This window comes from Medicago truncatula, chromosome 3, assembly GCF_003473485.1.
Source record: "Medicago truncatula cultivar Jemalong A17 chromosome 3, MtrunA17r5.0-ANR, whole genome shotgun sequence".
NCBI classification, from domain to species: Eukaryota; Viridiplantae; Streptophyta; class Magnoliopsida; order Fabales; family Fabaceae; genus Medicago; species Medicago truncatula.
In genome coordinates, this window is record NC_053044.1 from 25,047,294 (window position 1) to 25,189,696 (window position 142,403).

A 142,403-nucleotide genomic window follows, 5' to 3' on the forward strand; every position below is an offset into this window, starting at 1 on the left:
TTAGAAAAATAAATTATAGGCTAGAGATTGATTTACTTGGAATAGGAGGCGGAGGAACATGAATATCAGCTGCAACTAGAGAAAAGATAATAACAAAAAAAACAAGACAGAGAAATAAATACGATTTTGAATAAGGCATATCACTTTTTTACTATGAAATTGAAATAATTGATAAATAATAATAATAATAATAATGTAGTAGTACATATATATAGATAAAAAATATGCCTTATATATGGGGTCAAGAGTCAAGTGTAGTTATTATTATAAAAATTACAAACTAAAATGTAAAAAACTTATCTATGTAGAGTCTGTTTTATTTGCATATGAGAAATTATGAAAAAGTACATTATAAGACAAACATATATATATATATATATATATATATATATATATATATATATATATATATATGAAGAAAAAGGCGTACATGAACTTCTTAAGTGACCCATAGGAGGGAAGATCGACACTTAGGCCAACAAGTGTTATGGTGTACGGGTTAATAAGAGGGAAACGTGCATGTGGAAATTTGATTGAGTTTCTTCATTTGAGGAATTGAGAAGTAATGCTTTGATTGTGGGAGAAAAAGCTTCAAGTAAAGTGGCAAAACATAAGAAAATGCGTTATGACAATCAAAAGACTTTTATACAATTTATGTTTGACACATAAGAAAATGTGTTCTGACAATCAAGAGACTTCCACAAATAGTTCAAATGCTCATGCATAACAATGTTGTCTCCTAAATCTATGGGTGATATTTATAATTATAAAAAGCTAACGGGCAATATTTTACCTTATTGCCTTATATATATATATATATATATATATCACATTTCTTATGTAGCCAGGCCACATTACAACCCTTCAAAGACCTTGGTGATCTATGCTTTAATATTTTTCAAAATTGTATGCTTGGATGAATGCATAACTTAATCAAGAGGTTAATATGATTGACTGATGTCAGTTCAAGTCCCCACATATTGATCATATTTCATTATCTACTTACAACTAAGTGTGTTAGGTGTGATTCATTATTAATTATGTTGTTGGATTGGAATGCATGAATTAAATTTTGAGTTTTGAATAAATTTCAAATTCATGATTTTATTTCAGATTTGTGGTAAACATAAGACTTGCCGGTACAATTTAGTTGTGAATCATGCATCTCAAATTTGTTTCAAAAACCAATTGACTCATTGGAAATCTTTGTGAATCACTTTCTTGCATTCAATTACATATATTTTTGAGGCATTTTGTTTGAGTACAAACAAAGTTCAAAATTAGGGAGAGTTGATAAGTTCCGAATTACTGTTATTTTTCATAGCACATATTGACTTGTTTTGCAAGAAATCTAAAACAAACACCCCTAATTTGATATAAATATCACTTATATCAGTAAGATGTTCCTGAAAGCTATTACGTCCTGCTTTATACAATTCTATATGTTTAAGACAATTACTGGATCAATGTGGCATAAAGGAAGGAAAGTACACGCGTCAGAGTTATGCCAAAGTCTTATAAAGACATATGGAGACAATAACGACTCTCTAAGAGAGCATAGTGAGGTGAAAGTGATCCTAAATAGAGGATTATATAAGGAAAAGCCAAAGACGGTTTAATGTTAAGTTGAGCAAGCAAAGTCGGTTTAAGGAAAATATCTAAAGGTTGTTTTTCCCTCCCTTAGCATATCTATTATTTCTTAACCCTCTATAAATAGAGGTGTAGGTCATTTGTAAATGTAATCAACTTTTAAACCTATAACACTATAGTGAGAGAACGAGGGTAGAGAGTAGATGAAGCCACTAGAAGACTGGAGAATCTAAGAGATAAGCTTGTTGATGTTTCTCCAACATTCAATAACTCTCATTTGTTAGTCATGAATACATGGGTAATTAAACTCTCTCTTTTGTTAGGATTGGATGTGAATAGCTAGGAATCTATGTAGTACTCTCATTTCTTAGTCTAAATGATTTATGTTTTCAATATAATTTTAGTCTAAATATGTTCTTAATGATTTGCCACCGAAGTAGTGTGCCGCAATTGATCTTTTTATTGAGTCAAACCCTAGTAAGGCAGACTATCAAAGGGACATGGTTTAGATTATGTATAAGTGACCCCGTCCGAGAGATGGCAAGTAAGTCTATATTCATGTATAAATTTTTGGTCATACGCCATAGAAACAATTGTCTATTTTGTCGTCGTGCATTGGAAGTTAGTTGTTTCTATTTTATCTCGCATATTAACCTTAATTGAATACATGATGAGGAAAGGATGGAGTTATATCAGAAGCAAAAAAAGTATACAATCTAATAAGACCAAACATACGAGAAATAGCTATTGAAATTCAAACCCAGCCAAAATCTAGCTATATTTATTCAGTTTTACTTTGATTCAAACCACTTAACATCAGGGATGGAGCTACGTAGTATTGAAATGGGGAGACTGCCACCGTTGTCACATGGTGCAGTATACTACCTCTCCATATAAGTATAGTCTTCTCCACCCCATCTATGTAAAAAATACATTAACACCTTTTCTTTTCATCAAATAATAACTTTTTTGCAAGTTTTTTAATCATATAATAAACCAATATAGTGATTCTTTTTTATATAAATTCAACTAACAATAACCAACTTGTCAATTCCTAATTGCCGATTCCTATTTCCATGCAATAATTATTCGAAAAACTAAGTGTATCGTCTCTTACAGAAACAGGCAAATCACTTGACTCGTAAGCTTAATTCAATTGGATTAGTATGGGAGTTGTATAAATATATACAGAAATTAGGGTTTGTACCTCATACACCTATTTAAAAGTTAAATTCTAGTCCCTAAACTATTTGACAAAAAATCAATAAGCAAATCACTTCCACCTAACATTATTATGTTATGTTTTAATTATAAACCATGCCAACTATTTCAATAAATTAATAGTATATAACCATTCCGTAAAAAAACGAAGGATGATATGATCTTGATGGCTACATTTTTTTGATGTATCTTTTTTATCAAGTAGTCTAGTCCATGGTTAGATTCATACATAGAAGTGGAGAATTAGGATTCGATCTCTAACCCCGATAAATAATGTTCATTCAACTAAGTTATATTTATCAAACATTTTCTGAAGGGAATTAACATTTATTTTATGTATCAGCTTTTGTAGCATATATGATCTTTTTTTTTGTTTTTCATCAAACTAAATTTTATATAATTACTAGCGAAAAGACGGGCACTCACGTTCCCATCTTTCAGCTCTTTTTATTGCACTAATATTTGAAAATTATTAACCGTGTTTATTTTATGAAATTTTGATTTGGATTAAAACTAAAAATATAAATGTTTCTTGCTTTCAAGTGATAGCAAACCAAACTAATCATGATTATTTATTTCAATCACACCAAGAATAACAAAAAAATATATAATCTAAGTTCTTTTTTTAATAACACCAACAATGATCTTTATTATAGAAAAAGTTGTTTAAGGGTATAATTGAGATAATGAAAAAGTAAGTATAAATATATTCATCTAGTTTGTTGCACTTTTTAAATGATAAAGGAAAAAAAATCGGATATATTATATATTCATATCGTGTTTGTTATATTTTTTTAATATTTAAATTTATTCTTATCTATTTGTTACATGTGTTATTTGTATTTAAAATTGAGTGCATCTTTGAAAGAAAAAATTCATCCCAAAGGAGCTGAAAGAGTTGTTTTCTTTGTATACGGTATATATTAAGAGTAGAAGTTCGTTCATATTATGTTATATATCATTTGCTATATTTTCGCCACCCTCCATATGATTTTTCCTGGCTCCGCCCTGCTTAACATGTTTATAAACAACCACTTCTAAAAAATATTATATACAAAATTAAATTAACTAACCACGTCTCAATGATACAATATTTTATTTGTTTGATAAAACTGACATATTTACGAGAGAAACCATCCGATTTCCTCTGTTATCGATGACGATGAAAACATTTTTTTCCTCAAATGTACCTAAATTACTCAATAACGTCATCACAACTACAACCACTTGATACGCAACCACCATATGATAGTTTTTCAAAGATGATTGGGGAGATCAATGAGATGGCGAAAAGCACCATGCCTGTATCGCCACCTAAACCACCCAAATTTGACTTATAGTCTCATGGCCAAACCTCCAAATCCACCCGTTGCCAAGTACGGATTAATGGTGAGTGACTCAGTTTCCCATTAATTGAGGAAACAAGTACTGCAAGATCTAAACCGAACCTAGTAGAACTATTCTCCCTGACCCTTGGTAAGGTAGATGCTGATAGAGTTGCTCATTTGTAGAACTACCGAGTGGGAGAGTGTGCTATGACCTAAGATTCGTAGATAGTAAAACCCGTTAGGAACACTGACCTTCATTGCCTATGGAAATTTATGAATGTCAAGTTAAGTCTATGTTTCAATTACCTTTGAGGGAGTAAGACCCCCACACTAAAAATCCTTACGAAGGTGGCGGATCATATAGGATTTATAATCCTATACCTTAGCGTGCGTATAACCTTAGTGTGGACCAGTAGGTGCAACTCAACATTGATATACCGAAATCAGACTCCGGACGTAAGGATCACCGTGCGATCAACAGGTGCTACATGACGAATCGATTAGGTTAGAACGTCCCGATTGACTCATCACTTAGATAGTCTACTTACGATAACTAAATGCAGCATGAATGTTATTTAATTCCAACAAAAACATAGGGGGGATTCAAAGAGTCCTAACTCTTACTTACTTTTCTGCAACCAAAAAAGGTAACTTGCTATGTTACAAACAGATAAAAATTGCAATCTCTTATCCATCAACTCTTTATTTATATTTTGTTAAACCAAATAAGTAACGCGAACTGTTTGGACGAAACAAAAATCCATGTGGATACGATACTCTACTTACACTTTATTACTCGGTAAACGATTTGGTACACTTACCTAATCTGAACATAAATGTTGCAATTTCCTAATGAAGTTATATGAACTACATTACTTGGCCTGTGGAAGTCCTGATATCAAGGAAGGAGAGCAAAGTAGAAACATATATAGATTGTTAAAGCTCGCCTACAGATTAGTAACAGTTTAATAATTTCAGTCAATTTTGTATATATGCTTTATCTTGTTTAACTGACTGAAATTTTTAAGTTTCATCATGTCTAAGTTTATGTGAAAGTTTTTAAAGAAATGGTAGGTTGTACATTTAATTGATTGCAAAACATTTGTTGCCTAGCGAAATACTAAAGTTTCCCCACACTTACTCATATTGAAACACACACACACCAAGGAGTAGAAACATATATTGATGGAGCTCATATGGATAGACGTAACCATTCTAATCCTTGTGAAACATACGGAAAGTTTCCTTAAGATCTTTGTCGTTCATCTTACATGCGCGCTGCGAGGTTGAGGAATTCGGAGAAATCAATGACACTATTCCCGTCAGTGTCGAACTTATTCATCGTGGCCAGCAAGTCGAACTCAGTTGGGTTCTGGCCGAGCGACCACATTAGAGTCCCAAATTCCTTGGCAGAAATACAACCATCTCCATCCTTATCGAAGAGGTTGAAAGCCTTCTTAAACTCTGAAACTTGTTTGTCATTGAGTTGATCGTCCATTGGAGGAAGATTTGGTTCTGCAGAAGCAAAAAGAGAAGAGGAGAATGATTTGTATGTTTTTTTAGAAAGGAGTTTCTATGATGCATTCACTATTTGCTCTCATTGTTCAATATGATCCGTACCCAAAATTTAGAATGGAGTTTATAGGATGGATTCATAAATTGAATCGTTTAGGTGTGTTTGTTTCTGTGGAAAAAACTTCTTTTTTTCTAGGGAGGAAAAAAATCATTTTTATGAATTACAGAACTATTAATCGACTTGTGTAATTTAGGAGATATCATTTTATAATAAAAAAAAGAAAAAAAAACATGTAAAAAATTTCAATATTCTCTATTATTAGTAAATAAAATCTGAAAACATTAAATGTTATATAGCTAACGCTTTTAGTAAATAATACTTATCTATTATAGTCTACACTTATCATGCGTGGTTGCAACATCCTTTATATTGTCTGGGCATTACCGTAATTGTTTTAGCTGTCTCGCAGCAGCTTGCCTTTGTTTCCGGTTATGCTTCTTTACATACATAAATTTGAAATACAAAAATAAATTATAGGCTAGAATGACTCACCAATGGTAAGAGTCAGTGGAACATAACTATCGGCTAAAATTTGAGAAGAGGAAATGACATAAAGACCAAAACCAAGAAACAAATATAATTTTGAGTGATCCATATCACTTCTAGGCGGTGACAGTGCAATGGTTGATAAATAATAATGTAGTAGTTTGTGATATATATATATATATATATATATATATATATATATATATATATATATATATATATATATATATAATGCAAGAAGTTGACCTGTTTATAGGGCCAAGAGTCAAGTTTAAATTTAAATTTAAATTAAGGCAAAGTATGTGGCTAAAAAACCTTTTGAAAGGATGTAAATATTAATTAAAAAATTACAGTTGAAAACGTAACACATATTTATATAGAGCCTCTAAATTTGTGTTTTAGATTGGGTCAAGACTAATTTTCTCTTTGGATTTGGTCCTCCCAAGTCACTGATTTAGAAACAGACTATAACATAGTCTTGTCCTAAATGTATTGGATAAGGATCGCCTAAGGTAATGTTGACCGTTCATTCTAGAATCAAGGTCAACATTATCTAATCTCTGCATTAGTGTCCTTTGAGATAGTTGTTTGAGATAAAGTTTGAAGGGACCCAAAACCCTAATTCGCCACTATATAAAGGTTAACTTGTGCTCTCTACCTATGTCCAAACAATTCTATTCTAACAACCACACACATTCATTGCAGTTTTACTCGATCGTTAGAGTGTATGCCCCCCCCCCCACACACACACACACACACACACACACATCCATAAAGGAAAGATTTGTTTTCAAGTCTGTCAATCTGAACACATCCACAGTCATTGGTGATGAAATTGGCAAGTGCAACAAATCATACGCAAGTAATAAAGTAGTAAGTTATGTCTCCACTGAGATTGTCGTTAAAATCAGTAATTAGTGGAATTTATTAGAAATAAAATAATTTAATAAGAGATGAAGTTCGTTTGCAGGGTTTTACATGTCCTTCTCAATGCGAGATTAGGTTTTGTGATTCATAATTATAATGACGATTAGGGAATCCTTGAATCCCCCCTTCCATCTTTCTTGGAATTAATTTGGTTGATTGTTAGTTTATGACCTGTCTTTCGAATTAAGAACGGAGGACATGGCCTTGTGATGTATCAATAGAATTTTTAGTTTCATATCGCCGCAATTCAACCAGTTACAATTGTGATGTTCCCTTAAGATGAGTCATAGCCCTAAATTCATACTTAGATTCAATGAAAAGAATTTTATTTTGAAAATAAGCAATTTACTACTGTCTGGTTTGGACAAATTTAGGGTTGTCTATCCTAATATTCTCCATCTAAGATATGGTATAGAAACGGACATATACAAATTAAATCAGACACTTGAATCATAAACTGAATAAAAAAATTATTAATTGAATCCCAAAAATAAGAAGAGGTTCATCATGGAACCTTGATCAAAGAGGTTTAGTTGCACATGGCAACTGACATCATTACCAAACAATAGAAAAAAAAATTCCCTAGAGAGAACAAGAGGAAGATGGAGATCCTTTGCCTTGAAGCTCTTATGCTTGACCCTTGCATTGTGCCGCTAGCTTTCTGAATGAATAAATGAATGTACAAGGGTCTCTATTTATAGTTCATCATTACTTAGGGGTTCGGAGAAGAAAACTAGGCTTTTTCCACCGATTCATCTTGAAAAATAAGCAAACAATAGTTCTTCCCACAAGCCACGTGTGGGGTGCATGATACAACATTCAGGGGTGTATTAGGTATATTCTGTCTTGAAATGCCTTGGAACTTAAAATGAATATTCTTTAACTTATATTGTCTTCAAAGACCTTCGATGAACCATTGATCTTCAATCTTCATATCCTTGATACTTCATGTGATGTCTTGTTTCGACGATTTACAAGATTTCTCACTAACAAGACCCAAAACTCATATGAAGTTGTATGATTTAGGATAAAACTGAATTACAACGACTCAAATGAAAATAATACAAAATGTTCCTCAAACCATTGACAACTCCTCTAAATGACCTCTTATTTTCCTTCAAATGCAAATAAAATAAATAAAAATATAGTCAAAAATATCATATGATATCCCATCATCAGTCATGCTCAGGTCGTACCTCTCTAGTCCCATTGGACTATTTGGCATCGTCTGTGGGAAACTTTCCTATGTTTCATCACCAAATATTTCATGATATCTAATGGTCAACACTCGATTTCTAGTAATAATCAGCTCTTTTGTTGGCAACACCTAGCCCCATTAGATTGACAAAAGAACAATTTTGTCATCACCTCCAAACTAAAATTGAAACTAACCCCGTGATGGATCCATGACGATTCTACCTTCACATTTGATCCCAGACATAGTGTCCTATAACCTAGATAACCAATAGACTCCTCCCTTTAAAGGAGGCTACCAAACTAACAATCTCATCTGATACATTCTAGATGCAATTCAACAATCATCAAAGATAATTGTAGCCCAAGGTAAGTGACAGGTCTGCGCTAAGAACAGGAAGATGCATATCCCCCACTAATAAGGTTAATTAGAAATCGCACGCACACCAAAAACACACTAGAACATGGACCGTTGGCGAAAAGACACGACATTTTTTGTCCCCGAAAGATTTAAAGTCTAAGACCCCCATCATCGTCCACCGTCCTAGTCCCCTCAACGCCATAATGTTAAATACTATATGAAACCTCCAACCCTCCCTCCCCTCGCTCCTATGGGGCATGGAGTTTGTTGTAATGATGAAAATTCTCCATTGAGACGTTCCTATTGCAGGTCATTATCTTATGAGATTTCCTCGTATGAAGATGATCTCCCTTAGAAGAATTTATTTCACCGCGATAATCAATGATTACCTGGTGCCTAGATATCTTCAGAAGTTCTTCCCACTGTAATTATACAATGGAATAACAGGCCCATACAACAATTTTGAAACGGTTAACATGTTGTCATTTTGCAATGCCTAGGGTCCATTGAAGTGCAAGTTTTTCTTATTGACAATAAGAGAGTGTACAATGGCTTGGTTCAAAGGCTTAAGACCATTATCTAGTAATTTTTGGTTGAAATTTGTACACGTTTCACGACCCGCCTCACCACCTCCTAAAGGCAACCCAAGTCAGCGGAAAACCTTACAACAATATGTTAGAAGAAATATGAAACCTTGAGAGCATACATTGAGAGATTAAACAAAAAAAAAGTACAAGTGAGTAATGTTGATGAAATGATGAAGACCTATCTTTTGAGACAAACATTCTTGATGGGAAACAACTGCCCAAAGATTATTGCCCTCAATAAGAAAGAAGTCGTGACGAGCGGCAAAGCCCAAGTCTTGATTATCAACTGCTTGTGTATGTATAATTGTTTGGCGGGACGCCCACATTAGTCAGACTTTGTGTCGTCTCATCAGCCGTGCATCTCATTTGACTTCGAAATAATTGTATCATGATATTTAAGATAAGACATACTTTTGAAAAAGAGTTTAGTCTTGAAGAGTGAGAGACTAAGAACTTATATTGTTTTTCAATCCACTTTCCTCCATTTTCATTATCCTCGGATCAATTTTTTTAAAACAAGCATCGTACAATTAGAGTTATGCACTAAGAAGTTTATAGTTTAAATTCTAATTATTTAGAAAATTAAATACTCTCATAAATTTTATTTATTTTAAATATTTTCGTTTAATGAACTTACAAGCCTACTAGTTTTTTTGTTTACAATCAAAAATTGATGTGATTTCAAGTGGTGTAACAAGCAACATGATATTTTACTATTATATCATAAAATTCAAACAAATATATCATAAAAACTCGTCTCTTCTTCAAAATGGTTTTTGGTAATTCTTCAAGACATCCTTGTGTACACTACGGGTGGAGGGTGGAACTTTTCTTGGGTGAAGATCAATAGCGGTGTCTGAGCAGAATTAGGCATGTTCTTGGGATGTGTTGGGGGCAGAATGCCACGTTGCAATTTTCCTCTTCTTTTGTGTGCCCTTGTTTGGATGTGTCTTGGTTGTTGTTGGTTGGTTCAGAGCTTTGGTTTTACTTTGTTTTAGTCCCTTTCGTTTCTCAGTCTTTTTTGTAGTTTTTTCCATTAGAAATGAGGGAAGAAAGTTATATTTTCAAAGACTAAATATATACTCCTTCCGTTTCAAAATATAAACAGAATTCATTTTTTAGGTTCATTCATTTAATGATGTAAACGAGGGAAGAAAGTTATATTTTCAAAGACTAAATATATACTCCTTCCGTTTCAAAATATAAACAGAATTCACTTTTTAGGTTCATTCATTTAATGATGTATGTGGTTTATAATATGGAGGGAGTATTTGATTTCCTAAACTATATAACTTTTAAGTAAACAAAAAAATAGGATGGAAAGTAAAATACAAATGGATGGTCAGACAAAAGTCACTCGGACTACTTAAACAAAGGGACTGAGAAAACAAGTATAGAACTAATAATGAGTAGAAGCAATAATTAAAGCAAACAAGCCAACCAAAAAAAAACTAATGACCACAAATAAAACATCTAATAATAGAAATAGAACAACGGTTCTCATCAAAACTTGTTTAACGTGTCAATTTTATATGTTCATGTGCTTTTTCAAATTTTTGGTTGGTCCCTTTGCTTTATGACCTTGGGTTAGAGGTGCATATTGCCCAACAAAATTTTAAATTTTTTTCCGTCAAAAAATTGCATGATTTAGTCATCCAAAATATCTCTATTTATATAAATAGTCGATGTTGCTTCAGCTTTTAAAATTTTAAATAATTGTTGTAGCTATACCTAGAATATTATATTAAAATATATCACCAGTCTAGTTCTGTAAGGACTAAATATTATTTAATCCATTATAATTTCTAACACTTAGAAATTGAAAGAGTAATTTTAGCCATAATAGTTATCCTATTATGGTTATAGACTCCAAAAGGAAATGGAAAAAAAATAAGAAGGGGATGGGAGTGTTGAAATTTGGGGCCTAACTCATCCTTACAAAACCGGCTTGTGAGGTGAGGATTGCCTCATCTTTATAAACTTTTCTCAAGAGTCTTGTCTATCCGATGTGAGACTTAGGTTGTTCTCAATACACCCCCCCTCACGGATCAGTAAGGAGAATCAGGGGGACTGTCCACATCGAGGCTAGAACAACCAGACAAGCAAGAGAGACGCCACTCTTACCCAAAACCTTAAGGCTATGAGTTTATGAGTCCTCTTACTTATAAGGTGTTCAACCTTTACTTTTCTATCCAATGTGGGACATATAACTCACACTTGCACATAACACTCCGCCTCAAGTGTGAGTCCATCTATTCATCATGCTCCCCATCAAATGGAAGCTCATACTTGCTTGTATCGTCGTTGCTGGTTTCTCCGCAACGGACCGACACTGTACCGTCGTTGCTGGTTTCTCCGCAACGGACCGGCTACCTTTGTCGAACTGGGGTTTTGATACCATATTGAAATTTGGGGCCTAACTCATCCTTACAAAACCAGCATATAAGGTGAGGATTGTCTCCTCCTTATAAACTCTTCTCAAGAGTCTTGTCTATCCGATGTGGGACTTGAGATTTTTCCAATACAAATGATTCTTCTCCAATTTTGATATGCTGATTTTGTATAGTATTAATTTGTAATACCAAAATTTTTTGTTGCTGTGTGTTGGAAAAGGAAATATACTTTTGAGTGTTGCAATTAGTATTAGTAATTTTAGAATGAAAAAAATTATGAATTTCGTAAAATCACTGCTTCAAATTAAGCTTTTCCAATAACCAAATCTCAAAGATTATTACCATTTCGTTACCCTAATTCGACAAATCAATTGTTTTTTTCATCACAATACCGTGTTTGTTTCGTTCAATTTATCTTTGTATGCATTGAGAATTTGAGATAATTGGGGTGCATGATGAAGAGAGAGAAGAGAAAAGAAGAATGGCGTCTACGATTTCTCTAAAGGCAAAGGGAAAGAGCTCAAATAAGAAAGCAGAAGATCGATCAGCGATCGATTCTTTGAAGGAATGGACAACATGGGGTATTAAGAAAACGAAGGTTATCGCTCACTATGGTTTCATTCCTTTGATTATCATCATCGGTATGAACTCTGATCCAAAACCACAACTCTCCCAGCTTCTCAGCCCCAAGTAATTGACGTGCGCATTTTCACTTGCTTTATCTGATGGGGTTGTGTTAGGCCCAACCACGATTTCTAACATGGTATCAGAGCTTGTCGAATTAAAGGGCCGCCTAAACCTATTCACGAACCAAGTCCAAAGAGTGTTGGTCGTGAGGGGGTGTATTGAGAAAAACCCAAGTCCCACATTGGATAAACAAGACTCTGGAGAAGAGTTTATAAAGAGGAGGCAATCCTTAGCCTACAAGCCGGTTTCGTAAGGATGAGTTAGGCCCCAAATTTCAACAGAAATAAATGAAAGAGTTACAAAAACAAAAAAAACATATATGGGAAATGTCACAAAAGAAATTTTTTTTTTATATATATATATAATTTGCATCTTAATGACAACAACATCAGAATAGCTAAGTGGTAGAACTTAATATGCACAATCATAAGGTCATGTGTTTGATCCGCTCCTGGACAAATCTTTGACAAACTCCTCAATGTTTATTTGTCCATCACCATCAAAATCAGCCTCACGAACAAATTCTTCCACATCTTCATATGTCACCTTTTGGCCGATATATGTCATAAAATAATGCAACTCAGATGTAGAGACAAAACCATTCTGATCCTTGTCACACATATGGAAAACTGCCACAAAATTTTCATTATCAATAAAACCATCTTCATCCTTATCGATGAGGCTGAAATACGCCTTTATCTTTGATATTTGATTGTGATTGAGTTGATCGGCCATTGAAGGAAGATTGGGTTCTGCAAAAGTGCAAAGAGAAGATGAGAATGATTTGTATGTGTAATTTGAAAAATCCATTTTCTAAAATAACAACACAAATATCTAAAGGTGCAATACAAATGTGTAACGTGAAAAATCCGTTTACTCTAACACCTTATGACACGTAATAGAGCTCGACATTGATGGTTTGTTACTCTGTAACCAAGCTTATAAAACGACCCCTTCAGCACAAAAGCAAAGTACACGCAATGTATACTAAAAACTATCATTTTTTGCACTCATACTGATTTGAATGTCGAAATATTTACATGTACCCCTAACTTAAATTTTGACGGTTGTTATTGTCGGACGCCATCATTATGGTAAAAAAGGATCAAGCATATTTTTCTTTTTTAAGTTATATGTTTCACTTTAGCTATATTAAATTTGTTGTCATACTCCTTTTTCTTCTCTTTCATCTCCCACCGGCCACCAACCCTTTTATCCCTCCATGACAACCCTAAGACCTGGAGACTTCTTGTTTTTCCGCATAAAGTACTAGTAGAATTAAAAAGATCCTTATTTGGGTCGTTGATTGATTTATGAGATTTCTTTCTAATCAATGAGGCAAAATAGCTTTAGATAATATCCAATCACCATAATTATGATTGTTAGTAGGCGCAATATGATCCATGCTAAAAATCTGCTCAGAAGTTTCTACGATACATCCACAAATTGAATCATTTTGGTATATTTATTTAGGAAATAAAAAAGAAGCAAAATAGGGTGATAATTATATGCACATGTAAAACTTATTTAATATTAAATTCTTTACATATATGGATTTGGCATAAAAAAAAAAAAAATTTATAGGCTAGAATGACTCACCAACAGTAAGCATTGGTGAAACATGAATATCAGCTAAAGCTTGAGAAGAGAGAAAAACAAAAAGATTAAGACCAAGAAACAAATAAGATTTTGAGTAAACCATGTCACTTCTTGATGATGATATTGCAATGGTTGATAATAAATAATAATGTAGTAATTTGTATGTGTGTGTGTGTATATATATATATATGGAAAGAAGTTGCTCTGTTTATAGGACCAAGAGTCAAGTTGAAGTTTAAATTTAAATTAATGCAAAACATGTGGCTAAAAAATCTTCTGAAAGGATGTGAATATTAATTTAGAAATAACAGTATAAAATGCAATATTTATTTATACACTCTTTTATTTGAGTTCTTGATTGGGTAAAGACCCATTTTCCCTATGGAATCTTTTGCTTTAAAATAACAAATTAAGATGATTAGAGCTTATTCGAGATATCAATTATCATCAAACAATATTTCCAGTACTTGATTAAAATAAAGTTATTTTCTTATTTTATTGATAACTAATGTGTAATTTGTTATTTTTCACAAATGATTGGGACTTTCGAGGGGAGAGCAATGGAGGGTTTATAAAAAATGAAAGGAAGAAGTGGAAAGAATGGAGAGCTATAAGAGTGGAAGGCTTTGTGGGGTTTAGTTTTCTTCGTAATACAAAATTCCCCTAATTTGGGGGAACTAAAAATTTGTATTGAAGGAGGGTTTTGGGGGATTTGGATAAGTTTTTCAAATCTAATCTATGTTGTTATAATACTTTAAAGTTTAAAGTGAAAAATACATTAATCATAAGTATTTATTTACAATTCTCTACAAAACTACTCACTCCAAAAATTTAAAAGATTTTTCTATTTTTTCCTCTAATCTCATCCCTCAAAAACCATTTTCTTCCCTTCCCCTTCAAACTTCCAAACAGAGTCTAAGAGCGGCAAAGCACAAGTCTTGGTAGTCACCTGCTTGTCTATGTATAATTGTATGGTGGGACGCCCACTTTAGCCGAACTTTGTGTCGTCTTGTCAGTCATGCATTTTATTTGACTACGAAATAATTGTATCATGATATTTTAGATAGCACATAATTATATTGTTTTTCAATCAACCGTCCAACATTTTTCTTTGTCCTCGGATCAATTTTTTAAAATCAAGCATTGTACAATTCGAGTTATGCATTCGTAGTGTATAGTTTAAGCTCTAAATTTTTAAAAAATTAAATGCTCTTATAAAAAAAAATTACTTTAAATATTTTGGTTTAATGAACTTACAGGCCTACTAATCTTTTGTTTTCAATCAAAAAATAATGTGATTTCAAGTGGTGTAAAGGGCAACATGATGTTTTACTATTACATCATAAAATTCAAACAAATACATCATAAAATTCGTGTCTCTTCTTCAAAATGGTTTTTGGTAATTCGTCAAGACATCCTTGTATGCACCATGGGTGGAGGGTGGAACTGTTCTTGTGTTAAGATCAATAACGGTGTGTGAGCAGGATTAGGTGTAACACCCCGTTTTTCCCAACTTAAAAATTTCATAACAATTATCAGAGTATTCAACATATAAACGGAATGCTACACTTCTTAAAATTCATAAATGGAATAAATAACAATATGTCCTTCATAATTCAATCAACAAAAATATTAAAAACTTCGCAGCGGATTTAATTCAAAACATAATTAGTCTTGGCACGAAGGCCTCATCAAAACATCTCATAAAAATCCAAACTAAATCATAGTCATGTAAAATCATAAGCAATACGTAAGGAATAGAAAATAGCCACAAAAGTTCCCATCTCGTTATGTATCAGAGCACCTAAAGACACAGTGAGAGATAGCCACTCACGACAGCAATCAACAGCTACTTATTCTCGATCACCTGCAAGTTACTCATACGAAGAGCAACATTTTCAAGCAGAAGAGGTGAGATTTCACAAACAATAATATTAAGCATATAATTCAACAATTAAATTTAACAACATAAACTTTATTAATTAATAATAATAATTCTTCATATAGTGCTTCATTAATAGTCTAATCGACTTCTAATCACCATTAGCTCATAACAAATATAAACAACAACATAATCATTATCTTATAATCATATAAACAACACTACATAAATATTTCATGGTTAGTCATCAACAACAACTTCAACAATTCGACGATGACAACGTCAACCTGACAATACAACTACATGAGAGTACACCACCTCTTATAAAACAACAACGTAAGAGTACATCACCTCTTATAAAACACCAGAACATAAACAGTCACTAACAACAGCTTCAACTACGACTTCAACAACTTAGATAATATCAACAACTTAAGACTCCAATACTTTGGAACATTTTGGAAAGACAACTTACAACTTTACAACTTAGACCAACATCAACAACTTGATCAATATTCAACAGCAACAGAAACAGTACAAGTCATTCACAACATAATAATATTCATGAAAAGCATCAACAACATAAACATCATACATTTTCCACATAAGGCATATAAATATTTCACATAACCAACATCAACAACATAGGCAGCACGTAAACATCTCAAGATATAACAACATCAAATGATAATCAACATCAACTTAAACATCTTATATAATTCACAAATGCATATACAAATTTATTACATTACTATCATCATTAAATCATATTGTAACAGCTTCACTGATCATCAGTAATATTATATTCAACCTCAATTCCTACCCGAAGGATCAACTCATAACATCTCATGCGACAAAGATCGCAAAACCCTGAACAAGGTATTCTGTCTTACAGGAGCTCGCGAGGCGAGGGACATTACTCGCTATGGCGAGTTCAGAAATTTGGCTATTCGCCTTGGCAAGTAAGCTGCTCGCCTTGGCGAACAAGAAATGGTTGCTCTCGGGAATTTGACTTTTTTTCACCTAAAAATCCATTTTTAAACTTTCCCAAGTTCAATCTCAATCTAAAAACTTGCCTAATCATTATTATACATATTCAGACACTCAAAATCATCTAAATTTCGACTTAAGGAGCTAAATCACAAAATCACAAAATCATGTTTCCTCACTGGTCAAACTCGCTATGGCGAGTGATCTGCTCGCTATGGCGAGCTGCAAGGTGCAACTCGCGAGGCGAAGAAAAGTTGCTCGCGAGGCGAGCAATGGAGTTCATCACTCGCTATGGTGAGGATCATCCCTCGGGAGGCGAGCGATGAATGTTCGCTTGGGCAGAATTGCAATTTTGACGAAAATTCACCTAATCACATGGTTCAAACCTTAAAACCGGTTCCTTTAATCATCCTATGGATTATCTAAGGTCTGTACACAGTTTCTAAATCAATCTAACAATTCTACATCAATTAATCGTCAATTCCTCACTTTAACCTAATTCTCCAACTCTCTAAAATTAATTCTACACTTGTTAAATTTAATCATCAGAATTACAGACTCAATATAATTGAATGCTAGTCTCACCCTTACCTTAAGAAAATCGATCAGCAACACTCTCTTGGTTCTTCCCTCTTCTCGTTCTCCCTTTTCTCCAAAACTGGTTGTACGTGAAAATAATTCTAAACCTAGTTTTTCCTATTTATTTCCTCCCATCTATTTTATCTTATTTCCACACAACTCTCCTTAATTCCAAATCAGCCCCTTGAACTCCAAATATTCTAAATTCCCACTTATTCATTAAATAGTAAAATAACTCATTTAATAAAATATAACACACCGCATAATCAACATAATTATATAAAATCATATGTAAAAAGACTTTAAATCAACCAATAATAATTAAATAAAATTGGGGCGTTACATTAAGCATGTTCTAGTGATGTGTTGGGGGCACGATGCCACGTTGCAATTTTCCTCTTCTTGTGTGTGCTCTTGGTTGTTGCTGGTTGGTTCAGAGCTTTGGTTTGACTTTGTTTTAGTTCCTTTGGTTTCTCTGTCTTTTTTGTAGTTTTTTCCATTAGTTTTTCTCTTTTTTGTATTGTTATGTTGATCTTTAAGCACTTCTTCTATCGCATATCCTTATTACCTTCTCTTATGTATATATTTGTTATTCAAGAAGAGGGAAGAAAAATATATTTTCAAAGATTAGATATATATTTGATTTCAATGTAAACAAAGGGATGAAAAGTGAAAGTTATATTTGATTTCCTAAACTATATAACTTTGAAGTCAACAAAAAAATTAAGATGAAAAGTGAAGTGCAAATGGATGGTGAGACAAAAGTCACTCAGACTACTTAAACCAAGGGACAGAAAACAAGTAGAGATCTAATAATCAGGAGAAGCAATAATTAAAGTAAACAAGCCAACCAACAAAAAACTAATGACCCCAAATAAGACATCTTATAATCGAAATAAAACAATAAGTTTAACAAGTCCATTTTATATGTTCATGTGCTTTTTCAAATTTTTTGTTGGACCCTTCACTTTATCATCACATCTAGTGGCATATCCATGACCCTGGATCTATGGGTTCATACTTTTTCGTCCAACAAAATTTTAAATTTTTCTACGTAAAGACATCACACATTTTATTCATCCAAAATATCTCTATTTACATAAACATATAGTCGATGTTGCTTCAACTTTTAGAATTTTATATAATTTTTGTTACTATATCTAGAATATTATATTAAAATATATGATCATATAGTTTTGTAAGGACTAAAACACTACACCATTTGTTGTCTCTGGCAACACTTTTTTAGAGGACGTGCAAAAATTGTCCCCTAAAAGTCCCTAAGGCAATGTTTTATGAAAAAAGAAAAAAGAGAGCCCACTCAATTAGAAATGTTTTTTGAAACTCGAAAAGGAAGTAGAGGAAAGCAATTGGATGAAGAAACTGGAAAAGTATTTGTATGTAAAAAATTACAGTTACGTTAAATTGTGTTTACTTAATATTGTTGGCAAACATTGTTTATAATATTAGTTAATGTTTTCTTGAATTTTTTTTTTTGCTCCCAACTTCAAGAAATGGATGAAAAGAAAGGAAGTGATACTGAAGCTTTTAAAGCTGTTATGGGAAAGGAGCGTCCTGGCAGGTTACGTTGTTATGGGAGAAAAATAACTAAAACTTCCTTAAAGCGAAAGGTTGAGATTAATGCTTTGAATCAAGCACATAGTCAAGAGGTATCTACTTTAAGGCATGAATTTCAAGATCAGATTGATAGATTGCAAAATGTGTTTAAGACCGTCATACAACAATGCAATCCTCAATTAAATATGGACTCAATAGAACATTTGCTAGGATTATCTCATGGAGATGCTAACAGCTCCCCAAAGGATAGTAGAGCACAAATGCATTCCTCTACTTCCATTCATACTCCATGTCCTGAAAAGGTAACCATATATATAAATATTATTGATTATGTTATTGTAATTGAGTTAAACTAGTTATATTTTGCTTGTTAATATATGCAAAAAGTTGTTAGTAATGATATCACTTGGAATGTAGGCAAGTGTCTGAAATTGTTAACTTGCGTATGTTGGGTCTAAATTAGAGCTGTGCGAACTTATGATTATGTTGTTTGGCTGAATTGCTTAAAATGCATGTCCAAAGTCGGATTTTGATTGTGTTGCAGAATTTTATGCATAAATTTTGTTTATGCAATTTGTGGTGTTTGTGCAAACTTGTGATTTATTTTTCTGCATTTTGTGTTTGTTTCTCTGTTGCATAACATGGCATAAGTTGCAGAAACTTAAAAATGAGCTTGTAATGATAGAATAAGGAAGGGAAATGTGTAAAAAAGGTTTCCTATTTGCGGCTATGTTGACTGTGTTTTACTTGTTGTTTTGGTTTTTATTTGTGCGAGGTACAACACTTGTTGATGTCTTTGATTGGCCTTTGAACCAACAATATCTATGGTTGATGTATTTTGTTCTTATGCAGCAAGCTATCAATGAAGATGTTGTACAGGATGACATAGTTGAGGAGGAAGACGTAGATGATGAATTTCTTGAGGACGAATTTCTTGAGGACAACTTAAGTGATGAATTTCAAGAGGATGATATAGATAATGAATTTCAAGAGGATGACCTAGATGATGAATTTCAAGAGGATGACCTAGATGATAAAATTCAAGAGAATGACATCGGTGATGAATTTGAAGTGGACGATTTGGCTGATGAATTACAAGATAAACTTGAATGATTGAGTTGGATGGTGTTTTATTTTGGATTGTAGTTAAGCCACATTTTGGATTGTAGTTAAACCACTAAACTTGTCCGAACTATAGTTTTGTTATTTTGTTAGGCTTATACTTCGAAGCATTAAACTTATCAAGTAATGTTTGACATTTTGATTACTATTATGTCTTGAATTAATGTTTGAACTATGTTATTATATTACATCTTTTGTGGTTGTATTGTTAAATTCGATCTTGTTTGAGTTATAATTGACAATTCTAATATTGTCTTTAAGCTATAGTTACATTTCTAAAATAATTGAAAAATTCTAAAATTTTACAAGGACACTCTAAAAATGTTGCTTGTAAGTTATGGGGACGTTTTTATAATTTCTTAAAAGATTCAAATTTTAGGGGACGATTATTAATTGAAGCAACCTATGGGAACATTTAAAAACGTCCCCTCAGAATCCCCAAAAAATTGTCTCATATTCCTAAGGTTTAGGCGACGTTTTCAAAAACTGTGCCCAAAGAACATGAAAAAACGTCCCCATAGACTATAGGCGACGCTCGTATAGGAGACGCCGAGAAAACGTCCCCTATACCTTTAGGGGACGTTTTTCTTAGTTCTGGCAACATTTTTCGATTGTTAGGCTTAATTGCACTTTTGGACCCCTATCTTTCCAAAAGTTGTGGTTATGGCCCCCTAACTAATTTAAATACAAAACAACCCCCTATATTTTGATTCTTTGGCAGTTTTGGACCCCCAGTCCATTAGTGAGGTGCCACGTGTATTATTTAGGGGGTCACGTGGCACCTCACTAATGGATTGGGGGTCCAAAACTGCAAAAAAAAAATCAAAACATAGGGGCATGTTTTGTATTTAAATTAGTTAGGGGGCCATAACCGCAACTTTTGAAAAGATAGAGGTCTAAAAGTGCAATTAAGCCTTGTTGTTAAAAAGGATAAATGGTGTAGTGAAAGTTATGTAATCCATTATAATTTCTAGCAGTTTGAAATTGAAAGAGTAATTTTATCCATAATAGATAGAAAACTATCATGGCTATAATCTCCAAATAGAAAGGGAAAAAAATAAAAGAAGGGGAAAGAGAAAAATGAAAGAGTTACAAAAAAGCATATATGAAAAATGTCTCAAAAGAAAGAAAAAAAAAACAAATATGAAGCTATATAAAATTTCCGTCATGTCATGTTTTCCAAATGACAACAACATCGCTAAACAGTAGAACTTAATATGCACCATCATAAGGTCATGTCATGTTTTCGATCCTTGGTTCTGCTTTTTGGAATTTTCATTAGAAAGAAAAACCAAACTTAAAACTAAGTTGTAAGGATTTTGGGGGTGTAAGTCCAAAATCTATAACCTTAATATTGGGGTCAAAATGTAAAAAAATAAAAAATAAGATTATTGGTGCAAATTTTCAAAACCCAGGGTGTGCATGTACTTATGAAGTCCAGATACTCCAAATTGGAGACATACATGTGTCGAATGCGAATGTATATGATTAAATTTAAGATATGAATCGCTATAATTGTATTTCGATTAACCAAATAAAAATTATATTTTTGGTGGATAAAAGTACCAAGAGAGAAAGGATATTCAATCAATCAACATTAAATAAACTTTGTTTATAGTTTTTTTATTGATGTATTTGTTGATATCCAAACTTATGAATGAAAATAAAATATAATTTTTACGTAGACTTTACAACTTTTATTTTGATCATGTATTATTTTTCGTAAATCGTGACTTTTATGATTATATAGTATTGAAGAGTAATTAATTCTTATTTTTTTATCAAATATTTTGCATGTATTTAATTTTTAGTATAAATATTTTGTTAACGTATCTTAGTTGTATCGTATCCTGAATTTTAAAAATATCATGCATCCGCGTACCCGTATTGTATCGCACTCGTACAACGTATTCGGGCTTCATAGATAAGTGCAAACCTTCACTCCACAGTGAATCTGCCAAGTCTGACAAACTCCTTAAAGCTTAGATGTCCATCACTATCAGAATCAGCCTCACGAACAAAGTCGCTCACTTCTTCATTGGTCGCCTTAATGCCTTGATTTGTCAAGTAATAATGCAACTCAGATGCAGTGACAAAACCATTATGATCCGTGTTAGGCTTAGAGAAAGCTATGAGAAGCTCTTCTTTGGTGAAGTCAATGGTACCATTTCCGTCAGTGGCAGACTTATTCCTCGCTACCATCAAGCCGAAATCAGTTGGGTTTAGGCCAGTAGACCGTATTAGAGTGTCAAGTTCTTCATTATCAATAGAAACATCTCCATCCTTATCGATGAGGCTGAAATACGCCTTTATCTTTGAGATTTGCTTGTCATTGAGTTGATCGGCCATTGAAGGAAGATTGGGTTCTGCAAAAGTACAAAGAGAAGATGATAATGATTTGTGTGTGTAATGTGAAAAATCCATTTCCTAAAATAACTACACAAATATCTAAATGGTGCAATACAAATGTGTGTAAAGTGAAAAATCCATTTGCTCCTTAACACCTCATGACATGTAACAGTTAGAGCTCGACATTCATGGTTTGTTACTCTGTAACCAAGTATATAAAAAGCCCCTTTAGCACAGAACAAAAGTACACACAATATAAACTAAAAACTCTCATTTTTTGCACTTATACTTACTTGAATGTCTAAATATTTACATGTACCCCCTAACTTACATTTCGACGGTCGTTATTGTCAGACGCCATCATTATGGTCAAAAAAGATCATGCATAATTTCCTTTTTTGAGTTATATGTTTCACTTTAGCTATATTAAATTTGTTGTCCTACTCCTTTCTCTTCTCTGACATCTCCCACCGGCCACCAACCCTTCTACCCCTCCATGACAATCCGAAGACCTTGAGACTTCTTGTTTCTATCACTTAAAGTGCTGCTAGAATTAAAAAGATCCTTATGTGGGTCGTTGATTGATTTATGAAATTTCTTTCTAATCAATGAGGCAAAATAGTTTTAGCTAATCTCCAATCACCAGAATTATGATTGTTAGTAGGCACAATATGTCCCATGCCCAAAATTTACATATAAGTTTCTACGATACATTCACAAATTAAATCATTTAGGTATATTTGTTTTTTAGGAAACAAAAAAGAAGCATAATAGTGTGATAATTATATGCACGTGAAAAACAATTTTTTTTTTTTTTTTTTTATAAAATGCACGTGAAAAACTTGTTTAACTTGTTCAAAGATTAATATTAAATTCTTTACATATATGAATTGGACATATAAAAAAACTTATAGGCTAGAATGACTCACCGACAGTAAGCGTCGGTGGAACATGAATATCAGCTAAAACTTGTGAAGAGAGAAAAACAAAAAGATTAATACTAAGAAACAAATATGATTTTGAGTAAGCCATGTCACGTCTTGGTGATGATATTGCAATGGTTGATAATAAATAATAATGTAGTAATTCGTTTGTGTGTGTATATATGGAAAGAAGTTGCTCTGTTTATAGGGCCAAGAGTCATGTTGAAGTTTAAATTTAAATTAATGCAAAACTTGTGGCTAAAAAACCTTATGAAAGGATATGAATATTAATTTAGAAATAACAGTTTTTTTTTTTTTTATCAAAACACTAAAATATAAAAGACAGGAGATGTCTGAACTAATACAACAGAATGACAAAGGAGAACCTATGAAACGAAAACTAGAAAGCTTATGACCATTATTGACCATACCAACTGCTACAAGACTACTATCCCAAAGTTTGTTTAAAATGATTGATATTTCTAGTTATTTTATTGCAACAACAAAAAACACATTATTCTAAGGCTGCCAAGTCAATTTTGGAGGTGCCCTTTTGAGCACGGGTCCTTATTTCAGCTGAGTTAAATCAAGCAGACTTCACTTTTCTCACAGGCTTCTTCTAATTTTTCTCTGCCTTAATGCTCTCATATAGGCTTGGATAGTGCTGCTCAAAGTATGATACAATGGGTTCAACATGGTCCTCTTCCACTGTGACGGCATAGCCGTAGGAGTGAGCACCATAGTGTTAGCCCACTTTTGAAAAACCTTTGGATCCACATTCTTGTTAGAAGACATCAATGCATCTGAGATGTGATCATAATCCTCTTCTACCTCATCCCCCAAAATTTGGAAAGAATCTGCACACTCTTTAGGGTTGTAGTGTAACGCCCTATTTTATTATTTATTTATTTTATTAAGTTTAGAGTCTTTTTTTATAATTTAATCAATTTATTTTGATAAGTGATATTTTTGTTGTGTATGATATTTATTAGTAGCCCCTATTTTATTATTTAGTGGAGAAATATAATTTAAATAGATTAATGAGGCATAAGGACATAATTGGAATAAGGGAGAATGTGTTAGGAGAGATTAAGTGAGAAACAAACACAGTTAGTGATTATAAATATATGAGACCATTAGAGAATTAGGGTTACAACAGAATAGAGAGTCAGAATACAGAATACGTAGAAACTGCTTTTGGGAGAAAAAGGGAGAAAGTGAGAAGTTAGATAAGAGAAGAGGAGAAAACTTGTAAAGTCCAAATTCAATCTAAGGTAAGGGTGGGACTAACCTTCTTTAATCATAAGTATATAGTTCTGAAAAAGGGTTTAAGCTTGTAGTTGTTAATAGTTTTGATGTTATAGAAATTAGGTTTTGATTTGGAATTGATTGTTAAAAAAGTAGATAATTCAATAAATTAGTGTACAAATTCATGTTTTGGTCCAAGTTTTATATGGTTTTGAGTGCCTTTTCATGTTTAGAAATGTTTAGACGAGTTTCGGGATCAAATTTGGGCATAGGGAAGTTAAAAATGGGATTTTTTGGTGAAAAATGTCAAGTTCCCGAGAGATATCAGATTGAGCTCGCCATGGCGGATGACCTATTCGCCTGGCGAAATGTTCAGTGACAGACTGCCTTGTTTCACGTTCTTGCGTCTGTTTCACACGTTTCTGTTTTGAGTTGGTCTTCGGTGTAAACATGAAAGTTGTTGATAATTGTGTTATCTTTCCAGTATTCTTGATTTGATGTGAATATCTTTGTTGGATGATTTAATATTTATTATATGTATATGTTGATGAATTTGATGTTATATGATGTTGTTCATGATTGATGAATTATTATATGAATGTATAAGTTGATGAATATGATGTCATTCAAGATTGATGAACTATTATATGAATGTATATGTTGATGAATATGATTTTATATGATGTTGTTCATGATTGGTGAATTATTATATGAATGTATATGTTGATGAATATGATGTTATATGATGTTGTTCATGATTGCTAAATTATGAAGTCATAATGCGAAGTCGTTGTTGTTGTTGTTGTTGTTGCATTGGTAGTGTCAATGCATAATCATTTTAAACGAAGAGGGCTTGATGCTCTGTTAATTTTAAGCGAAGAGGGCTTGATGCTCTGTTATTTAATCGAAGGGAACTTGATGCTCTGTTGTAGGGAGCTTGATGCTCTGATGGTACGACATGCATATTAGCATCTCTTGAGTTGTTATTGTTGCATTGTTGAGTTGTTGTTGTTGCATTGCGGAGTTGTTGTTGTTGTTGTCACATTGTTGTTGTTGTTATTATTGCATTGTTAAAATGAAGATAATTGATGAATTGTTGATTGGAATTATGTGAAGCATTGTTGATGATGATTTGCTGTTGTTTTGTGTTGATAAATTCTTTTACATTATTGTTTATTAGTGTTGTTAATGATGAATTGAGGTTGTTATGTGTTGTTAAATTCTTTTATAGAATTATATGCTTATTATTATTGAATTTGAAATTTCACTCATTCTGTTTGAATGTTGCCTCTACGTGGGTAATGTGCAGATAACCAGGAGTAATCGCTGATGTGAGTTGATTCTCGTGTCGTCCTAGGAGTCGCTCTGATACGTACGGGATGGGGATTAGCTTTATTTATTTTCCATTATTATGTATTCTTTTTATGAATTTATTGTTGAACATTTTTTAGATGAAATTAATTATATTGATGATGTTGATGTTAGTTTGTTTTTAATTCAAGTTTAGTTTTAGTGATAATCACAATCAGTGGTTAATCACAGTTTGTTTTAGTTTGTTATGAAGTTTGTTACAAGTTTGTTAGAGGTTAGCAGATAAGATCTAGAGTTTGTTACATTGCTTGTGCTTCAAGCAACTTAGCTAGATATTGTATATAAGCTACCTCCTTTGTACATTTTTGTATATAGAATCAATAAAGATCATTTACAATTTCATCATAACTTTCTTCTCTCTCAATTCTCTCTCTAATTCACATAAAACCTTAGAATCAGAAACTGCTTCTGAACTGCTTCTGAACAGTGCTTCTGAACAGAGCTTCTGAACAAGCTTCCGCTTCTGGTTTTTCTGCGCTATCAAATTGGCATCAAGAGCCTTTGGTTTCGTTCTAAGGGGTAATCAAGATCTTCAATCACGCAATTTATAGAAAGAAACGCTGAAGGAAACACCATGAATGGTAGCAGCAGTTTCAACACACATCTTCCAATTCTTGAAGCACGTAATTGGGAAAGATGGAGTGCAGCGATGAAGAATCTGTTTGGAGCACAAGATTTGCTTGAAATTGTGCAGAATGGTGTAGATGAATTAGCTGCGAATGCCACTGAAGTGCAAAGGAACGCACACAAGGAATTGAAGAAGAAAGATTGCAAGGCTCTGTTCTTGATTCAACAAAGTCTTGATGAAGGAAACTTTGAAAGAATCTCAAAATCACTGAGTTCAAAGGAAGCATGGGACATTCTTTCAAAGTATCATGAAGGTGATGATAAAGTGAAGTTGATTAAGCTTCAATCTCTGAGAAGGAAATTTGAGCTGATGCAAATGGAAGATGATCAGAAGATTTCTAAGTACATCTCTAAACTCATCAATCTTGTGAATCAGATGAAGGCTTGTAGTGAAGCTATCACTGATCAACAGATAGTTGAAAAGATTATGAGGATCCTATCTTCAAGGTTTGATTTCATTGTGGTGGCAATTCAGGAATCAAAAGATGTTAAGACATTGAAGATTGAGGAGCTACAGAGTTCATTAGAAGCTCATGAATTGATGGTTTCAGAAAGAAGCAATGAAAGATCAATTCAACAAGCCCTGCAAGTTCAAACTATCAAGAAGGATGATTATGATAAGAAGAACTTCAAGAAAGGGAAACTCTAAGGGAGGAAACTGGTCTAAAGGCAAGAACAATGGATCTGATAAAGGTGAATCTTCAAAGGAAGGAAATTCTAATCAAAAGAAGAAAGTTGATAAGAAGAAGATTCAGTGTTTCAAATGTGAGAAATTTGGACACTATGCCTCTGAATGTTGGTCTGGTAAAGGAAAGCAATCAAAAAATGATGAAGAGGAAGCCAAAATTGCACAAGATGATTTAGATTCTGAATCATTATTCATGATGGTTACAACAACTAGTAATGAGAGCTGCAATTCAGAAAGTTGGTTCTTAGATACTGGTTGTTCTAATCACATGACAGGAAACAAGACATGGTTAAGAGAAGTGGATCCTGGAAGAAATACAAAGGTGAAACTTGCAGATCATAGAGTCTTAATTGCAGAAGGAATGGGGAATATTGCTATTGAAGGAAAGAATGGGAAAGTGGCAATAATTGAAGAAGTTCTCTATGTTCCTGGAATGCAGTGCAATTTGCTGAGTGTAGGTCAGTTCATTCAGAAAGGATACTCAGTTACTATGAAGGACAACACCTTTAAGTTGTTTGATAATCATCAAAGGTTAGTTTTGAAAACTCCTCTTGCAAAGAATAGAACTTTTCAGACCAATATGAAAGCTGTAGAATTGAACTGTTTATCTGCTATGGTAAAAGATGAAGATAGCTGGTTATGGCACTATAGATTTGGTCATCTCAATTTTAGAGGTCTTAATCAATTGGTTGATAAAGAAATGATTCTGGGAGTGCCTAAAACCAGGAATTTGAAAACCCACTTCACATCTACACCATACTCAGAATCTGTATGGATTGAAACAGGCACCAAGAGCTTGGAACAAGAGAATTGACAGATTTCTTGTACAGCAAGAATTTGTCAAATGCAAGTCTGAGTATGGTGTATATGTGAAGAAAGGAAGTGAAGGTAATCAACTACTCATCTGCCTTTATGTTGATGATCTGATAGTGACTGGTAGTGATATGAATGAGATAGAAGCATTCAAATCACAAATGATGAGTGAGTTTGAAATGTCAGATTTAGGAAAATTGACATACTTTCTAGGCATGGAATTTACTGAAGTTGCAGAGGGATTGATAATGCACCAAAAGAAGTATGCATCTGATATATTGAAGAGGTTCAATATGATGAGCTGCAATCCATCATCATCACCAGCTGAGACAAATGTAAAACTGGTAATGAATGAAGATGAAGAACCTGTGAATCCTACATTGTTCAAGCAAATTGTTGGTTCACTGAGGTATCTATGCAATAGTAGGCCTGATATTGCATATGCAGTTGGCATAATCAGTAGATTCATGAGTGAACCAAGAGTCTCTCACCTGCTAGCAGCCAAAAGAGTGATGAGATACATCAAAGGAACACTGCAGTATGGTATTCTATTTCCTAAATGTTTGAATGATAGTTCTATGGAACTGATGGCATATTCTGATGCTGATTGGTGTGGAGACAGACAAGATAGAAAGAGTACTTCAGGGTACCTATTCAAGTTTATGAATGCTCCAATTTCATGGTGTGCTAAGAAGCAACCAGTTGTAGCATTGTCAACCTGTGAATCTGAATATATTGCAGGGTGTATGGCAGCATGTTAGGCAATATGGCTTGAAAATATACTCAAAGAGATGGAGATAGAGGTTAGCAGACCTATAGAATTGCTCATAGACAACAAATCTGCTATAAGCTTAGCAAGAAATCCAGTTCTGCATGGAAGAAGCAAGCATATAGAAGCAAAGTTTCATTTTCTAAGGGAGCAAGTGAACAAGGGAGCACTGCAGATTGTTCATTGCTCTACTGAGCTGCAGCTTGCAGACATATTCACTAAGGCATTGAAGGTTGACAGATTCAACAAGCTCAGAAGCTTTATTGGAATGAAGGAAGTGGAAACTTGAATTAAGGGAGGATGTTAGTTTGTTTTTAATTCAAGTTTAGTTTTAGTGATAATCACAATCAGTGGTTAATCACAGTTTGTTTTAGTTTGTTATGAAGTTTGTTACAAGTTTGTTAGAGGTTAGCAGATAAGATCTAGAGTTTGTTACATTGCTTGTGCTTCAAGCAACTTAGCTAGATATTGTATATAAGCTACCTCCTTTGTACATTTTTGTATATAGAATCAATAAAGATCATTTACAATTTCATCATAACTTTCTTCTCTCTCAATTCTCTCTCTAATTCACATAAAACCTTAGAATCAGAAACTGCTTCTGAACTGCTTCTGAACAGTGCTTCTGAACAGAGCTTCTGAACAAGCTTCCGCTTCTGGTTTTTCTGCGCTATCAGTTGAGGCCTTTAGTGCCAATTTTGTTGAAAGAATAAGTATTTTCCGTTGCGACGTTGTTGAAAATTATTGGAAGCAGATGATTTTAATAAAGAGTGGATTTTAACTCTATTTGTGTTAAATATTATTTTGAAGAAAGAAATGTGATATTCTGTTTGTGATGAACTCTGATCTATTTTATATTATTTATATGTTGGGAAAATGGGGTGTTACATGTAGCAGAGAGGGGTTTGGAAGCATGAATCAGGGTTTGGCTTGAACGGAGTTTGTCACTTGTCAAACTAGCAAACATGGTGGTTTGCAGGTTGTGTCATAGGAGTGATATAAGGGTCCCTAGATTTGTCTCATGAAACATAAGTGATCTTGGGGAATGACCGCCTCCCAGGTATGCCACCCTAACCAAGTGAAGTTGAAGCTGAATTGGGGAATGACATCATCCCAATGTCAGAAGACTTCGTAAGATCTGAGGTATCATGAGACACAAGTTTGATGGGGATTATTTCCTTAGAAACAATGTCCTTTAACCTAGTGTTATGAATCAAAGAAACTTCTTCACCATAATGAGCATTGAGTGGCTCAATATCAGCTAAAAGCTTGTTAAAAGAGCCATCAATATCTTTCATATCAACCAAAGCCTCTCCTTGCACCCTGTCAGGTTCAGAATTCAAAATGGTGAAATAATTGTGCAGGACAAGATCTTGGTCTTCCAAGCAATCCTGTCCTCTAAACTAAAGTTCGCATGGTCATATCGATTGTTGTCCATAACATTAAAAGAAACATCACTAGCTAGGAAAAGAGGTATGGTTTGAACTATCAGCTGCAACAATGATGGAAAAAGGTGCATGCGGAACAGTTTCAGCTGGATCTTCACAGGTATTTATTTGTAATGTAGTCTCTAAATTTGCTATCTAAGATCTATTTGGTGCATCTGAGCATGAAACCTACAGATTATCCCCCAATACTTTCTTATTTAAGCTTACCAAAGGTTGAGTCTGAGAGTTCCTGGGAAGCAAAATATTACCTGACCAGGTATTAGGTTATGTTTTGTTAGTAGCCTGCGAGTGAGTGTGTTTATTTAGCAGATGAGCTTCAGGAACGTTATTAACAATCTACTTATGATGAACCTGCTTGGCGGCGTGAGGCTTCTTCCATCCCAAGTCTAAGCCTTCAGGCACATGAGCTGCTCCAATCTTCTTACATTGTTGAATAGTGTGGCCAATGAACTTGCAATGTGAGCAAAAAGGAGGTTTCCTTTCATACTGCACAGACACATAAAACGCATAACCCTCCCTTTCCACTATAACCGAGTCAAAAAGTTGTCTTGACATGTCAACATCCACAAGCACCCTAGTGTAGAGACCAAATAACCTAGCTCTATTGGCATCATTAATGATCAGAGGGGTGCCAATACCAGAAGCAATCTCAAATAAAGTCTTCTCCCTCCAATATATATATATTTGTTATTCAAAAGAGGGAAGAAAGTTATCTTTTCAAAGACTAAATATATATTTGATTTCGATGTAAACAAAGGGATGAAAAATAAAAGTTATATTTGATTTTCTAAACTATATAACTTTTAAGTAAACAAAAAAATAAAATGGAAAGTGAAGTACAAATGGATGGTTAGACAAAAGTCACTCAGACTACTTAAACAAAGGGACAAAGCAAACAAGTATAGAACTAATGATTAGTAGTAGCAATAATTAAAGCAAACAAGCCAACCAACAAAAAACTAATGACCCCAAATAAAGGTGACATTTAACATGGGAAAGGGTAAAACTTTTCGACCATAGGACAGTTGATTTTAACCATGTGATTAAATAATGAGCACAATCTTATCATGCTCTCTCAATAGTTAAATTTTTCCTCACTATCTTCTCCAACCATTCTCTCTCCTCAATGTCTCTCTCACAAACCCTTTAGCCATTAAATAGCCAAAAATCCTAATCCAGATGACAATGGAAGATGCATTCTGCTTTCAAAAAACAAATCTAAAACTAAAACAGAACTGAACGAAAATTAAACATTCAATCCTAGATTAATTTTCTTTTGAAAACCATTAAATTTTAGATTAAGTCATATAAATAATAACTTGGTTTTGATTCTTTTTACTTTCTTTTCTATTAATTCATTCATCCACTAAAACACAGAGACATTGTCTCAGATTAGCAAGAATCTTGAATGGATTGTGTGTACGTTGGCAGGGACAGTAGCATTTATCACATGAAATTGTCTTTACGATTTGTTTGAATTTACGAGTGAAGAAGTTTTAAAATTGGTTTTGATACCCTTTGATTCCTTCAGTGAGATTAATAGAGATTTTCTTGAAGTTTTTCTCTTTAATTCCAACCAGAAGTTGTGACCGGAAACTCATCCACGGTGGCGTGCAGTGGCTCGCCGGTGTAGGAAGAAAGGCATACATCAAATTGGGACGGGGTTTAAGTTTTAACTCAAATTGAAGGTTGAAAAACATACTTCTAGAAGAAAAAACATACTTCGTCCTAAACATGTTTAAGTTTTAATTCTTCTGGAAAAAAAACGATATTGGGATGGCAGGTTTGATGTTGGTGGTGGTCAGTGGCGGAGCCAGGAATATTGTAAAGCCCAGACAAAAAAAAAAATTGCAACACATTTATAGGGCGTACATAAGAAATTGCAAGCAAATAATAAAAAATGTAAAGAAATTGCCCAATTTATAGGGTTTTATATAAGAAATTCATAGGGATTTACACAAGAAATTGCAAAAAATTTGGCCCGGAGCCCGGCCGAGTGCCCGGGGTCGCCGGGCCTTAGAACCGCCCCTGGTGGTGGTGGGTTAGTGAGGCATGAAGAAGAAAGAATAGCGTTGGAAGATGGTGTAGAAGAATAATATGGTGCTGAGAGACTATGATAAATGTGTGTACTTTATTTGATCAAATGGTTAATATTAATTTTTCTATGGTGGGAAAGTTTTACCCTTTTCCATGTTAAATGCCACCCCAAATAAAACATCTAATAATAGAAATAGAACAATAATTCTCATCAAAACTCGTTTAACATGTCCATTTTATATGTTCATGTGCTTTTTCAAATTTTTTGCTGGTCCCTTCACTTTATCGTCACATCCAGTGGTGTATCCATGACCCTAGTTCAAAGGGTGCATACTTTTTCGTCCAACAAATTTAATACCCATTTTGGAGTATCCATTTATGAATTATACCCAAGTGCCTATGAAAGTCCAGATACTCCAAAATGGAGATGTACCTGGATTGGATGTGGATGTATATGATTCAATCAATCAACATTAAATAAAATTTGTTTAGAGTTCTTTTATTGATGCATTTGTTGATATCCTAACATATGAATGAAAATAGAATATGATTTATAGATCACTTCACAATTTTTATTTTGATCATATGTATTATTTTCTGTAAATCGTGACTTTTATGATTATATAGTATTGAAGAGTAATTAATGCTTTTTTTTCAAATATTTTACATGCATATAAATTTTACTATAAATATTTTGTTATCGTATCTTAGCCATATCATATCCTAAATTTTAAAATTTTCGTGTATCCGCGTACCCGTATCGTATCGTACCCGTACTCGTACTATGTTTATTTGCACACCTTCAGACCACAATGGATCCACCCATGGTCACAGCTTTGACAAACTCCTCAAAGTTTATTTGTCCATCACCATCAACATCAGCCTCACGAACATACTCGTCCACTTCTTCCTTGGTCACCTTGGTGCCGTGATTTGTCAAGTAATAATGCAACTCAGATGCAGAGACAAAACCATTATGATCCTTGTCAGGCTTAGGGAAAGATATGATAAAATCTTCTTCGGTGAAATCAATGGTACCATTTCCGTCAGCGTCAAACTTATTCATTGCTACCATCAGGCCGAAAAACGTTGGGTTTAGGCCAAGCGACCGTATTAGAGTCTGAAGTTCATCATTATCAATAGAAAAATCTTGATCCTTATCGAGAAGTCTGAAATACGCCTTTATCTTTGAGATTTGCTTGTCATTGAGTTGATCGGTCATTGAAGGAAGATTGGGTTCTGCAAAAGTACAAAGAGAAGATGAGAATGATTTGTATGTGTAATGTGAAAAATCCATTTCCTAAAATAACTACCCAAATATCTAAATGGTGCAATACAAATGTGTGTAAAAATCCGTTTACTCTATAACACCTCATGACACGTAATAGAGCTCGACATTGATGGTTCGTTAATCTGTAACCAAGCTTATAAAAGGACCCCTTCAGCACAAAAATAAAGTACACACAATGTATACTAAAAACTATCATTTTTTGCACTCATACTGATTTGAATGTATAAATATTTTCATGTAACCTTAACTTAGACTTCGACGGTTGTTAATGTCGTCTCCTTTCTCTTCTCTTCCATCTCCCACCGGCCACCAACCCTTTTATTCCTCCATGATAATCCCAAGATCTGGAGACTTCTTGTTTTATCGCATAAAGTACTAGTAGAATTAAAAAGATCCTTATTTGGGTCGTTGATTGATTTATGAGATTTCTTTCTAATCAATGAGGCAAAATAGCTTTAGCTAATCTCCAATCACCATAATTATGATTGTTAGTAGGCTCAATATGATCCATGCTGAAAATTTACTCAGAAGTTTCTACGATACATTCACAAATTGAATCATTTTGGTATATTTGTTTAGGAAATAAAGAAGAAGCATAATAGAATGATAATTATATGCACATGTAAAACTTGTTTAACTTGACCATAGATTAATATTAAATTCTTTACATATATGCATTTGGTATACAAAAAAAAATTATAGGCTAGAATGACTCACCAACAGTAAGCATTGGTAAAACATGAATATCAGCTAAAGCTTGAGAAGAGAGAAAAACAAAAAGATTAAGACCAAGAAACAAATATGAATTTGAGTAACCCATGTCACTTATTGGTGATGATATTGCAATGGTTGATAATAAATAATAATGTAGTAATTTGTGTGTGTGTCTATATATATATATATATATATATATATATATGGAAAGAAGTTGCTCTATTTATAGGGCCAAGAGTCAAGTTGAAGTTTAAATTTAAATTAATGCAAAACTTGTGGCTAAAAAACGTTCTGAAAGGATGTGAATATTAATTTAGAAATAACAGTTGAAAATGCAACATTTATTTATACACTCTTTGATTTGAGTTCTTGATTGGGTAAAGACCCATTTTCCCTATGGATTCTTTTGCTTTAAAATAACAAAATAACAAATTAAGATGATTAGAGCTAATTATCATCAAATAACATTTCTAGTACTAGATTAAAATAAAGTTATTTTCTTATTTTATTTATAACAATGTGTAATTTGTTATTTTTCACAAATGATTGGGACTTTCGAGGGAAGAGCAATGGAGGGTTTATAAAAAATGAAAGGAAGAAGTGGAAAGAATGGAGTGGTATAAGAGTGGAAGGCTTTGTGGGGTTTAGTTTTCTTCATAATACAAAATCCCCTTAATTTGGGGGAACTAAAAATTTGTATTGAAGGAGGATTTTGGGGAATTTGGATAAGTTTTTCAAATCTAATCTATGTTGTTATAATACTTTAAAGTTTAAAGTTAAAAATACATTAATCATAAGTATTTATTTACAATTCTCTACAAAACTACACACTCCAAAAATTTAAAAGATTTTTCTATTTTTTTCCTCTAATCTCATCCCTCAAAAACCATTTTCTTCCCTTCCCCTTCAAACTTTCAAACAGAGTCTAAGAGCAGCAAAGCACAAGTCTTGGTAATCACTTGCTTGTCTATGTATAATTGTATGGTGGGACGCCCACTTTAGCCGGACTTTGTGTCGTCTTGTCAGTCGTGCATTTTATTTGACTACGAAATAATTGTATCATGATATTTTAGATAGCACATATTTATAATGTTTTTCAATCAACCGTCCTACATTTTTCTTTGTCCTCGGATTAATTTTTTAAAATCAAGCATTGTACAATTCGAGTTATGCACTCGTAGTTTATAGTTTAAGCTCTAATTTTTTAGAAAATTAAATGCTCTTATAAAAAAAAAAAATACTTTAAATATTTTGGTTTAATAAACTTGCAGGCCTACTAATATTTTGTTTTCATTCAAAAATTGATGTGATTTCAAGTGGTGTAAAGGGAAACATGATGTTTTACTATTACATCATAAAATTCAAACAAATACATCATAAAATTCGTGTCTCTTCTTCAAAATGGTTTTTGGTAATTCGTCAAGACATCCTGGTATGCACCATGAGTGGAGGGTGGATTAGGCATGTTCTAGTGATGTGTTGGGGGCACAATGGCACGTTGCAATTTTCTTCTTCTTGTGTATGCTCTTGTTTGGGTGTGGCTTGGTTGTTGTTGGTTGGTTCACAGCTTTAGTTTGACTTTGTTTTAGTTCCTTTGGTTTCTCTCTCTTTTTTGTAGTTTTTTTTCCATTAGCTTTCTCTTTTTTGTATTGTTATGTTGATCTTTAAGCACTTCTTATATTATGTATATATTTGTTATTCAAGAAGAGGGAAGAAAATTATATTTTCAAAGACTAGATATATATTTGATTTCAATGTAAACAAAGGGATGAAAAGTGAAAGTTATATTTGATTTCCTAAACTATATAACTTTGAAGTAAACAAAAAATTAAGATGAAAAGTGAAGTACAAATGGATGGTGAGACAAAAGCCACTCAAACTACTTAAACCAAGGGACAAAGCGAACAAGTAGAGAACTAATAATCAGGAGAAGCAATAATTAAAGTGAACAAGGCAACCAACAAAAAACTAATGACCCCAAATAAAACATCTTATGATAGAAATAAAACAATAAGTTTAACGAGTCCATTTTATATGTTCATGTGCTTTTTCAATTTTTTTGTTGGACCCTTCACTTTATCGTCACATCTAGTGGCATATCCACGATCCTGGATCTATGGGTTCATACTTTTTCGTTCAACAAAGTTTTAAATTTTTCTACGTAAAGACATCACACATTTTATTCATCCAAAATATCTCTATTTACATAAATAGTCGATGTTGCTTCAACTTTTAGAATTTTATATAATTTTTGTTACTATATCTAGAATATTATATTAAAATATATAATCACATAGTTTCGTAAGGACTAAAAGTTATCTAATCCATTATAATTTCTAGCACTTTGAAATTGAAAGAGTAATTTTATCCATAATAGATAGAAAACTATCATGGCTATAGTCTCCAAATAGAAAGGAAAAAAAAATAAAAGAAGGGGAAAGAGAAATATGAAAGAATTACAAAAAAGCATATATGAAAAATTTCTCAAAAGAAAGAAAAAAAAAACAAATATGAAGCTATATATATAAAATTTGCATCCAAATGACAACAACATCATAATAGCTAAACAGTAGAACATAATATGCAGCATCATAAGGTCATGTCATGTTTTCGATCCTTGGTTCTGCTTTTTGGAATTTTCGTTAGAAAGAAAAACCAAACTTAAAACTAAGTTGTAAGGATTTTGGGGGTGTAAGTCCAAAATCTATAACCTTAATATTGGGGTCAAAATGTAAAAAAAAATAAAATAAGATTATTAGTGCAAATTTTCAAAACCCAGGGTGTGCATGTACTTATGAAGTCCAGATAGTCCAAATTGGAGACATACATGTGTCGAATGCGAATGTATATGATTAAATTTAAGATATGAATCGCTATAATTGTATTTCGATTAACCAAATAAAAATTATATTTTTGGTGGATAAAAGTACCGAGAGAGAGGATATTCAATCAATCAACATTAAATAAACTTTGTTTATTGTTTTTTTATTGATGTAGTTGTTGATATCCAAACTTATGAATGAAAATAGAATATAATTTTTACGTAGACTTTACAACTTTTATTTTGATCATGTATTATTTTTCGTAAATCGTGACTTTTATGATTATATAGTATTGAAGAGTAATTAATGCTTATTTTTTTATCAAATATTTTGCATGCATATAAATTTTAGTATAAATATTTTGTTAACGTATCTTAACTGTATCGTATCCTGAATTTTAAAAATATCGTGTATCCGCGTACCCGTATCGTATCACACTCGTACTACGTATTCGGGCTTCATAGGCAGGAGCAAACCTTCACTCCACAGTGAATCTGCCAAGTCTGACAAACTCCTTAAAGCTTAGATGTCCATCACCATCAGAATCAGCCGCACGAACATACTCGTTCGCTTCTTCAATGGTCATCTTAATGCCTTGATTTGTAAAGTAACAATGCAACTCAGATGCAGTGACAAAACCATTATGATCCGTGTCAGGCTTAGAGAAAACTATGAGAAGCTCTTCTTTGGTGAAATCAATGGTACCATTTCCGTCAGTGGCAGACTTACTCCTCGCTACCATCAAGCCGAAATCAGTTGGGTTTAGGCCAGTAGACCGTATTAGAGTGTCAAGTTCTTCATTATCAATAGAAACATCTCCATCCTTATCGATGAGGCTGAAATACGCCTTTATCTTTGAGATTTGCTTGTCATTGAGTTGATCGGCCATTGAAGGAAGATTGGGTTCTGCAAAAGTACAAAGAGAAAATGATAATGATTTGTATGTGTAATGTGAAAAATCCATTTCCTAAAATAACTACACAAATATCTAAATGGTGCAATACAAATGTGTGTAAAGTGAAAAATCTATTTACTCCTTAACACCTCATGACATGTAACAGTTAGAGCTCGACATTGATGGTTTGTTACTCTGTAACCAAGTATATAAAAGAGCCCCTTCAGCACAAAAGAAAAGTACACAAAATATAAACTAAAAACTCTCAATTTTTGCACTCATACTTACTTGAATGTCTAAATATTTACATGTACCCCCTAACTTACATTTCGACGGTTGTTATTGTCGGACACCATCATTATGGTCAAAAAAGATCATGCATAATTTTCTTTTTTAAGTTATATGTTTCACTTTAGCTATATTAAATTCGTTGTCCTACTCCTTTCTCTTCTCTTCCATCTTCAACTGGCCACCAACCCTTCTACCCCTCCATGACAACCCGAAGACCTTGAGACTTCTTGTTTCTATCGCTTAAAGTGCTGGTAGAATTAAAAAGATCCTTGTGTGGGTCGTTGATTGATTTATGAGATTTCTTTCTAATCAATGAGGCAAAATAGTTTTAGCTAATCTCCAGTCACCAGAGTTATGAGTGTTAGTAGGCGCAATATGATCCATGCCCAAAATTTAGATAAAAGTTTCAACGATACATTCATAAATTGAATCATTTTGGTATTTTTTTTTTCAGGAAATAAAAAAGAAGCATAATAGTGTGTTAATTATATTCACATGTAAAACTTGTTTAACTTGACCATAGATTAATATTAAGTTCTTTACATATAAAAATTTGACATACAAAAATAAATTATAGGCTAGAATGACTCACCGACAGTAAGCATTGGTGGAACATGAATATCAGCTAAAACTTCAAAAGAGAGAAAAACAAAAAGATTAAGACCAAGAAATAAATATGATTTTGAGTAAGCCATATCACTTCTTGGTGATGATATTGCAATGGTTGATAACAATAATAATGTAGTAAGTTGTTTTTGTGTGTGAATATATATGGAAAGAAGTTGCTCTGTTTATAGGGCCAAGAGTCAAGTTAAAGTTTAAATTTAAATTAATGCAAAACATGTGGCTAAAAACCCTTCTGAAAGGATGTGAATATTAATTTAGAAATAACAATTGAAAATGCAACACTTGCTTATATAGGAGTCTCTTTGATTTGAGTTCTTGATTGGGTAAAGACCCATTTTCCCTATAGATTCTTTTGCTTTAAAATAACAAATTAAGATGATTAGAGCTAATTAGAGATATGAATTATCATCAAATAACATTTCCAGTACTTGATTAAAATAAAGTTATTTTCTTATTTTATTTATAACTAATGTGTAATTTGTTATTTTTCACAAATGATTTGAAATTGAACCAACATCTGAAATGAATGAGGGTTGAATACAACAACTGTAACACGACATTATCAGGCAACAACAGAAATGCCATTATCCAACAAGAAATACATACATATCCACCCTTAGAAAATAATCAATGACTAACGAGAGCTGATATCAAATTCTCTCCAGCAACCAATCTGAGATCCATATTCTCTACCATACAAGAAGCTACATCTGTTCACATACTTATTCGCCTTCACTTAGTATAGGTACTATGAGTGGTTTCATTTGTGCCAGATATACAATTGCCCACCTGATACAAGGAAAGACCAACGTGAGCACAATGACAAACATGACATTATATGGCTAATTGCAAGTTAGAATGAAAAATTCCTTTGTCTGAGAATTCCATCAAAATGTCAGTTAATCTCCACCTCCTCCTCCCCAAAAAAAAAGCCTCTAGACATACCCGTTTTTACACTGAATGAGGCAAACCTATCTATAGCCTATACACATTTTCATCAAATTGTATCAAGCTCCTTGACGATATGATGAAATGTTCATAATGATTAACAGAAACTCAAATCGCTTTGTATTATCTATTTATAAGTTTATTTAGTAAGACCACACATTTAGAATGTAAGTACAACATATTAAAATGGCAATGGGTAGTTTAATCAGAGAAAAGCATAATCGTCAAACTAACTAGTGATTTACAGACTAATTACAATTGGACATGTTATTATATACAAACATCAAAATACTGAACAAAGTGGCGATGCCCCAATCAATTCCCTAATAAGCATAATGCCCCTCTTAGAAGAGATGTAATAGCAACGCTCAAGCATGTTAAACTAAATTGCACTAATATTGGGCTCATCCATCTATGATGGCTTGACTTACATTTATTTTCACGGGGGCTGTTATTAACCGGTTTGGTGGCTCAACTTGTTTGAGCTAAGGGTTATAGAAGTTAATGAGTTAAAAGACCACGATTCAGGTCCCAGCTAAAAAAAAAACTATGAAGTATCTTTGATATGACCTATGAAGTATCTTTGACACGGACACCGACACAGATAACAATTTGGAAAAATGACATAATTCAGTGTAATCATAAGTGTAGCGTTGGTGTCAAACACCGACGCGTGACCACCGCTTGGACACACCTAATCCGAGGAGTGTCCGTGCTTCATAGAATAGAATATGACAAAAAAAACACAACATCATGTCTGAGTGTAAGGAACATCTATGGAGAGCAAACAGCTTGAACAACATGAACAACTATGAGTACTGTGTACACGTCAGCCTGTAAGCATGAAGTTATTTCATGGGCAAGAAATCCAAGAATGGCATGTCTTTTTTTTTTTCTAAGGGGTAAATTCCTTATCCGGGGGAAAATAAACCTACGTGCACAATTTATAATTGCTCTAATTCCTTTATTGACTTGAGACAAAACTAAAAGAAAACCGGACTTACATCATCCAGCAGCATATTGTCGCAGTAATGACCAGAGTTAGGTGAAATCTGCAATAAAATAAGATATTAGAAATATGTCAAGGAGAATAATGCATGTCATAGAGCATATTGGCGTCACTAAAGAATCTGAATACTGAGCTTTACAAAACACAATAAATTGAAATGAACATTTGATGACATCATGGGTTCGTTTGGTTTGTAACATGTCCATAAGTTGTTTTCAGCTTATTTCCATAAGCTCTCCCAGATAGCTAATGAGAACTACTCATAGCTTATATGAAAACAATTTGACTTGTATTTTATCTTTTGTAATAGAAACAGCTTATACGCAAGCACTTATAAGATAAACGTTTATGCTATAAGTGCTTAATTGAGTTGTTTATCAAGCACACCCCGTATCAACTTTTAATGAAAAGTTGATAAAAGTAACAACGAAGATGATAAAAAACATGAATACAAGTGCATCTCACTTATGTCTAACTATATATGTCATTTTATTTTAGTTTTATACAATTAAACATAGACACAGAACACAACACTGGTAAATAATTTGAGAAAAATAGAAGAGACTGTAAGCAATCACCAATATCTATGTCTCTCAAAGACACCCTTAATCTAATCTGATCACCCAAATAGTAGAAAATAAGAAAATGCACTAGTCTATATATTATCATTGAGTTACTCAAATAAAAATGTTAAGCATTAGTCAATTTCTCTATATATTTAAAAATAAAAACTCCAACAAAAATCAGAGCAACGAACTCTTCAACAACAAGCAAGCCTTATCTCACTAAGTGGGGTCGGCTACATGGATCAAATGACACCATATTCTTCTATCCAATATCATATTTCTATCCAATTCATTAATATCAAAATTTTATTTAATAGTTTCACTCATAGTTTTCCAGGTCATCTTCTACCTCTAGATATTTGACTACCCTTCGTCAAATCTACTCTCCATGCTACATAATCTCAAGGTCTTCAGTCTACATGGGCAAACTACCTAAGCAGAGTTTCCACCATCTTTACTACGAAAAATCCTACCCCGAATTTCTCTCTAATATTGTCATTTCAGTTCGTACAAAATTTAAAATTTTCAAACCTCTTAACTTCAAAACTAATAGATTCATAAAAATCGTATTATACTTCGTACAATGTATTCATCAAATGGAGAAACTCTAAAAAATCGAATCGAAATAAAAAATTAACAACACAAGACAGAAAAACAAATTGAAACGAAGATCAGAGAGAAAAAAGGTATTACAGATTAGCAGAAGGTCCTCTGTTGCAACAAATTCTGGTACAGAGACATGCGATGATTCCAACCACAACAAAAATCAGTGTCGTTATCAAGAAACCCATTCCGATTCGTTGTTTTCAGATTCCGATCAGAGAAAAATGATTTCCTAAAAAGAAGAAAAGATCAAAAACAACGATGTGATTTGAATGATTTCAAAGAGAAAATTGGTTAACGATAAAAAGGAAAATATTAATTACAAAATTGAATTGAGAATTTTGTTTGTTTGTTTACCTCTGAACTCTTGAAGCAGAGAGATCTCACGGTTCTATCGGTTGATCACTTTCGTGCATATAGACAGAGACGCGTATTTTATTTTGTTTTTTTAGGTTATTGGGCTTTAGTGTATGGAAAATCTATTTACACTTCCATTGTTTATTTATACACCTCTCAGATTAATTTAATTTAGTTTTTAGGGTTAAATATGTTTTTGGTCCCTATAAATATTCCAACTTTTCGTTTTAGTCCCTCTAAAATTTTCCTTCAACTTTTAGTCCTTATAAAATTTTCAATCACTACTTTCGGTCCCTATTTTTAAGTTAATTTTAGTATTTTTTTTTTTTTAATGAAATTGTGCAGAAATGTGTAGAATATTGTAAAAATCTTTTCCAAAAAATTTTAGAATTTTTTAACAAAACATAAATTTAATATGAATTTTTAACCATAAAAAATATAAAAATTCATATTAAATTCATGTTTTGTTAAAAAATTCTAAATTTTTTTGGAAGAGATTCTTATAATATTATGAATTTTTCTGCAAAATTTTATTCAAAAATATGAATTCTATATATGAGTTTACTTTAAAGGAGGGACCAAAAATGAAGATGGAAAATTTTAGAGGGACTAAAAGTTGAAGGAAAATTTTAGAGGAACCAAAACGAAAAGTTGATATATTTATAGGGACCAAAATCATATTTAACCCTAGTTTTTATACTATTACTTTCTCTTTAAAGTGGTCATTGACTATATAAATATAACAAATACTCCCTCCATCACTGTATGTAAACGCTCTTTGTTTTTTTTTTTCACATTTCTCAAGAAAAATTGACAGTGCAATTATGTGTCTATTTTATGTGCTAATATTACCAAATTGTCTTTTTTTGTATGTATATTAAATTTGAATTTTCATATTTCAAGATAAGTATTTAGGGATATGTTTAGGAAAAAAAAATGCATCTAGTAATTTAAAAAGTATCTTATATTTATGGACAAATTTTTAGTCAAATAGATGCTTATATATACGGCCCGAGAGTCGTCGTTAAACTATTATCAATTCATCAAGCTAGTTGTTCAATCTCTTTAAAAATAGGAGTGAATGATAACTCAGGAGTATCTTGAAAAATTAAAAATAGTTTATGGACTAGTCTTAATATTTCTATCCTTCATTGACTAAATTAGCGTGTGATAATTTAGGGACCAAATTAATGGTTTTTTCATATCTATCATAAAGGGAGGGGACTTCAATTAGCAACACTTACAAGAAAAACAGTGGGGTGAACATATTAAAATTGAGGTTAGTGAATCTAAATATTACTATGAGTTTTGTTGAAAGAAATTTACTTTCCATTTTTATAAAAATTATGAGGTGCACTTGCACTTGTAGTTTACACTTTTCCACATGATGATAATGTAACACATACATTAAAAAAATAAAAAAAATAAATAAGGAAATAACTTATATAGATACTCATTCCTTTGACAAAAATGCTACAAACGTTACGCTGACACTGTAAATTACTAAGTCGTGCCAATAGCTAATTTTTCTGAAGAGTTAGTAAAAAACATTCGCCACAATCGAGGGACAAACCAGAATTATACCTAAATCAAGCTTAAAGAATTTTACAGATACGAAACTACTATAAAAAAAAGGGTTAAAAGAAGCTAAAAGAAGAGTTTTCGTGGAGATGCTTTAGATGCAATTGTTGATGAAAAGTTTGAGGCCTTTAGCGGAGTTGATGTTTGTTTGCTTTCTTGGCCCATAGGTAATCTGTCAAGAAGCTTTGCAGCCCTTGGATCTGTTAGTAGCATCTTTTGGAAGGACTGTGAGAAGCCGGTGGCAATGAGAGTCACGTGAATCTCCCCGCTGTAGCGCTCGTCAACAACAGCCCCAAATATGATATTTGCAGAAGGATCGGCTAAACTTGTTACTACCTATAAAAATTACCGATTTTAGAAAACCGATATATATTTCCAACAGATGCACAATATCAACATTGATTATGTTTGGATAAATAACTTAAGGGCTTAAGTATAAGCTAGTTCTATAACAAAAGATAAAACAAGGTCAATGTTTTCATATAAGCTATAAGTTGTTTTGATAAGCTATTTTGGAGTAATTACGGAAGTAAGCTGAAAATAGCGTACGGACATGTCATAAGTTGTTTCTATAAGTTCTCTTTTAACAGTTTCACAGAGGCTTTTGCCAATAAGTTCAAATAAGCTAATCCAATCAGGCCCGTTAGTGCAAAAGGAATTATGATATGCTCTTTCAACAAGTGCTGATAAAACGAATTACCTGAGAAACTCTATTCACTTCCTGAAGAGTTATGTCTTTTCCTCCAGTAATATTATATACTATCCCAGTAGCTGACTGAATAGATGATCCAATTAAAGGTGCCAGAGTAGCTTGTTCTGCAGCTTCTTCTGCACGGTTTTTACCAGAGGAAACACCTACTCCAAGCATTGCAGTTCCAGAGTCTTTCATCACAGCTTTTACATCAGCAAAATCCACATTTACAAGACCAGGTATCTGTAGAAAGAAGGGATAATCCATATGATCCCAATAAGATAATATCAAAATGTACGACATTATGTTCAATAACGATATAGGAGCAATCCACCGATCTAGGTCTTTAATAACTCCTATTTCTCTTTGAAATCTACCAATTTAGTTGTGTAAACTAAACTTTTTCATGATACAGTGACCAGATAGGAAATATCAGTAGTTAATCAACTCACTGTTATGATGTCTGATATTCCCTGTACTCCTTGTCGTAGAACATCATCAGCAAGACGGAAAGCATCCGTAAGAGGCGTTTGATCATCAGCTATGTCAAGCAGACGATCATTTGGAATCACTATAAGTGTGTCCACATTCTGCTGCAGCCTTTCGATGGCTTCTAGAGCCTGGAATTATAATATTTGAATTTCAACCACTAAAAAATTTCCTCAAAGCAACACAATAACTTGGAAGAAAGAAATATAAACATCAAGCAATTTATGAAATACATTATCAAATCATTGTTAAACCATACGATCTGTGTGGTTAAACAGTGGCTATAGCGGCGGAATAACGCTGTTGCATAGGGGAATATTAACAAATCACTATTATTCCGTGATACACTATTTAGTTCAAATATTGTGAAATAGCGGTATCGCAGCGCTACAGCAAATGTTACATGGTGAAATTTGAACAAACCGCTATTTTCTGCAATCCACAATTGACAACACTTCATAAGATGCATATAACTCAAGATTACAGAAATTGGGTATGAATTGAAAAAAGAAGAAGAAATTTCAGTTTGTTCTAGCATACTAGGGTCGTGTTAAGTAACATTTTTAGGAGCTTCTACAGAGTGTTCATTCAAGTTTCAACTAAGGAGAAATGACACATGCCTGCAAGGATCTTTTGCGTCCTTCAAAGCTAAAGGGATAGGTAACAACGCCAACAGTCAAGTAACCAGCTTCTTTTGATATCCTGGCCACGACTGGGGCAGCACCAGACCCCGTGCCTCCACCCATACCAGCAGTTACAAACACTAAATCTGAGCCATGAAGAGCATTAGCAATAGTTTCTTTTGATTCCTCAGCAGCTTGTTCCCCCAAAAGTGGATTACCACCAGTACCTGCATCTCTATCAAACAATTTGAATCAAATGCCACAATCAAATCATCTGCAGCTGTTAATATATCTCACTTTAACAACAATGAATTATTTGAAATAAATCAAGATTCATCATTTTGCTCATATGTTGTTGACCAACCCTCCTAATTCACACTTTTGTGGAAAAAAAAAATAACAATTGTAATATGTACATAAGGATTCAGGAAATATGGGATCTTCGCCTACACAAGCAAGTTGTCAATAAAACTCCAAAATGACATTTACTTTATTACTTTTGACTATTTTTTTTTCCTCCTTTTCGTTGAGGGAAGACAAAAACACATTCAGGGTAGCAAAAGTTCTTAAGAATTCCACTTAAAATCGATAGCTGGTATAGGAATTAAAGCCACACACACAAATCATATAATGGTTAACATATAAGAAACTTCCAATTGGGCACAGTAGGAATAACATAAAAGGTGAGTGTCCGACCTAATCCACGAGTCAGGAGCTCTCCAATTTTTATAGGATTCTCAGCAGCAGAATGCAACAATGCTTGAGCATCAGTATTTATAGCATAAAAGTCTACACCCTGATTAAAAAAAGAATAAAACAAATGTTTCAGAATACAACTTTTGCAATGATGGCTTGCTGAAAAATCTATACTATTATTCAGCATGAAAATGTGGTAATTACGAAAAGAGCAATGTTATTTGTTTAGAAGAAATTATACAAGAAAGAGAAAAATGTATAAAAATAGGAGACATAACCAATCATGTTCTGGCTGACCACACCTGAGGAAGTGAAGTGGGTAGTTGTTATTATTGGGCCAAGAGGGAGAGCCTCACATGGTTGGATCATCACGTTGTACTAAGAGCAATCACACAAAGTGAGTTGGACACCACATCTTCATCACAAACCTTAAGGCATTGGCTTTGTGGGTCCTCTCACCTATATGTTGCTCAACCTCGACTTTTTCATCCAATGTGGGACTTTAACTCACATTTGACACATCACAACATTTCTCTCTCAAGTGTGTTGACTGTTGACACATCATGACAATTATTTGTAAGCGTTACTTGTTGCGACATCGTAACAATAACCATTTTAATTACTAAACTGCAACCATGATATGATAAAAAAAAAATAGCTTACTAAATACAGAAACAAGAGGATTTTCTAGTAATAATACACTCTAGTTTCAATACTCTCTCTTCTTTTTGTTGAAATTCAAATGAAATCCACTAAATAATTTGCATTCAACGAAAATTTCAACGAATTTGCTATTGATAAACACACACGGAGAAGGGAAAATGTGGTGAACCGGGTTCCAACTCATTATTCCACATAGAATGTCCTCACAATCAAACCATTTCTCATATAAGCAAACCCACTAAAGTTATCACAATCGCACATTTTTCATAAATGAAAAACAAAATGACCCATTAATAAAATACACTAAAAATTGAATAAAAAAACAAAACTTTATCAACAGAAAAAGGGAAAACCTGTAATCCGCAACCAATCATGCGGTTAACAGCATTGTTACCGCCACCACCAACACCAACAACCTTAATCTTAGCATTGTCTATTGATTCGAATGAACATGATACTGGCTTTAAACGATGTCGCAGGGTTTTTCTAGGGTTTAGTGAAATACAGTTTCTGAGAGTAGTGTGAGAAATTGGAGTGGGAATTGAAGAGGATGAGAGTAGCTTATTGGGGTTTTGTAGGGAAAACATTGACATTTTTTTTGTTGTGTGTTAAGGGTTTTGGAATTGGGAAATGGGAGAAGAATTAGGAATCTAGGGGTTTATGAGATTTTGAAAATTGAATTGAGGTTTCATTTCAGAGTTCATTTGATCCTCCTTGTTTTTATTCACTCCAGCATTTTGTTCTTTTCTGTTTTTTTTTGTCAAAAAAGTTCTTTTTCTTTTTATGAGATTTTTCTTTCTTTAAAGATATCAAATAAATTTGGTAAAAAACTATATATATATATATATATATATATATATTTGACACCAAATCTTAAGCGTTCATTTCTCTTATTCGTTGAATTCTACTATGTTTCTCTTCTCTCTAATGTTATGTTTCTTCTGCTGTTTGTTTTCAATATAAATTAGTGTTAACTGTTAAGTAGTCAACATTAGACAAAGATGTTTTTTTTTTTATAGTACTTATGATGTTCTCTTTGGATGGTACTAATGATGTTTAGCTATATTCTATCTAATTTGTGCGGAAAAAATATGTTTTGATCATTTTCATTAATGTAAATGTTTGTTTATTATCATTTTTAGTTATGTTTATACATTGTGCACTTATACTATTAATTTTAAATTTAATTTTTTAATAACGTATTGAGGCCGTATGGTATCGGGATTTTTGAAAATTTTCCCGTATCACCGTATCGGTATCGTGTCAGGTATCGGGACTTCATAGCTTAGAACACATGTTAAAGATTCTACATATAACAACTGTTTATTGAGAGAAATTAAGTCACATAAAATATTCAATTTTTTTGAGAAATAAATAGCCACAATTTCAAATACAAAATTTCTATTTTTAGTACATTAACATGTGAAGGCAAATTTTGTGCAAAAAAACATGTGAAGGCAAATGTTATCATTTCCCTTTCCCTTTTTTTTGTGACCGTGGATAGAACAAGTATTGATCAACCAAAGTTATTTCCATAACATGGATTAACTCAAAAGGTGTGATGTTGCTAACTTGCCGCAACATCGATCAGTAAGAAACTATCTACTTCTGTATAAGTTTGCACTTATCTGTCATATCATATTCGTCACTGATTTATCACCATATTCAAAAACAGCGGCACTGAATGCTCGTGGCAACTACTTAATCTTCAAAACTGGACTCGAACGGATCATCATTTTTTTTCTTCAAGTGCATCTCTTAGATATCCATATGATTTGTCATTTTGATTTGCTAGCATTCTGAATGGTTAGCGCGGGGTCCTCCAAATAAAGGTCTCATGTAGGAATCATCAAATCTCCTCCAATAGTAATGTATGGTGTACACAGGACTTTCAAATAACATGGATAAACTTTCCTTGGCACGGCTAATGTTGGTTGCTGCCGACTCCTCAAAGGATAGCAAAGGTAGATTCATGTCCTCGACGGGTGAGGTTGATTCTTCGTGGTTGGTATTTACCCTTGTCGCATGATGTGGAAGAAGATATCTTACAAGTGGTTTTGTTAGACAACCAAACACCTGCAATCATTTTGGTGATATATATGTCAATTATTTAAAATTGAAACATTTCAAGAATGACCAAGTTTAAATACTACTAAGATGAAGAGTAATAGGGAAACATTCAAGTCCTGTGTTGAATGAAGATATAGCCTAATTGAATGTTTTAAAAACCGGGAACTGTCCAGCACCTCGGTTGGTTTAATCTTGGTTGTATCACAGTCTGGTTGAAATGGTTGGTTCAACCGATTTATATTTTGTATTTAAATTTTTTATTTTGCGTCAAGTTGAGCCGATTAAACCAGTTAAACTATGAGTTGAAAGTCTCACTGGTTTGATTTCTAGACCAATTTTTAAAACATTGGTCTAGGAAGAGCTTATACAGTCTAAGCAATCCTCATCTAACAAGTTGGTCTAATTGAGTCGGATTATGCCTAAAATTTAAGTTGGTATCCAAATCCCTCCAAGATTTGTAGACAGAGAATATAAAATCTAGACAACCCTTCACTTTACACAAATTTTATAGTTAGACTGAAAATCTAATAATGAGAAACACAGCAACTCACCAGTGTGGTAAAAAGAACAACAATAATGGTGATGGTAATCATTGTCGCATTAACCGGATCAGAAGTAACCCCTGAGTATGTGAACTGCATAAACAAAAAGATGAGAATTCAATGGTACCTCCTCCTTATGCTACACCAATATTACTCATGGCTACATGAATGTACGAGAAATCTCGATGAACGCATATTAATTTTATAAATTTCACCCTCATTACAATGTCTAAAAGTAAAATTTCATGCGCATACCTGTTTGAAAGCCAAAGCAATGGAGACGGCTCCCCTCATTAGGCCAGCCCACCAAATGATTATCTGAAATAATTCACCAAAGCTTTTGAAACCAATAAAAAATCATTTTCTCTGGTAACTGTAAAACTGAAAGTATATCATAAAACATGTTTAATAACCTGGTGTCCAAATGTAATACTCGGTGTTTCTTCAGCGCGCCTATTCATATAATTGGCAAGTGCAGAGAGGGGGAAAACAAATGCAGCCCTCCCAAGCAATATTAAGAAGATTAAGCAACTGTAAATTCCCAGCAAGTTTCCAAATCTGCGATGAAGTTGACAAGAAAAATATTAAACGAAACAAAGCTATATAATACCAAAGTGATATGTCACGACTCACAATGTATCCCGGAAGTTAGTTTTAAGAAGATTTCCGAAATACATCATCACATCACATCTAATATTCTCTCGTTTCAATCATTTGTACATATTTCAAACTGAAAGAACATAATTTAAGAAAATAACAAAGTGACGTTGAAGTCACGTTGAGTTATCTATGTAGGTAAGTGGCACATTGGCACTATGCAGATAGAAAGCTTGTACACATATGATACCGGCACATGCACTAGACCATAAATAACATAACATAGATCAGTGTCTAACGCATTAGTCATAAGGAAACTAATTGTACCGAGTTGTAAAAAGTAATCGTACTTTAAATGGGTCATCCTCCACTTTTCAATGTCAAGGGCATCCATACCGACATAAAGAAATATGAAGGTTTCTGCAATAAACGACATTGTTGCGAATACGTGCCTGGAGAAGTGAAACTAAAATCAGAAATCTTAGACCTTAAGTCTGGAAATTACTAAAATCTACAATGGATTAGCCAAATACCTGGTTGTTATTCTTGAAATTTCAGTGACATTATGCCATGCATAATGTGACATTGATATTCCACAAAAGAAAACAGTGAGGATTCCACTTAGTTCAAGTAGCTGCATAAAAGCTTTCAGTTAAGATGGATAGCAAAAAGGATAGTATCTAAACTTAAAAAAGCTAAAATCTTCAAAAGCTTATCCGACTTCATTTTGACTGAGTTGAAACTCATTTAAGTATGTTTGGATTAACTTATTTGATCTTATCTACTGACATAAGCACTTGTGAGACTGTTTGGAAAAGCTTTTGAAAATAGCTTATGACATGTCCATAAACTTTCCAGGATAGCTTATGAAAACAACTTATAGCTTATATCAAAAAAATTTGACCTTATTTTATCTCCTATTATAAAAATGGCTTATGCATAAGTACAATATAGTAAGTGTTTAATTAAGTTGTTTATCCAAACAGCGTCTTAGTTCTTTGGGATTTTAACCGATGGAAAATCATTGAAAGACAGATTAAATGAGCATCAAATACCTCTGCCAACATGTAGGATAGGTATGCCATTAGCATCATCAATGAAATTTCGCGTACACTTGAATGTCTGCAGGCATATGCAAGGGGAATTTGTTAATTTGTCCTTAAATTTTCACTTTGCCTTAACTCAAGAATGTGAAAAGCAATTGTTGAACTGTGATGTTCCCATTTCACATCATTCTGGAAATACCATTTTGGAGAACTTCTAGAGAATAATATACATACCTTCCAAAGCTTAAGGCTTTCAAGATATAAGCTGTGAGAAGTCCAGTCTGCATAAAACATGAATTCATCGACGTAAATGGGAATTCCCAAGAACAAACTACGAGCGGAGTAAGAGATGAACTCTGCAAACTTCATTCACGAATGCTTCTCCATGTAACAGGTAACAAACATATCTAGATGCATGTGAATGTAATGCGATCAACTAACTAGAGAAGTTATCGGAAGCCATGAAATCAAATAATAACATTTCATAAAATAATTTGTTCAATTTTTGCATACAATGCTCATTAACAGGACTCACAATGACTCCAAGAACAGTGCTTGTTGAGAACAGATACAAGAAATCACCAATAACACGCAATGTCTTGCTATCAAGTCTTGAGACATCAAGCTTTTGCACCGCATTGAAGAGTACAACTGATGTTGCATCATTTACCACGCCTTCCCCAAAGACTAAGCTGTATAGTAAAGGAGTTTCGTCTTGATGGAGAACCTACAAGAGTTTTCAGATGAAATGTTAATACACTAAGATCGTGTAGATATATAATTTAATGAATCATTCCGTTGACCAATCCAACCAACCTGTAGTGTACAAACTGTGTCGGTTGAGGAGAAAATTGTTCCTAAAGCTGAATCAAATTAAGATAAGCAGATTATCATCCAAATTTGATACATACGGATAACTTTAAATACGAGTAAATATCGAAGTTGGTCCTTGAATTTTTTGACAGTATCAACCTAGTCCCACATTATCAAATATTCCAAAACGATCTTTGCAATTTCAAAATAACAATCAAGTTCAACCCTTTGTCTGAGTCAGTTATCAAATGGATACCTCCCTGACATTATTCACTTAGTTTCCAATTCATCCCTGATATTACCAATTTAATGTCATTCTAGTCCCTACAAATACCAATAGAGGAACGAGTTTGATTAAAATTTTGCAATTTCAAGAACCATTAGGAAATACCAATAATGTGAGAGACTAGATTGATACAAACCTACAATTTCAAGGACTAATTCAGATATTCACTCTTATGAATACTGGTTGTGATTTTGCATAATATTGAGATGATGCAGCTACACTCACCAAGATAATCTCGCACTGTCAAGTTATGGAAGTTCAACTTGGGGAACAGCAACCAGCTGCCTAGGTGAACATAACGTAAGGTGAATCCAGGAAAATTATCATATTGACAGTGCTATAAATTTCAAAAAAATGAAAACTAAAAGATTAATAATCATTACCGCTAGTGATAATAAACGTGGAAATGAAAACACCGATTACACCAAACAGCATGATGGTTAAAAAGTTATGGAAGAACTGTTTCTTCTTCACCTGAAACCTGTTACGAAGGATAACTAAAAAACATCAAAGTTTGAACTTCAAGAGTAGCTGCAAGTATAACACAATGAGAGAAAGTTTTACCCTGCATTGAATATTATCGGAGGAAGAAGATAGATGAAGAATAATTCTTCATCAAATGTAAGGATGTGAGAACTCTTCCCCTTAGTGACTAACAAGAGTATCATTCCAGCAATGAGTCCCTACCAAAGACAGCATGTTAAGAGGCAAAAAGTATATCATTTAACAATGTATTTCTTTTTCGATAAGCAAACGGTAGTGGTTATATTAGTTTGTAGGGTTTGAACTCTTGAGCTCTTGGTAAGCACTCCTTTGGTATCCCTCAGCAGTCAGCTCACCGAACGAGCTGCCTGCTTGTGACTCAAGTAACAATTAAACGTTGCAACTATAGTGTTTAAAATAGATATGTGACCGCGATTACCACAATTTAGGCTACATCAACTTTACTTGACCACGATTCCATGCAATATCAAGAACAGTGATGTGATCAGCCGATTACCACAATCGCAACTGCGATTTAAAACATTGATTGCAACTATGTAAACAAGGTAATCTAACACTGGTTCTTGACAAAAAAGATATATATTACCTAAATAGAAAGTTTTTTTTTATTATTATACCAATTTGTTTATAATTTACATATAATATTGATTAATTTTATGTACAATTATATAAAGTTAAGCTTTTAGATAGCTGTGAGATGGTAATGTTCTTCCCCTCACACCATACTTCACTATTTTCTCAGACCATTACACATAAACTTATAATAATCTCATTCTTTTCATGATGATATGCAAAATTGGTGTATATATTTGACAGGAAAGACAAAAAATTCATCTTAAACATTCCCATCTAAATTAAATTTTCAAAGATTACTAATTAACAACATATTCGGGTAACCTTGACGCAACTGGTAAAGTTGTTGTCATGTGACTGACGGGTTCAAATTCTGGAAACAACCTCTTGTGTTAAAAAAGAGGGTAAGGCTGCGTACAATACACTAAATAATGGTACGCCATCTCAGGCCTTGCACACATGCGGGTGCATTAGTGCACCACGTTACCCTTTTACTAATTAAAAACATTTAATGTAGGTGTGCTCCTCTCAATGTGTCAGGTTTGATCTCAATTTAGGTGGACTAGTTCATGCATAGCTTTACTCAGGGTTTAAAGAAGGTTTAAACAGGATGAGATTGGACCCTCATATTAATCGGTTATTGGACCGAATACCGGGTAAAAAAAACACACAATGCATGAAATAACACAAACAAGAATGATTGAAATAAAATCAAAGGTTATTTGTGTCTTACAACAAAAATGGCGACAATGGATTCATTAATCCATCGACTTTCTTCAAGCAAATGACCAATGACCAAACATAAGCAAAGAACAGCTACAAAGAGTGTCATAGGCACAACTTGTGCATGATCATGAGCCAAATTTTTATCCGCATCAGATTGCATCAAGTTAAGTGCAACCATCAAGCTCATCATTCCCATTCTTAACGTACTATCTATGTTCTCTAACAATTCATCTCTCTCACTCACACTAACACTACCTTTTATAATTGTTTGTATTTGTACATGGATAAAATTTGTGTCAGAGAATCTGCACCAACACAAAGGTTGATGTAATCGTTGGATGCTGTTTTAATGAAGTGAATCTGAGTAAACACAAAAGTCAAAAACAGAAACAAACAAGCCACATCGATCGTGTGTAATGGGAAAATATGACACGTTTTATTTATAAGACTGCATGAAAAAATAACGTGTCACTTTTTACACAATCAAGACAAGGTTAGTTAATTTATATACTTTCATTTTGTCATCTACTGAAATAATTATCAATAAAGATGATCATGACATCACAAAACGCTCGTGTGATCAGTGGTTTCATGTCGGCCAATGTATTTTTGGGAATATAAAGAAATCATAACTAAAAAATATTATCTAGTCTAGTTAGAAATTTTATATGGCAAAGTTTGAAAATATATTAATTTCAATGTGGAAAATTTTAAATAGATATCAACACTTGAAAATTCTAGAAAAGATAACATATAAAAAAAATAAAAAATAGTACCAACGATTGGATAAAAATAAGATGCTTATTATTAGTTTTTCAAAACATACAAAAGTTTAAATGAGTTGGGCTTTATGTCTCAAAAAAGCTTCGACAAACTCTCGTTAAAAAGATTATTATGCTAATAATATGAGTTGAACCTATGTCTTTGTGGGATATGACTTGAACCTATATCACTTTTCAACGAATTCTCGCTAAAAAGATTCTTCATTAAAAAGAATTAATTATTTTGGAACAATTTATTGATAAAAATTTTAAAAAAATTTAGTAAATTTTATAAACTAGTTTTTTTCTTTAATTATTGTTAGAGACCTTGTGCATTTTGTGACTGTAGTTTGGAAAAGTTGTCCCAATTTTCATTTTATAAGTTAAAAATTGATTTAATTTTCCTCATGAGCTAAATTGTCATTCTCAATTTTTCTCAAAGACTAAGTTGAGTATTCGTTGCATGTTAAAATAAAAAGTTTAAAGCGAGAGGATAATGCTTCAATTTAATAAGGAGAAGATTTGTGAGACTAGAAGGAAAAGGAGGAGAGATTTTGGAAAAACGGAAAGAATAATAAGTGGAAGAAATAAAGAATTTTAAGAAATAGAGCTTCAAGAGTTCATTTTTTTTTCTTCATAATACAACATTTAAACTCAAATTATATTGAAGGATTTTGAATGATTTATATAAATTCTTCAAGTTCAATATATATATTGTTGCAGTACTTTTAAAATTAACAATAAACTAATTATAAATACGAATTTATCGTGCTTGAACATTCATCTCACCATTTATATTTGTTTTTAAAATATTATTATAATCGTAACACGTGTATTCGTGCACACAAATTCATAAACTTATTTAATATTTAACCCGGGTATCGACCATTGTTAGTCCTTCTAAATATTTGTCAGACATCTTGTTCTTTTTGAGCGTCTTTTTAGTACACCTTATGCTTAAAAGTCGTATCAGTTGTTATTAATATATTTCATTTTGTTATAAATATTAATAGTGGATGTCCAAATAGCAAATGTGTTATTGGGCCATACTACTAGGTTATTGGGCTTAGTTCATAAGCTACTCTATTTTCTTATAAATGGAGCTCATTTGTAACATTGGGATACACACATCAGTGAATAGGAATATTTCTCCTATTCTCTCTTCTTCCCTCTCTCTCTCTCTGTTACTCTCTCTATTTACTTATTTTCATAACACGTTATCAGCACGCTCTAATTAACTAAGAAGGTAAATAGTTCTTCTTAATCTATTATAATAAGTTGTAATTTTGTATCGATGACTATAGGCTATTGTTGCAATTCCATCAATTTGGAATCAATGCCTTATAGATACACATTATCGTTATTATGCATATTATTTACTGTTTGTTTAATTTTAATTCAACATTCATGCATCCCTGGAGGATTGCATAGAAGATTGATCACATCTATAATATAGTTCCTGAAGAACCTATATTCAAAAGGGAACGCATCCCTAGAGGTTTGTTTAAAAACTCAATTTTTGTTCCAATGAATTCATGATGAATTCAAAAGTGTTGCACCCCTGAAGGATTGTTTAAAAACACTATTTTTACTGAATTTCAGATGATTTCAACAAAGTTACATCCCAGAAGGATTGTACAAATGAATTAATTAAATTTATTATATTTTTTTATCAAGATTAGATTTACTATATAGTTCCAAGAGAACTAAAAAAAAAAAAAAAATTCAATTAGTATTTTAATACCCCTGAAGAATTGCAAAAGTAACACAATTTTCATTATTTTTTTATCGTAAGGTTTTAGTATGATCATCTTTAATATTTATTTTAATCTTGTGATGAATGATATCTTAATGTGCAAGAGTAGTAACAATTTTTTTTCTTTAATGTGAATTTTATTGTATTTTAATATGCATGAATAATTACCATATTAAAACATTATGTCATTATGGTCGCATTAAATCATTATTATGGAAATTGTTTTATATTAATGTGATTATTTATTCTATATACATTTCTAAAGAATTCAAAAGCATTAATCTCTAAAGAATTGCTTAGAGAATTGATTTTATTGTTTAAATATATTGCATAGTTCTTGAAGAACTTAAAAATTTGGTTTTATTTTTTATGAATTCTTGAAGAATTCGGTAATGATACATCCTAGAAGGATCATACAATTAACTGATTAGATTGGTTATATAGTTCTTGGAAGAACTTAAAAATCAAATTTTATATGAATTTCATAAGAATTCAAAAGTCTAGAGTTTATTCTCTATGAATTTCAGAAGAACTCAAAAATCGCAAATTTTGTTTAATTTTGTTGGTTAATTCCTGAAAACTTAAAAAGCCAATTTTTATTCTCAATGAACTCTTGAAAAATTCAATAGTGATTCATCCTTGAAGGATTACATGAAGAATAATTTTCAAAGATCATTGGTTATGAACATCTGTGATATAGTTCTTGAAGAACTAAAATAAACATATCATTGAAAGCATCCCCGAAGGACTACACAAATAATGTTCAACGTTTATGCATTCTTGAATGATTGTGTATGTGGTTGATCTTATATTATAAAAAGAAAATTAAAGTCTCAATTTTATTCTCTATGAATTTAAGAAAGAGTAGTCTAAATTCTCTATGAATTCCGGAAGAATTCAAAAGTGATATGTTCATTTTAATTTATTCTCTATGAGTTCGAGAAGAATTCAATAGTTATATGTTCTTTTATTCTTTATAAATTCTAAAAGAATTCAAAAGTTCCAATTTTTGTTTAAATACGTTGGATACTTCCAAAAGAACATAAAGACCCAATTTTTCTTATGAATTCTTAAAGAATTCAAAGTAATGCATTTTAGAAGGATTACATAAAAAAAAAATATATATATATATATATATATATATATCTAATGAATTTCTGAAGAATTCAACAGTAGTGCATGTTAGAAGGATCATTTATAAATTCAATTTTTTTCCTGATGAATATGCACCCCGAAGGATTGCGCAAATGAATTGATTATAATTTTGATCAAGATTAAATTTAGTACTACAATTCAATGGAGTATTCAAAGTAATATTCTCAAACACCATCTACATTTTTGGTATAAATTTCTGAAGAATTAATAATGTAATATCAAGAATCCTTGAATGAATGCGAAAATTATGTTTATCCTTGACCATTGCTTAGAGAGATTTGTGACATTTTTTTTTAGGAAATAAAAGATTTGTGACATAGTTCTTGAAGAACTCACAAATTTAATATTCAAGCATCTCGTAGGATCGTTCAAAATTGCGGTATAGTTCCCAAAGAACTAATGCTAAAAATTCTTGAAGGATTAATTATATATATAAAAAAATAAATGAATGTGTAATATAGTTCCTGAAGAATTAAGACTTTGATATAGATCATTTGGGACATGCTTCTTGAAGAAATAAAAGGATTAGTTGATGAAAGAATTGTTATTGGTTATCATTTATGATGATTTGATTGTGTGTTTTTGAAGAATTACACATTCAAAACATGATAAAAATTTATAAGATCTATTTGATATGAAAGAAAGAAAAAAGAAGGGGAAAATATGAAACACTATGTGTATTTCTATACCACTCGAATATGCTCCTGAAGTAGCAAATAAGTTAATATCTTCAAGAATATTTTGAATGATTAGTCACATTTGTAATTGAACAAAGAGTGTTTCTTGATTAAAATGGTGAAATGTCACGTTGAATTTCATTCCCAGAAGTGAATGGCCCATACTATTTGTTTTATATAACAGATGTTGTGCAGAGATTACTATTAATCTGATAAATGTCAAGGTCATAAAATTTCATTAGTATAAACTTAAATCAGTTGAAAAAAATAATAATCTTTGATCAAAGATTTTCTTGATACGATCATATTTCTGTTATATGTATTGAATCTTGCAAGATTGTTTATTTATTCTAAGACTTCTCTACATAAGACTTCTAGAAGGATTGAATTACAAGGTAAGCACAAATTCTTCTCTACATAATTCTTGAAAATATCTTCTATGAATTGACATTCTCTTATTGACTTTTAAATCATTCAAGATTATTATCTCATAAATATTACATGTTAGATATGTATATTTTCTTATGAAATAAATTTATTTGATCTTGATCTCACTTGTAATTTTCATTTTGGAGTGGTCGTCGAACTTTGAAAAGATATTTTTTTTTAGTTGCCTAAATACAACCTTGAATGAAAAACTTTATAATTTATAAACTTTACTTGTTCGAGAAATTTGTGTGTAGTTTATTGATATATAACCATAGTAATGCAAAAGATAAATCAAGGTTTTAGAATGTTTATTATATAACTTCACTTGGATATACTATTTTCTTGTTCATTGTTGTTTTCAAATGGATTAAAACAAATGAATCATATGTTATTGTAAATCAGAAGTTTACAAATCATGTTTTAAATGCTCATTCTTGAAACAACCACGAAAGGGTTGCTCAAATAATGATTTATCTTGATCATTTTTTATATAGTTTCCGAAGAACTACATGATTAATGAAGGCTTCTGAAGAGCATGATTTTTTCTTTTGTTATTTGGTGAAATAATACTCTGAAGAAAATAAGTGTTGTGGAAAAGTTATTTTCCTCTGATTTGTACTACACTTATATTAGTGCAACGGAAGCACATATTATTGTAAACCAGAAGTTTACAAATTATATTAAGTTTGTAGTTGGCAATACCGGTTGGGTTATCCCGGATTCGTTATGATGCGAAAAATAAATAAATTTTAATGAATTTGTATTGAAGAGCCAGAAGATTCTTCAATATAATACTTTTTGTGTCTTAACTATTTTTTTTAAAGTAGAAAATTTGAGAATTTTGGTCTCTCAATATATGTAAATGCGTATAAGTTGATATTTGTGAATCAATACATCGAAAGTGTAGATGAACTAAATGACATGTATGGTTATTATTAACCCACAAACCAGAAGTTTGTGCATTATCTTGTCAACAAATTTGACAAAGAGTTTATTTTCTGAACTTTTCAAAAAAACATTTGATAAGTATCATTTATCAATTGAAATTGATATTAAACAACTTGTAGCATATGCTCATAAAATGGACTTGAAGATCCATTCTTTAGACGTCTAAAGTTAATTGTATGATATATACTTATGAGACCATACCTTCAAAACTCTACTTTTGAAATAACCAATATGTTGAAATATTGATTCGCATCAAGCCAACAAGTTACCATATGTAAGTCCTCCCCTTATTTTATAATTTATATATTGGTTAAGAACTTAATATTTCTTGTCTAAGTAAATTTTTGGATGTGTTGTGTCTATTACAATTGCTCCAATATAACGCACTTAGATAGATCTTGAAAGAATATTGGGAAAATCTATTTGATATAAATCTTCATCTATTATAAATTGTATTGAGCCAACTTGTTTACAGCCTAGTAGGCTGATTAGTTTTCCCAATATTAGGGGGAGAGAATAAGCAGCTGAAAATGTGAATCTGAAGTTCAAATGAATTATTTGAAAGAAAATATTATTGTCTCATCTTGATCCTCAAAATATAACTCGTTTGCAAAGTTAAACAAATAAAATAAGCAGCTGCTAATGCTCCAATCGAAATAGATGTCTCTGTCGATTATTGCAAATGAGTCTCAACTGCGCATGAAGCGTGGTAGACCAATCAGTTCCACATATAAAATCCTCAAACAATAAAAGGAGCTAAAAATAAAGATAACCCAAATAAGGATGTGTAAACTCTAAAAGAGTCATCTGACATATTTGATTTTAAGTTCCAGAAGAACCGACCAGGTACCTGAGATGTATGAAAAATAAAGAGATCTCGATAAATTATGTCATGAATGGAATGAGGTGGAACAAAATTTAAAGTCAACGTTGACGATGTTTTTGCTTATAACATAACGCTATATGTGATGAGTGTTAACGAGGATCATGGATTAAAACATGAAATCAAACTCGCTTTGTAAAGTCAAACTTTTTGAACTTGTGGTCCGCACACTTGAAGATGTGAAGTTAATTAGATATATAAGATTTTTCGCGCGAAAGAGAATTACATTGATAAAATACACATATAAAGAGTTTGATATGTTCACCGGAAGTGAGCTGATATATGTCTAACATTTATGTTTAAGAGACATACTTACCTGAAGTGAATTCAAGAACTTTTTCTTGCTTGATTAAGTTTAGTATTACATGAAAGGCTCAATTTATATGAAAGATGTGTTGCAATATAGTTGTATGACTCACGTGATAGTAATGAGTATATGAAACTCTCCGATAAAATTAATTTTCGTGAGATATTGAAGAAATGACATCATATGTCCATTCTAAATCTTTGAAAATGAATTTGTTATAATCATTTTAATGATGATGGTATAAATATTATTGAACTCCTGAAGAGATTCTAACATCTATTGATTATAGAAATATTTGAAATTAAATATGTTTCATGCCCAAAGTTTGTTTGGATTTGCAGATTTATTATTTAATTGAGATTTCGTGCATCAAGAAACTTATATAACAAATGTATTTGATATGGACACATCTAATTGACTGTGTACTATAATGATTGTGATGTCACTTGATATTAGTATAGATCATGTCCTCAAGAAAATGATAAACAACTTGAATTGGTTCTGAAGTACCATATCTTAGTTCAAACGAGGACATCAATGTATTTTGTTAATGATATTTAGTGTGGTATTTTGGTTTGCCAATGTTAGTAAATACAGATATCAGAATAAAGTCAAACATATATTTTGTATCTTAAAGAAGCAACATAATTAAGGAAGTGAAGAACGCTCTTTTATCAAGGATGGTGATTTTACAAGTACAAGAAACTTGTTGATTTCTTAATGGGGGTCTTACAACAACTCAATATGAAGAAACTTCTCAAGCACTACTAATTTGAAGAAGACTATGAAGATAAACCAGATATTTCAACAAAGTCGCTGCAAGTAAACTTTTGAGTAACTAGAACAAATATTATTTGACTTTCTTCGTCTCATAGATGATTGTCTTTATGAGGGGGAGACATAAATGTGTTCTGCACTCTTTTTCCCTTAACCATGGTTTTGTCCCATTGGGTTTTCTTGGTAAGGTTTTTAACGAGGCAGATTATCATACACAAAAGGGATATTGTACTCTTTTTCCTTCACTAGAATTTTTCTCCTATTAGGTTTTTCTCTAATAAGGTTTTAATGAGGCATATCCTCAATGGACATCCAAGGGGGAGTGTTATAAATATTAATAGCGGATGTCCAAATAGCAAATGTGTTATTGAGCCATACTACTAGGTTATTGGGCTTAGTTCATAAGCTACTCTATTTTCTTATAAATAGAGCTCATTTGTAACATTGGGATACACACATCAGTGAATAGGAATATTTCTCCTATTCTCTCTTCTTCTCTCTCTCTATTACTCTCTCTATTTACTTATTTTCATAACACATTTTAGTTTCTTTAAAAAATTAAAAATAAAAAAAATACTCCTTAAAAAATGAGAAAAAAATTCTCCGTTTTCTTTAAAATTTTCTACATCCAAAATCCTCACATACCCTCCTCTCAAAACACCCAAACAAAACTTTAGATTAAGATGGGTATCTGATTATCAATTAATGGAAGAGAGGTTGCACGATAAAAATTATGTGATGTCATTTTCCACATTTTTATCACTCAACTATTAATTATACACCCCCACACCGGTTTATTTTTCTCCCAACAAACGATACCATTTACATTCCCAGGCCCCATCATAACCCCTGCAGCTGTGAAATTCCAACATACCCAAAAATTGATTAAGAATATAATCATATAAACATATGATTTAAAAATTGAACTTATATTGCAGAGCCCTCGGTGAAAAGGACTCTTTCAAAAATTAACGTATGCCGCTTTAAGTGACGCGCACACGGTATTCTTTAGTAAAAGGCGAAAGAATAGTTCGCTATGTGCTCATCACACGGCTCCGTGATTTTAAAACATGAGGGGCGCTTTCATTTTATAGGTCAGCAGCATACTCTCACTTATGAAATAACCGATGTGGGATATATTCATAATCATAACAAGAAAAGCATCATCTTGCTAGTTTTACATTTCTACCATATAGTACTCTTTCTTAAATATATAAACTAAATATTTTTGTATTCAATTTCATCTGATAGCATGTGTTCATTGTAAAATGCAATAAAACTTTGATTAATAAATTTATAGTATGTATAGTAATTGATACTAAAACAAGTGTAACTGTAAAAGACTTTGAGTATGTTAGTAGTTGAGATTTGTTTCTAGACCAAATGTGCTGTAATTGATGTAAAATTTGATAGAAGGAATGAAATTTTATCTCCACAATCCAAAAAGAATTTTATTGACAATGAAATGAAGCTATTTGGATAATCACATCTTACAATAAAACAATCATAATAAGATAAAAAAAACTTCTCATAAAAGAAATCCTTGAATTCCATTTCAAACAATGGAGCACTCAAGTTAAAAATGGCATGTATGAACACTACACTTCCTTTCCTCTTTGCTTTCTTTATACTGTGATGGTGGCTGGAGCTGCTACTATTCAACGAGCAGCGCCGGAAATTGAAAACTTTCCAGAAACACTAGGCAAAGGTGGTTCTGTCACATTACTATCGTTCAAGACTGGAAGTGGAGGGGTAGGTGGTGGAAGGTCTAATTTAGGTATATGTTTTAAAAGTTTTCCAGGTGGAATAGGGCTTATATAAGGTGCTTTTTTCGCATGCTTTAAACATCTGTTCTCTGCAATAAGTAGATCAACAAGCCAACAATGATTAATTCAACATTTGTGTAATTGATACTGATGTTACGGACCAAAAAAGGTTGCGGGAACAAAATCCAAAAGAAAACTTATGGAGACTAAAAGTATAAGTAAACCAAAAAATTTCATATACTATAACAGATTTCCATTTAAACAAGAAACTATTATTTAAAAAACTCGATCAATGCTAGACCGTTTAAATTTTTGTTTTCTTATAACTAACTAGTTGAAAAGTTTATCCAATGTCAATTTTCCAAATACCTTATTCAAGTAGAAAAGTTTTATGAAGAATTTTATACTTACTCGTGTATCGAACAGCCGTCTTAGGGAAGTCAGTAATAATGCCATTAACCTTAGCTCCAACGACAAATGAATTAATCTCAACAGATGGATCTGAGTAGTAATCCCATGCTTGAGATACAAATTCATTGCTGAAAGTTTCTACGTAAACTGGTAGCTTAAATGATTGCAGCCTTGCTACAGTATTTGTAGAGTTAACAAGAAAAGCTAAATTTTGAGTAAAAACAGAAGCCTTTTGTAGCACAACAGAATCAGCAAATGTTTTGATGTCCTTGATAGCTTTATCATCGGCATCATGAATATTCTCATCAACTTTGTAAACCCTTTCATATTTGGATTTGTCCTTGAATATCTTAAGTACTGAGCTGTGTGTTGACTGAATCATAATTTTACGAGATTTTTGTTTATCGTAACCTGCCTTTTGTAGAGCATTAAGGACTGATTTGGTAACACTTAATCCCCTCTTCGATGCGAGATAGGCAGCATTCTGATAGTGAAATAAAAATGACATTAATATAGCATAAAGGGAATTAATCAAGGTGTTAATCGCTCGTTATATCACTATGAAGTATTTAATCCATATCTAATAGGAACTCACCTCGATGCTGATCAAGACACGAGAGCCTTTAGCCAAGGACAAAAAATCTGACAAGGTTACAAATTTCCCTTGATTTTTAAATTTCGGATTCCGGAACAATGTATATTTCGCATAAGGTTTCAATATTGAGGCTGCAATGAAATAACAAGAAATAATGTATAAATCAAAGGGATAAATGCTAAACAATATGATACATAGAAAATAAGTATTCAAGAAAATCATTCAACTTACGAGTCAATGTTTTGATTTCGTTCCATGTCAAGCTAAATGTATATATGCCACTGCCATTTTGAATCTCTGGAATAATCGCTGTGCGGTTTCGGAATTTTGTATCAGCAACTGTTGTACTCGTTGAAAGATCTATAGAACTTAAGCAAAAGGGTACTCCATCCTTGGACAATTGAACAGGACAATCAATTACATCTGCTCCATCCGATTTAGCTTTCTTATATGCAAGATCGGTGCAAGCTGGATAGTCGCCACTCGCTCCGTATTTTGTGATAATTAAAGTCTCCACTTTAGCATGAAAAAAATAATTGAAGAGATAGGTAGGAACATGTCAATAAAGATTATCCAAATATTATGCTACCTCAAAACAAAATATAACTTGTTTAAAATGAAGAAATGAAATGTGTCCATCGAGAGTTCAAATAAATTATACCTTGTTTTTTGGCATTTCTTCCTATGCCAGCAAAGCAATCTGTAGAAGGAATTACCACAATATGATTGGATGCATGTGTAAGAATTTTTTACACTGACGATGTATATCTTTAAAATTTTTAAACTAATCTATAGAGAAGAAACAAAACTTACTTATGGCTGCAGACGGAGTTACTGGGAAATCAGACAGAACACCATCAACAGAGAAGTTACCGTTGTCGATGAAAGACAAAACCTCGGCCATAGGATCATAACTGAAATTGTAGCTGAATGGAACATCATTAACAATATCTGAGACAAAAACTTTCAGCCCATGTTTATGAGCATCTGAGACAAGAGAAGTATGTTGATGTAGATAAAGTTCCGAGTCTACAGACCATATATAGCTTTTTGGAACAAGAATTCCGGAAGCAAATGTTCTGATGAATTTGAGGTGTTTCAAGAGTGCTCCATAAGTCTTGTTGCTGGTAGGTTCAATTTTATATTGATCTAGAAACCTGAAAACCGTAACGGTTTTTTTAAGACTTGATTTTTTTCTTACTCTTTGCAAGAAATTCGCGTTAGGCGATGAGATGTAACTGATAGTTACTTTTTCAGCTGAAAGAGAGTGAAGATATTTCTCTACACTCAAATTGTGATGCTTGTAGAATGTATCATGCTGCATATTATTTTGAAAGTTAAAAGTTAATGTCGGAATCACAAACTCAGGACCTGATTGAAACAAAATATATTCCATTAAATTTCAGCATTACCTGAACGTTTAACCATAAGCCTGCTGATGATGATTTTACCAATTTAGCGACATTTTCAACACTGAGAATGTAATAGTTACTTCCATCAAACTTTGGAGTCCGAGAATACACTCCTTGAACAACTGTCCAAGTAACAAGAAAATTATCAGTGCAGAAATTTTCACAGGAAAGAATCTGCTTCTATGATGAATGAATACATTCTCGAGTTGGAACCTTGTTAACTGAGTCAAGACACAATTTTATAATTCGAACGAGAAAAATAGGACTTACGCGAGACAATTTGTAGTTCTTTGAAGTTGAAATCAAAAGAAAACCATCCGCGAGTTGGAACCATGTTAACTGAATAATCCTTCGCTTTGCCAGGGTAAACAACGGAAATGTCAGTGGCATTGTCAAGTTTGACGTCTGGAAAACAAATCCCAACTCCATCCTTTGTAAGTTGCAAGTCACACCATAGAGTGATATTTGGGGAACTAGCTTTTAGTGCCAAGTTATAGGAAGCTAAACTTGAATCTGGAAATATTCCTGAAAATCCACCGCGCGCTATTACCACGGGTGGTGATCCTGCACAGCATACCGAATAAGCATCACAATTTGTATAATATTTTAAACAGCGCAACCGTAATTTTAGCCATGGCATAGGCAAAGTTTCTATTGCGGCTGCTTAAGCCGTATTTGACTGCAATGTTTCGGAATATCAGGAATCACAATATGACCGCGACACGTGACTTAAGGACTTTGCATTTTTGTATACATCTTCATAGACAAGTTCCAACTTCTGACATTTGTTTATGAAGAACACATCTTGAAACAAAATTTTACTACTTTTTAAGAGATGAAAAACCATTGCAGTTAACATTATAAACATATCATCTTGTCTCTATGAAATCATAATTTAATATCTTAAAATCTCCCCATTCGAAGCCCATATATCAACAACAGTTAGGCCAGCCCCAGCATTGTGTAAGTCACGATATGACCGCGACAAGGTTGTGAATCAAGACTTTGCATTTATGCATACATCTTCATTGACAAGGTCCACTTTCTGACTTTTATTTAGGAACTTGCAACAAAATTTTACAACTTTTTAAGAGATGAAAAACCATGGCAGTTAACATTATCATCATTGTTAAAGAATTGCCTAAACAAGGGTTTATAGGTGGAGCCAATTCTCACCTCATAAGCCAGTTTTGTGAAGGTGTGTTACGCCCAACCGTAAATTCTAAGATCATGTGCATCTCCTGCTATCAGGTTTCCGCTATCGGACCACCCACCATTTATATCCACACATCAACCCCAATAGTGTTGGACGTGAAAGTGTGTGTTAAAGAGTCTCACGGTGGTTGAGAGATGACCTGAACGAATGTTTATAACTATGGGCAATCTACACCTCATAAGTCGGTTTTGTGGGGCTGTGTTGGGCCGAACCAAAAATCTAAGAAACATATAATCTTGTCTCTATATGCAATCAAAACATAAATGTCTTAAAATCTTCCAATTTAAAACCCATATATCAACAACAATTAAGCCAGCATTGTATAGGACTTGTTTAATCTTGGATATGCTTAACAAAAATGTTGAATTTCCATACATTCATTTCTATCTCTTCTAATTCAATATAATACAATGGCTTACTTACTCTATAAAGAAAGATTCTACATTGCCAAGATAATTGCAATAAAAGTACACACATATAATATATTCATCATATATGTATGAATAATCATGTATATATATATATATATATGAATGTTTTGGAATTTCAGACATGATATGTGGTTAATTAAATCATGTTACAAACTAAAAAATAAATAAGGAGCATATAGGAAACATTAGAAGAATGAATAGAAGCAAAATTGGAAACACACCTTGCAATGTTTTCCATCCAGATACCAATGCTACAAACAATGAGCAATGAAGAACAAGCAGAAGAAGTAGATGAGGGAGAGCCATGAACTTCCACATATAATTCTAATCAACAAAGAAAATCCTTATCTAGGATTTTAATTACTGATATTAAGGAACTAAGGAAGCATATATAAACTTATAAAAAAATTAAATAACTTATAACTTATAAGTATAATAGAACTTATAACTATAATGAAGTTGAGTTGTTTGTTTCCACAAACACCCTTATCACAAACTTTGCCATTTTTTTTTTGTCTTCTCTTGAAGTCAACTATGAAGAAATGTCAACAATACAGGTATTTTGGCAGTGTATAAAAAAATATGTGATGCCACGTTATTCTTGTTATGATAACGCGGTTTTTATACATGCCTTCAACTATACGTTAGTATTACAGCTTGTAAAGTTTATCATTTAGTATATGATAAAAAATGAGGATAATAAAATTTGATTAATTTGAAGGTAGAAAATGTGATGTTGGATATGATAGAAGAAAGATATTAATTAAATGGTGAAGAGTGAAGATAGAAAACTGGGTGTAGTAGTACTGTTGCAGCTAATAATTGCTGCATTTATTTCTGCATTTAATAGTTACTGTTGAGGGTACCCTTTGCTACCAAAATTAAGTAGATCCCACAAATTTATTCTAAATCTATATGGCTATCTATGTTGGGCATCGGGATTTAACCAGGTACACAGCATGCTTAAGGGTCACATAACATTAATAGATGTACCTTAGAGCATGAGAAATTCAATTTTTTATAATATTTAAATGGATCGTATGTAAGTATATTATTGGTCAAATGCATCTAAAGGTCCATTAAGTTTTTTTGTTTTTTTTAAAGTGGTCTTTTAAGTTTCAAAAGTCCCAAACAGTCCTTTAAGTTTCAAAAGTCTCAAACAAGTCCTTTTAGTTTTTGAATTGTTTCAAACAAGTCTTTTTAGAGGATGATGGTGATGATTCAAATGATAGCAACAAAGAATATTATCCACCATTTGTCATGCCTAAAAAGATGACTAATTTTAAGTGGGTGTTAGGAGCTAGATTTGGTACCAAAGATGAGTTCAAGGAAGCAATTACCAAATATGTTATCTATAATAGGACTTGTTTGAAACGATTCAAAAACTAAAAGGACTTGTTTGGAACTTTTGAAACTTAAAGGACCATTTTGAAAAAAACGAAAAACTTAAAGGACTTTTAGATGCATTTGACCTTTATTATTCTTTGTTTAATATAAAATCAACAAGTTTTAAAAAAATGTTATTATTTTAAACTTCTTAACATATACAATTTGTACATGATGTAGAAAAAATCCATTTCAAATAGTTGTATTCAATCCCTTCAATCGAGCATTTCACAACAATTTTATTGGCAAAACTTATTAATCATCTCTCATTAAATATCAATTTATTTTAATTTTTTTTTAATATTAAAGGCGTGTGGGAGTCCCAAAGCATTTGTAGTAACGTTAAATAGCAAAGCATAGTAGTAACATTGATGAAGTATTGTGGTAACATAATTAAGATTAGGGTGTTTTTATCTTGTGCCCTTAGGATACAAGTTAAGGAATTTAAAATTAGAATTTTTTTTTATAGAAAACAACAAAATTTTGATTTTTAAAAGTTGAATAAAGTTAAATGCACAATTTTTGAGACAATTTTTTCTTTTTTATATTTCTTAGCATGTGCCCTAAGGACACATGTTATCATTTTCTTTAAGATTATATTGAAAAAGTAATAATAAATAGACAAGGGCCCGTTTGTTTTATTTTTTTTAAATAGATTTTTTTTTTACTGTATTAAATTACAATTATTTTAACAATGAAACTTTTAAGGAAACTTTTTGAATAAAAAATTTGTTTGAACGGCGAGACGAGCCGTTTTTCATTAACGATAGGTGTCAAGTGGAAGTGTAGTAATGTATGCAGCTGAGGCATCCTAACAGATCGGTAGACTTGAACCTTGTTCTTACATGACCTGATCAATTCGATCAGGCAATTGCCATCTATTTTGATTGTTCAACTCTTTGACAACATAAAAAAACCAAAACCTTTGTCCCCCATCCCTTGAATAGTTAGAGATGGAAGGGCAGAGGCCTTTGGTGTCCTCTCCAATAAAAAATTAGGACCTGACATTGACTAGTCAATATGCTTTTATCTCATGCTTTTACTTCGTTCATGGTTCGATATTCTGGTATCCTAGGCGTAGAGGAACCACACCAATCCATCCCGAACTTGGTGGTTAAACTCTACTGCGGTGACGATACTGTAGGGGAGGTCCTACGGAAAAATAGCTCGGCACCAGGATGATAAAAAGCTTAACATTTTTCATTCTTATTCCCTATTGCTATTGAAAAAAGGGAATAAGAATGAAAAGGTCATCTTATTCAAAACTCCAATTCTCAAATTAAATCTCTCCCACATTCACACCTCGGAACGCACAATTATTATAGAGAGAGGCGCTTTCACATCTTATTAAGCTAAAATCTTCGGGGAGAGGAAAGGTTTCTTGTAAGTTCCTCCGAGGAACAGATCTAAGGGAGACAGAGTGGGGACTGTAGCTCAGAATTCTAAGTATTTTATCATTTTGTTATAATTTTTTTGGATACTCTAAAAAAAGATTTCAAATAGCTTTTCATAAAAAAATCATTTTTAAAAGATGTCACTTTGAAAAATAAGTGATTTTTACTATGTAAAATCTCTAACAATGAATATTTAAGTTAGTAAATACGAAAAATCTTATTTTTAATTCATGTCAAATGAGTTTGAAATAACTTTTATTATGTTTTAATAAATATTTAAAAGATCTATTCTTAGAAATACAAAGAAAAATTATTTTTTTAAATCTATAACAAATAGGCTATAACTTGTAAAGAGATTTATATTTAGGTACAGTTGTTTTTGAATGACGGGGAAGTATTATTGAGAAAACTGCTTTCCTTTTCTCTTTATTAATTTTTTTAACAATTTTTTTAAAGAAAGGAAGAAGAAGAACATACGTGAATGATTACTGTAATTTGGCTTACTAGGTCGAACATACTAGGTCAATCAATCTCATATCATTTTTTTATGAGGGAATCAATCTCATATCATGTTATGTGAGTAATAATGTTTACACATATGGGAAAACTTACGAGGTCAAACTACAATACAATGTTTGTTTTGGAAGATTTAATCAACATTAATTATTGCAATATTTAACCAACAAGTAACAATCAAAATAGAAGCCTTGAAAGTGACCATATGACAAAGATCTCATTGGATTAGGATGCAACAAAGTCTTTGAAGTGAGGTTTGTTATTTTTTTTGTCTTTTTTTTTTATCAAGTAGTTTAGCAGCTAGATTCACACATAATAAGTGTGGAGAAGTGGGGAATTTGGGTTCGAACCCCGATCCCTCCATAAATTATCTCTGGTAGTTATCAACTGAGCTACACTTACGGAACTTTAATCTTTCTATTGTCACTATTTTACAGATTTAGTCATTATATTATAAGATCTGACACTTTTGATTTATCCTTCGTATTTTGAATTATAAATTTGTGATGTTAAACGTATTAAATGACATGGTATATGATATGTCGATGAGAAAAAAATCGACAACAATAAAATTGTAAGAAAAAAAAATCTTAAGCTCGAATAAAGAACCTTAAAATTCAAGGTCTTTAGCACTAGATCAAACTTTTGAAGGTAAGTTTTGTTATTTTATTTGGTACAGACATATTTGATTTTGAAATAGGATTATCGAAATCAGCATTAATTCACCTTAATTTATAACTACTTTCACTTAATCTTAGAGTTCGTACCTACGAAAGAAAGATAATTTATGAAATTGAAAATATTGGTGGATTCAATGGATTAGAAACATTCTTTGTCGTGCAATGCATAAAAAAAAATTCCATTTATGGTCAACGGTGTCGTGCAAGGCAGATCTAAATAGATCATGTACCTGTAATTAATGATTAATTTTTTAGGGGATTAGTTAATGACTTATTATTTTTTGAAAGAAATAGTAATAATTTGCACTATGACCAATATGTACAAAATATAGTAATTTTTTTTTTGGTAAATAGACAAAATGATAAAGTCATTATAAATTCACACACGTGGAGGTACCGGAGTTCGAACCTCAATCATGACATCTGACCTAACAATTTCGACACTTTGCCAGTTAAGCTAGGACTTCTAGATCAAAATATAGTAATAATACTATCCTTGAAGTAGGAATTATACCTGTAATTATGCTAAAACTCTCTCTCGCTGAATGAGAGGAGAGGATCCAAGTTCTCTCACTAAGAAAAAACAATTGTTGACAGTGCTACAGCGCAAGGTTAGTTGTCCAAAGTATAAGTCAAAGTAAAAGATTTCATTTTATAATATTATAAATTGATAATAGGTTTGAATCAAAACATAAAATGCCTTGGATTGTGAAATCTATATTTTGAAATTTTCATATGCCTATATATTTGCAACATATTGTATCAGAATCATTTTTTGAAGGGTTGTATAGGATATTTAGCATTGTAATTTCAAATTTTAATTGATAAAATATTCTATAATAGGAAAAAAAAATGAAATACATTAATTTTTTTATTGAATAAATATAAATATATATTACCATTTATAATTTTACTACGTTTGGCTTTGAATATATTAACTTGTATTTTGTCTCTAAATAGGCAAACAACTATTTTGGTTCCTCAATTGGTGCGACATTGTCAATAAAGTGCATAAATGCACCAAAATTGCAGACACATTTTATCAAGTGTGGCTATTTTGTTAGTAATCTTATGGATTAAATTGAGAAAAAAAAACATATCTAGTATTAAATTGACAATCTAAAAATAAATTCAAGAACCAAAACTAATAAAAGAGACACACGTGAATGCATTTGCAATTTCGATACATTCAAATATCAATATGACACTTACGTACTCATTCAGGTATCAAATGTTTGAACGTTCAAAAGGTTGGACCCCGTGACCCAGGGTTCTGGTTACGCCACTGCTCTCTCCTTCTCATATTATTCGATACAGTTGACTCTGCCACACATATCAATGTACAATTTTGATCTTAAATATCTTTAATAATCTATTATAAAAATTTGGTATTTTGAAAATATTCTTTGAGACAAATCCAACAACAACTTATATGCCACCATTTGTCTTTGTATATTAATAGAAAAATATGATCAAAGTATATAATATCAATAATGTACATTTTTAAAATAGGCCATTTAAAATGGGACAGAGGAAGTATTCAATATTCATCACATATTATTTTTGAATGATCACAAGATCAAATATAAACCTCTTAAGCATACTCACAAACTATTAAGTATACATTTTATTCTTTTAATTATTTCAAAAATAATCAAAAAAATTAATTCTACATTTTTGTTTTCTCGTGAATGTGCATAAAATTTGTGATCATGAAAGGCTTTCTCTCACTCCAAATATATGTATAATATTAGTATCGTTGCAAGTTCATATCAAAACTCACACTAATACTTTGATGCGTGGAACAAAATTAGTTGAAACCAAAATCAAAGTGATCCACTAACAATAAAATAAATAAAAGAGAAGAAGAAGAAGAACATAATGATATTTGCTCATTGAGTTCGGCCCAAATTGACTTACATCTGAAGGAGAGATATCTCTCTAATTCACTATATCAAAAAAATTCTTATAAACAGATACACGGGTTACAATAAGTTAGCCTTCAACAAGTTCTCTAAGAATAAATAGTAATTTCTACCCCTTCTCTGGATCTCTTCCCATGACCAATAAATTCAATAATTTACACCCGTTTCCCTCCCAAAAGGAACAAACCCTCAACCTTTGATTTCGTAAGGATTCTCTCTTTTGGTAAACCACTAGATTGCCTCTTGCTTAAAAATTTAAAAAAAGCATTATATCTATCTATCTATCTATCTATCTATAATTGATATCCTCATTTCTTTTCAATTCTAAGCGATATGGGACTTCCTAAATATGAATACTTTCAACCAACGCTAACAATCTCAACCTTGATTGAAAATGATGCATCTACTTCCATTGTCAAACTCAACCTTACTTGTAAATCGATGGTGATGCTCCTTTAACCATCAACCACTTTGTTGCTTGCTCTTGCATCTAACTACATATTATGTAGTCCCACAAGATTCCCCTTTTATCCCTATAAACTTCATAACGTCTTCGACTTTCTTGAAGATTTTGTGCCCAAATATTTTAGGCCTTTTACGTAGCTTTACAAGTTTCATCATAACCTCTTTAGGCCCTTGAGTGATCAATTTTCATAATCATGAAGGCCTATTGCCTCCAATTACCCTTGATCTTTTAGGTAATCCCATAAGTAATACTAGAGTACTACGCTGTTATTATTATTGTTGACATTTCCACTTCTCTAAATGTTATTTTAGCATTATTATTATTGTCGCCGACGTTTCCACTTCTTTGGATTCTTTTAGGCTTAATTGCACTTTTTCCCCACTATGTTTTGCCAATTGTGTGATTTTGCACCCCATCTTTTTTCCCCTTTCTGATTTTATGGTCCCCCATGACATTTAGTGATGATGTGTCGGTTTTTGATCATTTAATGTATGTCACGTGTGTAATTCTATTTTTTAAAAAACAAAAAAAAAAATGGTATTTTTAAAATCAGGTTTCCATGCCAAGGGATAGTACAAACAATGGACCTCCACAAAATTATCCACCCCAACAGAACTACGGCCAATCATCGCATATTCCTCCACAGCAGAACATTGGCCAACAACAGCCAAATATCAGGTTTGATTCAGCATCGCAGCATTATCCACCCCAACAGAGCTATGATCAAGCATCACAAGATAAGGATTGATGCGCTTTATAGGAAAAACAGGATAAGGATTTCATTTTATCTAGATCATGATCTTCAGTGCTTCATATTTAATCCAAACTCTTGAGCATTGTGAAACGAAATGATTAATAAACAAGAGCATACTTAAATCACTCAAGCATGACATAGTTTCTCTCACTCCATGAAGTCTAAAATGTCACGTAACATAAAATATGGAGGATGGATTGGTAATGCATCAAGAGTTGGCCATAATTTTGTTCCATTGTTAGGCAGTGGTAGGATTTTGTGAGGGGTATGAGAAGGGTCACGTGACTCCCTTTCTCAAAATCTGAAAATACCATTTTTTTTTGTTTTAAAAAAAATAGAATTGCACACGTGGCACACATTAAATGATCAAAAACCGACACATCATCACTAAATATCAGGGACCATAAAATCAAAAATGGGAAAAATGATGGGGTGCAAAATCGCTCGTATAAAACCATGGGGTGCAAAATCGCACAATTGACAAAATATAGGGGAAAAAATGCAATTAAGCCATTTTTTTTATTTTACCATTGTTATTATTGTTGTTTTAAGTGGCCCAACTCTGCTCCATCGCCAATGTTTACACTTCTCTGAATTGTTATTTTACGATGTGATAATAACAATGGTAAAATCACATATGGGCTTGCATGGAGGAACTAGATGATGAATTTAGGTTGATTGATTTGTGATCTATCATGTTGTATATTATGCTGAAAAATAGGATGATAACACAATGACAATGAAGTGTCGTATGAGAACGACACTTAAGCGCCGTTGTAAAGTGAATGATAGTTAACAGTCGTTGGGATATGTTGGTCATTTTGGGGTGTTTGAGAGCAATTTGTGAAGTATAAGGAGCAATTTCCAAAACATATTTAACCATACCCAAAACCCCCACATTTATACCTTGACCCCAACATTTGACTCAAACTATAAAATTTACTCTTTTATATAAAACTAGTCGAGATACCCGTGCTACAGCACGGGTAGCGCGGCTTTGCCGCGCTGTACGGCGCGGCTTCGCCGCGCTTATCGACAGGGTACGTTCCAAAATAATTACGTTTATTGCGGATAGTGAAAAAATGAGTTGCTTTCATATATTAGAAGTAGATACTTGCGGAAAGTTGCTTTATTAGGCACCAATTTGATCATTTCAAAAGACCCTGCTACAACAGTAGTAATAATTATAAAGAAAAGGAAATATAAATTTATTGTAAGAAGTACATAGGAAAACATTTGATAGTCAAAGTTACACAATAAATTTAGCAATAAGAATAGTAGACTTTTAATATTGTCTAGTTAATCTAAATACAATAATGATGTTTTTTGCCATGACAGAGTCACACTTAAATTCTAGAAGAGTCCCAGGAGCAATGCGATTGCTTAAGCAAAATCTTCTCCATCCACTTCCAATTATAACAATTGTGGTATTTGTTTGTGGATCATTTATAAATAGCAATTTACATATTGTGACGTTGTTAGCTGTTCCACATAATCTAAGATATTCATGGTTTTTAGCTTGTAAAAAGTTGCCAAGATCAGTTGGTAAAATCTGTAACACCAAAGAAATGATATAACATAGTGAAATATTTATAGAGTTGTATAAAATGGAATCTGTAATAAGTAATATTAGAAAATAAAATATAAATATATAAAGGCTTACCAATTTTGAACTAACAATTGAATTTTCTGGAACTGTGAGTTGATATGTTAGATCTCGAGTAATGCAAGTAGTCAATCTATGGTAACGTGGATATTCATTTTTTGGTGTAGAACCATCGAATATTTTGATTTGGAATACACTATGACCTAAATATGTGAAAGACATAAGTGGATTCAATGTGATATGATAAAAATCTCTAAATTGATGCCAACCGGTAGTAAGTATTGGTATGGTGAGGATTTTGTTAAATTCAACTTGATGACAATTGCCAATACCATCTTGTAGCATCCATTGTTCTTGTAGTTCATCGAAATATTCTGCAACAAAAAGTGGATCTAATTCGCAAATAATCTAGAAAATAAAAAAAAGTATGTTAGTGGTGTAGCATGTAAATAAAACTGAAGAAAGAGATATTGAGAAAATTTATTAAGTTATGTTAGTAATACCTCTGTGCAAACAGCTAAGAAAGAAGGTCTATTGGATTCAATTGTCATCAATGGAGCTCTGCTGGATTGCCCTTTTCTTTGATTTGATGGTAGTTCACTGATAGAGGAAGCACTGGACTCCATTGTTAGTGGACTGAAAGTTAAATGTTTACAACAATTTGAATGAAAAATATGATACTGAGATAAGTGAGTTGGTTTTTGATGGAAGGTCTATTTATATGTATGAAGTAGAGATAATGAAAAGTAGTAGAATAAGATATGTGAAAAGCAACTGTTACACTTATTGGAAGATGCAAAGGCTGAAATAAGGCTGAACACGTCTCTGTTGGTGGCTGAATAGTCAATCACGGTTGGTTGGCATATTGTAACAGTGTATGAGCTGCATTAAAGCTTACGTGTAATAAGCAATAAACATTATTTATAAAAGTTGTTAATAATATAAGGTAATATACAAACATTATAATGTTTAAGTTACACAAATAAAATGCTAATTAAAAGAGTTGTACTAAAATATTAGACAATAATTAGGTTCAAATAAAAAAAAATAGTCTAGTTAACACAACAACATTACATAATTGTTAATTTATTTAATAAAAGCACATAATAAATACATAAGTTTCACTGAATAGTATTTGAAGTAGACCCTGATCCATGGATGGAGAGTTGATAAACATGGCACATACAATGAGGACTATTTGTAGTAAATTTGAATCGGATGATTCCTGGCTGGAAATTATTTGCTCGGCATAATTTGTCCCAGCCCACTCCCAATTCAACAGTCGATTTTTCATTGTTACAAATAAAGACTTGAAACGCTTCAAATGTTCCTTGATCATGGCAGCAAGCAAGCATCTCATACTTTTTTTTTTTAGAAACTCACCAAAATGGTTTGAAATTCTCTGTAGAATAAAAAAATTAAAGTTAGACAGAACATGTAATTATATTTAAAATATAGAAAACAAAAAATTAAAGGAAATAAGGAATATTAATACACTAATATTAAAATATAGAAAACAAAATAAAAAATATTAAAAATGTATAGTAATAATTATATAATTGATGAACTTAACGATTGTAGGCCTTTTCAAGAGCATATCATTAACCCCTTGATCAAAGAAAAATGTTTCTTTTGGAAGGAGACTACGACTATGAAATTTCGGTAATGTCTTTGGATCATCAATTTCTCTTAACATGCAAATGGCAAAGAGATCTATGTCATAGAAAGAGAACACAACTTCAGCATTATCAGGAATTTCGTGGTATTCCTTAATCTCCGCCCAGCCATCTGTTATTGTTGGAATATATGAGTTTTTGTTGAACTTGAGTTCATGAAATCCTCCTTCTTCGTTTAAAAGTTTCCATGTACCCCTGAGGCAGTGATGATTTTTGTTGACAAACCTTTGATCAACCTCAGCATAGTTCTAATTTGAAATAAAAAAAAATTATATAGATGTTATTATTGATTAAGAAGTATGAATGAGGCAAAAATAATTTATAAGAAGAATGAATTAAAACCTGAAATGCTAATCGAACCACCGAAAAAACCTCAATTGGATCAGTTTGAAGTTTCGTTATAATTTGTTGTGCATTCATTTTTCTCTGGCAATTTTGAGTTGATGAATGGTATGATATTGCATTCACTACTATATATAGAGGAAATATAAATATTATTAAATTATATAATTGAATATGTTATAAATTTTTGTAGTTGATTTGGTAAGGATGAAACCAAAATCGTCTCTCACCTTGTGATAAGATCGTACAATACATTTCACTAAAAATAAGAACATAAATGTAGGTGATTTGCCAATTCAAATAGCTAGACTGTGCTCTCTTAAACTTTTGACGGATAGCACATGGTATAAGCACGTGATATTGTGAAATGTAGTAGTGAATGTGTGCACAATAGGACAAATTCAAGAAATGTAGTAGTGAATGGTGTACAATAAGACAAATTCAAAGCTGCAGGTGTTATATTTGTGTACTTTGTTTGGTGCCACTACAACCATTCACATGTCCTATATTTCTCCAACATCTTACTGGTACTTTGACTAAAAATAAGAAAACATACATGTTGGTTTTATTGATGATTTGACAATTCAAGTTGTAATACTATTCAAGTATAGAAGATGTGTTATGCATGCAAGTTGGGTACTTACAAAGTGCAGGTGTGTAGCATGCGTTTATCAGTAACTTGTCATATAGTGGAATTTGGATGCAATTATACTACTTCATGTGTAATATAAATAATTATGAATTGATTTAGCTGCAACCACTTTTCAAGACTTAAATATAAACTTTATAGTTGCACTTATAAGATAATAATATATGTCATTAGTTACACATAGTAAACTGAATTAATGTTTCCTCAATCAAAATAGCAACAATGTCCAAGTTAAATGATAACTGTGGAAAAGTTCAATTGAACTTGGATGTTGTTACTATGTGAATCCATTAATCCATTATGCACCTATATCAGGTCCAACCAAAAAAAGAAATGAAGTCAACTTCTACGTTGTTGCTATGTGAGTCCATTAATCTCTTGTGCACCTAAATTTAAAAAGGAAGAAGATAAGTAAGTGTAGTTTATGATCATAGGTAGATAAAATCAGTGCATCATAAATTTAAAACGAAATTGTAGGAATGAGTTAACTTACATCATAGATTTTCAAAAACTTCCTTGTAGACTACATTCATGGTAGTTGACAGTGGGATTTTGTCCTTGTCATGAATTAATATCTTTAATCCAGCCTTACTCTTTACCCTCGACATAGCAACATACAATTGACCGTGACTAAATACGGATGTTGGAAGATATAAACCTACACTGTCTAGTGATTGACCTTGAGATTTATTGATAGTCATGGCATAAGAAACTATAATAGGAAATTGTCTTCTGGTAAGCTTAAATGGCCATGGGGATTGGGAAGGAGACATATCCATTCTTGGAATGTAAGTCATGCTTCCTATATTTGTACCTGACATGATTTTCGCTTCAAGAACATGGTTGGCCATTCTAGTAATAATAAGTCTAGTACCATTGCATAATCCCATTGATTGGTCAATATTTCTCATAAGCATGATAGGAGTTCCTACTTTCAACTTAAGTTTATGACCAGGCAGACCTGAGCATCTCAGGGAATTTAAAAATTCTGGTGTTAAGATATCAAATGATTGACATTCATCATTGATCTCTGACCTGTCAATCTCATCAGAACTTAAGTATTCTTGTTCTTCTCCTATACAATATAATAAATATGGATTGGAGTCATGTTTCTCTTTCAGGTGTAAATACATAAATAATGTAATATATTCGTTTGAAAAGTTACCTGGAATCAATGAGAGTATGTAGTCATTTATTTCTTCAACACATTCTATTGTTGAAGCCAGAATTGCTCTTGATTGTAAGTATTGAGGATCATTGTAGTAATTCAAGAAATCTGGATATGTACTCTGGAATATAGCCTGTATTGGATTATCAAAATCATGTATTAAAAACTCGGCTGGTATATCAATTTCCACAATTCCATCATTTGGCTCGGATAGCTTTCCTTCGCCAACTTTCAAGAGCCAATCAGAGAAGTTTTTCAATTCCTGATTATCTGATGACATTGCATTCTGTTGAAGACGCATATTTTTGGTCAGAGTAAGAACTTCACATGAATCCCATATGTAGGAGGAATTTATTGTAGCATTAATTATGTCTGAGCGATTGGCTCTGGGTATAACCGGTAATATTTGTCGGCAGTCACCTCCAAATACCACAACTTTTCCACCAAAAATTTTATCTGAGGACATAATGTCTCTGAGAGTTCTATCTAGAGCTTCAAAGCAAAACCTATGAGCCATGGGAGCCTCGTCCCATATGATCAATTTGGTCATCTTTAAAAGTTGTGCAAGTTCACTTGTACCATCTATATTACAGCTGGAGTTCTCAAAGGCAGGTACAGGTATTTTGAACTTAGAATGTGCTGTCCTTCCTCCTGGTAGCAAAAGAGATGCTATACCACTTGTAGCAACTGTCAAAACAATCTTACCACGGCTCCTTATCCTTGCCGCCAAAGTTCGCCACATAAATGTTTTACCAGTACCACCATAACCGTGTAAAAAATACACACCTCCTTTCTCTTTACTAACAGATGACATTATTTTATGGTAGATGTTGCGTTGTTCATCTGTTTCAAAAATAAGTAAAATTTGTGTCAATATAATAAACTATTTTGAAAATGTTCCAGAAAATGCTAAATTAGTGTATACCTGTTAATGTAGCAAAGAGTTGTTGAAATTCTGCATCCAACTCGTTGACATTGTAATTTAATTCATCATAAATCAGTCGGTTTCCAAGTTGTTCGACAATGTATCCTTCAGGATATGGAAATCCTTTGTAATCCTTCAAACTCCTTCTATTTCTTTCCATGTGCCTTTCAATCTCGGTCAATGTTAAGTTTTTAATTTGTTCTTCAGTAAGCATTAAACCTTGCACATGATAAAAGTAATTAGATGCCAAATCTAGAAATTGATTTTTACATTTGAAGATCATATAATTATTAAGAGATGATAAGCAAAAAAGGCATGTTTACCTGGATTGTTTGCCAATCTTCTTTGTTCATAAAGAATACCATCACTTAGCCATTGCCATGTTTTTTCCCAAACTTGTTTTGGCCTGTGCATTGAACTTGCGATCAACAAAGTAACAAAAAACAATCTAAGAAAAAGTCCAGAACCCCAAACACTTGCTTCTTTAATAGCAGCAATGTATTCCTTGTCATCCATCAAAAATCCACTTGCAAAACATGCCTCTCTATAGGTGTCGTAACAAACATTGTTAACAGTTCTGATGTCCTCATAAGAGGTTGGTCCTTGGACTTTGGTTAACATCAGTCTCAAGTAGAACAATTCTCCTGTGGTTGGTGGCACCCACATCAACCTTCCTATTGCAAAACCCCTTTTCCTTGGTGTCCAAGTACGTTTAGCTTTGACATATACAAATTTAGACACAAATTTGGCATATGTAAGTGTCTTAGCTTCAGCGTACTTAGCATTGCACTGCAGCCACGATGTAAACATCGACTCTGTAACCGAAGGTCTCAGCATCACATCATCTATATGTTCATAATCATTGAAATATACTGAGTGTTCGCCTTGCAAATGAAAAAATAACCTTTCAACAGATGGTTTTCTTCCATGAATAGGATATTTAAATATGCGCCAGCAAGCTTCGCTTGGTGAAACATATCTACAATCAAGGTACTTCTTGATTTCATCCTGACTGTTATCTGGACTTCTACTTGTTGAACCATCAGACACAACAGCTGCAGTTATTCGATCATACCCTTTGTTAATGTATTTAAAGAGATACTTGATTGAGCTGGATTGGTTGCACCACTCCATGTTTATATGAGCTTCATACTTCATTAACAAATGCGGATTATATGGAACAACTGACCGATTGTCCAATGCAATTCCATTCTTTAAAATATGACTGCCATTATCCCTTCTTCTATAGACAGGATAACCCTCATGATCAACAATACTTGATTCCTGAAATTTCTTTGGATAGAATTTAGTACAACGGTCTTTGTTATTCATGCAAGGGGATTTTTTATTTGCTAATCCACACGGACCATGCATCATGTGATTGCCCACCAATGTGTACAATTGTGGATTGTTATCTGGACTTGGTATTTCAGCTGAAATAATCTTGTCTATGTCTTCTGGGGTAGGATATTTGCTTGACGGGTGCAAGAAAATAAGAAGGTGTGCATGTGGGAGACCTCTCTTCTGAAATTCAATAGTGTACATGTCTGAAATTTAGAAAATGAAATTATTTGTTAGCAAACATATGGCAATTATAAATAGGAGTTAATAGTATATTAGAGAGTTGATAGCTACTCACATGCAATGACCTTTCCAAGGAGGTGTTTTTTCGTCAAATCTTTAAGTAGTTGATCAAACTTGATTTTGAACACTCTTGCTATAATATCAGGTCTATCATGTGGTTTAAGACCTTTTGATGTTACATATCTTTGAATTTCTGGCCAGTTTGGATTGCAAGTAAAAGTTATGAACAGATCTGGAAATCCAACCGCACTCGATATCGCCATAGCATCAAAGTAAAGTTGATCCATGTACCTTCGACCACCGGTATAGCTCGAAGGTAACACAACTCTTTTACCTTGTTTTGATGACTCTGGTTGATCTTTGTTTTGGTTCTCACTCAAAGACTTGTATTTACCAACTCTTAGCTTGGATTGATTTTTCCTTAACCATGACAACCTATCAGCTTCCATCATGGTAAAGCAATCAACCAAAAACTGTAGAAATAGCTTTCTTGCACACAAGATTGTCATCGGTTCAAAAAGTCTGCTTTGTAACCTAAATGCCAACCACTCTCTAATTGTGAGATGAACCCTCTTTGGTTTTTTGCCTGTCTTTTTATCTCTGTGCATAACATCATCTCTATACCCATCCTCACCATACGGAAACAAAAGTGGATACTGGTAGGCGAGGTATGCAGGATGAAATTCATCTATCCTTTGTAGCTCACCACATTGTGTTTCCATAATGATATCCCTTCTAGGAGCATAATCAACATCACCAAGTATAAGTGCTGCAACTTCTGAAACTGTAGGTTGATTATAGATACGTCCGTCTGTTGTCCTCTCAGAGATGAGCTTTAACTTCAAATTTTGGACATCACCTTCGGACAACCTATCGCGAGCCATTCTAAATGACTTAGCATGAACATTATTTTCATCAAGCATTTTTTGCAATGCTGCAATCATTTGTATATCCAGCAGGTTTGCATTGCTACATTAAGAACAAAAAACATATCAACATTCTATATCAATTCTAATATCATAGTTAATATTTAATAAACTATAAACTTGTTATGTACCTGAGACCTTGTAGCCGATGTTGCAATTCATTTTCTGTATCATATATATATAACTGGGCAAACTTTGGGGGACGTCCAGGCATTGGAATCATACTGCCAATTCGGTGACATGCTTGTCCTTGAATCCTAATTGTAGGTGGTCCTCTACCTCTCCTGATATGGCTGAGCAATGCAGGAGGTTTCCTTAAATATGGTAATTGAATAGTTCCATCACCACAACACAGTCCAAACTTAGGATTTGCACTTTCTCTAGATTTATTTTTCCTCTCTTGATACCACATACATGCTCCACATCGTTGACACTCTATGACAGGATCACCAATATCATAATATCCTACATGTATTTATATAAATTAGGATACTTGAATATAAGAACTAAAATAATGTTCTCAATAAATAGACATGTATTAGGAATGTGGTAAAAAATAATCAATTTGACTGCCTTCAGTTTTATCTAAATTTAAATAGTGCAAAAAACTACCTTGAGTATGGTATTGAGCACTATCTCTGAATTGACTGCCTGTTAAATCATCTTCATCAGAAGATTCACTCTCACTCTGGTGAACTGCATTGTATGCTTCGAAATCTTCACTATTAGCAGAACCATCACTCTCATCATTGATGTCAACATTTTCAGCAGCAGTTGAAGATGATGCAATATTTGTATCAATCATCTCAAATCTATTTAATAAATTTATTCCAGTCATATGAGAAGTAGAGGCTTTTCTTGGATTTCGAATCTGGAAGTTGGATGATGTTGGTTGCGTGAAATTTGGAGTTGTGGTTTTAGGCGGACTCTTTGACATTAGATCATGACTTCTAAGAATAGATGGAGAATCCATTGAAAATGGCCTTTGCTGTAATGTTGAATTTGTTCGATGATAATTTGGAGAATTGATTGGAAAAGGATGCTTTGGTCTGTAGAATGGATTACCTCTGGATGCATTTTTTGAATTTGGAACAGGACTATGCAATTGTGGCAAGCTAGTTTGTGTTCCATGTTTGTATAATGCAGAAATATTTGACACAGAAGGATTTGGATTGAAGGATGAAAACGGTCTTGCAGAGGTTATATCACTTGAACTTGGTTTCTGATTGTCTCTTATTAACCTAAATGGAGGAATAAGTTTGTGGTTCCTGTTGGTAGATGATTGTGTGTTCTGTGATGTAAAATTAGTGTTGGTGATATCAGCTAATGGAGTTGTAGAAGCTGAAAGAGATGATTTTCGTCTCTTGGGAAACCTAGACAGAAGAATTTCCTTTCTTCTAAGTCGTCTTGCTTTAGCATCTTTGACATGAGCATCATCTTTTCCTTCATCCACCATGTTTGAAGTTTGAGTTGAAATGCAAAAGAACAAACCATTAGTATGTGAAATGATATTTGAGTGAATTAGCACTTTTAAACATTTTTGTTTCCCTCCATATCTAAGTAAAATGATATATTTGTAATAGTTAACATTTGAAATCTAAATTTAAAATTGATTTCAAAAATTTCACTTTCCCTCCTACTTGTCAAATGTGATTGAACACGGTCTAGAAATAAGAGATTACACCAAAATAGGCTATAGATAATTAACAAAAAAAATAAATCTAATTATTATTATAAATTGTTTATATTATTTCTTACTTGAAATCAGCCTTGGAAAGACAACATATAGATTACATGATTACATCTAGAAGTCAGATCAGCCATAGGCTTTTTGTGTGATCACGTCTTCCAAAGCTAGAGTTTAGCTGGAAACTATTATAAAAATGATATAGAGGGAACAATTTTTGGTAGAGTCTACAACAATTGCAGCAAAGTATGGTGTACAATACCAAATCTATAATCTACTTTTTCAATCACATTTAACTTCATATGAATACATAAAAGATAGCATAAATTATTATCACATTTAACTTCATATGAATACATAAAAGATAGCATAAATTATTACTCCCTCCGTCCCTCAATAAATGATCTAGTTGACTCTGACACACATACCAATGCATATGTTTTATCTTTGATATCTTCAATTATCTAGTAAAAAAAATTATAAAAATTTAATATTTTAAAAATACTCATCGAGACGAATCCAACAACATCTTACATGATATTATTTATCTTTGTGAATTAGTATAAAAGTATGGTCAAAGTATGTCAAGTCAATAATGTATATTGTCAACTGAGTCATTTATTAAGGGACGGAGGGAGTATCGTTTTATCAATTTAAGATATTTGTAATATTGTGGCTAAGTGTAATATAATTATCATTATGTTTAGAAAACCGAGAATTTATGGTTTAATGATGTTCATTATTGAAATATGGTTAATATAATTTCATCTATATATGGTAACTAATGTTCTATAATATCTGATACTATAATGATGTAATTTTAGTAAAAAGATTATTAGGTGTCACATATATATATAAACAGTTTGTCAGTCAATATTGTATTATAAATGTAGTAGTTAATATTGCATTTGAATTCAAGCACATAAGTAGTAGTAGTCATTCAAAATAGCTTGTGAGTGAAGTCATTTAACAAAAGTCACCGATGTTTGGATAGGTTAGATAATATATTACATCAGCCAAGATAAGTGCAAAAGACCAACATATGGTACTTAGATAATTGTTCAGAACCAAAGGTCAAAGTTAACCAAAAAAAGGTAGATAAAAGGTGTTCTTGTTAAGGTGATTTGATTAGTTCTTTGGCTCTAACTTGGGTTGTTTGGCAAGCTTAGTTGAAGAAAGTTGGGTTGCCTCAACATCCTGTGTAGAACCAACCCAATCAACATCTTCCTGCGAGTTTCTTTTGGGAGGAGGGGTCGCAGAACTGCAGGAAGGATCGGTTTCATCACAGAGGGATTGCTGCACAATCATTCAATGGAATATATGAGGATTCTCTATAATTTGAGTATTTTATGTAGGTTGCTAGTTGTTAAACATTTGGAAAAACTATTTTGAAAATGACATGTATACAAATAAATAACTTACAGTGTTCAAAGTATCAACAACTAACTCTTGAGACTCCTTCACTTCATCAACCTTCACCTCATCAAGAAGGGCAAGCTTTGAACTGGCCTACAATCATTGATGGAAAAAATTTAAAATATATTTGTATAGAAACTTCAAAATATTGACTACAATCACGAGGTTATATACCTCTCCCAATCCAAATTGTTTTTCAAGATTTTTCAAAAGCCCTTCATTGTCACTAATTTGAATAACAGAGTACGGACTTGATTCAGGACAAGCTTTGATTTTGAAAACCTTCTGTGGGCACACAACTTGATCCAGAATTGGGGGATAAGCCGTTGGATGAAACTGACCAATCTATGAACTCATAAACATTAGACACATATCTAAAAAGGAACAACACTATATTTAGAAGTAATGGAAAATGTTAACCTCAACCAACTGTTCTTTCAGCTCCTGAGCAGACATTCCTATTATGGATGCAACATCATTGTCCCATAACAAAAACTTTGCCTTATCATTCTTGTAAACAGCTTCAACCTCAACCCTAAACCTGAAAATAATAATGCTCATATTTTAGGCTTTAATATGAATGTGTAACTCATCTAATTAGTTAATGTTAAAGTTAGATAATTGCATAACTTATATGACCGATCGAATAATATTGAATCTGAGGTAAATGAAACTTATGTGCAACTATAACCATACTAACAAATTCTTATAAATATCAACTCTACCTACCTGGGTTTTGCTTCATCATTAATATGGTTTCCTCTACATTTGAGTTGGCCATTATCCATCCTCACACCTTTAGTACAAAAATTGCATCCATCATAGATCCATCCATATTTGTTGGCATTGATCTTTTTGATTTCAGCAATAGTTACACAAATGGTTTCCTTAAACATACAACAATAACCAAAACAGTTATACAATAGTTCAAAACAATATTGATATTGTTGATAATAGGAATAATATCTTACATGCATCACATGATTGACCTCAGAAAGAGTGAGAAAATGAGCCTTATTCATGATATCCCCTTGTTGAGTTATCTGAGATCCTTGGGTAAGTTGTGACAATTGTTGGCTTGCATTGACATCATCAATTGGAAGTTCTGCAAATCTGTGTTGAAGTATTTAAAAACATAGTAACAAATGTTCTCGAAAATTTATTGTGTAAGCAAAATTGTGTAAAACATACCTAGTCTTAAACTCAGCAATTTCAGGAATCTCAGCATTGATTATGACCTTAGTTCCAGACCAGGTATTGGTGACACACAAAGGATAAATACCTAACAGCCAAAATAGACATCAAGACACAGTATTACGATTATAACTATGGTGTAAACACTTGCATAACAATAAATAGATTAAGGATTATTATGCGAACCTTGTGCTTCTCTAGCCCTCACATGCTTGAGAACAATGAAGATTGTTTCAGGTCCATTTGCCTGGTTAAAAGCATCAAAGAATTGCTTTGCAAACTCATCCCAAAGTGTGGCATGAATCATTAGGCCACTGTATTTATACGCATGATATCAAATAAAGTTAGTATATACTTAGAATATGGATAAATTAATAAGTTTAACTAAAAACCACCTAGCATCCTTAAGAAGAAAAGTGACTGATCTTATGATTGTTCCCTTTTTATTTGTATTAGTAATATCTTGGAAAGCTCCAATGACATCTGGCAAGCACACACACACAAAAAATATAAGTGTTGGTACATCTATATGCACAATAACAGAGAAAGCACTAAAATATTAACCTATGAGCAGATCATTCCTGTAGTTTCCAGCCAGAATCTCTCCAAAGTCTTTAAATCTGAAAGAGGCTAAAGGGATGGTAGGAAAATCAACTGGTTTGATAATGGTTGCTCCTGAAACTGCAAGTCTGAAAGGATGAGTCGAAGCTTTGACCGCAACATCGTTTTTCAATACCTTAAAATTTAGCATTGTATAAGTATTGTTCTCCTTCAAGATTTCTTTCCATTTAGCAAGTTCCTCATATGGAACAGTCAGCTGGATCATGTCATTCTGCATAAATATATCTTGTCTTAATCTTGAATCATTCTTACTAAAAATGCAGTATTTAAAATAATGTATTTAAGGAATAGAATATCACCTCCTTATCAGCAATTACCATCTCCAAGTACTGCTCCTGTCTGTACTTACCAGTAACACACCAAAGATCCATGACCCTGACAGCAAGACTCCAAACATCTTTGGAGTCATTCACATCCTTCACATTGTCATAAGGACGAGTAATAGCAATCTTCTTTCCCTTGTTCATCCTAACAGTGGGCTTACATAGATTAGTGTAGTTCACAATATGAAAAACAACTTTCATCGATGATTATATAAAGAAACGTATAGACATTCAGATTGTTCATAAATCCAGCAAAATCATCAAACAACTATCATCTGCTCATCATGAAACATACAACCGGCCACAGACCAAAAAAACACAAAGATTGATGAAAGATCATAACTTTTACAAAGGATTAAGTTTTAAAAATGATAGCTTGAACCAAAAACACACACAGCTCCTGAAGGAGTTTGAAGGATTACAACAAAAACCATTAATAAACACACCAAAAAATCCAAATAAAGGCTTTTACAAACTTTTTAACTCATAAATGAAAACTTTGAAACACTTAAACTTACATGCAACCATTAATAAACGAAAATGACAAAAAGAAGAAGAAAAATAACCATTATACTTTTACAGATCTAAATGTTCTTCATGAAATAGATTGAAAATCACCAAATAAATGTGTAACAATCAACATGCATCACGAAAGGAAAGCGGAATACGGAGGAAACAAAACGAAATTGATTTTTCATACCTTGGAGGGAGGCAGTTGGATCGATTTTAGAAGAGGAAAGCAGATTTTAGAAGATGCTTGCGGTGACCGGTTTGATTCTGAGAAGAATATTGAAAGTTAAGAGAGAGTGAAAATATACAATAATGGAGTAGTTTTATCTCACTGCAACTGATATGATGGTGAACAGTTTGGTTTCCTTCTCAATGAAGAAAAAAGGGTATAATAGGAGGGAGAATTGTATAGCCGTTGGACAATAGGGAGTAGCTGCAGTAATTTGCACTAATTAGTCCAAAAGTGGTTTTGACAGCCATAATAGACATATATAACCTTGTAAATGGTAAGTGAAAAATTTACTGCAAAATCAGGCATGGGTAAATAAGTAAAAATGGTAGTTACTTCCTTTCATATATTGTAAGTTGATAAAACTCCGCAGTAACTTTCAATTGTTTCACACTTTCTCCAAAAAAACGTTCTCGGAGAAAACAAAGAGTGAGAGCATTATTTGAATCTTTTCTTGTTAAGGAAATCCTTTCTTGCCGGAAAATATTCTTTTTTTTTTTTTCTTTTATCAGAATCGACTCTTACAACACTAATCATTATAGTTACCGAAACCGTTGTGAGTTGCAGGTTTCCGGTGGTTTATATGTTCCCTGAATCATGGTTGAGTTTTCAACATTGATTTATGGATAAAAAAATACAATCCGGATATGCTTAAAGTGGAATTGAATGTTGTGAATAATTGGGAAATTAACAAGGGTAAAATCAGAATTTTTTAAGATTTGTAGATGTGAAAGTATATGGGCAAGGGTATAGGGTAAAATATCCCAGAAAACAATAGAGGTGAAAGGGTTAGGCCCAGTAACTAGGGGTGTAGGATGACAGCTGATATATTGGAAGAAAAAAGAGGAAAACCTAAAACTAGAGAAAAGGAAAGTATATGTGGTGCAATCCATTTAAACGAGAAAGAGGATACAACTACTAATGACTATGAACTTTCATTAGATGTTGTCGAGGTGATTGCAAAGTGTCTTAATGTATTTGATTATTTACATTTTCGAGCTACCGATAAACTCACTCTTTCGAATAGGAGCACCACCAGTTCAATGGAGATCGTACAGTGACATACATGCGTTACAGTTTGATGATCATTCACTATGTCCTTTACTTGTGTTCTTAGATAAGGACAATGTCTTAACTTTTGTGCATCCAAAGCATGGGCTGAAGTATAAATATACCATTAAATTGCCAAAAGTCAATTTTCTTGAAGGCAAAGCATATGATGATGTACCCTTGAATTCAGATTGTGAAATTTGTTACTCAAAAGACGGTTTTATTCATTAGAAACAAAAAAAATACCACACATTTAAAGATGAAGTGGTGAATTTTGAGAATGTAAGAGAACCACTGAATAGCAGTTGGATTGAGCCAAAGTGGAAATAAGTTCTTGTTATTTTTTTGACTAGTAAAGTTGTTTTGGAATAAAGAAATGTTTAATTTTGAATTTTATGATTTTGTTGTTTTGAGAAACTTTTTGTATGCTAGCAATGCAACTTATGAAAGTGCATTTGATGTGAAGGATTCAAGTTACCAGTACTCTTAGGGTCCATTTGGTTCGAGAATTAGGAGGGGAGGGGAGGGATTTTTACGGAGGGGAGTGGAGGGGAGATATTTTTAATTAAAAGTGTGTTTGGTTCACAAGGGGAGGGGAGGGATTTTAACAGTATTTTACCGTTTTACCCTTAAACTTAATTAAATAAAAGAAACTGTTTGTTTTTACGATTTCAGAAACTGACAAAGACAAGCACACATCTAAGCCGCTATTTTATCTTAAACTGGCTCATGTATTTTGCTCCAAACATCATATTGTTTTTTTTTTTTTTTTGACTTTTTTTATCGGAGCAATTCTTTGTAATATTTTTTTTATAAGAGCAATTCTTTGCAATCCTTGCATTTTTTCCAATTACTTTCGTAAAAAATAGCATAGCTCTTAAATATATGACATAAGAATTTTCAAAATCATGGATAATGCTTATTAATTAACAATTGTAAGATAAATGAAATTTGTTGCATATGAAACAAACAAGCCACCGTAAGGATAAAGCAACAATTTAAACAATAAAGTTCCAACAACGATAACGATTAAACAAGGATAATAAAGTAGCGAATCAATAACGATGTAATTAATAATACTACGATATAGACAATGAGATGATGAAATTACTCACAATTCACTTTGGAGGAAGCCTCAAGCAGTCGTTGACAACAACAAAGTAGTAGTAAGAGCGGTTTGTACATCTAACAAATAAGAGTGGTAGATTATATAATAATAAAAATTGTTACAAGGAAAATATAACAAAATAATAATAATAATTGTTACAAGAATAAGATAACCTAATAATAATAATAAGATTGTTACAAAAATAATATAATCTAATAATAATAAAAGTTGTTACAAGGTTAATATTGAGATTTGAAATTAATTTAAGGATAATTATGGCAATGCAATAAAATTTTAAAGAGATTTGCTCCCCTCCCCTCCCCTTCCCTTCCCTTCTAAAAATTGAACCAAACACTTCAAATTAAAAATCTCCCCTCCCCTTCCCTCCCCTCCCCTCCAAAACTTTCGAACCAAACGGACCCTTACTGAATTTTGTAATATTTGATTTATCAAATATTTTATGGAAATATATCAGAATCCAGATAAACACTTAATTAAAAATTGAAGCAAAACATTTCTTTGTTTCTCAAGCTTTGTTTTGAGAAACATTTCTTTGTATTTATGATTGTATATTCCCTAAGACTGCTGCTAGTTACTCAAGCAAATAAAATTCTATTCAAAACTTTGTTCTTGAATAAGGTTGACATCACTCACAACAAAACCTTTCAACAAGTACACTTACAAGAAATTTTTTTTGAAATGTGCTGATAAAGGCTATTCCATTTAGGAACCAAATATTTCAGCTGAGAATAAACTAGTTTGTTCCAAACTACATGAGTCCTTAATTTGTATTGATCCTGAGCCTTAAGTTTGACACGAAGACAATGCTACTTTGTGATATAGAAACAGAAATCTGCATGGAGCAAATTAGTGGTTACAAATAATTTATATGGAGTTTGGAATGCTTAATTCATGATTACTTCCAGTGTTATGGTTGACTAATTAACCTATTAATGTAGAACAATTCAGCAAAACAATCTTTTTTTTTTTTTTTTGTGTTAGGGGTTCGAACCCCATACCTTGCATATATTATGCATTGTCCTTACCAACTGAGTTAAGCTCATGGGGACTCAGCAAAACAATTTAGTGATAAGTGCGAGACTTCGGTTATTTTACCTATTTATTCAAAATATTTATTAACTTGTTTTGCAAGTTAACTAATGAAAAACCCCAATTTCATTTAAATACCTAGTTTTTATACCAGTTAAGCCACTTTTACCTATTTCTCTTCAATTATGTAGGTTTTTTAGCCCATTGACAAAGAAACAATAAAGAGCAAGGATTTTGATCCAGAGTTCCTTTGTTAGGCGAATTGAGCGAACTCAAAGCGAAGGAATCCATAGAGTTTAAGGAGAAATATTAGAGCAGATTCGTTCGGAGAGCCACACTTGGCCTAGTGAATTAAGACTATTTTAGCGACTTGTTGGATGATTTGTCATCTCCCTTCATCTGAACAAAGCTCAGATTCGCTAGACGAGCCAAATTCGCCTAGCGAAAACCCACATACCATAATTTTATAAATAGAGGTCTCACTTCTTTTCAAAGGTATCACCACATAACATTGACCAAAGTCTGTTGCAGAGAAGAAGAGCCTAAACACACACACACACATATATATATATAGAGAGAGAGAGGGGAGCTAATCTCTTATGTGAGAGAGAGGGGGGGGGGGCTATGACGAAGCAGATCGAGGAATCAACTTTGATAGAGAATCTCTTACGTTCTTACTATTTACTGTAAAAGTCATGTTTTTTTTTTGTGGTTCGGGGCTCGAACCCGGACCTTGCATACATTATGTATTGTCATTACCAACTGAGCTAAGCTCACGAGGGCTTGTAAAGTCATGTTTAACTAATTATCTCTATATTGTTGGGATTAGGTGTAGTTGCTATGAATCTTTTGTAAGGATATAATTCTAATATTTTAACATAAATATATTTTGTGGTTATCATCTTATCTCATGTATTTTTCATTGATGTATCTCATTCTTTGAAATATATGCATGTACTAGTAAAAACCAATGGGAGCAGCTGCAAAACAAAGATATATAAGGGTTAAGCAGGTTGGCTCAGCCCATTTTTCATAGCCTTTTTCTGTGAACCATTGATGAATAAAGTTCATCTCTTTATAACTGATACAATCAGACCCTTCTAACTTCGCTGTTTGAACTGATGCAATTATACCATTTTTCGACTTTGTGGTCTTATAACAATACATATTGATTATGAAATCATGTATTGGATATATTACCAAATTCAGCCATTAATTATGCTAATTGAATATATCTTGAACTATGCAGTCTAACATTCAAGCCATATGCATGATTAACATAGTTGCATAAAAAGTTAAAATGAAGCATATATCCTCTTAAGCGAAAAAAAAATACTTCACCAGTAAATTAACTTCAAAATAACTTCAGGACATACACCCACATATCAGCCAAACAAACCCTTTCAAAGTTGCAAAATCCAACACACACTATACTTATCGTAAGTAAATCACAACCCCAAGACTCGCCACAAATAATGATTTTACGAAGAGTTAAAATTCTATAGATAAGATAAATAATTGCTAAAAATTTCAAGTGCAAAGTAAAAGAACAAATTTGAGAGAAAAAACAAATAAAAACTCCATGAATGTTCAAAAGGAATAACGAGTGGAAGACTTGTTGGAACTGTTGATGGAAGGTGAAAAGGAAGTCATAGTTGAAGCCTTAATTTTGATTAAAGGAGTTGGAGGAAAGTTAATTTTTTCTTAGCTTTTGATTAATGTGAAGTTGGAATAATTTTTATAATGACTTAAATTAATTAAAGAGATGTGCACAATATTTAAAAAAATTGATAATTGTTTGTTATAATAGAGAGTGTACAAAAAAAAATAAGAATTTTTTGGAGAAAAATATATTAACTAACAGATGTATGTTACAATCTTAAAAAAAAAAAATATGTTTGTTACAAGAAAAATATAAAATATTAAATTTATTGGAAAGATAAAGTGTGTGTCAAAAAATAGGAATATATTGGTGGGTTAAATTGAAGGTATAGGAAGAAAATGTGCAAAAATATACTTTACTATTTTAGCATTAATTTTTCTAAAACGACACTTAATGGCAGAGAGAGTAGTATATATATTAATATTAGTTGTGTAAGTTGAGTTACTTGTCAAGTAAGTAACGTAAGTTGAAGCTTAATTGGTACTTTTCTTCTAGTGCATGCTGTTCTCTTTTATTTCAAAGAAGAACTCAACGTTATATAAACATCATGCTAGTTTTCAAGTCTCTTCATCAATTTCGCATGGCAATCGTATGCATTTGAATTTGATAAATGTTACGAGTCATATATTGGAAGATATATCGTCTGGAATAAAGTTTATATGTGGGAATAATCGTTACCTTATAAATCAGTTTTGTAAGGTTGAGTTAAGTCCAACCTAAATTCTAAGATGCTATGAATCTGTTTCAAGATTTGTTGCACCAATTGCTATCAATTATTCAATCAAAATTTGAGCGTCAACGTTGCAGATCCGGAAACCATGGATATTTCGGTCACTTTAATTTTATCATATATTTTTGTAGATATTATGCCCCTGTATGCTATTAACTTGGATGATGTGAGTTTGTTCTCAGATTCATCCTTTACATTTTTAGCGGTGTTGAATGATGTAATATCTCGATTTGGATAAATGAATACTTCCCTTGCACCTCGTCCCCCTCCACCCAAACCAGTGCCCTCCCTAGTTCCTATTCTTGACCAAAGAGTTTTTCTCTCTATTTGTTTTTCTCGGATACACACTCATAATCATGCAGGGATCAATTAACATAATAAATTGTTAATGGATGTGATTTCCGCAAAGCTGGAGTTGTGATCCTTGTTCTCATCCTCTAACTCGTTTCTTAAAGATTTTTTTCTCTCATCTCAATTCTCACAGGGAAAATTCGTCATTCATAGTAAATTGATATCTTTAGATTAAAATCATATTGTTCTCTTACCAAAAGCGTTATTTAAGATTGATCGTCGTGTTTTATGTTTTTGTTAACCTTTGATTTTCGAGAGAAAGTGACATTAGTAAATTCGGCGGCTAGGTAAGTTAACCTAAACTAAAAAAGAATAAGTCAGTAAATGCACAAGTTAAAAAGTAAAATTTAAAGCTTTCAAAATTATGAATACACAATTTCCAAAATGTTATTTATACTTTTGGTTATTTAACAATTTGGCATATCCCTTTATTTAATTCTCTTTAGCATTTCCCTTTATTAGGGAACAAGTTACCATTTTGCTTTAATTAAGTCAATTTTCTTCCCCTAACAAAAATTAGGAAAATGCTGACAATTGTCCAAGAGGCACCAACTAAGGAATCAAATTTATGCTTTGGAAGTTATGCACTTAATGCATCAAAAGTTTTAAAAGTGTCTTTTTTAGCTTAAAATTCTGTCTTTCAATTTCCTTAACCAGTGCCATTAACGAGTGCCCCAGGGGCACTAATTAGCATGACTCAAAAAGTTAAGTCAATGTTCTTTTTAACTTTCTAAAAAATTCTCATAATAACAATTCAGTTTTTAGGGTTTGTCTAACATGTACAATATTGTACTTCCTTCTGTCCTATTTTCAAGAAAAAATTAGGTCAACAAAAATTAATATATCTAGTTCAAAATTCAGTCCACATGCATCCTCTTTTGTTGACTCAATATATCTATCTATTTATATCTAAATCTATCAAAATCTATATTTTATATATTATTATTATCCTTTATTATAGAAGTTAGACTTGCCAAGCTAACATTTAGCCATAATTTTGCCCTAAACACTCCAAATTTTCCCTCCCTTGCTAACATTTAATGCGATCATGAATGAGAATAAATATAAATAATGAAAAACATGAATGATAATAAATAATGCGATCATGAATGAGAATAAATATAAATAATGACAAACATGAATGATAATAAATACAAATAACTACAACAATAATTACAAGAATGTTGACTTCTATCGCTCCCAAGTAACCATTAAACACTCAAGCATTTATCATGACCTTTGATATACATTTATGCAATGGATATGAGATTCAAACTACCCAATCATCATCCTCTATGTACACACATAACTATGATTCAAACTCTTCATTCCACTTTATATATACACGTGTGTTGACACCATCATTTGTTTGCAGTTTACATACAGTTATAACGAATTCTATCAACGTATCATAAAACCTCCAATGGCTGAACATGATGTTGAAACCATGTTGGTGTTGCTTTCCTTGAAAGGTTAGTAATATGTTTATGTTCTTAATAGTCAACAAAATTAATCATTTTCTTAATAATCGTGCACACACACCTTTAAACGACTATAATTTAGAGACAGAGGGAGTATATAGAAGGTCGGGGATCAAACCCAACTTAGAGATCACTAAAACACAAAAAATAAAGGTTAAATTGCATTTTTGGTCCCTTAACTATTTAATTAGTATCACTTTGGTCCCTAAATTAAAATTTGATTTTTTTTTGTATCTTAACTTTATCTCCTTACACATTTTGATCCTTTCGTTAGTTTTAATTCAAAAACGTTAAGTTTTTTTTCATTTGTTTCTCCCCTTCTTCATCTTCATATCATCTCTATCAACCTTCAACAACAAAAATCCGAAAAAAATTCCAGAAAAAAATTTAACGGTTTTGAATTAAAACTAACAAAAATGTATAATAAAAGAAAAATTAAGATATCAAAATAAATCAAATTTTAATTAAGGGATTAATAAATACCAAAAATATTATTCAGTCAAAAATAAACTTACAAATGTACTAGCATGGCTTCTTTTTCCACATGTCTTCACTTCACAGTTCACAAATTACGACTCTGTCACCAAACAGTGTCTAGTCTAGAGAGAGAGTAGGAGAGAGAGAGAGAAGCTATGAACAAGAAGGTTCAGATCCTACTGTTCCTTTTCATCTTCAACTCCTTCTCTCTCTGTCTTTACTTCATCCACCACCCTTCTTTTCTCAACCCTACACCATCACCAAATTCTCACATCAAAATTTTCACTAAAGATTCACCTTTTCGACGACCCTTTATAGAGAAACACAAAACCCATATCTTAAAACCATGGCCAATTCTACCTTCTTACTCACCATGGTCACAACCTTCAAATTCAACTCCACTTAGGTCATGTGAGGGTTATTTTGGAAATGGGTTCACGCGATTGGTTGAGGTGTTTTCGGGCCGCGCCGGAGGAGGAGGGTGGTTTAGGTGTTGGTATAGTGAAACATTGAGGAGTTCAATTTGTGAAGGTGGGAGAGTGAGGATGGTGGTGGAGAGGATTGGAATGGCAAAGGGTGGTGAGAGTTTGGGTGATGTTATTGGAAGAAGTGAAGATGAGGAGTTGCCTTTGTTTGATGATGGTGCTTTTGAGGTTGATGGTGGTTTAGGGTTTAAAGGAGGGAAGATGGTTGTTGATGAGGGTTTTTTGGATAGATATGTTCCTAGAGGGGAGATTATGAGACATACTATGCGTGATTTGATTGGTAAGATGAGGGTTGTTGGAAAGAAAGAATTTAGCTGTGATAAGGTAAGGATTTAGGATGATTAATTCTTAATTTTTTGTTTAAAGTTTTTGACTTTGATCAGTTGGGTATTTATTGATTATTATGAGTTAAATTCATTGGTTAGTTGTTATGGAATTGTTGTCAAGTTTAGAATTTTGGGTTTTGCTTTTGATGAAACCAAATTTAGGTATTTTCCATTTATCGTTTTTGTCTTATTTTGGATTTCGGAATTTGCTTGTGATCAGGCGAGGTTTAGGATGATGATTAATTCATAATTGTTTGTTTATTTGTTTAAAGTTTTTGAATTTGATCATTTGAGTGTTTATGGTTATTGGTTAGGAGATTAATTTTCATTTACGGTCGGTAGAAAGAGTTGTTTTACACTGTCAATGAATCACAATCATCCATATTTGTGACTTTGAAAAGCAGTTATGCTAAGTTAAAGATCTTTACACATGTATGAATTCAATTCACTGGTTAGATATTAGGGCGAATTAAATTGCTGTCAATTTTAGAATTTTGATTTTGCTTGTGATGAAATTGAATTAGTATATTTGTTATTTATGGTTTTTGTTTTATGATTGAGTTTCGAATCAGTGCTTGGATTTGGTTGAAATTTCTTTGAAGTTTAAGAGATGTTGATGGATTTGTCTAATTTTGATAATTCTGAAATGGTTTGCTGTACTAGTTACTTTTATAAATTAGTTTCTCTTTTAAGAGGTGGGTGGCATGCTTATCTTTCGGTTCGACCTTATATGGCGGCATGGGACATTTTTTGTGAATGAAATTATGAAAGGCAAAGGATTTAATGTAACAGTTAGGTATATAATCAGCTAATTAAAAGAAAAACAAAAACAATTTAGAGATTGGAGGGAATGTGAAATTTTCTTAAACAGGTAAATCTGTGTATAAAGGAATCAAACAAATTAAGAATGCAGCTAGCCAGCTAGGTATGGCCAATATCTGGTTAGAGGCCATAAATGTAGTTACATTCTGTACAAAATTACTTCTGGATTCCACTAACTTAATTTCAAGGTTTGGATTAGTCCCCGTAACTTTTTCGAGTTTCTGTTACACTGTCAAATAACACTTATGTGGCCGTTTGTTGCTTATACGACATCATCATTGATGAAAGAGGACTAAAACTTTAATCAAAGTATAATATGGGGACAAAAAATGCATTTAGCCCTTTATCTTTCTTAAAAAAAAACTCAAATCTTCATCAATTTAAAGTGTTCTTCCTAGAAATTTAGTTCTAGACAAGAATTGGGATCTCAATCCCTTACGATAAGATTTGTTCCTCTTCCTAGAAATCCGTATCTAGAAAGAAATTGGCATCTCAATCCCTAGGAATAAGATTAGTTCCTTTTCAAGACCCAAAAATATCCTCTTCAAAACTCAGAAAACCGGGAAAAAAATATTACACTACCATGTGTTGAATTTTTTTTCTCCCATCGTCTTCCCACATTGATTCCTGTTCTCCTCAAACCCCAAACCTCATCAATTGACATCCCCTGAAAAACAAAAGCAGCAAACCATCACTCTCATTTTGAAAAAGCTAGTGAAGAGCGAGAGGAATGAGTTTGCAGAGGAACGAACAAGAGATCTACGAAGACTCAATGGGTTAAGAATATTTTGTCTTAAGTTGATTTTTGTGGGATATTTATAAAAATTTGGGGGCCATGGGAAGAAGGTTTTGCTAGCGGTAAACAGTGTTCTGATATTTGGCTAAGGATTGCAAGTGCTGCCAATGCCATTGTACGATTGAAAATTCTAGTTAGTGTTTCTGTACTTGTATGACTAAATTTTTTCATCTTCTAGAGTTAGATTTCTCCTAAACCCAGAAAAGGGAGAATAAAAAACAATTAGGGTTTAATTGCAAGATGGAGAAGCTATGTCATGACTCATGTCAGTAACCACATAATCAATCGCATGTGTTATTAGCAAGCACAGTAACAGCCACATAGGATTTTTTTTTTAACTGAAACACAAAAAATGGGTCAATGGTGCTATCCTTTTGTAACATAAAGGATTAACTTGGGAAAAAAAATAAAGGAAAAGCCAAGTCTTCAAAAATAAATAAACGAAATAGTAAGAATCCATGTAACTGGCCATGCACTCCGTGTATTCTGCCAAAAAGGAGAGTTATTGTGTCTTCATTCTTTAAAATATTGACAAGTTTTATTTGTGTGTTGACACGAGGTTTTCTATTTGCAGTGGATTGAGGAACCAACACTTCTGGTGACACGCTTTGAATATGCTAATCTATTTCACACTGTTACAGACTGGTACAGTGCATATGTTTCTTCTAGAGTTACTGGCTTGCCTAATCGACCTCATTTGATCTTTGTAGATGGACACTGTAAGGTATGCATGATATCAGTTTTGTAAATCTGTTTCATTTTATTTCAACTATCTGATGATGTTAGTTTGCTTACATTCTCATTATGAAATATGAAAATAGAAAGTATGCAGCATCTTTAATGCTGTTGGTTTGCATGTTTATTTCCTTTTTAAATGATTTTTTGTTATTAGCTGTCTACTTGGCAACCAAATATATTGAAATCAAAACTCTAAAGTAAGGTTTTGAGATTCTGATTAGGAAACGATCATAAGATTTGGAGAGTTGGAAAGGTTGTTGACTATGTCTATGTGTGTAATTTTTGACCTCATTATGAAAATTAGTTATTCACGTTGGCAATGTTGTCAAGATTGAGATGCTACCTAAGATAGGAGAGGGGGTAGCAAGATCATTAAATGTAGAATCATAACAAGGATCATAAGATTGTACCAAAAAGAAAATCTATGCATGCAAAACATGAAGAAAAAAAAATGGCATCATTGAAGCAAACTTAAAACTGAAATTTCATAACCATAAGTTGCATAACATCCAAATAAGTCATAATAATAATTAGTCACATTAGTCAAATGACTTAGATAATAACATAAAGTTAAAGTTCAAACATAACACAACCACTAGCCCCTGTCTCACTACATCTACTACTACTTCCCTCAGCTTTGGCCCACCACCAGAAGCCATGGCCACGTGCACGAAAAGAGAACAAGAAAGAGACAGGGTCGCAGGCAACAAAGCAGAGAGAAGCGAGAGTGAGAGATTGGAGAACAGGGTGGTTCGTAAATCGCTAGATATAGAGAGACACGGCTGAGAGCTTCACGTAAGAAATAGGGTTTTTTAGGGTTAAAATTGTGGGTAGAGTGATTTAAATGAACCGGGTCATGAACTCGACCTGAATACTCGCAGCAGCAGAATCGTGTGAGATCGCACTATATTGAATACTCATTATATCTGCGATTTTTGGCTAGGGAATGAAGACCCTCAAAATTATGCTACATTTTGGCTAGTGAGGTGAAGACCCTCGAAATTATGTTTCCATTTGTAAGAGACTGAGGCCTTTTGGCTTGGGAGGTGAAGACCCTCAAAATTATGCTACATTTTAGTAATTAAAGTTTATCCTTATTTTTTTCTCTAATAATGATACCACTGGTCAAATTCTGCCATCAAATGTGGCAGATAAGAATAAGAATGATGATATATATTCATTGTGCGTATAGGTGATCAAAATAATTTTAATCAACACATCTTCTTTCTTGGTTGGTTTCCAAGGGTCAACTGCAAATTTGATAGGCACTTGTAGTTAAAATTGTGGAAAATGTCAAACACGTGTTATTCTTCTGTGATCAATGTCATGTGTCTGTAGTTTAATAAGTTTTCATAATTTTCTTCCATTGGAGCATGTTGAGTTAGAACATGGTTCTCATTATGTGGCTTCTTTCTTCTTCACTGCTAAATGGAAGTTTGTTTTGTTAGGGTATTATTTTTCATTTAGGGTCTCCCTAATATGGACCTCAAAAAACGGGATCTGCAGTAGGACCCCCATCATTTTTAGTAAACTACCGCACCTTTTTCCATTTATTTTTTTGACAATTCCCACCATTTTACTAAAAATGGTGAGGGTCCACCTTTGGACCCCTTTTCTTATGTCCACATTAGGGGTAATAATTTACTGACATTCTTCACTTGTAAGATTCATTTGTGATTAATCTGTAGTTGTGGTTTTGGTTAAATCTGTAAGTTAACAATCATGTTGCTTAAGTATTACTGGTTTCTTCCTTCAAACATTATATAAACATAAATGTACTATCCCTTTCTTAGTTTGATTTTCCTTGGCAGACTTCTTTGATAATTTATTAGTTTCTTCCAATATTTTTCAGGCTCCACTTGAAGAGACATGGAAAGCGCTATTCTCAAGCGTCAGATATGCTAAAAACTTCACCGGAACAGTATGTTTTCGTCATGCTATTCTCTCACCTTTGGGATATGAGACTGCTCTCTTTAAAGGGCTAACGGAAGATATATTTTGCGACGGAGCTTCTGCACAAGAATTGTGGCGAAAACCAGATAACGAAAAAACTGCACGTATTTCTGAGTTTGGAGAAATGATTAGAGCATCATTTGGACTACCTTTAAACTTAAACCATGTCGGAAAACCCATCTCTGGAGGACATAATGTCCTGTTTGTTCGTCGTGAAGATTATTTAGCTCATCCACGTCACGGTGGTAAAGTTGAATCAAGGCTAACTAACGAGGCTGAAGTGTTTGAATCCTTGAAAAGTTGGGCAGCTAATTATAAAGGGTGTAAAATCAACCTCGTCAACGGATTGTTCGCACACATGTCTATGAAGGAACAGGTACGAGCAATTCAAGATGCATCAGTGATCATTGGTGCACATGGTGCTGGTCTTACTCACATAGTATCTGCATTGCCTAAAACTGTGATTCTAGAGATTATTAGCAGCCAGTTCAGGCGTCCACATTTTGCGTACATTGCGCGATGGAAAGGGTTGGAGTATCATGCAATCAACCTTGATGGGTCGTATGCCAATCCTGAAACTGTGATCAATGCGCTGGTCAGCATAATGAAAAGCCTGCGATGTTGAGAGTTTTGAATTTGTGCTTGAAATTGATGATTTTAGAGCTTGAGTAGTTGAATGGCGTGCGGTGTTTAACCTTTTTATAACTACAGCCAAATTGGTTTGGTTACTGAGCTAATGGAATTGCTAATAACTTGTTGGCGAAGAAATAGCACTAAATTTAACTTAACAGTTATATCATGTCCATGTTCAACTGAAGAATGTTGCAGATTTCAGTGAAAAGAGGAAAGAGTTTGAATTGTCTTGTGATTTATGTAGCATATTGATGAGGAAACTGAGGTGTTGATTGTGTTGATGAGGTAACTGAGGTGCAGATATTTTGTTACCTTCATTTGATCCTTGACCCTATGTTGTATGCAGATGAGGGGTCCCAACATTTTTGTTTTGTAAATTGATTGATCAACACATAGGACTATGTTGTACAATAGGTGATTCCTTACCTCTATTATTCTATTGGAATGATTTTGATACAGATATTATGTTATTGAGAATTGAGGTAATACAATAGGTCATTCCTTGAAGACGATGAGATTGGATGAAGATGAAAGAAGATGGATAATGATGAAGATGATGATGATGCAATGAAGATGGGTGAGTCGTTTCATGACATGACATGACATATTTTTCAATCTGTTAGTGTGAATCCTTTTGTGCGAAAAAACTACGAACGTGTTTAATTGTAGTCAAAATTATTTTTTAATAAAAACTAATAATATAGTTGTCCTAGAATGCATGGTTGGTTGGAATTAAAATAGTCAATTCACCTGTTCGTCGAATTTCGTTTAAGTTTGGTTCGCACTAATAATCATTATCGGTGATTAGGAGGTCTAATTTGAAACTTTTCAAACATAATAGACCTATTTAAAATCTAAAATAAACATAAGAGATCAAACATGAAGTTAAGGGTGCGTTTGTTTAAGTTATATTCGTAGATTCCTATAAATAAAATGATAGAAAAGAAATATATTTGCTTATGTTTGTTACAAGTTTATTGAATTTGATTTTCGGGAATATAAAATTTTCACAAATAAAAGGCTGAGAATAAAGTTCTTGTGAATATGAGAATAAATTCATATGCAATTACATATTATAATCCCTATTTTTATGGTTTTTGAGAATATTATAATGTTAAGCAATTTTGAACTTAACTATGGACAATGCATAATATAGGCAAGGTTTGGGGTTCGAATCCCGACCACCACAAAAAAAAAACTTTTTTCTAAATACCTTATAATAAAATTTCGATCTTTATGTTCTGAGGAATCTTACTTCTAAAAATAAATTTGGTAAACTTGAAACAAACATATCCTAATTTTAAAAAGAAAAAAATAGTTTATCTTATTTTTGAAAAATGGAGACTTCATTAACAAATGAGTCAAACTATATGTAACTCAAGTTCATATCATTTATTTAATGAACTTTTTTCTGATCATTTGGATCATAAACCAAACTCAACATGTTAATGGTCGAGTCGAATTTCAAACTATATTAAATTTGACTCGGTTTATTGTAAGTTCTATTTAGATGAATTAAACTTCAGATCATCCACCAAAGATGTCCTCATAACATCGAGAGTTGAACCAACCTTGCGGTGATCAACCAAAGCTAACTTTATTGGCTTAATCCTTCATTTTTAATTTAGAAATTTCAGTTTTTTTAAATTTCTGAAATTGTGTCCATAGACGCCATGTCAAGAAAAATTCCAACAATTATTTGGCCTCACTCATTTTTCAGAAGGAACCCATTTTCATGTTCTCCCTTTTTTATGAAAGGCGAAGAAGAAAAAAATATATAATGACCAGAAAACAATCCAGTAGTTAAAAAAGTTCATACTCTTCTTTTATTATTAATTAATTTATTATATTTTTGTTATTTTTATAGCAGGTGTTCTGTTTTCTGTCTTCTGCCTTTTCATTTTTGTCACACAAAATAGTGAGTGTGATTGTTGTTTTAGTATTGGAAAGTAAAGTATTGTTTTTGTTCATTATGTAATTTATGATTAAATATGTACTGAAAATATGATTTTCATCTATGAATCTAAGTTTAAAAAAAGTAGTTTATCTTATTTGTGGAAAATAGAGTTCCTACCATTTGTATTAGTTTCAGCGGAGAAAATAATACTACTTTCTCCTACAAATTTCAAGTTTATTAAGATTTAGACCACAGCCACAAACCACCATCACCCACCACCAAACCCCACCCACAAACTCTCCTATAACATTCTAAACATCTCTGAAGTACTTGAGTTCAGTTAAAAAAAGGACATTCTCGAATGACACATTACAATTTTATGTATTTATGAATTCACTTTGCCAAATATTTACAATTTTAAAAACTAGTAATTTTCATTTTCATTCTATATTTAAACAAAATAAATGTAATATTTTTCATTCAAAATTTTGTTTAATTAATGATTGAATTAAATAATTTAATCCAATAAAACCAAGGAAAAAAAAATCCACAATCATAAAACTAACTTCGATTACGACATCTCGTCCAACAAATTCAATTTATTTTGTAAAACGATCTACAACTTGAGACAATTTTTTTTTACAAAGCCACAAACAATTTGGGACGGAAGAAATAAGTTCGATGCAATTCAATAAACAAATGTATAATAGCGGAAAAATAATAATAAATAATATATTGTATTATAAAGTAATAATTATTTTAAAAAATATAATTATATTTTAAGTTTATATTAAATCTGATATGAGATATATTAGTCAGAATATCACCAGAAATCAACTCTATTGAACAAAAAAAGGTACTTATGATATTCCATCATCATCATCATAGGCTAAAACACATTTCTGCAATTCAACGGCTACACGCACCTTAATCAGTTCCCAATTCTTGTTCGTATCTTCTCAATACTCAAAGGTATCTTCCAATTCACAAACCCTTACTTCTTATTATTATCATATTATAATTCAAATTATTGTTTGGGTTTTATTTTCACCGCACCCTCTTTCATTTCCAAACACATCCCACATGTTTGATAAAATGCCTGTTAGATGACTTGACTTAAGAACATTTTTTATTCTTTTTACATTTATAATTACAACATGAGTTTAATGGATATGTAAATTTGTTTTATCATATACTTAAATTCGTTATTCTAGATAAACGATCTAACCGTTCAGTAGCGGGTCCCAATTGAAGTCAGAGCAGTGCTCTAGATTTGAATTTGAGACCTAGAGAGAATCACACTTCTAGGTCTAAAACCTTCACCACCAGGCCAACGGGTTACCTATAAAGAGAAAACAAAGTTATTTGGTCAACAATTTTGTTTGTGAGACACCATATATTTACCTTGTAGATCGCCTGGTTTAGTTTTTTTATTAGCTCTTTGGTTGAGTTGAGTCAAATCAATAACTATTAAAGTATGTATTTTTATACGGTGTCAAATACATTGTCAACTTTTAGATATTCAAATATATTTATCTTCGAACAAATAGTTTTTTGTTCAACTACACGCACTATTTAGGACAAGGTGTTGCAAATAGCCGCTATACGAAACCAATATTTTTTTGCAATCCGTGGTGTTGACAACTCTGTTTTTGAGTTTATGAGCATGAACATTCAATTGATACACACACGGTGGACAATGTCAATTACAATCTTGATGAAACTGATGAGGGTTTTCTTGTACTATTTTATATAACAGACAGGTGGTTGTGGAAATGGTGGGGTGTTTTGCTGCAACACCCAAGAATCTGGCAATGGCCATTGCATGTTCCCTCTCTGGTGCTGTTCTTTTAGCTGTTGGAGCACACATTTCTTATGTCAATGTTGAACCCCAACGAGCGCGGACCTTGGCTCGCGATAAGTTGGTCTTAGATACGTTAAGGAAGAAGTATGGTTACATCCCTCCATCAGAGGTCCGGCGTATGGCTCGCAACGACTCCAATAAGGAGCACAATTAAATGGGACCTCGGGATTGATAATTACATATGGGTGTGCTGCTACTTGCTGAAAGATTTGGTTTTTCATTCTGGCTCCTCTGTATTCCTTTCACTTATTGATTCCTAAAATAGTGAATGATGAATAAATGGTTATTGCTAATGTTCGCAGCCATAATTTAAATGTTCCTAGTTGTTGTGCCTTCATCCGAGTTTTTGCAATGTGTATAGTTGCTATAGTTGCACTCATTGTTATCAAAATGTGTGTTATAGGGTTGGTCTGTTTTACAGATTTTTCTTTGGTAATGAAGTAGTTGCATTGATATTGAAACCATCAAATTGTTGATTGAACTTTTCTTATGAAATATCTCATCAATTGACTAACTCCTCCATTTCATTGTTGTTGAACTCAATTATGGACATTATATGTTTGTTTTGGTATTTGAATGGAGAAAACATGTGTTCTTCTCAATGGAACTAGAGACATACTTTCAGTTTGAGTATATGTCAAATGTAAAACCAAACATAATATAACTGTAACAGGATAAAGTGGATATTAGAATCAACCCTTTAAACTATGGATAAATATTTAACCTGATACTGCACAGTAAATGATTCATGAGATATTGAACGGTTTAAATTTAACATCATGGAGTCATCATAGCTTTATATATAGATATTAACATGTTATCTACCACTGACTAGATTTAGTGATAGTAGGCTGAGGCAAAAATTTAGTGATTCATTAAGTGGTATTGGTTGGTTACATTGGCCACTGTTTACTTCAGTGATGCATTTGTGCAGCTTAGTTCATTATGATGTGGCTAGTGTATAGACCAAATTTGATTAACCTTCTTAAAGCTTATCCAAAATTTATAGAATTCAACTAAAGCAAACATTCATTCTTCTAGTTTTTTATGTGATTATTTGAAGTTAAAGTTTTCAACTCTGCAATTTTATATGTCTAAACATTTCAGATGCTTTGTGGTTTCTCTATAATGTTGAGTTGCTAAATTAATTTGAAGATGACAACTTCTGATGTAAAATTATTAATGTTTAGGCGAGTTTAAGTTGATGAATCTTTTACATATGTTTATCATGTAATCAATTTTATTTGTTTTGCCCTGCCTTCATGTTAACTTATTTTTTGTATCATGGGCCACCATTGTGGCCACATCAGATGCCTTGAAATATCTTTCATGGTGTGACCAAGTTCTTGCCGGAAGAAATCTTTTCAACAAAAGTTCAATTTCATAGTTACATAAAAATCTTGTGGAGGAACACTCTCTTTTCAACAAACACTCTAATCCACATAATGGCAAAGTCCACGCGGAGATCACAACTTTCTGCGGAACTCATTTTTAAAGTATAAGTTATACATTGATTTCATCTATAATAAGATTATTAAAAGGGGTGTTGAAAAGAGTATTCCTAGACCTCATTGTTTATCTTTTCATCTCCCATAATCTGTCATCATTCATAGGGATTAAAGAATGACCAAGGGGAACTCAAAGTCTTTCTCTCAATGTAGAATCAAAACCAAAAATAATTCACACAACATAATCAATATGAAAAGCAACCATTTATCTTTTCAGAAGTGCAGGGTCATTTATCTTTACAGAAATGCAGGGTCATTTATCTTTCTTTTTGGTACATCTTCGGCCTTTAATAATGTTTGATCAGCTTTACAGATATGCGGGGTCGTATTTTAAGAGGCATGTTATTTGAACAACCATTTTTTGACAGCTTATGGGACAACTAAAGATATAATGGCTATTGATATGGAAATCAAGGTGAGCAAAAATTTATTAAAGAAACTAAAATGAGTTTGCATAAAAGGATGTCCATTAAGTTGTCTCAAAATGATTGTCAAAATATCGCAAATGGCACGACCCTCGAGTGGCTGCTCTGTACGTCGAGGAAGCTGAGGTTGTGGGATTTGAAGCACCAAGAAAAATATTGATTGATTGGATGGTACAGGGAAGGGAAGAGCGCACTGTGGTGTCTGTGGTAGGAATGGGAGGGCAAGGAAAAACAACTCTAGCCAAGAAAGTTTTTGACAGCAAGGATATCATTGGACATTTTCATTTCCGAGTATGGATCACAGTGTCTCAATCATATGATGTTGAAGGGTTGTTGAGGGACATGTTGCTAAAAATTTACAAACAAATAGGAGACAATCCTACTCAGAACTTTTATCAAATGGATCGAGGATCATTGACTGCTGAAGTGAGAAAATGCTTGCAGAAAAAGAGGTATGTTGTCGTGTTTGATGATGTTTGGAATGTACATTTTTGGGATGATATTGAATTTGCTGCAATTGATAGTAAAAATGGAAGTAAGATATTTATAACAACAAGGAACATGGATGTTGTGGTGTCTTGTAAAAAATCTTCTTTCATTGAAATGCTTGAGTTGCAACCTTTAACTCATGAACAATCTTTGGAGTTGTTCAATAAGAAGGCATTCAAATTTGACTATGATGGGTGTTGTCCAACAGAGCTCATTGGTACAACTAATGAAATTGTTAAAAAATGCAATGGTTTACCGCTAGCAATTGTTGCCATCGGTGGACTTTTATCTACAAGAGAGAAAAATGTGTTTGAGTGGCAGCGATTTAGAGAAAATCTAAATTTAGAGCTAAAGACAGATTCACATCTAATTGGGATAAAAGAAATTTTAAGTTTAAGTTATGATGATTTGCCTTACTATCTCAAGCCATGCTTCTTGTATTTTGGAGTATATCCAGAAGATTATGAAGTTAAATCAAAGAGAGTGACTCGACAATGGATAGCTGAAGGGTTTGTCAAGGAGGAAAAGGGGATGACTTTGGAAGAAGTGGCAGAAGGATATTTAACAGAGTTGATCCATAGAAGCCTCGTTCAAGTATCTTCACTTAGAATTGATGGCAAAGCTAAAGGTTGTCGTGTTCATGATCTAATACACGATATGATCCTTCAAAAACATGAGGATTTTAATTTTTGCAAGCATATTAGTGATGATGGACAAAGATCCATAAGTGAAATAGTTTGGCGCCTATCAATAACAACCATTGACGATGCTTTATGGGAGTGTGTTGATGGATCTCATGTTCGGTCACTATTTTGTTTTGGAAATAAAGAAAAATCCTCGTCCTACTTTAAAGGAATCTCTAAGATTAGGTTATTGAAGGTTCTTGATTTTGAAGGTTTTGATTTCAATAATATTCCTAAGAATTTGGGAAATTTCATCCACTTGAAGTATTTAAGCATAATGATGTCAATTAGTGAAGTTAAAGTCCCTAAATCGATTGGCATGCTTCATAATCTAGACACCTTGGTTCTAAGGGGTCCATATTATTTTGAGTTGCCAAAGGAGATTAGGAAGCTTAGAAAGCTAAGACATCTTATCGGCACTGAACTGTCATTGATTCATTTAATGTATGGTATTGGAGAGATGAAGTCTCTACAAACTCTGCGTTATGTTTCTTTAAACATAGATGGAGCAGCAGAGGTAATTAAAGCGTTAGGAAAGCTGAAGCTGATAAGGGATTTGGGGTTGCTTAATGTTCCTATGGAATATGGAAGCATTTTCTCTTCCTCAATCAATGAAATGCTGCACTTGGAGAAACCTAGAGTGAATAATATAACAGATTATAACTACATTTGTTTGAATTTGATTTCACCGCCAACTAAGCTTCAAAAACTTATACTAAGAGGTAGGATAAAGGAGTTTCCATAATGGATGTTAGATCTTCAAAATCTTACTGTGTTGAGGTTGGTGTGGTCGTATTCAATCAAAGATCCATTGCAATCACTAAAAAGTTTGAAACACTTGCTGAGCTTGTCCTTGAAGCTTATAAAGTATGAAGGTTTACAATTGCATTTTCAAGATGGAGGGTTTCAGAAACTAAAGGAACTGGAAGTTAGTGATTGCATTGAATTGAGAGAAATTATTATTGACAAAGGATCAATGCCTTCTTTAAAAACTCTTAGTTTAATAGGACTCTTCAATCTGAAGAATATACCCACTGGCATCCAACACTTGGAGAAGCTTGGATCTCTTTATATTTCCGATGTGGATGATGAAATTGAGAAGCGCAGTTCTGCTGAGGATTGGAATTGGATCATGGAGCATGTGCCCTTGTACGAATTTTGAAATAACCCTTTTGTTGTGATTTGGTAGGTGATGGACTTCAAGTTGAAGTGCGATGGCAATTCAGATTCTCTACATGGACTTTGGGATTTGTGTTTCTCAATAAATAAATAAAATGTGTGATCATTCTTTAACATTGGTGTATTAAATATCTAAATTGTTTGTTATTGTAATTGTAATTGTTGCTTTCAAGAATTGTGAGACCTTATTTTTCTGTTGATTTCCATTATATGTTGGTGTAATAAAAATGAAGTTTTAATATGCTTTTATATTTTGGTGCAATAAATATGATGTTTTACTCCCCCGTCCTATATATATCCCTCTTTTACTTTTTTTACATTTCTTAAGAAAAGTTATTAATGTGTCTATTTTGTGTGTTAATATTACCAAATTATCCTTTGTTTGTATGTGTGTTAAATTTGACTTTTCATATTTCAAGATAAGTTAACCGTATTAATTAGGGGTATGTTTAGGAAAAAAATAATAAATGCATCTAGTAATTTGAAAATGGGTTTATATTCAGGGACAATTTTTTAGTCAAATGGATGGTTATATATAGGGACAGAGGTAGTATATCTTATTGGTGTAATAAAAAAAATGGAAAATGTTGAAAAGCACGACAATGCTTGTTGTCAAATTTGCAGAACGGCTTTATAAATGTCATTTAATTATTTTTCCTAATTTTGATATGACACAAAATGACAAATCTTATCTCCGTTGGATCTTTCTTATGAGAAATCACAAAAAAAACACCTCACTCGATGGTGGTTCTCCAAATCAACTTTTGTATGTCTTACCTCACCACTATGGAACGTGGATCATGCATGCTATTATTGCTTAGTAGCATTGTTTTTTGTTTTTTACTATATATATGCAAAAGCATCCATAAACTAAAAAATAAATCCATTAACAAAATAAATTGGATGTTGTTGAACAAGTCGTTCAGCTTTCGTGTGTTGAGTCCTCGTGCCGTACAACAGCGCTCTAAAAAAGTACACACTGCACACCACTAGTGGCGGAGCCACCTATATCTCTTTGTGGGCTTGTGCCCCCACTAAGTTTTCCAAAACATCATGGCTTCATGCATTAATACACTCATATTACATTACACATATATACACTAATACAATTATTTACTTATGTATTTATTTATTATATTTACTAAATTTTTTTTTTATCAACCTTCTATTATTCTATAATGATGTTATCGAACCTATTAAACAAAAACGTTGGTTCTTCATCTCTGAACATATCTTCTTTTATGTTGGTTTCATTTTCCTTAATAATTAATACTCCCTCCGTTCTTTTTTAAGTGTCGTTTTAGAAAATTTTCATGAAAATAGCAAAGTGTATTTTTGCACATTTTCTTACGATTATACCCTCAATTTAATCCACTAATATATCTCTATTTTTTGGCACACTTTATCTTTCCAATAAATTTAATATGTTATATTTTTCTCGTAACATTTTTTTTAAGATCGTAACAAATATTTGTTACTTATTATCTTTTTCTCCAACAAATTCCTTTTTTTTTGCACACTCTCTCTCATAACAAACAATTGTTAATTTTCTAAATATTGTGCACATCTCTTTAATTAATTTAAGTCAATATAAAAATTATATGGATGAAACTTCTTATTCTTCATTGTCATCTTGTTTTTTTTCTTGTATATTGTCAAACGAGTCTTCAACTACTTCTCCCTCTTCACCTTCCATCAACAGTTCCAATGAGTCTTCCACTATTTATTCTTTTTGAACATTCATAGAGTTTTTATTTATTTTTCTCTCAAATTGTTCATTTACTTTGCACTTGAAATTTTTAACAATTATTCATCTTATTTATAGAATTTTAACTCTTCATAAAATTAACAAATTTTTGTTTAAAAAAACAAACTTTAGTTTTCCAAATATATAGCATTAATTAGTTTTATTAAAAAAGATAAGAGTAACCAAACAAAGAAAAAGATACGAGTAATTGACAATGGGTATAGTTGGCAAAACGCACCCTTAAAATACTAAAACGACAGTTAAATAGGAACAAAAAATTCACCCTAAAACGACACTTAAAAAGAAACGGAGAGAGTATATGATAATAATGTAATTATTTATTATAGAAAAACTTATAAGAGGTTTCAAATCAAAATGGGTTATCAATCTTTCTATTAAAATTACTAAAACAAACTTTATTTTTTTTAGTCATTTTGATTTTTAAATGTGTCTTTAGTTAGTTAATTTAATCTTTACATATATTTTTCACTAATCTATTTGGTCTATATAATGAATAACAAAACAACCATTTGAAGATGTGTTCATAGCTTTGATAAATTTCAAATATTTTAGTGAAAACCCATCACATATTTAGAGATCAAAATGACTAATTCAAATTGGTATCGACCTCTAAATTAGTATTGTACATCGGCGTCTAAATTGTTTAAGATGACTCTGCTACAAATTAGAATAGGGTTTTCAAATTATTTAAGATGACCCTGATACAAATTTATATATACATTATCCCTATTATTCAAAATTTCTGACTCCGGCACTGCACATGGCTCATCCATAGTATCACCTCTAACAAAAACTAGAAAAAAGATCTTCTGCCTCGACTCGTGGCTTTTTTTGAGAACTGATGCAATAGATATTCGCTTTTATATTTATTTTGGTGCAATAAATATGATGTTATATGTTAAATTTTATAACATGTATCTAATGTGGATACATATTAGGTTATACACTATACAAAAGGATTTAGAGTGGGAGAAAATGTTGAAGAGTAACAGTACATTAGTAAGAAGAATAACAAAAGAAACTTAACTTCCAATAAAGGGTGAGAAAATTCTAATGAAGTTTCTCAATTTAGCGCCATCAAACAGACAAGCCATATTTATTAACTTGAACATAACTACAAAATAAAAGAATTGCATAGTTATGGTGAAAGAACCAAAACAAAAAAAAACACATATTTAATACTCTTTTGTTGTACCGTGCTTGATTGTAATACTCTTCTACCTTATTAAATGTTAAAATTTCATAAACTATATCAGGTGTTTCTCTCGAACTTAAGTATGGGAATAAATTATGGAAGAATGCACTTCAAACTCTTGGTATGCCATCCTTTATTGGGAAGCTCATTTCAAAAGATTCTCTACATGTGTCATTCTATATGAAACACTAACACAAACATATACACCAAACACGACAATGACATGTAGACACTAATAATAATTTGAAAAAATGGATGTAATTTAATGCACCCACATGATTCGGTGTTCTGTAGACACCGGACGTACCTCCAATTTGAAGTATCGATGCTACATTGGTATAAAAATTCACCTAACTTATGTTACTTATTTTATATAAAATATACAATTTTGGCAATCTTTTGGGAGAAGGATAATACTTATAGTGAACAATCATCAGGCATAGTTAAAATTTAGATACAGAGGTGCTGCTGCTGATTCCTAAAAGCCTTAGCTTTTCATTCTAGCTCCATTGTATTCCCTTCACTTATTAAGGTAACACTGCCAGCTAACACAGAACGAATTAATATCTTTTAATTACTTTTAGAGATAAATCACATGAAAAGCAACTTGCTTAGCTTGTCTCAAGAAGTATTAAAGAATGACTAGGGATACTTGAAGTCTTTCTCTCACTATATGGGGGAAAACGAAAAAGCAATTCATTTATTCGCACGAGATAATCAATAAGACAAGCAGGGTCATTTTTTAATCTCTTTTTGGTACACCTAACCTTAAAACAATTACTACTAATATGTTTAATAACCTTTACAGAGATGCAGGTTTATTTTTTATGTTTTTTCCGTACAAAAAATTTGTTATTAAATAAAGATAATCTCAACTTGCTCAAACAAATATTAAACAATGACCAAGGGAAACTTGGTCTTCCACTCACTGTATATGCTGCATTACATAAGTTTCAATCAGGAGTAAATAGTAGTCTTTATCTCAAAGCACAGTTTTCAATCTCACAAATAACGAAGAAATCAGAATGGCAGAAATGGCTGTGTCTTTTGCTATTGACCAACTTCTTCCGTTGTTGACAGAAGAAGTCAATCTTCTCAAAGGTGTTCACAAGGAATTTGGAGACATTAAAGATGAACTTGAAAGCATCCAAGCCTTCCTTAAGGATGCTGATAGAAGAGCTGCAGCTGATGGAGAGAACAATAGTGAAGGAGTTAAAACTTGGGTGAAGCAGCTTAGGGAAGCAGCTTTTTGCATAGAAGATATCATTGATGAATATATGATCCATGTAGGACAGAAGCCTCATGGTCATGGATGTGTAGCTTTACTTCATAATATTTCTCACTTACTCAGAACCATGACCTCTCGCCATCGAATAGCAGCTGAGATTCAAGACATTAAGTCATCTGTTCGTGGGATCAAGGAAAGAAGTGATAGATATAGTTTCCAACGTTCTTTTGAACAAGGATCAAGCAGATCCAGGGGAAGCTGGAATGACAAATGGCACGACCCTCGACTGGCTTCTCTTTACATTGAAGAAGCTGACGTTGTGGGCTTTGACAAACAAAGGGACATTTTGATTGATTGGATGATAAAGGGAAGGGCAGAGCGCACTGTTGTTTCTGTGGTAGGAATGGGAGGGCAAGGAAAAACCACTCTAGCTAAGAAAGCTTTTGACAGCAAGGATGTCGTTGGACACTTTGATTGTCGTGTATGGATCACAGTGTCTCAAGCATATGATGTTGAAGGGTTGTTGAAGGACATGTTGCTCAAGTTTTACAAACAAAAAGGAGAGGATCCTCCTATGGGTATTTTTCAAATGGATCGAGGGTCATTGATGGATGAAATTAGAAACTACTTGCGAAGAAAGAGGTACGTTATCGTGTTTGATGATGTTTGGAGTCTACATTTTTGGGATGATATCGAATTTGCTGGAATTGATAGTAAAAATGGAAGTAGGATATTTATAACAACAAGGATAATTGATGTTGTGGTGTCTTGTAAAAAATCTTCTTTCATTGAAGTTCTTGAGTTGCAATGTTTAACTCATGAACAATCTTTGGAGTTGTTCAATAAGAAGGCATTCAAATTTGACTATGATGGGTGTTGTCCAAAAGAGCTAAATGGTATATCTAATGAAATTGTAAAAAAATGCAATGGTTTACCGCTAGCAATTGTTGCCATCGGTGGCCTTTTATCTACAAGAGAGAAAAATGTGTTTGAGTGGAAGAGATTTAGAGAAAATCTAAATTTAGAGTTAAAGAGAAATACACATCTAATTGGGATAAATGAAATTTTAAGTTTAAGTTATGATGATTTGCCTTACTATCTCAAGTCATGCTTGTTGTATTTTGGAGTATATCCAGAAGATTTTGAAATTAGACCAAAGAGAGTCATTCGACAATGGATAGCTGAAGGATTTGTGAAGGAGGAAAAGGGAAAGACTATGGAAGAAGTGGCAGAGGGATATCTAACAGAGTTGATACATAGAAGCCTGGTTCAAGTATCCTCACTTAGAATTGATGGCAAAGCTAAAGGTTGTCGTGTTCATGATCTAATACGTGATATGATCCTTGAAAAAGATGAGGATTTTAATTTTTGCAAGCATATCAGTGATGATGGACAAAGATCCTTAAGTGGAATAGTTCGGCGCCTATCATTAACAGCCATTGACAATGTTTTCATGGAGTGTATTGATGGATCTCATGTTCGGTCACTATTTTGTTTTGGAAATAAAATATCCTTTCCCTTTTATAGAGGAATCCCTACGAAGTACAGGTTATTGAAGGTTCTTGATTTTGAAGGTTTTGTTATGATTCCTAAGAATTTGGGAAATTTCATCCACTTGAAGTATTTAAGCTTCAGCCTGTCAGATTTGTTAGTCAAATTCCCAAAATCCATTGTTATGCTCCAGAACCTAGAGTCATTGGTTCTAAAAGATGCATATAATCTTGTGTTGCCAAAAGAGATTAGCAAGCTCAGAAAGCTAAGACATCTTATCGGCCAAACATTGTCCTTGATTGAATTAAAGGATGGAATTGGAGAGATGAATTCCCTACAAACTCTGCGTAATGTTTATTTGGATTTGGATGATGGAGCAGCAGAGGTAATTAAAGCATTAGGAAAACTGAAGCAGATAAGGGAATTGGGGTTGCTTAATGTTCCTAAGGAATATGGAAGCATTTTATCTTTCTCAATAAATGAAATGCAACACTTGGAAACATTAAACGTTGGATCAAGTGTTGATTTCATTGATTTGAGTTTGATTTCAAAGCCATCTATGCTTCGAAAACTTACACTTCATGTGTGGTTAGAGAAATTTCCACAGTGGATGTCAGATCTTCAAAATCTTAGTGTGTTGAAGTTGTTTTACCCTGATTCTACTAAAGATCCATTGCAATCACTAAAAAATTTGCAACACTTATTGATGTTGTCCTTAGACCTTAGTAAGTATGAAGGTTTAGGTTTGCATTTTCATGATGGAGAGTTTCAGAAACTAAAGGAACTGGAAGTTAGAGGTTGCATTGAATTGAAGGAAATTATTATCGACAAAGGATCAATGCCTTCCCTAAAAAAGCTTAAGTTAGTGCAACCCCTCAATCTGAAGAATATACCTACTGGCATTGAACACTTAGAGAAGCTTGAAGATCTCTATATTTGGGGTGTGGAAGTTGAATTTGTGCAGCGCATTCCTACCGAGGATTGGAATTGGATCATGGAGCATGTGGCGCTTGTAAAAATTTATTCCAGAGTCTGGGAAGAAATTCAAAACTCAAGGAGTTAGAAATAACGCTTTATCATACTCTAGGTGTGCTTTTTCTTCCTATAACTTATTTTTTCGTACTAATATCTACTGTTTCCCATATATGCATGAGAATTTTTAATGTTCAATCACTTGTAGAAATTGAGGATTTTCTGTTGATTCCATTGTTGGAGGAAAGGAAGGTCTTATATCCAGAAGCAATCACGTTATACACGAGGATTTAATTTTAAAGAAACTTAACCTCCAAGCACCATTATAAGTTACATGTTAAGGGAAAGATCATTGTCAAAAAATACTTTTATCTTTTCAGTTTTGAATTGGTTTTACAAGTTCAGAAACTTCTGTCCTGATTCTGAACTAGCCCAAAAATAGTTTAAAATTAGTTGAAGAATAGTTTAATGCATCCATAAGTCTTGGTTCCAAATATGTTTACATACTATGAACAATTTTGTTGTGAGACACCATATATATATATATATGTACCTTGTAGATATGGTGGTGTGGTTTAGTTTTTTATTAGTTCTCTCTGAGTCAAATCAATAATTATAAAAGTATGTATTTTTATACGGTGTCAAATACATTGTCAACTTTTATATATTCAAATTAAATTTCTCTTTGAATAAATAGTTTTTTTGTTCAACAATATGTGCTATTTAGGACAAAGTGTTGCATATAGCCGCTATAACGGCGTTATAACACCAAACCAATATTTTTTGTGATCCACGGTTAACAACTCTGGTTTTGAGTTTATGAGCATGAACATTCAATTGATACACACACAGTGGACAATGTCAATTACAATCTTGGTGAAACTGATGAGGGTTTTCTTTTACTCTTTTATATGACAGGTGATTCTGGAAATGGTGTGGTGTTTCACCACAACATCCAAGGATCTGGCAATGGCCATTGCATGTTCCCTCTCTGGTGCTGTTATGTTAGCTGTTGGGGTGCACCTTTCTTATGTCAACGTTGAACCCCAACGAGCCCGAACCTTGGCTCGCGATAAGTTGGTCTTAGATACGTTGAGAAAGAAGTATGGTTACATCCCTCCATCAGAGGTCTGGAGGATGGCTCGCAGCAATTCCAATAAAGAGCATAATTAATGAGACCTCGGGAATCGGGATTAATAATTACATATGGGGGTGCTGCTAATTTCTGAAAGATTTGGTTTTTCATTCTCGCTCCTTTGTATTCCTTTCACTTATTGATTCCTGAAAGAGTGAATGATGAATAGATGGTTATTGCTAATGTTTTCAACCATAATTTAAATGCTCCTAGTTGTTGTACCTTGATCTGAGTTTTTGCAATGTGTATAGTTGCACTCATTGTTATGCAAATTGTGTGTTATAGGGTTGGTCTGTTTTACAGATTTTATCTTTGGCAATTAAATAGTTGCATTGATATTGGAGGCATCAAATTGGTATGTGTTGATTGAACTTTTCTTATGAAATATCTCATTAATTGACTAACTCCTCCATTTCATTGTTGTTAAACTCAATTAAGGACAATATATGTTTGTTTTGGTATTTGAATGGAAAAAACATGTGTTATTCTCAATGGAACTAGAGACATACTTCCAGGTTAAGAATATTGGAATATTTGTCAAATGTAAAACCAAATATAATATAACTGTGTGGGTGAGTATTGCTTCTACCATCATGATTCATGCAGCAGGATTAAGTTGATATTAGAATCAACCCTTTCACCTATGGATAAATATTTAACTTTATACTGCACAGTAAAAAATACAACAAATGTAAAAGGAGGAAGAAAAACGATGCTTTAATTGTTTTCTGCTTCTTCTGTTTTCTTTCTAGTAAAACTTAGGATATGGCAATTTGCAAAATAATGCAATTGATAGCCAAATATCTTTCTCTAACACAACTTTCTAACTTAAAAGGGATTCACACTACTCATCCATAGTATAACCTCTACCAGATGTGAAGAGATAATGTGAGAGATCTACCTGTCATCCATTCTGTAGTCCTTCTGTTGGTCAACTTGTCGCTTTGCTTGCTTATGGATTTCATGGTAATTTAGATGCTTTGCTGAATAGCATGTGTCTCCAATGTTTCTGATGCATGAGATATAGAACAGTTCAAATTTAACATCATGGAGTGTTCATAGATTTATCTATAGATGTGTTGGACAGTATTACTATTAACATGTTATCTACAAATGACTAGATTTAGTGATAGTAGGCTGAGGCAAAAATTTAGTGATTCATATCTTTATCTATAGATGTGTTGAACGGTTCAAATTTTACATTAGTCCCTGTTACTTCAGTGATACATTTGTGCAGCTTAGTTCATTTTACTACTATTTCATGACAATCAATATTTTTTAGAAACGGCTAAATTTATTCACTACGAGTTTGTGCAAGAAACACACTAAAACTCGCGGGCATAAACAAACAGAATTACAGAGGGCTCAGACATAACAGTAACTCCAAACCAAACACTCAGGAACACAGCGCAAAATGCGCAGGAACCACGGCAGTGAGAGGGAAAAACAAGAACATCAACAGACCAAAACAGCAGGAAAAAAAACCCTGCTCTGCACCAGTACAAATAAATGAGGCTGCCATATACCATCCTGCACAAACCAGCACATGTCACCGCAATTTAACACGGCATACCCCAGCCTCAATCTTGTAGCTGCGAAAACTGCAGAGAAACCCGTCCGTTACTGTAAGAGACATGCTTTTGGATTCCAACACCACTCGTAGAACAAACACGTCGGCATCTTTAAACGGCTCAAGAACCATCTCCACGACATTACCTTCACTGCCTCCACCGTATCCTTCACCCCACAAACTGCATTTTTGAAAATAAGATCATTTCTCACCCTCCAAAGATTTCACACGACGGCATGCCAAACCAACCGGAAGCCCTTGCGAATCCCATTATTACCCGCTGCCACATTCCAGACCTCCCACAGCACAAACAAATTTAACAGAAGCTCCATATCAACCTCTATCCACCTTGACACCCCATTTCACACCTTCTTAGCAAAGGCACAATTAATGAACAAATGGATAGCCAACTCCAGATCCTCCTCGCACAAAACACAATTAACCGAAACATCCAGAGGGAGGACATGTCTATTCCGTAAGTTTACTTTTGTTGGGATCCTATCATGCAACAACTTCCAAGAGAAAGCGACCACTTTAGACGGAGCCGGGCTTTTCCAAATTTACGAAAACACCCTCCTTTGCTCTACCACAACCGAGCTTTCCTCTAACATCAACACCTCCAACTTCTTATACATTGATTTAACCGTAAAAACCCCTTTTTCCTCCAATCTCCACCGCCAAAAATCATCTTCTATAGAGGATCTAAAACTATCCAACTCCTCTAATAATTCAACCAATAGCTCGTTCTCCCAAACAAAAAGTGGACGCCTCCAAACAAAGTTCCAATTGTTACCCGTTGTGTTAAAAAGCCCCACCTCTCTAACAGTCGCCTCCTTTTGATTTGAAAGCGAGAAAAGTCTAGGATATTTCACCTGGAAAAAAAACTCCCCCCTCCAAGCCACTTCCCAAAAACTCATGCTCTCACCATTTCCCACTTTTCTAGAAATTTCGGAATTGAACCAATTTGAAACATCCAACCTCACCAAATTGCTCAACCACTTTGAGGCATTTGGCAGCAAATCATTAACGTCACTCCCCAACAAACCGACACTAGAGTTTCCATACTTCTCCACCAATACATCCTTCCAAAGCACATTGCCCTCTTGAATTAATCTCCATCTCCACTTCGCAAGCAAACTCCAATTAACCACCCTCACATCCCTCACCCCCAAACCACCCTCCTCCTTTGGTTTGCAAACCACACTCCACTTCACTCAATTTATCTTTCTACCTCCATCTACTCCACCCCAAAGGAATTCTCTTTGGATTCTCACAATCTTTCGCCACACCTTTGAAGGCATCTTAAAAAAAGACAAATAAAAGATGGGGATAGCATTCAAAACCGAGTTTAGGAGGATAATTCTACCACCAAGACTAATGAACTTATTACCCCAATTATTCAATCTATGAATTAACAAGTCCACTAGCGGTTGCCAAGTAGTAGCTCTTCCGGGATTTCCATCCACCGGTAAGCCTAGGTATTTGAAAGGGAGGCAACCTTCACTACAATTCAAGAAATCACACACCATTTCCATAAACTCCCTCTCCACATTCACCCATATCAAGCAACTTTTAAGGAAGTTTACCTTCAACCCGGATGCCACTTCAATACTCCTTAACAATGCTTTCAAAGTCCAAAGATTCTTGACCGAAGGCTTACCAAAACCAAGAGTATCATCGGGCATATTGAAGGTGAGATAGTCCCATCCCGTCCTCCCTAAACCGGAAACCATCAAAAAGATTTTCACGCACCACATTCCGCATCAAACTACTAAAACCTTCCGCCACTATAAGGAATATAACCAAAATTAAACACCTCTTGGTACAAAAAATAAGTTAACTTGCAGGTCATAAAAATCAAAATAACGAATAAAAGATTCTTCTACATAATCTGACCTAAACATTAATATTTTAAAATCATAAGAGGTTGTCTTCAAATTAATTTAGCAACTCAACTATACTTTAGAGGGACATGGCTAGTGTATAGACCAAATTTGATTAACGATGTATTCTTAAAGCTTATCCAAAATTTATAAAATTCCACTAAAGCAAATGTTCATTCTTCTAGTTTTTTGTGTGATTATTTGAAGTTAAGTTTTCAGCTCTGCAATTTTATATTTCTAAATATTTCAGATGCTTTCTGATTTCCCTCTAAAGTATAGTTGAGTTGCTAAATTAATTGCCAAGAAATATCTTTCATGGTGTAATCAAGCTCTTGCATATGCTTTAAATTGAATCTTTGGTCAATTGAATCTTACTTTTAGATAGTACTTAAAAAGATGCTTTAAATTGTTTCTGTTCTAACTACTCCATCCATCCGGTCCTTATTATAAGAAAAAATTGACTTTTTAGGTTCATAGAATAATTAATGTATCTTAGTGTAGATATAGACTAGATACACCACTTACACAAGGAACCAAAAAAATCAATTGTTTCTTATCAATAAATTATGCATCAATAAATTTAAGAATGTGAAATCAGAAAAGATAAATTCAGAGCTTTTATACGCAATTGAATGTCAATTTATTAATTAGTTCGATTGGTAGGGCTCTAGCCAACTCTACTTCTTGAGTTGGATAATGTTGTGCTGACAATTGTTTTTCTTTTTGGTGTTAGTAACAGATTCTTCACTTGATGGAATAAAATTCCTATTATTTTTCCTTTATAGGTTTTGGTATTTGCCCTCCATAATTCTGTTTTATTTTTTTTCTTTAAAGTATTTCAGATTTATATATAAAAAAGTGTAAAGTGCAGATGACCACTTCTTATATTTAATTATTATTGTTTAGGTAAGTTTAAGTGGATGGATCTTTTACTTGTTTATCAAGTAATCAAAAGTTTGTTCATTATTTTGATTGTCTGGCACCAGTTATCCATTTGTTCGTAATGGAAGTTAACACATTTTACCGATGTCCATTTTTTGGATACAAGGCAATTGCCTTATTCCTTTCTTCATGATAGAAGTTGCCTTATTCCCCTGTTACTTCAAGCTTTACGGATTCCCATTTAGTATACAGAAGGAAATTGCGCAAAATAATTCTCAAGAAAGAAAAAAAAAACTGTATTCTTGAATTCATATAGAGAAACACCAATAATCAGAGCTTGACTAATGGCGGAAATGGCGGTGTCTTTAGTTGTTGACCAACTAGTTCCACTGTTAAGGGAAGAAGCTAAGCTGTTGAGAGGCGTTCATAACGAGTTCGCAGAGATTAAAGATGAACTTGAAAGCATTCAAGCATTCCTCAAGGATGCTGATAAAAGAGCAGCAGGAACTGAAGGAGACACCACCAGTGAAAGAGTCAAAATATGGGTGAAGCAACTTAGGGTGGCAGCTTTTCGCATAGAAGATATCATTGATGATTATTTGATCCAGGTAGGACAACGACCTCGCTATCCTGGATGTATAGCTTTACTTCTTAAGCTCAAAACTATGATCCCTCGTCGTCGAATAGCATCTGAGATTCAAGATGTTAAGTCATATGTTCGTGGGATCAAGGAAAGAAGTGGAACATATGGCTTTCAACGTTCTTTTGAACAAGGATCAAGCAGCTCTAGGGGAAGCCAGAATGCCAAATGGCACGACCCTCGGCAGGCTGCTCTTTACATTGACGAAGCTGAAGTTGTGGGTTTCGAAAAACAAAAGGACATGTTGATTGATTGGATGGTAAAGGGAAGGGAGGAGCGCACTGTAGTTTCCGTGGTAGGAATGGGAGGGCAAGGAAAAACCACTCTAGCCAAGAAAGTTTTTGACAGCAAGGATGTCATTTGACACTTTGATTGTCTTGTATGGATCACTGTGTCTCAATCATATGATGTTGAAGGATTGTTGAGGGACATGTTGCTAAAACTTCACAAACAAAAAGGAGACAAACCTCCCGAGGATACTTCTCAAATGAATCGAGAGTTATTGACAAATGAAGTGAGAAATTACTTGCAGCAAAAGAGGTATGTTGTCGTCTTTGATGATGTTTGGACTGTACATTTTTGGGATGATTTTAAATTTGCTGCAATTGATAGTAAAAATGGAAGTAGGATATTTATAACAACAAGGAACAAGAATGTTGTGAATTCTTGTAAAAAATCTTCTTTCACTGAGATGTTTGAGCTGCAATGTTTAACTCAAGAACAATCTTTGGAGTTGTTTAATAAGAAGGCATTTAAATTTGACTATGGTGGGTGTTATCCAAATGAGCTAATTGGTATAGCTAATGAAATTGTAAAAAAATGGAATGGTTTACCGTTAGCAATTGCTGCTATCGGTGGCCTTTTATCTACGAGAGAGAAAAATTTGTCTGAGTGGCAGAGATTTAGAGAAAATCTAAATTTAGAGCTAAAGACAGATACAGATCTAATTGGGATAAAAGAAGTTTTAAGTTTAAGTTATGATGATTTGCCTTGCTATCTCAAGTCATGCTTGTTTTATTTTGGAGTATATCCAGAAGATTATGAAGTTAAATCGAAGAGAGTGATTCGACAATGGATAGCTGAAGGGTTTGTGAAGGAGGAAAGAGGGAAGACTTTGGAAGAAGTGGCAGAAGGATATTTAACAGAGTTGATCCATAGAAGCCTGGTTCAAGTATCTTCACTTAGAATTGATGGTAAAGCTAAAGGTTGTCGTGTTCATGATCTAATATGCAATATGATCCTTGAAAAACACGAGGATTTTAATTTTTGCAAGCATAGTAGTGATGATGGACAAAGATCCTCAAGTGAAATAGTTCGGCGTCTATCAATAACAACCATTGACGATGCTTTCTGGGAGTGCATTCATGGATCTCATGTTCGGTCACTATTTTGTTTTGGAAATCAAGAAAAATCCTCGTCCTATTTTAAAGGAAACTCTACAAAGTATAAGTTATTGAAGGTTCTTGATTTTGAAGATTTTGATTTGAAGAATATTCCTAATAACTTGGGAATTTTCATCCACTTGAAGTATTTAAGCTACAATAATTCAAATTCTGGAGCTGAAGTCCCGAAATCCATTGGCATGCTCCAGAACCTAGAGACCTTGGTTATAAGGGGTATATATTATTGCGAGTTGCCAAAGGAGATAAGCAAGCTTATAAAGTTAAGACATCTTATCGGCAAGACAATGTCTTTGATTCAATTAAAGAATGGTATTGGAGAGATGAAGTCCCTACAAACTCTACGTCGAGTTTCTTTAAATATGGATGGAGCAGCAGAGGTAATTAAAGCGTTAGGAAAGCTGAAGCTGATAAGGAATTTGGGGTTGCTTGATGTTCATAAGCAAAATGAAAGCATTTTATCTTCCTCAATCAATGAAATGCAACACTTAGAGATACTATATATCAGATCATGTTTTAATGATAATGAATCCATTGATTTGAATTTGATTTCACCGCCACCTATGCTTCAAAATCTTATACTACAAGGGAAGTTCAAGGAGTTTCCAGAATGGACGTTAGATCTACAAAATCTTACTATGTTGAGGTTGGTGTGGCCGTGTTCAGATAAAGATCCATTGCAATCACTAAAAAGTTTGCAACACTTGTTGAGCTTGTACTTAGACCTTTATAGATATGAAGGTTTACAATTGCATTTTCAAGATGGAGGGTTTCAGAAATTAGAGGTCAGTACTGTTATAAGATTATCTAGAGTGAGAGAAATTATTATCGACAAAGGATCAATGCCTTCTTTGAAAACTCTTCGTTTAATGTACCTTCGTAATCTGAAGAATATACCCACTGGCATCCAACACTTGGAGAAGCTTGAATATGTCTATATTTGGGGTGTGGTTGATGAATTTGGGGAGCGCAGTTCTACTGAGGATTGGAATTGGATCATGGAGCACGTGCCCCTTGTAAAAATTCTTCCTCAAGATTACGAAGAAATTAAATACTTAAGGAGTTAGAAATCCAGGTGTGCTTTTTCTTCCTATAATTTATTTTGGTACTAATATTTACTATTTTCCATATGCATGAGAATTTTTAATGTTCATTCATCAAAATACAAGCTTTATTATTTTAACTCAGCATTGCAAATTATGAGGTCCTGTTATGGTTATTTTTCTGAAATCCTTTGCATTGTATAGTGTGATGATTTGCTGTGATTTGGTAGGTGATGATGGACTTCAACTTGGAGTGCAATGGCAATTCAGATTCTCCACGTGGACTTTTGACTTTGAGATTTGTGTTTCTCAACAAATAAATAAAATGTGTGATTGTTCTTTAACATTGGTGTATTAAATATCTAAATTGTTTGTAATTGTTGCTTTCAAGAATTGAGACCTTATTTTGATTTCCTTTCTATGTTGTGTAATAAAAATGAAGTTTTATGTAATTTGGATTGGAATATGCTTTTATTTTTTCTTTTGGTACAGAATATACTTTTCAATTTTGGTGCAATAAATATGATGTTTTATATGTTATTTGTGTAATAAAAAAAAAAAACACACACCACTCATCCATAGTATCACCTACAAAAAGTAGAAAAAGATCTTCTGCCTCGACTTGTCTCTCTTTTTTTGTGAACTGATACTAGACTATAATGTAAATTTTATAACATTTATCTAATGTGGATACTATATTAGGATATACGTTAATGAAATGATATAAGCCTATTTCCTTAAAAAAATTTAGGCTAAACACTATACAAAAGGATTTAGAGTGGGAAAAAATGTTGAAGAGTAACAAAAGAAATTTATATTGAAGAAAGGTCTCATTATTCAGAAGCAATCACATAATAGACGAGGATTTAATTTTAAAGAAATTTAACCTCCAACCACATTTTATAGTTATATGGGGCAATAAAGTGTTCACAGTCGTTAAGTTTAATTTTATATATTGTAGTTTAATTTGTGGATGATTTTGTTTGTCAAAAAATACTTTTATCTTTTTAGTTCTGAATTGGTCTTAAAACTTCAGAAACTTCTGTCCAGATTCTGTACTAGTTCTAAAATATTTTTCTGAGACAACAATGGGTTAGTACAAACAAAATACCTCTACAATTTTATGAAGTGGTGTTAAGCTTAAAAATGTTATAGTCTATTAGTATTATATTTTCCTCATTCCGTTATGACTCGTGGTTCCAGCTCGGTCCCGCCGCTGCCACTGTCAGTGTTAGATCCAGCGTTGAACACTGCTAGTCCGTACTATGTTCATCCTAACGAAAATCCAGAAAGTTCTCTCGTTACGAAACTCTTTAACTCCCAGCAATTACCATCCATGGTCAAGAGTGATGCGCAAGGCTTTGATCGGAAAGAACAAATTCAAGTTCGTCGACGGTTCGATTCCGGTTCTTGATCCTTTTCATCCGAGTTACGATGCTTGGGAGAGATGTAACTATCTTGTACATTCATGGATTATCAATTTTGTCTCTCCTTCAATTGCTCAGAGTATTATCTACAAAGATCTTGTGTCCGAGGCATGGCGCAATCTCAAAGAACGTTTCTCTCGAGTCGATCGCATTCGTGTTGCAGATTTGAAGTATGAACTCTATCAATTGAAGCAAGATTCTCTCTCTGTGACTGATTTCTACACTGAAATGAGTGTTCTTCTTGAAGAATTGGAAAACTATCGTTCAATCGCTAATTGTTCATGTATTGTTCTTTGTTTGTGTGAAGCTATGCGAAATGGTCGTTTATATCACGAAGAGGACAATGTTATGTGCTTTCTCAAAGGTCTCAATGAGAACTTTTCAATGGTACGATCTCAGATTCATTTGCTTAATCCCCTGCCTCCAATTACTACTGTCTTTTCTATGGTGATTGAGCACGAGTGCCAAAATGGTTTGGTTCCACCTCAGGATGAATCTTCTTCTCTTGTTAACCTTGTTGATTGTAACACCCATTCTAAACGTATCTAGAAAGTTTAGTATGTGCATTATCTTTAGTACTGGATGCATTAAAATTTACAACTTAAATTCTTCGAATGAATATTTTGTACAAAAATATGCGTTCGTACAATCAACATCACACTACTACTAGTCCAAAACATAGAAAATACATCCTTGTAATCCAAACATCCTGTAGCGGTACGAATGAACACTTGCTGATTATCCATCCGGCTACAAGCTTGCTAAGTCCTTGCCATATCAACCTGCTGATCTGAAACAAATAAGGATTGGGATGAGACATAATGTCTCAGTGAGTTCTACCTCGGGGAAACCTATGGTCACCACGTGTCTACAATACAACCTGACGGTTGATTATACGTGTGTGGGTCATGCTTACCTAGACGGTTGTGCATACTAGATCCGTCGTAGGGTTCTTTTTAACTTAGCTCAAAGGTCTTGTCTTGCTCTACATATCATGGTGGTCAAGGGAACCTAGAACCGCTATGTAGTACGATAAACGCATCCAGACCTAAACATAAGTCATACATGACATGATCCTAGACCGGACGATCGGGAAATACTAAAATCGTCTTTGGTATAACTTCTTGGTCTTATCTTGATTCCTAAACTTATACATAACTTGCATCTTATCGTAAACGTAAGCATATCATTTCATGTTCATTCATTAAGTTAGTGGTTAGCGTTGAACAAACAATATTATCTGAGTTCATTTTACAGATTAATCCCGAGTGGAGTAACCCCGGAAGTTAATCCCTTACTTGACCGATGAAAACCTAGCTAAGGTACATCGGACTTCCTCAACGACTTGCAGGCCTACCTTGTGGAGCGTATCCCGTTCCCCTTGTGAGAACCTCTCGTATCCCCCTTGGCGTGGATAACGGAAAGACACGACACCTACATCTTACTTTATGGTCTTGACCATGTATGATACTTGTCTTAGTACTTGCTTGCTTAGTCGTTCTTACTCATAGTGAATAGACTATAACTATCAATTCACTACCTAACTTGATTAAGGTTCTTGCTAACTTTCTAGGTTCTCGACGGTCTATGCCAAGGCTCTATGTTTTTACCCCATTCTTAGTTCATTGCTACCCAATCATGTTCGTATAAAACTCTCATAAGTCGTCCTTGTATGTTAAGATTAGCCATGATTTTCATAATCAAGGATCGTTCGATGTATATTGTGTTAGTTAAACGATGTTTGGGGTTTTTACAGTTGATGAACATTGCGAGAATAGCCCTCGGATTGCACCACGGCCCCCAGGAGAGCCAACATGCCATTTCAAGTAGGAAATGGCAAAGCCATTTTGCTTGGTGAAATGGGTTCTGGGAAATTTCGCTATTAGCGAAATTCTTCGGGCCTGAGATACAAAAATCTGAGTTTTGACCCCAAACTCACCAATTTCGATCATGCAAGGTTCAATATACATCCAGCAATCCATATAACAGTAGAATCTAACTTGCATGACAATTTTAACATGAAAACAACAAGAATTTGACATTTGTTACTAGAAATCCTACTAAACTAAACTTAACATAATTCATGCTTTCTTACTAGAATTACTCAACCCAAAGGAAGGTTAACTATCTAAGAACTCACCTTAACATAATCTTGCAATTTCTTCAAGCTCCAAACTTCTTAGCTTCAAACCCTAGCTCTTGACCTTGTTTCATCCATGATCCTTAACCCATCAACCAAGCCAAGCTTCAATCCATTCTCTTGGTTGTTCCTTACTTGTTAATTCACTATCATTCATGCTTTGATTACCAATTGTATGAATTTGGAAGACTTGAGGGAAGAAGATTGAGGGTAAGGGCGCCACTTCTTAGAGAGAAGGAGGAGAAAATTCTCTTGTTCCAAACCTAGAGAGAGGAAATCAAGTGAAGAATGGAGATTTTGTAACCAAACACCTTTATATACCCTTTGTGGGAAAATACTAAAATGCCCTTCATCTTAATCGTTCTTGAGTGTTGTTGTTCCACCATCACATAAGCCTGAGGCACACGAGTACTTTACGGTTTTGCCCCCTCGGCAGTTAACTGCCGATTTTTTTGAAAACCGGCGGCAGTATACTGCCGAGGAAAACAATTATGCAGACAGCAGGTTCTGCAGAATTCTAAAACAATTCCAAGCCATTTTTCGGCCAGTTTTGACTTGTAATTAAACCAGAGCATTTCCAAATGCAATATAAATCATACAACATTGAAACTCGAACATAAACAAGAAAAATACAATATCTTTTACAATTGTCCATAATTAAATCAAACCGACATTTGATTAAAATTACACAAACGTTTGAAATTCATCAAAACGTTACAATGTGTCCATGATTAAACAACTCATTACACGTCATTAAATTAAATCCCTAGTTACATTCAATGCAATTGCATATGGAACGAACATACAAATATAATATATCATCTTCCACCATATTCCGAAACCTAAATCCGACGTCGCTATCATCGCGAATAAGCCAAGGCACATAGCTTGCCGTTTTCCATGCGTATTCATATCTATCTTCTCCTAGGTCTATGCATGGCATTTGACCAAACAAGTGACGTGTATATTGATTTTCACCAAGATGCTCAAAATAAGTGTTAAGTCGTGCCTTTAAATCGTCACGAGAGTCCGTTGGCGTTATCATAACCTTAACCGTCTTTTTAAACGCGGAGTACCTAACACGGCCTTCAATTTTTGCAACCTCAGACATGTCTCACTTGACAAAAGCTTTAAAAAAGAATAATAAATTAGAACAAAATTAAATGAAATGAAATGTAATAACGAATAAATCATATGCGTAAACATTAATAACGAATAAATAAGTATTGCACTAGTTTCACCACATAAATGTCATATTATCATATATATCAATATAAATTACATAATGTTAATTATATATTGGCCACTAAAAATTGGCGTTACAATTTCGACCCCAAAATATACGTCGGTGTAATTTCTACCAAAAAAAAGGACTAACCCCGACAAAAAAATCACTCATTAAAGGCCAAGTGATTGGAGAAGATCAAGTGACATAGAATCTTCCTCATCTTCCGCAATAACTTTAAATTGTTGTTTTGATTTTTCGGGAGTGTCCAACAAAATAGGCGCCGCTTTGTTAGACTCTTTTTCCGATTTCGGTGGTTTGTTTGCACTTTCAACAGCCATGAGCTTTCGGAACAAGTCATGTTGATCCAAATACTCATCTTCCCAAGTCACCGCATCTTCATTCTTGTAATTGTGCCACTCTGTAGATGATGGAGGTAGTGGACAACCATTCTTCAAATAAATAAGCACAAAATGATTTGGAATTGCCCCAAGGCACAAGATGGGAGTTTTTTGATTACCCGGCGGTGGTGGCCCTCTTGTTGGGAAAAAAGATTTTGATTTTCCAAGTTCAAGATTTCTCAACACTACCACACACCTTTTATAATAATTAGCAAAAATGTGTACCATGTCCGGAAAAGTCAATCACTTATCAACAAGATGTGCACAACTTTTTGTATTTGCGGGAGGATGTAAGCCATTTAAAATGTAGTTATAACGATCCTCACCCGCAAATATTTCAACATAATCATGTACATGATCTTTCAAATCTTAAATAAGATCTGTACAGATCATGAGATGATTTTTTTCGGTCAAGCCCATGAACTCGACTATAGCCCGAAATCCACAATCCATCGCCGATAACATCCACCACTTTTTCAATAAATGGAAGCATGAAGCGTGGCATATAATCAATAGGCCTCATAACCGGGATAGCCTTAGGCTTTGGATACCGAGTAGGTGGTGGAAGTGGGGAAAGTGATGTTTTACCAAGACGAGCACCTTTTTTCCTTTTATATGACGATGTTGTTGGTGATGGTGCGGTTGGCTATCCGGATTTTGGGAATCAACAACCTCCCACGAAGAAGGGATCCGACTAGTCGATGTAATTTTACCTTTAGACCTCGCAATATCGACTTATTTCTTTGCTCCCTTGGTTGGTACTTTTCGTGGTGGTGGAGACATCATGGTGGTTTCAGGAAATGCCAACTGTCGCAAACCCCCTTTGACCTCAAGCTTCATTTGTAAAGGGAGTTTCTTTAGACGTTCTACAATAGCCTTCAACTCAACCTCAACAGAAAAAGCAACTTCGTTACCTTCTTCGCCCATACATAACCTATGCCAATGGTGGTATATCTCATCCAATAAAATTGGCTTCTCTTCAAGGAGCTTAGTAGCAATTTCGCATGCACAAGGTAGCCCGTAAGATGTCCTTTGAACACAACCACAAATGTCATTGTCCATGCACAATGTTTCCCTACAACGCGTCTCTTCCAAAGCAATGTTGTCCAAAGCATATCTAGACACATGACCACCTAACCCCGAGTACAAAGTGACATCTTTCAATCTATGTTCCAACACACGCTCATGCTCTGACCAAAGATTGTTTGTATCGCAGTGAAATGAAGCAACAACATGTCATGTATTTTCTCCCAACAAGTACCCAAATCACCCACACTATTGTCCAAATATTTCTTCAATAAAGCATGAGCCGATTCGACCCTGTTGGTGGTCCTGCAACCAAGATGCAACACATGGTCTGTCCATGCCCTCACAATTTTGTCCTTCACTTCATTCAAGGTGGTCATGGTATAATTTTTGAAAATTGGGAAATCACTACATGAATCTTGGAACTCCACTAATGCAATTGCATATAAATGTTGAGTGGGCGATTCAACAATAGCTTTCCATGCTCTCATTATGTTCTTGATAACATCGCGATTACTCACCTCTTTCCCATCCTTTTTTCCCAAAGGATATTTACAATCTAAGACGCACCTTTGTTTAACATTTGCTTGCACATGAAAGTAACAATTCATTGCATAACTTTCGGGGAAAACATTTGCAACCGCTTTCATCAAAGACATATCCCTGTCGATAACAGTCACCTTAGGCAAATTCATATTTGACGTAAGAAGTTTACGCAATATTTTTAAAACCCAAACAAAGTTTTCCTCTTTCTCATGTGTCACAAATCCAAACCCAATCGAATATGTCAAATCGGTCGAAGTGACCCCAACTACCTCAAATATTGGCATCCTGTACATGTTCGTTTTGTAGGTGGAGTCCATAACCAAAACCGTTGGAAAATTGTTAAACAACTTAATGGATGTTGGATGAGCCCAAAAGGTATCTTCGATTGTGGTACTTTCACTTTGTTTTCTTGAGAAATAAGTATAGTTGTGGTCCTCCAACTTCGAGATTAATATTGCAACGGCTTCTTGTCACCTCTATTTGCCTTCCATATTTGTTGACGTTCATTGTACACTTGCTTCACATTTGTCATGCAATGTGGTCTTTTGTTCTTCAAATGTATCAAAATATTTCTTGGAAGCATCTTGCTCTTGGTCAAGTCACGTACAATCTTCTTGTCGTCCTCCTTTAATCTACCGGCAATAATGTGTCCTTCTAGAGCCGGCTCCATCGCATGGTTGTGAACTCCATTAAGAATGTTCAATCCCCATTCCTTTGTTTACTTACTTTGATATCCACTAATCATGAACAAGCACCCACATTTTCTTGAGCCCGTTTTCGCATGCTTTGGTTTTTTTTCTTCGAAACTTTGTGAGCTCCACTCCTTTCACACACTAGGCGGAACATTGGATTGATCAAGCTTGATCTTTGTATAACAATTGTAAATCCCGCCTTATTTGCTTGATGACGCGCCCACTCAAGCACTTCATCTCTATCTTTCGACTTAACGTCGTCTGAAAAAACCTAGCCGTGTCGACCTCGTGGGCTTGAAGTGGGAGGACACCGGAGCCACAAACATACTTTGAAGCTTCAACATGGACGGAAGCTCCATCGATGATTAGTTTCGCTTCAACCTTAGGCGGTTTGACATCTCCGAAAATTTTGACAAAACTTGGTTTTGTCTCTCCCGGAACATCTTCCGCGTTCTCTACCATTACTATAATTAAACAACACATAAATATGAATTAACAACTAACTAATGCATAATCATCAATGCCATAAAAAATAAAAAATAAAAAATAAAAAAAAGAATTTTTTTTTTGAAAAACTGGCAGTAGCTGCCATTTTTTCGCTCCAAATTTTTTTCCAAAGACTTCCTCGGTAGTAAGGTACCGAGGTTTTCCTCGGCGGATTCCTATGACAGAGTTCTACGTAACTCAGGTAGATACCCATACAAAAACCAAAAAATAAATGGGTAAAAATGTTCAATACCTGTTTTTTTACGTCAAAAGTGTGTTGATACCTCCTATGCTTGATGCTTGAATGATTTTGGATCAAGATTTAATGAAATTTTTTATTGGATTTGGGGATTTGAAAGGGGAGGAAATGAAGTTGATAGAGAAAATAGTATGTAGGGGGTGCAGGTGACTGTTTCATCTGATGAAACATTTTCCTCGACAGTTAACTACCGAGGAAATCCTCGGTAGTATACTGCCGCCGGTTTTCAAAAAATTCGGTAGTTAACTGCTGAAGGGGTAAATACGTAAATTACTCGTGTGACTCAGCCTTACTTGATGTGGGAACAGCAATTCTCATCGTTCTTTCCCCGATGCGTAACTGATATTACATGATAAACATTCTTCGTCGTACTTGCTTTCCATGAATAATGTTCCAATACCGACGAGTGGGATATTACTACATTGATGGTAATCATTTTTCTGGGAAAGGAAAGAATAATTAGACTCCTAAAAAATGCAGTTTTTGTGGAAAGCAAGGTAACGCAGTTGAATCTTGTTACGAAAAGCATGGTTATCCCATTGGATTCAAGAAGGATAGTAAATCTAGTGTTAATTCTTCAGTAGTTGACGACTCTGATGGCAAAACTGAGATTGGTAAAGGCCTTGGTAATACTGTTATTTCTCAGGACGATTATCACCATCTTATGAATATTTTGAAGATGATTTCTGTTACTCTTGAATCTGCAGCTCCTTCTTCCAGCTCAAAGGAGGAACACTCTATTAATCAGATTCATACAATTGATGCTGAAGGTACTTATACCTCTTGTACCATTAACTCTTGTTCTAGGAATTGTGATTGGATCCTTGATTCGGGAGCTACTGATCATGTATGCAAAAAATTTGCAATTATTTGAGTCTTACTATGATACTAAACCTCTGAATGTTAGATTACCAAATGGAAGTTCTGTTTTAGCTTATTTTGCTGGTTCAATTCGCGTCAATAAGGAATTGGTGTCTGAAAGATGTATTATTTTTGCCTAATTTCAAGATTAATCCAGTATCCATTCCTCGGTTAACTCAGCATGATAATTACAGTGTTGCATTTTCTGGCAATCTCTGTTTCACTCAAGAAGATTGGTTTGGGTAAGCTTCTTGGTGGTCTATATCATTTGGAATATGGTGGAAATACATCTGATGCAGTTGCAAGCAACATTTCTGTAAGTAATAAGAATAGTTTTACCATTCCTGCCTCTGCACTATGGCACTATAGGTTTCGTCATGTTTCTTCTTTAAAATTAGAAATGCTCTGTAAAGATTTTCCTTCAATAGTTGTTAATAAAGGGTTGATTTGTGACATTTGCCACTTTGCTAAGCAAAGAAAAATGCCTTTTTCTTTAAGTAATAATAGAGCTCCAACTTCTTTTGATTTGGTACATTTGGATGTTTGGGGACCATGTTCTTTGCCTTCAATTCATGCCTACAAGTATGTTCTTACAATAGTTGATGACTATTTTCGTTTTACCTGGATTGTGTTGTTGAAAAGTAAGTCTGAAGTAAGGAATAAAGTATTAGATTTCACTTCTCTAGTGGAAGATCAGTTTGCAAAGAAAATCAAAGTGTTAAGAAGCGATAATGGGACAAAATTTCACTTAGAAGATTTGTGCAGAAAGCAAGTTATTATACATCAATTTAGTTGTGTAGAAACTCCTGAGCAAAATGCTAGGGTAGAACGCAAACATCAACATATTTTGGGAGTAGCTAGAGCCCTTATGATGCAATCAGCCATCCCTAAATATCTTTGGACTTATGCAATTCTTCATGCTGTTTTTTTTATTAATAGAATGCCGTCTTTGGTTCTGGACAAGTGTTCCCCATTTCAGCTTCTTCATAACTCCTTACCTGACTTAAATGATCTTAAAACTTTTGACTGCTTGTCTTATGCCTCAACTATTTTAGCCGGCAGGTCCAAATTTGATCATAGGGCTAAGAAGTGTGTTTTTCTGGGTTATCAACCACATATGAAAGGTGCAGTTCTCTACGATGTTCTTAGAAAACAAATCTTTATTTCTAGACATGTAGTTTATCATGAAAATGTCTTTCCATATCATGGCACTTTGTCTGTTAACCAACCTCAGTGTTGGGATCCTTCCAGTGGTTCAATTATTGATTCATCTATATCACCTATCTCTCAACAGTCACCACCTGAACCAACATCCACACTGACCTCACCCGTATCTAAACCACCAGACTTGAGTCCTTTACCTTTACCACAAGACTTGAGTGATTCCCCACCTAATCCAGAACTGATTATTAATCATGTGCCTATTAGACAATCACTTAGACCACATAAACCACCATGTCATCTTCAGGATTATCTCTGTAATTCCTCAACAACCACCTCATGCACCTACCCTATTGACAAGCACTTGTCCTATGCCAACATTTCTACCACTCATAAGGATTATATTCAGTCACTAGATGTGGTTCCAGAACCCCCAAGTTACTCTATAGCTAGTCAACATCCTTGTTGGGTGGAAGCCATGAATAAAGAGCTACAAGCATTAGAGTCTAATCAATCTTGGATTATCATGGATAAACCGGTTGATATCACTCCCATTGGTTGTAAGTGGGTATACAAAGTGAAAAGGAAAGCGGATGGTTCCTTAGAAAGGTATAAAGCTCGCCTTGTTGCGAAAGGATATACACAAACTGAGGGCATACACTTTTTTGACACGTTCTCTCCAGTTGCAAAAATGGCCACGGTTCGTATGCTTATAGCGTTGGCAGCAGTGAAAGGTTGGCATATTCACCAATTAGATGTGAATAATGCCTTCTTACATGGTGAGTTAAAGGAAGATGTTTATATGACTCTACCCCCGGGATGAAGTGTTACTCACCTAACAAAGTTTGTAAATTGACAAAGTCAATTTATGGACTTAAACAAGCAAGTAGGCAATGGTATGACCGTCTTTCTACACTGTTGTTGAGTCTCAGATTTAAGCAAGCTCATGCAGATCATTCCCTTTTCACAAAAATTACATCTGCTTCAGATATGGCACTGCTTGTGTATGTAAACGATATTGTGCTTGTTGGTACTCATCATGATGAAGTTTACCACCTAGTTATAATATTAGTTACAGGAATTTACCATTTAGTGATACAAAAGGATATGTGTATATAAACTATTCATTGAATCAAAATATCATGAGTTGATTCTTCTCTCATTTTTCTCTCTATGATTTCTCTTAGTTCATAGATCATATCAGTAACTGTTTGATAAGCAACTTAATTAAGTGCATATAGGATAAACAATATTATATACTCCTTTCGTTCTTTTTTAAGTGTCGTTTTAAAATTTTAACATAAAAATAACGAAGTGTCTTTTTGCACACCTTTTTCCTATTATACCCTCATTTTAATCCACTAATAATTTCCTATTTTTTTGCACACACTTTATATTTCTAATAAATATAATATGTAACAAACAATTGTTAGTTACTACTCTCTTTCTTCAACATATTTCGATTTTTTTGTGCGCTTTATCTTTCTCTCATAACAAATAATTTTCAATTTTATAAATATTGTGCATATTTCTTGAAATTTTTAACAAGTACTACTCATGTTATTTATAGAATTTTAACTCTTCATGGAACTATTATCATAGGTAACAACATTTTGTTTAAATTTGAAGATAACAATAAACTAATTTTGTTTTAAAATATATAACACTAATTAGTTTTAATGAAAATATAAGAATAATTGACAAAGGGTATAATTGATAAATCATACCCTTAAAATACCAAAACGACAGTTAAATAGGAACAAAATATTCACCCTAAAACGACACTTAAAAAGAAACGGAGGGAGTATTATTATTATTATTATTATTATTATTATTAGGGTTAATATGTTTTTACCCCCCTGTAATTTGAGCGAGTTCCGGTTTTCCCCCTGACCCAATCCAGACGCTGACGTGGCACGCCACTGTGTAATTATTTTAATTTTAATTTTTTTTAAAACCTGACACGTGTGTAATGGACGCTGACTGTATAATTAATTTTATTTTTTATTTTTTAAAAGGGTACACTTGGCATTTGTGATATTTTTTTAAAAAAATGAAAAAAATCATAAAAAATTAAATAAATTCTGGAAAAATTAATAAAAATGAAAAAAATTCTGAATATTATTATTATTAGCATTGGTGATATTATTATTATTATTATTATTATTATTATTATTATTATTATTATTATTATTAATAGCGAAAAGACAGGCACGTATGCTAACACGTGTAGATTATCAACAATATTTTATGGAAATTTTCGTGTAAATGAAAATCGATATTTTATATATTTTTTTATAAAGATTAAAATTATAAATATAGCTATTTGCGACTTTCAAATGTAATAAACTCAACAAACAATATTTATCTTCTTCATCTTTCAAATAAAACATATCTATCTTCTTCAATAATATCAATAATGTAACAAATATAATAATCTTTTTTTATCCTTTTTAATAACACCAACAATATAACATTATATAAGAAAATTTGTTTAAGGAACCCAATTGGGTTGCGCTGGTGGTATTGGCTTGGGACCTGAGAGTGTGCTCCTCCTCGAGGTCTCAGATTCGATTCTCTCATTTGGGTGGGCTAATTTAACTTTTTTTTCAAAAAAAGAAAATTTGTTTGAGGGTATAATTAGAATAACAAAAAAAACAGCCCAAAATCTGCTTAATTTATTCTCTTCTCCTAATTCACATGAAATAAACGGTCATACCCACATTAAATAATTAATAAAAAAAATTAGAAAAATAGACTAACAAATATTATATAAAAATAAATAAGGCTAAAATGTTTGGCAAAAGTTAAGAGTAACTTGAGATGAAGAGTAAAAAACTACAATATATAAAGTTAAAAAATAGGAAAAATAATAAAGTTCAAATGTGCTTCATATATGGATACTTGATTCAGACAAATGCTGGTATAGATTACAAGAGCTTTATTCTCCTCAAATTAGGATATCGAAGACCGGTAGCATAAATAATTGGAATACAAGCAAATATAGAAATAGAAATTATAGAAAATTTAAATCTCTTCTCTAGAAGCATAGACAGAGCTGCAGTAAAGGCTATCGTTGTTGCCACTAAGGCAAAAAGCAAAAAATACAAACCGAGCTTTAATCTAAAAGTTAATATATTTGCAAATCCTTTTTGTGTCTTGGGTCCATTAGATTTTGGTAAAAACATCAAAAGAGAACCCATTGAATAAAAGAAGGCTATTACATCTGATACAATAAACAGATCGAATTTTTTTTGTAGCAAGAATATTGGTATTCCTTTGTCCTGGTTGTTACCTCCAGGTACAGTTATTGCAGCTGCAAAGGTGATTGTCGCAATAAGAGTTGCCACTAACATACAAGCGTTTGATCTATCCTTTACCCAATTATTCCCTTCTTCAACCAATTGTTTATGTTCTTCAATGAACACTTCCCGGGCTGTTTTACCATCGCTGTTCTTAACGTCTTTATGGAGAGGGTGGTCCAATTTCTCTACTTCCTGTTAATGAAGTTAAATATAGCTTTATGTTAACAATGTTTTTGAATCAAACTTTATCTTACTTGACCATTTTATAAATAGATAAATTACTTCTTCAATTCATCAAGATAACATCTAAACTACATATATAATTATTGTTACAATATCCAATTCATCATAATTAACATGTTCCTTTTTAGTTTTGATTTAGGATTGTGACGTCACTGTTTTGAACGGTGGTCTACTTGTGTTGTTGGAGTTGTGAAATATTCTTTATATTATACTTTTACATGATCATGTATGCAAATTTATAACTTAAATGAACAAATAATGAAATTTTTACCCTAAAAAAAAATTAATGAAATTTTTAAACCGTGTAAACATTTTAAAAGATGGATACTAGATTGACATAAAAATTAATAAGAAAGTACTTATGAGATTAAATTAAACAAACCTGAAACCACTGTAACTCTCTTTCAACTTGAAATGCTGCGCCTAAAGTTGATTTATTGTTAGAAGAAAACCTTGCTGCCAGGTGCGATGTAGTGTTATTTGATTCATCTATTGCTAACACTAAAAGCTTGCAAATGATTGGCATCTTGGATAGAAGTCTAATTACTTTTTCTTGTCTATTCTTGATGGCAATTTGAATCACATACCCTTCATTTGGAATGTGAGTCCAAACCAAATCAGGAAAAAACTGAAAACAAATCCTTAAAATTTCAACTATGCCAGATGATGTTGCGTTGAAAATAATGTCCGCACTCACAAAAGATTCGTAGAATTGATAGTCATTCATGGCTGAAGCTTGTGAGAAAACAAATTCAGTCAATCTTACAGCAGATAGATGTCTCAACTTTGCATCTCTAACTCGCTTCATGGAACTACCTGCAAATGAAAATATCTATGTTATGTATAAAAAAAATGTTTCAAAAGAAACAAAAGTTTAGAGAATCCATGAGATGAGCTACCATACCAAAACAATATTGAAATGCATTCCATGTTATATTTCCACAATAAGGCTGATTAGGTGATAATTCAAGTTCCACAGGAGCAACTGATATAGTTTCAGAAATGTTAAATCTCAGTAAGGAAGAAGAGTGTTACAATCAAGCAGTTTGTTCGACAAAAGAATTATGCTTAGAAAAATTACTTACGTTTGTAATCGAAATTATTGGTATATGTGTTTCCACTTGGAAAGTGTGATGGTAACTTTGACAGAACATTGAGTATAATGCTTCCGTTTGAATCAGAAATTGTTGCCAAATCAGGGTAGCGCTGCAGAAGATGCATGGTGATATCTATGCATGGAAAATTTAAAAAGGATATAAACATATGAGAAATATTATTATATGCTTGGTATTAAAGCAACAAAATAATTCTGAAGAAATAAATAGTTACATGCATAAATGTTTGAAACTTTGGATACTTTAGCAGTTTAAACATATATCAAGCTGTTAAAAATATTGTATCATGAATATTACATATTTCTCTGTATAATATATAAGGATAAAGCTAGATGTCGCGACTGCCTCTCTCACGAGAGCACTCTTATTGGTCAATGTTATATAACATTGATACCTTAATGGTACATAAGTGATGTCCATCGGGTGTATTTGTAGTGGGACCCCTTTTTACCTTCATCTATCCACGAATTCAATCAAACGTAGAATTTAAGGGTTGTAATGCATTCTCAAATGGTTCCTGAATTTTGTTTACGATACAAGAAGCAATGTCCATGTAATAAATACTCTATGAAAAAGTTAACTAATTCTCTCTTATAAAGGTTAACCTTGAAAAACAAAAGCAATTGTCAACAAAATTAAACAACAACAAACATTCTTAATTCTCTTGTTTTTTTCAAAAATGTCATATATTTAGGGAAGAAGGT

At 33.1% G+C, this 142,403-nt stretch overlaps 17 protein-coding genes, 1 long non-coding RNA gene, 1 other non-coding gene and 3 pseudogenes across 23 annotated transcripts in view; 6 read left to right on the forward strand and 16 right to left on the reverse strand.

The window, feature by feature from the left end:
- LOC11421741 (calmodulin-like) overlaps positions 1-6,365 on the reverse strand; it is a 6,980-nt pseudogene extending 615 nt beyond the window's left edge.
- A 5,761-nt stretch (positions 6,366-12,126) lies between these two features.
- Positions 12,127-12,372, forward strand: LOC11425262 (mitochondrial import receptor subunit TOM7-1). Its single transcript, XM_024777862.2, has one exon. The coding sequence runs from the start codon at positions 12,145-12,147 to the stop codon at positions 12,355-12,357; it is 213 nt and encodes a 70-aa protein (XP_024633630.1). The 5' UTR covers positions 12,127-12,144; the 3' UTR covers positions 12,358-12,372.
- A 298-nt stretch (positions 12,373-12,670) lies between these two features.
- On the reverse strand, positions 12,671-14,103 carry LOC11421742 (calmodulin-1). Its single transcript, XM_003600161.4, has 2 exons — positions 13,950-14,103; positions 12,671-13,102 (listed from the first exon to the last, which is right to left on the reverse strand). The coding sequence occupies exons 1-2, from the start codon at positions 14,050-14,052 to the stop codon at positions 12,783-12,785; spliced, it is 423 nt and encodes a 140-aa protein (XP_003600209.1). The 5' UTR covers positions 14,053-14,103; the 3' UTR covers positions 12,671-12,782.
- Positions 14,104-15,777: 1,674 nt separating this feature from the next.
- On the reverse strand, positions 15,778-23,536 carry LOC11423715 (calmodulin). Of its 4 annotated transcripts, XR_005645129.1 has the most exons (4): positions 23,379-23,536; positions 21,983-22,466; positions 17,744-17,968; positions 15,778-15,816 (listed from the first exon to the last, which is right to left on the reverse strand). XR_005645129.1 is itself a non-coding variant. In XM_003600162.4 (2 exons), exons 1-2 carry the CDS (start codon positions 23,479-23,481, stop codon positions 22,039-22,041), a joined length of 531 nt encoding a protein of 176 aa, XP_003600210.1. In that variant the 5' UTR covers positions 23,482-23,536; the 3' UTR covers positions 21,698-22,038. The 4 variants fall into 4 exon arrangements, 1 of the variants encoding a protein (XP_003600210.1); XR_003009910.2 differs by lacking the exon at positions 17,744-17,968 and having other exon boundaries at positions 15,801-15,816; XR_003009909.2 differs by lacking the exons at positions 15,778-15,816; positions 17,744-17,968 and adding an exon at positions 18,836-19,272.
- Positions 23,537-32,903: 9,367 nt separating this feature from the next.
- Positions 32,904-34,540, reverse strand: LOC11440520 (calmodulin). The gene is made up of 2 exons (XM_003600165.4): positions 34,382-34,540; positions 32,904-33,612 (listed from the first exon to the last, which is right to left on the reverse strand). The coding sequence occupies exons 1-2, from the start codon at positions 34,482-34,484 to the stop codon at positions 33,176-33,178; spliced, it is 540 nt and encodes a 179-aa protein (XP_003600213.2). The 5' UTR covers positions 34,485-34,540; the 3' UTR covers positions 32,904-33,175.
- A 2,797-nt stretch (positions 34,541-37,337) lies between these two features.
- LOC25489059 (calmodulin) lies at positions 37,338-39,136 on the reverse strand. The gene is made up of 2 exons (XM_013604474.3): positions 38,979-39,136; positions 37,338-38,106 (listed from the first exon to the last, which is right to left on the reverse strand). The coding sequence occupies exons 1-2, from the start codon at positions 39,079-39,081 to the stop codon at positions 37,679-37,681; spliced, it is 531 nt and encodes a 176-aa protein (XP_013459928.1). The 5' UTR covers positions 39,082-39,136; the 3' UTR covers positions 37,338-37,678.
- A 305-nt stretch (positions 39,137-39,441) lies between these two features.
- Positions 39,442-42,612, reverse strand: LOC112419848 (V-type proton ATPase subunit e1). The gene is made up of 4 exons (XM_024777861.2): positions 42,497-42,612; positions 42,230-42,371; positions 40,966-41,013; positions 39,442-39,802 (listed from the first exon to the last, which is right to left on the reverse strand). The coding sequence occupies exons 2-4, from the start codon at positions 42,325-42,327 to the stop codon at positions 39,736-39,738; spliced, it is 213 nt and encodes a 70-aa protein (XP_024633629.1). The 5' UTR covers positions 42,328-42,371; positions 42,497-42,612; the 3' UTR covers positions 39,442-39,735.
- A 1,344-nt stretch (positions 42,613-43,956) lies between these two features.
- LOC11419527 (cell division protein FtsZ homolog 1, chloroplastic) lies at positions 43,957-48,001 on the reverse strand. Its single transcript, XM_003600167.4, has 6 exons — positions 47,593-48,001; positions 46,577-46,676; positions 45,878-46,107; positions 45,221-45,388; positions 44,778-45,011; positions 43,957-44,413 (listed from the first exon to the last, which is right to left on the reverse strand). Exons 1-6 carry the CDS (start codon positions 47,830-47,832, stop codon positions 44,144-44,146), a joined length of 1,242 nt encoding a protein of 413 aa, XP_003600215.1. The 5' UTR covers positions 47,833-48,001; the 3' UTR covers positions 43,957-44,143.
- A 945-nt stretch (positions 48,002-48,946) lies between these two features.
- LOC11444294 (sodium/hydrogen exchanger 4) lies at positions 48,947-54,741 on the reverse strand. Its single transcript, XM_003600168.4, has 14 exons — positions 54,404-54,741; positions 53,158-53,276; positions 52,977-53,074; positions 52,819-52,878; positions 52,311-52,357; positions 52,030-52,221; positions 51,729-51,775; positions 51,504-51,570; positions 50,982-51,082; positions 50,799-50,900; positions 50,265-50,409; positions 50,107-50,169; positions 49,861-49,944; positions 48,947-49,315 (listed from the first exon to the last, which is right to left on the reverse strand). The coding sequence occupies exons 1-14, from the start codon at positions 54,590-54,592 to the stop codon at positions 49,031-49,033; spliced, it is 1,599 nt and encodes a 532-aa protein (XP_003600216.2). The 5' UTR covers positions 54,593-54,741; the 3' UTR covers positions 48,947-49,030.
- An 8,286-nt stretch (positions 54,742-63,027) lies between these two features.
- Positions 63,028-63,144, reverse strand: LOC112420599 (U5 spliceosomal RNA). Its single transcript, XR_003010770.1, has one exon. It is a non-coding gene; the product is annotated as a U5 spliceosomal RNA (small nuclear RNA).
- A 343-nt stretch (positions 63,145-63,487) lies between these two features.
- LOC11445320 (glycerophosphodiester phosphodiesterase GDPDL3) lies at positions 63,488-68,378 on the reverse strand. The gene is made up of 9 exons (XM_003600169.4): positions 68,142-68,378; positions 66,544-66,837; positions 66,274-66,395; positions 65,675-66,179; positions 65,523-65,561; positions 65,093-65,377; positions 64,862-64,992; positions 64,267-64,750; positions 63,488-63,944 (listed from the first exon to the last, which is right to left on the reverse strand). The coding sequence occupies exons 1-9, from the start codon at positions 68,236-68,238 to the stop codon at positions 63,748-63,750; spliced, it is 2,154 nt and encodes a 717-aa protein (XP_003600217.2). The 5' UTR covers positions 68,239-68,378; the 3' UTR covers positions 63,488-63,747.
- Positions 68,379-76,274: 7,896 nt separating this feature from the next.
- Positions 76,275-77,424, reverse strand: LOC112419788 (uncharacterized). Its single transcript, XM_024777665.2, has 3 exons — positions 77,151-77,424; positions 76,705-77,055; positions 76,275-76,593 (listed from the first exon to the last, which is right to left on the reverse strand). Exons 1-3 carry the CDS (start codon positions 77,271-77,273, stop codon positions 76,327-76,329), a joined length of 741 nt encoding a protein of 246 aa, XP_024633433.1. The 5' UTR covers positions 77,274-77,424; the 3' UTR covers positions 76,275-76,326.
- Positions 77,425-77,696: 272 nt separating this feature from the next.
- Positions 77,697-78,779, reverse strand: LOC120579739 (uncharacterized). The gene is made up of 3 exons (XM_039832447.1): positions 78,666-78,779; positions 78,221-78,571; positions 77,697-78,049 (listed from the first exon to the last, which is right to left on the reverse strand). The coding sequence occupies exons 1-3, from the start codon at positions 78,741-78,743 to the stop codon at positions 77,738-77,740; spliced, it is 741 nt and encodes a 246-aa protein (XP_039688381.1). The 5' UTR covers positions 78,744-78,779; the 3' UTR covers positions 77,697-77,737.
- A 657-nt stretch (positions 78,780-79,436) lies between these two features.
- Positions 79,437-81,098, reverse strand: LOC112420167 (ATP-dependent DNA helicase PIF1-like). Its single transcript, XM_024778838.2, has 2 exons — positions 80,480-81,098; positions 79,437-80,389 (listed from the first exon to the last, which is right to left on the reverse strand). Exons 1-2 carry the CDS (start codon positions 81,030-81,032, stop codon positions 79,809-79,811), a joined length of 1,134 nt encoding a protein of 377 aa, XP_024634606.2. The 5' UTR covers positions 81,033-81,098; the 3' UTR covers positions 79,437-79,808.
- LOC120575766 (uncharacterized) lies at positions 81,065-85,373 on the reverse strand. The gene is made up of 7 exons (XM_039831996.1): positions 84,530-85,373; positions 84,049-84,382; positions 83,047-83,960; positions 81,731-82,954; positions 81,408-81,626; positions 81,158-81,325; positions 81,065-81,075 (listed from the first exon to the last, which is right to left on the reverse strand). The coding sequence occupies exons 1-7, from the start codon at positions 85,371-85,373 to the stop codon at positions 81,065-81,067; spliced, it is 3,714 nt and encodes a 1,237-aa protein (XP_039687930.1).
- A 2,043-nt stretch (positions 85,374-87,416) lies between these two features.
- LOC11428280 (replication protein A 70 kDa DNA-binding subunit C) lies at positions 87,417-89,359 on the reverse strand. The gene is made up of 8 exons (XM_003600174.2): positions 89,135-89,359; positions 88,779-89,046; positions 88,610-88,697; positions 88,401-88,528; positions 88,212-88,302; positions 87,992-88,133; positions 87,750-87,907; positions 87,417-87,561 (listed from the first exon to the last, which is right to left on the reverse strand). The coding sequence occupies exons 1-8, from the start codon at positions 89,357-89,359 to the stop codon at positions 87,417-87,419; spliced, it is 1,245 nt and encodes a 414-aa protein (XP_003600222.2).
- Positions 89,360-97,872: 8,513 nt separating this feature from the next.
- LOC11424626 (beta-1,2-xylosyltransferase) lies at positions 97,873-104,272 on the forward strand. Its single transcript, XM_003600177.4, has 3 exons — positions 97,873-98,616; positions 100,811-100,960; positions 102,827-104,272. The coding sequence occupies exons 1-3, from the start codon at positions 97,963-97,965 to the stop codon at positions 103,550-103,552; spliced, it is 1,530 nt and encodes a 509-aa protein (XP_003600225.1). The 5' UTR covers positions 97,873-97,962; the 3' UTR covers positions 103,553-104,272.
- A 2,005-nt stretch (positions 104,273-106,277) lies between these two features.
- LOC120579303 (uncharacterized) lies at positions 106,278-107,859 on the forward strand. The gene is made up of 2 exons (XR_005645104.1): positions 106,278-106,429; positions 107,217-107,859. It is a non-coding gene; the product is annotated as an uncharacterized lncRNA (long non-coding RNA).
- A 1,361-nt stretch (positions 107,860-109,220) lies between these two features.
- Positions 109,221-111,816, forward strand: LOC11424635 (disease resistance protein RPM1-like; annotated as a pseudogene).
- A 3,708-nt stretch (positions 111,817-115,524) lies between these two features.
- On the forward strand, positions 115,525-119,794 carry LOC11418557 (disease resistance protein RPM1). The gene is made up of 2 exons (XM_003600180.4): positions 115,525-118,374; positions 119,178-119,794. Exon 1 carries the CDS (start codon positions 115,594-115,596, stop codon positions 118,348-118,350), a length of 2,757 nt encoding a protein of 918 aa, XP_003600228.2. The 5' UTR covers positions 115,525-115,593; the 3' UTR covers positions 118,351-118,374; positions 119,178-119,794.
- Positions 119,795-124,073: 4,279 nt separating this feature from the next.
- Positions 124,074-126,836, forward strand: LOC11444827 (disease resistance protein RPM1-like; annotated as a pseudogene).
- Positions 126,837-139,945: 13,109 nt separating this feature from the next.
- Positions 139,946-142,403, reverse strand: part of LOC25490704 (uncharacterized) — a 5,140-nt gene continuing 2,682 nt past the window's right edge. The window contains exons 3-6 of one of the 2 annotated variants that reach the window (XM_013604476.3): positions 141,670-141,813; positions 141,489-141,569; positions 140,967-141,400; positions 139,946-140,533 (exon numbers count right to left, since the gene is read on the reverse strand). In XM_013604476.3, the coding sequence (XP_013459930.1) occupies positions 139,967-140,533; positions 140,967-141,400; positions 141,489-141,569; positions 141,670-141,813 (1,226 nt within the window). In that variant the 3' untranslated portion in view covers positions 139,946-139,966. Of the gene's footprint in view, positions 140,534-140,966; positions 141,401-141,488; positions 141,570-141,669; positions 141,814-142,403 lie in introns of those variants that run through there. The other variant, XM_024779131.2, reaches the window with a different exon arrangement.

Bases quoted from the DNA above. Each gene is read 5' to 3' on its own strand.
- LOC11444294 (XM_003600168.4), bottom strand. From the start codon at position 54,592: ATGGGAATGATGAGCTTGATGGTTGCACTTAACTTGATGCAATCTGAT. The intron at 52,879-52,976 runs GTAATGATTATT...ATGTTCACCTAG, and splicing joins CACGTTTATTATCACTAGCG to GCAGCTGGTTGCTGTTCCCC. The intron at 51,776-52,029 runs GTGAGTCCTGTT...TGTTTTATGCAG, and splicing joins GCACTGTTCTTGGAGTCATT to ACTGGACTTCTCACAGCTTA.
- LOC11418557 (XM_003600180.4), top strand. From the start codon at position 115,594: ATGGCAGAAATGGCTGTGTCTTTTGCTATTGACCAACTTCTTCCGTTG.
- LOC120579739 (XM_039832447.1), bottom strand. From the start codon at position 78,743: ATGAATGCACAACAAATTATAACGAAACTTCAAACTGATCCAATTGAG. The intron at 78,572-78,665 runs GTTTTAATTCAT...ATTTCAAATTAG, and splicing joins TGGTTCGATTAGCATTTCAG to AACTATGCTGAGGTTGATCA. The intron at 78,050-78,220 runs GTTAAGTTCATC...TTTATTCTACAG, and splicing joins TCTTGAAAAGGCCTACAATC to AGAATTTCAAACCATTTTGG.
- LOC120575766 (XM_039831996.1), bottom strand. From the start codon at position 85,373: ATGGTGGATGAAGGAAAAGATGATGCTCATGTCAAAGATGCTAAAGCA. The intron at 84,383-84,529 runs GTAGTTTTTTGC...AAATACATGTAG, and splicing joins TGCTCAATACCATACTCAAG to GATATTATGATATTGGTGAT. The intron at 81,326-81,407 runs GTATACACTAAT...TTTTTGAAACAG, and splicing joins ACTCTTTGCTACATTAACAG to ATGAACAACGCAACATCTAC.
- LOC11424626 (XM_003600177.4), top strand. From the start codon at position 97,963: ATGAACAAGAAGGTTCAGATCCTACTGTTCCTTTTCATCTTCAACTCC. The intron at 98,617-100,810 runs GTAAGGATTTAG...TTCTATTTGCAG, and splicing joins AAGAATTTAGCTGTGATAAG to TGGATTGAGGAACCAACACT. The intron at 100,961-102,826 runs GTATGCATGATA...AATATTTTTCAG, and splicing joins TTGTAGATGGACACTGTAAG to GCTCCACTTGAAGAGACATG.
- LOC11445320 (XM_003600169.4), bottom strand. From the start codon at position 68,238: ATGTGGAAGTTCATGGCTCTCCCTCATCTACTTCTTCTGCTTGTTCTT. The intron at 66,396-66,543 runs GTAAGTCCTATT...TTACTTGGACAG, and splicing joins AGAACTACAAATTGTCTCGC to TTGTTCAAGGAGTGTATTCT. The intron at 64,993-65,092 runs GTAAGTTGAATG...ATTTCATTGCAG, and splicing joins CGAAATCAAAACATTGACTC to CCTCAATATTGAAACCTTAT.
- LOC11428280 (XM_003600174.2), bottom strand. From the start codon at position 89,359: ATGAAAGTTGTTTTTCATATTGTGAACTACACTAATCTATGTAAGCCC. The intron at 89,047-89,134 runs GTGATATTCTAT...ATATTTATGCAG, and splicing joins TGGTAATTGCTGATAAGGAG to AATGACATGATCCAGCTGAC. The intron at 88,529-88,609 runs GTGGTTTTTAGT...GTATAAATACAG, and splicing joins TTTCTTCTTAAGGATGCTAG to TGGCCTAATGATTCATGCCA.
- LOC11425262 (XM_024777862.2), top strand. From the start codon at position 12,145: ATGGCGTCTACGATTTCTCTAAAGGCAAAGGGAAAGAGCTCAAATAAG.
- LOC11419527 (XM_003600167.4), bottom strand. From the start codon at position 47,832: ATGTCAATGTTTTCCCTACAAAACCCCAATAAGCTACTCTCATCCTCT. The intron at 46,677-47,592 runs GTTTTCCCTTTT...TTTTTTAATCAG, and splicing joins TGATTGGTTGCGGATTACAG to GGTGTAGACTTTTATGCTAT. The intron at 45,389-45,877 runs GCATGTGTCATT...TTATAATTCCAG, and splicing joins GACGCAAAAGATCCTTGCAG to GCTCTAGAAGCCATCGAAAG.
- LOC112420167 (XM_024778838.2), bottom strand. From the start codon at position 81,032: ATGACCAAATTGATCATATGGGACGAGGCTCCCATGGCTCATAGGTTT. The intron at 80,390-80,479 runs GTAACTTTTCAA...TATATTGTATAG, and splicing joins CATACTCTCATTGATTCCAG to GAGAAGAACAAGAATACTTA.
- LOC11421742 (XM_003600161.4), bottom strand. From the start codon at position 14,052: ATGGTTTACTCAAAATCTTATTTGTTTCTTGGTCTTAATCTTTTTGTT. The intron at 13,103-13,949 runs GTGAGTCATTCT...GCACTTTTGCAG, and splicing joins TTCACCAATGCTTACTGTTG to AACCCAATCTTCCTTCAATG.
- LOC11440520 (XM_003600165.4), bottom strand. From the start codon at position 34,484: ATGGGTTACTCAAATTCATATTTGTTTCTTGGTCTTAATCTTTTTGTT. The intron at 33,613-34,381 runs GTGAGTCATTCT...GTACTTTTGCAG, and splicing joins TTTACCAATGCTTACTGTTG to AACCCAATCTTCCTTCAATG.
- LOC11423715 (XM_003600162.4), bottom strand. From the start codon at position 23,481: ATGGCTTACTCAAAATCATATTTGTTTCTTAGTATTAATCTTTTTGTT. The intron at 22,467-23,378 runs GTGAGTCATTCT...GTACTTTTGCAG, and splicing joins TCCACCGACGCTTACTGTCG to AACCCAATCTTCCTTCAATG.
- LOC112419848 (XM_024777861.2), bottom strand. From the start codon at position 42,327: ATGGGTTTCTTGATAACGACACTGATTTTTGTTGTGGTTGGAATCATC. The intron at 41,014-42,229 runs GTAATACCTTTT...ATTTTATTGCAG, and splicing joins AGAGGACCTTCTGCTAATCT to ATTTCACCTAACTCTGGTCA. The intron at 39,803-40,965 runs GTAAGTCCGGTT...TCCTTGTATCAG, and splicing joins ACAATATGCTGCTGGATGAT to GTGGGCAATTGTATATCTGG.
- LOC112419788 (XM_024777665.2), bottom strand. From the start codon at position 77,273: ATGGAGTCCAGTGCTTCCTCTATCAGTGAACTACCATCAAATCAAAGA. The intron at 77,056-77,150 runs GTATTACTAACA...TTTATTTTCTAG, and splicing joins TCTTAGCTGTTTGCACAGAG to ATTATTTGCGAATTAGATCC. The intron at 76,594-76,704 runs GTAAGCCTTTAT...TTGGTGTTACAG, and splicing joins CAATTGTTAGTTCAAAATTG to ATTTTACCAACTGATCTTGG.
- LOC25489059 (XM_013604474.3), bottom strand. From the start codon at position 39,081: ATGGCTTACTCAAAATCATATTTATTTCTTGGTCTTAATCTTTTTGTT. The intron at 38,107-38,978 runs GTGAGTCATTCT...GTACTTTTGCAG, and splicing joins TCCACCAATGCTTACTGTCG to AACCCAATCTTCCTTCAATG.